The sequence below is a fragment of the Entelurus aequoreus genome, linkage group LG07 (genome assembly GCF_033978785.1).
Source record: "Entelurus aequoreus isolate RoL-2023_Sb linkage group LG07, RoL_Eaeq_v1.1, whole genome shotgun sequence".
Taxonomy (NCBI): domain Eukaryota; kingdom Metazoa; phylum Chordata; class Actinopteri; order Syngnathiformes; family Syngnathidae; genus Entelurus; species Entelurus aequoreus.
In genome coordinates, this window is record NC_084737.1 from 27,210,042 (window position 1) to 27,343,714 (window position 133,673).

Here is a 133,673-nt window from a genome sequence, read left to right on the forward strand (position 1 = left end):
TGAGAGTAACAAGCGGTAGAAAATGGATTAGAAAGGAAAGATAAAAAAATAAAATAAAAATTAAAAAAAATTTAAAATTAAAAATTAAAAAAATTAAAAGATTCTTGGGACTTCCCGTGGGCCGGATTTTGGATGCTGGGGGGCCGGATCCGGCCCGCGGGCCGTAGTTTGGGGACCCCTGATTTACATTGTAAATCAGGGGTCAAAACTATGAATGAACACATGTGGAGTTATGTACTTAACAAAAGAAAGGTGAAATAACTGAAAACACGTTGTATATTTTAGTTTCTTCAAAATAGCCATCCTTTGCTCTGATTACTGTTTTGCACACTCTTGGCATTCTCTCGATGAGCTTCAAGAGATTGGCACCAGAAATGGTTTTCACTTCACAGGTGTCATATTTTTGATGCCTTCAGTGACAATCTACAGTGTAAATAGTCATGAAAATAGAGAAAACACATTGAAATGAGAAGGTGTGTTCAAACATTTGGCCTGTACTGTATATTGTAAATGTTTTACTCCAAATCATGACATAATTACAAAATCTAGTCTAAGGCCATGTCTACACAAAGTTGTTTAACCCCTTAAACCAGGGGTCCCCAAACAACGGCCCGCGGGCTGGATACGGCCCCCCAGCGTCCAAAATCCGGCCCGCGGGAAGTCCAAAGCTAAAAAAATAAAAAATAAAAATAAAAATTTATTTTTTTAATTTAATTATTTATTTATTTTTTTTAATTTGTCCTTACTAGTCCTTTTTCTACCATCTCCTAGCCACTCAGGAAAATCATATTGTCTAAAAATGCATTTTACCATCGATAACGTGACATGCAGCAAGTGCGCTCTTTAAGTCAATTAGTGCGCGAGGAATATATATGTATGAATATATATATATATATATATATTTTTTATATATATATATATATATATATATATATATATATATATATATATATATATATATATATATATATATATATATATATATATATATATATATATATATATATATATATATATATATATATATATATATATATATATATATATATATATATATATATATATAGCGCGGCCCCCAGCCAAATTGTATATATATATATATATATATATATATATATATATATATATATATATATATATATATATATATATATATATATATATATATATATATATATATATATATATATATATATATATATATATATATATATATATATATATATATATTATATTATATATATATATAGCGCGGCCCCCAGCCAAATTGCTTTACCCCAATGCGGCCCCGAAGTCAAAAAGTTTGCGGACCCCTGCCTTAAACGAATAATTATTTAGCCTAAGCCCCGTTTCAGCCACACTAAACAAGCGTTTAAGGTCCCCCTCCTCGGACAAATTTTTACACGGGTAAGTCAGCCGTGTAATTCTTGAATCTCCGGCACTTAGCGTTGTATGGAGTGAGTTCGGAGAGGAAGTGACGCCAGAAAGACCTCGCCCACACAGGAAGTAACGTCAGAAAAAAATCTGCAACAGCCATCTTCATAATAAAGCGGTTTCGTAACTTGGAGCTAACCGTTGAAAATATGGAGGCGAGTCATCCAGACATGCCCGTGTTTCTCCTTCTTCTACATGTACAGACGCTTGTGGAAATCACACATTAATACCTTAAGAGAAAGCGATTGCAGCTATTTGGGATACAACACTTTATCAGACGGCAAGAAAACTTTCCAATGTCCAAGTCAGCTGTGATTCTACTTAGCGAAAAACTTCATCCATTTGTCGAAGGAGAGTCAACAAGAATGCGGGCTTCCGTGGATGTGATAAAAAAAGGTAGCGTGTGCTTTGTATTACCTGGCCATCGACGAAAACGGCGAATGCATTTGGACTGGCAAAGCAGACTGTATCAGTTATTGTCCGCCATGTATGTCGCGGACTCAACGTCTCGGTCCTGATTATATAAAGTCACCAAAAATGAATGGACAATGAAGGTGAAGGCAAAAGAGTGAGGAGTGTCCTGACCAGATATCTACATCCCTAGTTTGATTGATGTTAAATGTGCTTTATCACATTGTTTACGTGTCTAATAAAGATTTGATTAATTTGTGATGTCTCGGGTGTGATTCGCTATACAATAGGGCCCCACAGCACACTGGATTCCAGTTCATTGAAATACCACAACACTGGATATTGTTCAGATAAGTTACATTTAAGAATTTGCACACAAAGCAACACTGGAGGTGACTATGACGTGCGCATTTTCCGCGAACGCGTACTAGATCGCGTTGCGCCAGCGGACGGAGGGGGGGGGGGGGGGGCAGGGGGTCTTAAACGGTGGCATTGTTGTGTGTGGACACGGATAAGGTTAGGTGGGATTTACCCTGGATAACCAACGATAAAGCAACGCTAGTATTTCTATATGGTTGTGGGCAAGTCGGCTCCGAGCGCAGCTGTGTGGCCTATCTTGTCAGATCCATCACCATCTTGTACGGTGACATGCAGGGGCAGCTGCTATCTTTATAATGACCTCCTAAAAAGATTAGGACCCTGACAGTGACCATGTAAATTAGTCCATGGAGCGCCAGCACCGAAGGGATCACGTGTCGGCTTGTCTGCAGTGATGATGGATTCATGTCAGTGAGGACTATTTTATAATTGCAATGTTCTCCAGTCTTAATTATATTTTCACAAATGTGTGTGGGCTCTGTGATGATGTCAATGTGCTGTGCGTGTGTGTGTGCGTGTGTGTGTGTGTGTGTGTGTCAGGGGGAGGGGAGAACCCATCAATGAGCAGCCTAGACCATCTTTTGCAGCCCAGCATGATAAAGGATCGTCAACTCCACCTACGTTCCACTTGCTGATTGGCGTTGCGCATGTATCCAGCTATTATTTATTGCACCCAAATCAGTGACGCCCCATTTATCCAGAGCAGCTCCCTCCACTCTGCCACTGAGCGCGCCAACTCTCCGTCGTCTGTCCGCAGAACAGGTAAGAAAATATACTTTAAATAATACCAACATTGCATTAAATCGATATACTTTACTCCTATCTCTATTTATAATGGTTTTCAAACAGCAATAGTGCAGAAGTAGTATGTTTGCCAGCATATATAGTGCGTATTTACGCACCAAGCGCGCCAGATTCCTACCTACAAGAAGCAAGAAATTGACCTCAATGCCAAAAAAAAGTGCTGAGAATGTGTGTTTTTTCCAGGTGTTGCTGAGAAAATGAGAGGTTTTGTATTAGTGTCTCTGCTCCTCATGGTCAAACTCCGATGTAGTCTGTCCGGATGCGAGGAGCCGGAGTCAGGCAGACTAACTCCACTTGTAAGTGTTTGTTTTTTTCTGTTTTTTATCCAACCAAGTTTGGCAATTGTCACCCTTAAATTGATGTTTCTCTTTGGTTTGCGGCAGCAACGTCTGGGATTGAGTAACCCCAAACGGAACCTCTTGAAGAGGTACAGCGATTTGGATTATGACAGTTTTGTGGGTTTGATGGGCAGAAGAGATGCTGCCGGTGAGGCTTTTCTTTTTTTTTATTGACTTTTTTTTTTTTTGTTTCTGTAATTTTAAAAGTAATATAATATCTGTAAAGAAAGTAAAACTATGGTTTGTATATCCAAATAATGAAATTGCTAAAATGTTCTTTAAATATATACATTTGACTTGCACTTATTGTTTCAGATACAAATGCCGTGGAGCCCCCACAAAAAAGTAAGACACATTTTCCTTAATACAGTAAGCATTTTTAATGGTTTTTTTTTTTTCATTTTTAACATTTCTTGTTTATATCAAATGTCATATGCTCTTATTTTTCAGGGGAAATGCATGACATTTTTGTTGGATTAATGGGAAGGAGAAATTCTGAGCCGGGTGAGCTACTAACTGATTTAATTTTAGAAAATGATTGATTATCTGGGCGAAACATGAATGAGATCCAATAAAATAATTAAAAATAATTTAATGATGTTCAACTTAAAAAATGTCATTTATGACATCTAATACAATAATTCAGAAAGTATAATCATTTAATGATATGCAATACAATAATTTAAAAAAAAACATTTAATGAGATCCAGTACAATAATTTAAAATGATCATAATTTAATAAAAGCCAATACAATAATTTAAAATGATCATAATTTCATGAGATCCAATACAATACCTTTATCAAATATGATACTGTTGCAAATATAAGTCAGCCCAGTTTTGATTGGCAATGTTTACCACAATCTCACAGCTTTTAATTTATTTTTTTTACAGTAATATACTGTAATCATACACAGTCCTTTATAATTTCACCATAAATGACTGTAACTGTAAAGGGATCTGTCTCTTAAGGGGTTCCGTGGACAAAACGTTGCACATTGTTGTGCAGTAGGTGGTAAACTAAGGGAGTAATTACCAATACAATTACAATTGACAAGTTACAGCATTTAGCTGTAATGTTATTGGACTTGACCGCAAAATCACAGCGCTGCAGTTACTGTAAATGGCTATAAAGATGATTTCACATGGTAAATTACTGTAAATGGTAGTGTGAAAGTAATGCACTTGTTGCTGTGAATTCCATCCTAGAGTGAAAATGTTTACAGTGTTGACCAACTATATGTTTATTATTGTGGTTGACAGCTGTTTCTGATATTGGCGTGGCATTTCACCGTTTCATAGAACAGCCACAATGGTTTATAAGTGAGGATAAATGATCAGCTGTCTATGAACCCCCTACGCCCCAACAAATAGTAAGTATGCTCATGTTTCTTTTGCTTTTACTCTCAGATAACGGTGCCTGGAGAAGAGAGTACCCTGAGAGGAGAGGGATTTTTGTGAACAAGTGTAGGCTGAGGTTGGTGACTTCTCTCTTTCACTGAGCCGACAAGACAAAACACCACAATGTTATGGTTGTTACATATATGTTTGACACCTAGCAATTCCATCGGTTTACGATTCCTGGGGTGACGATTCCATTCAGAATCGATTCTCGATTCAACACAATAATTGATTCAAACCGATTCTCGCTATGTATTATTTGTTATAATGATTATAATAACACTTTGTTCAAAACAGGTTACAGGTTAGATAAGCTCCTTCTGGTTGCATGGAGATGGCCTAAAAACATTTGGTAACACTTTAGTATGGGGAACATATTCATCATTAATTAGTTGCTTAATAAAGCAACAAAGACTTAATTCAGAGTTATTTGGACACTAGGGGAATATATAAGGCAAGGCAAGGCAAGGCAACTTTATTTGTATAGCGCTTTTCATACACAAGGCAGACTCAAAGTGCTTCACAGACAACAAAGTGAAATGAAAGAAAATAAAAGCAAAATTAAAATGCAGAATTAAAATGCTGGCATAAGGGTTAGTGTTAGGGTTAGGGTTACTAATAAGCAATAATTCTGAGGTTATTGAAGGAAGACTCTTAGTTAATGACTTACTGTATAATAAGGCCATGCAGAATAAGGCATTAATAGGTACTTAATAATGACTAATTAATATGTTACTAATTCGCATGTTAATAAGCAACTAATTAATGGTGAATGTGTGTTCCCCATACTAAAGTGTTACCAAACATTTTTTTTTATCTTATAAAAATAACACACACAAATATATACCAGTATTCTTATTTAATTTTTTCTAATCAATTTAAAAAATATATATCAATTGATTTAGAATCGGGATTAATAGAAATCGCGATTTGAATGTGATTTTTTTTTTTTTTTGTGCACCTCTTTTCCCCTCAACGTTGTGGATTTAAAAGTGACTGTAATTTAAACATAAGTTTAGATACATTCTTATTCTTCTTATTATTATTAAAGCCTGTTTGTTGTTATTTGTTTCAGGTTTCTTCAGGGGCTGTGACATAAAACAAAGCAACACAATCAACACAAGGACACAACACAGGACATAAATCCTATCTCAACCTTCTAAGTGGCCAATGAAAGAACCTGACATCTCATGCACTCAACTCATACTATGACTTCATTCTTTTTCTTTAAAGTTCAAAATAAACATACTTTTATACATTATTGATTTTGTTTTATTTATCATCTGTGATTAGGAAGACAATCTCACCGACTGCAGCATTTGATGCCATCAAATAGCTTAGGGTATTAATATGGGGTTCGATATCATGCCGTGTTTTTTTGAGGCTTAAGTGTTCTGAGTACAGGGTGAGCCATGGATTTACAATCCCTGCTTGTTTGGGATTCGGATTTTGAGAAGAAACTGCTAGCAAATACAACACAAGCTCATTTAAAAACATTTCCAATAATGTTGTTTCCAGAACATGTGTCTTTTAGAATTGTGAAACACAGAGAGGTCCATATATGCCTGACTCCAAGTTGTGTGACGTCAGACATGGGCACTTTTTAACAGTAGGTGACCATATGGAAAGGGTAAAAACAACACATGTTTGGGTGTAATAATAGATGACAAAATGAACTTGACACCTCATGTAAAGAATATACAACATAAAGCAGCAAGAAACACGTCAATAATGAATAAAGCAGGGCAGCACGGTGGCATAGGGGTTAGTGCGTCTGCCTCACAATACGAAGGTCCTGAGTAGTCGTGAGTTCAATCCCGGGCTCGGGATCTTTCTGTGTGGAGTTTGCATGTTCTCCCCGTGACTGCGTGGGTTCCCTCCGGGTACTCCGGCTTCCTCCCACCTCCAAAGACATGCACCTGGGGATAGGTTGATTGGCAACACTAAATTGGCCCTAGTGTGTGAATGTGAGTGTGAATGTTGTCTGTCTATCTGTGTCGTGCCTGTGATGAGGTGGCGACTTGTCCAGGGTGTACCCCGCCTTCCGCCCGATTGTAGCTGAGATAGGCTCCAGCACCCCCCGCGACCCCGAAGGGAATAAGCGGTAGAAAATGGATGGATGGATGGATGGATGTTCTTAAGACCAAAACTCACTTCATATTCGTTACTGCTCACTAGTGATACCATATCTGAGTTATTGTGCAGAAATATGGGGAAACAACTACAAATTCACTAACTGTGTTACAAAATTGATCAAGTAGAATAATACATAATGTTGGATATAGAGAACATACAAAGCCTTTATTTATTGAATCAAAAATATTGAAATTCAACGATTTGGCGCATTTGCAAACAGCTAAAATTATGCACAAAGCAAACCATAACCTGCATGTGTCATGTCTGTTGATCATGTTTTTGTTTTGGCCATGTGTGTTTGTTTTTTGGACTCTTCAGTTCCTGGTTGCACTTCCTTGTTTGTTTGTTTCCATAGCAACTCATTAGTTTTCACCTGTCCTGTCACGCACCTGTTTCACGTTTTGACTCACACACCTGTTGTTAATCATGTCTGTGTTATTTAAGATTTTCATTTTCTGTTGGTCTTTCTGGCGACATCACAGTCACACTCCTGCCACTCTGTTCACCCTCATGCTGATGATCCATGCTGCTCTTTTTCATGCTTTTTCTCATGCCAAGTAAGTTTTTGTTTATTAATGCCCCAGTTAGAGTTTTTGTTTCATTGTTCATAGTTTCTGCCTTTGTGCAAGTTTTGTTTTCATAGTCAAGTATTTACCTCCGCTGTGAGCGCCTTTTGTTTGCACCTTTTTGATTAATTATAATAAACATGTATTTAAATTCACGTCTCGCACGCGCCAATTTTCCGTTGCCTTCCGGAGAAACAAAACCCAAGGACCAAGTCTTGACAACCTGCTACCCAAGAATGTACAACGATTCTTCTCAACAAAAGAGGAGAGATATAACCTCAGAGGAAAATCTCATTTAAAACATGTGTATGCTCGTACAACACTCAAAACCTCTAGCATATCTGTATGTGGAATCAAATTATGCAATGGATTAAGCAAAGAAATCAAACAAAGCACCAATAGGATTCAGTTAAAGAGACTGTTCAAACTACAAGTGTTCACAAAGTACACAGAACTAGAATTATGATGAACATCTTGAACCCTTTTCTTTTTTTTTGGAGATAAAGATTATTTATGTATTTAATATTTGTTTACTTACAATGTTATGTTATTTATTCAATATTTGTTTACTTACTATGGTATATTATGTATTTATTATTTATTCACTGTTTCATTACAGAGAACAAGGAAATGGGATAAAATCGCTATGGTATGAAAAGGGGTAGCATTAAATAAGCTCAGCTTCTTCCTACTCCTTTTCGGACGTGCTGTAATGAAACAACTGGAAATATGTGATGCATTACATTGTATTGTATGCATGTTCGAAATAAACTGAAACTGAACTGAACTGAACGATCATGAGCGAGCATACCATTAGCAACGCTGGCGTGAATTGATGAGTACATTCCAACACCATCCTTTAGTCATTTTAAGTTAAAAGTTAAAGTACCACTGATAGTCGCACACACAATAGGTGTGTTGAAATTACTCTCTGCATTAGACCCATCCCCTTGTTTCACCCCCTGGGAGGTGAGGGGAGCAGTGAGCAGCAGCTGTAGCCGTGCTCGGGAATATTTTTTTTCGATTTGGGTCAGGGGTCACATTCTCTTTTACTGATTTGTGTAACTGAATGTAATGAAATGACACACATGACTATGTGGCCTGAAATTAGTTTTTTTTAATGTGGGTTATTAATATGCCGCAGGGGCATAGCACCAAATAAATTCCAGGCCCCCATACTCCCATCCAACCCTAAACCCAACGTCGCCAGGCCCCACACACACACACACGGTATGCTTGCATGCACTGAAAAACTAATTATTGCATGGATTTGGTTGAAACAAGGTTAAAACACACGTAAACAATAATGCGTTTTTTGACTTTTTAAAGATGGATTACCATATCTAGAGAAACCCCCTACATGTTTTGTTTTATCTTGAAAAAATTATTTAACGCAAAAAAGCCAGCATATTCAATATAAAGTGAATTTAAATAATCATATAACCTGTCATAATATACTTAAATATAATCAAATCAGTCAGAGTTCCCTATATGTAAGAATGTAAAGCAGAAATTAGTTGATTTACAATTCATGATTATATTGTTATTAATGCTTCTCCTGGGAGTTAAGTCTCCCCCTGTCTTTAAAAACTACAGTGACACCTCTCTTTCTAACTTTAATCGAGGGTCCTTGAACACACCACAGTTATGGACAAGGAGATGCAAAAGCAAAAATGGAAAGATAAGTTTCTCTTATGCTGCCACAAAAAGATGCATTATATGTTTCCCTTTCTTCTACCTTGTTCCAAAATGCTGGTGCTGCGTGGGATTAATTAAAAGGTGAGTTTTGATATCGTTACGACGTGCATGTTGAGTGAACTGCTGCTATCCAGGTGGAACAAACCATTTTGCATTTTTGACATGTGTGTATGTAATCTAAGACATTTTTAATTTGATTCAAGCAGCCTTGTTATTAAACTTTCACGGCTATATTTATTTTTAAATTAACATTTAGGATATCTTGTTATTAAAAAAATATAAATTACATATCTAAATGGCAGAAGAAAAAAAATCTTTGAACATTACTATACACCAATGTCCCCCCCCTACCTGGGTCCTCGTTACAACATCCAAAAAAATGCACATATTGACATTATGATAAGGTCAAATTAAGACATTCTCTAAACCCTGGGTGTCAAACTCATTTTAGATCGGGGGCCACATTGAGAAAAATCTACTTCCAAGTGGGCTGGACTGGTAAAATCACGGCACGATAACTTAAAAATAAAGACGACATCAGATTGTTGTCTTTGTTTGAAAATAGAGCACATTCTGAAAATGTACAAATCCTAATGTTGTTGGGTTGTTGTTTTTTTACACTTACCGTATTTTTCGGAGTATAAATTGCTCCGGAGTATAAGTCGCACCGGCCGAAAATGCATAATAAAGAAGGAAAAAAACATATATAAGTCGCACTGGAGTATAAGCCGTCAAGCTGAAGAAGGAGTCCTATCGGGTTCTTTTGGCTCATAGGACTCCTGAGGCAGCGGACAGGTACCGACAGGCCAAGCGGTGTGCGGCTTCAGCGGTCGCGGAGGCAAAAACTCGGACATGGGAGGAGTTCGGGGAAGCCATGGAAAACGACTTCCGGACGGCTTCGAAGCGATTCTGGACCACCATCCGCCGCCTCAGGAAGGGGAAGCAGTGCACTATCAACACCGTGTATAGTGAGGATGGTGTTCTGCTGACCTCGACTGCGGATGTTGTGGATCGGTGGAGGGAATACTTCGAAGACCTCCTCAATCCCACCAACACGTCTTCCTATGAGGAAGCAGTGCCTGGGGAATCTGTGGTGGGCTCTCCTATTTCTGGGGCTGAGGTTGCTGAGGTAGTTAAAAAGCTCCTCGGTGGCAGGGCCCCGGGGGTGGATGAGATCCGCCCGGAGTTCCTTAAGGCTCTGGATGCTGTGGGGCTGTCTTGGTTGACAAGACTCTGCAGCATCGCGTGGACATCGGGGGCGGTACCTCTGGATTGGCAGACCGGGGTGGTGGTTCCTCTCTTTAAAAAGGGGAACCGGAGGGTGTGTTCTAACTATCGGGGGATCACACTCCTCAGCCTTCCCGGTAAGGTCTATTCAGGTGTACTGGAGAGGAGGCTACGCCGGATAGTCGAACCTCGGATTCAGGAGGAACAGTGTGGTTTTCGTCCTGGTCGTGGAACTGTGGACCAGCTCTATACTCTCGGCAGGGTCCTTGAGGTTGCATGGGAGTTTGCCCAACCAGTCTACATGTGCTTTGTGGACTTGGAAAAGGCATTCGACCGTGTCCCTCGGGAAGTCCTGTGGGGAGTGCTCAGAGAGTATGGGGTATCGGACTGTCTGATTGTGGCGGTCCGCTCCCTGTATGATCAGTGCCAGAGCTTGGTCCGCATTGCCGGCAGTAAGTCGGACACGTTTCCAGTGAGGGTTGGACTCCGCCAAGGCTGCCCTTTGTCACCGATTCTGTTCATAACTTTTATGGACAGAATTTCTAGGCGCAGTCAAGGCGTTGAGGGGATCCGGTTTGGTGGCTGCGGGATTAGGTCTCTGCTTTTTGCAGATGATGTGGTCCTGATGGCTTCATCTGGCCAGGATCTTCAGCTCTCACTGGATCGGTTCGCAGCTGAGTGTGAAGCGACTGGGATGAGAATCAGCACCTCCAAGTCCGAGTCCATGGTTCTCGCCCGGAAAAGGGTGGAGTGCCATCTCCGGGTTGGGGAGGAGATCTTGCCCCAAGTGGAGGAGTTCAAGTACCTCGGAGTCTTGTTCACGAGTGAGGGAAGAGTGGTTCGTGAGATCGACAGGCGGATCGGTGCGGCGTCTTCAGTAATGCGGGCGCTGTATCGGTCCGTTGTGGTGAAGAAGGAGCTGAGCCGCAAGGCAAAGCTCTCAATTTACCGGTCGATCTACGTTCCCATCCTCACCTATGGTCATGAGCTTTGGGTTATGACCGAAAGGACAAGATCACGGGTACAAGCGGCCGAAATGAGTTTCCTCCGCCGGGTGGCGGGTCTCTCCCTTAGAGATAGGGTGAGAAGCTCTGTCATCCGGGAGGAGCTCAAAGTAAAGCCACTGCTCCTCCACATCGAGAGGAGCCAGATGAGGTGGTTCGGGCATCTGGTCAGGATGCCACCCGAACGCCTCCCTAGGGAGGTGTTTAGGGCACGTCCGACCGGTAGGAGGCCACGGGGAAGACCCAGGACACGTTGGGAAGACTATGTCTCCCGGCTGGCCTGGGAACGCCTCGGGATCCCCCGGGAAGAGCTAGACGAAGTGGCTGGGGAGAGGGAAGTCTGGGCTTCCCTGCTTAGGCTGCTGCCCCCGCGACCCGACCTCGGATAAGCGGAAGAAGATGGATGGATGGATGGATGGATGGATGGAGTATAAGTCACATTTTTTGGGGAAATTTATTTGATAAAACCCAACACCAAGAATAGACATTTGAAAGGCAATTTAAAATAAATAAAGAATAGTGAACAACAGGCTGAATAAGTGTACGTTATATGAGGCATAAATAACCAACTGAGAACGTGCCTGGTATGTTAACGTAACATATTATGGTAAGAGTCATTCAAATAACTATAACATATAGAACATGCTATACGTTTACCAAACAATCTGTCACTCCTAATCGCTAAATCCCATGAAATCGTATACGTCTAGTCTCTTACGTGAATGAGCTAAATAATATTATTTGATATTTTACGGTAATGTGTTAATAATTTCACACATAAGTCGCTCAGTGGCCTAGTGGTTAGAGTGTCCGCCCTGAGATCGGTAGGTTGTGAGTTCAAACCCCGGCCGAGTCATACCAAAGACTATAAAAAATGGGACCCATTACCTCCCTGCTTGGCACTCAGCATCAAGGGTTGGAATTGGGGGTTAAATCACTAAAAATTATTCCCGGGCGCGGCACCGCTGCTGCTCACTGCTCCCCTCACCTCCCAGGGGGTGAACAAGGGAATGGGTCAAATGCAGAGGACAAATTTCACCACACCTAGTGTGTGAGTGACAATCATTGGTACTTTAACTTAACTTACCTTAACTTCTGAGTATAAGTCGCACCCCCGGCCAAACTATGAAAAAAACTGTGACTTATAGTCCGAAAAATACGGTACATGTTGCGGTTAATAGCGCTCTATTTTTATTTGTCGTTATTTATACTTTCTGAATAAATGATGTGATCATGTTCATCAGTCAACTCATTATCAATCTCAAGATAAAAAAAGAAAATCAAAATCAAATTACAGGATGTTATTTATGTAGTTTGCTCATTTTCCTCGACTAACATCATGTGTTTTTTTTGTTTTTTTTTTACATATGTAGCATAATCTACAAAGATACAAAGAATTGCTATTGCGACATCCAGTGGACACATCTAGAACAGCAGTTTCTTTCATTAAAACATTTCGGCTCATTTTTATACTTAGCAAACTCATCCCGCGGGCCGGATAAAACCTGGTACGTTTGACACCTCTACTCTAAACATTTAACCTAGTGTACAATTTCTAGGTGAGCTACGAGACAAGATTGTGTCAAAAAAAATTATCTTAAAATGCAGCCCAGTTTCCACAGACTTGTCTCAATGAGGCGGAGTAGCATTTGCTCAAATACCAAATAAAAGCATTCATAAGCCGTGCAGTGTAGCTGCGGTCCTGTTTCCTGTTAGAAGTGACTTTGGTTCCTTTACCCCCGTTTCTGCAGCGGTTTGGTTGGCATTCAAAGGAAAGCTCCCGTTCACGTGTGTTCCATTTATCCCTCCTCGGAGTGATTGAGCTACAGCGGTCACTGTTGTGCGAGAGAGTGAGCGTATGGAGGGTCGATAGCGTGGCTTGTAGCCATATGCTCTCAAGTGGTAGGTGTAGTACTCAAGGGTGTACATCAGCTCTGCTGGCACATAATGAAATGACACGGCCAGGTCGGAGCAGCATTGTGGACCCTGAGGAAGAAGAATGGAAGAAGAATGTAAGGACAGTTGTACCTCGGCTTATGAGTGTCAGAAGGCAATAGCTTCATGGACGATGGATAATTTACCATGTCCGTGTGTTTGTTTTCTTACTCTCTAGCTTTCAATCAGGATGCCAGAGGGTCCACTCTGTGCACCGCTCTCAGCACCTGAGCGTGCTTATTCAATAGCAGCATTAAATAATTCTCTTGTCAGCCATTCACAATCTTTGGCTCTGTGACAGAGCCTCGTTAGTCACTAGTAAGAAGCAAGTATAAGTAACAAAAACGAGGAGAAAAAATAATGACTGCAAAGCGAAATTTGTGTGGGAATATTTAGACTTCAAACGGGTGAGCAAAATGAACCTATCTACACAGACGAACAAGCCAGTATGCCAAAATAAGTTATAGACCAGGGGTCCCCAAACTTTTTGATCCGGGGACCGCATTGGGTTAAAAAAATTTGGCGGGGGGCCAGGCTGTGTGTATGTATATATATATATATATATATATATATATATATATATATATATATATATATATATATATATATATATATATATATATATATATTAGGGCTGCAACAACTAATCGATTAAATCGATTAAAATCGATTATAAAAATAGTTGCCGATTAATTTAGTCATCGATTCGTTGGATCTATGCTATGCGCATGCGCAGAAGCTTTTTACAAAAATAAAAAAATACAATTTTTTTTTTTTTTTTTTTTTAAATAAACCTTTATTTATAAACTGCAACATGTACAAACAGCTGATAAACAATAATCAAAATAAGTATGGTGCCAGTATGCTGTTTTTTTCAATAAAATACTGGAAAGGATAGAAATGTAGTTTGTCTCTTTTATCCGATTATTAATCGATTAATCGAAGTAATAATCGACAGAATAATCGATTATCAAATTAATCGTTAGTTGCAGCCCTAATATATATATATATATATATATATATATATATATATATATATATATATATATATATATATATATATATATATATATATACATACATACATATATACATTGTCTTTATAATCCGTTTTGTCATTTAACATCAATTAACATTGATGTTCATCAACATTTAACATTGTCACGTTATCGAAGGGAAAATTCATTTTTAGACGATATGATTTGCCTGAGCGGCTAGGAGACACCAAGAGTAACAAGCGGTAGAAAATGGATTAGAAAGAAAAGATTACAAATAAATTTAAAAAAAAAAAAAATTACTTGGGACTTCCTGTGGGCCGGATTTTGGATGCTGGGGGGCCGGATCCGGCTCGCGGGCCGTAGTTTATATACATATATCAAAGTTTATTGCATTTGAAAAGGACACTTGCATTGTTATTTTTATACATTATGAAAACATTAGTGCTTAGTTTGGTCTGAAAATAATGCTAACAATAATACAGTTTATGTCGGTAAAAAATTGTGGGACAATATGTTGTCCAACAAAATCTATAATTGGCCCGGGCCTAAACCAGGGGAACAAAAAAAATGGCATTGAATGACAGAAGTGGATGATATTTATTGGGAAAAATGATTAAATAAAAATAAAAAAACTGAAAAATGACAAAGGTGTGTGTTTAGTAAACTTGGCGAAGAAATACAAGCATACCACTGCAACAATATATGTACTGTAGTGGAATACGTCATTAACGCCACCCAAGGGCATTGAAATAATTTGTTAATATCGTACATTTATCTATGGAAATAAGTAGATGCTGCCGATGGTGTGTTAGATAGAGAAGCAGCTTGTATTACACTACTTAATAATACAACGAATATAATTGTTTGTAGTACATTTTGTTGTATTGTTTATGAAAATAAAATAAATATATATATATACAGACACACCGACACACACATATATATTAAGGCTGTCAACTTTAATGCATGTGATTATTAAACGTGATTAATAATGTGATTAATAGAAACAAATTATCGTGTTACCATACACTGTATAAGCGAAGAATAATCACATCAATGCGCGCTTCATACAGTCTGTAATCGCGATGAGAGGCGGAAAATTTTGCTTCAAAACAGAACTTAGGATAACAATGAAGTAACTTGTTGGTATTTTAGCGACAAACATTGTCATCATCGGCGCATATCAAGTTGGAAATACCATCTTTAAAACAAAACACTTACTCGAGGATGGCGCCAATAGCATGAATGCTACATCGACAACAAGCAGAGAACGCTATGCTGGCAGTTTACCAGTGTGAATGCTTTAAATGGGACAATGAAAAAGGAGGATTACCTCCAAATTCTTCAGGACAACCTAAAATCATCAGCCCGGGGGGTTGGGTCTTGGGCACAGTTGGGAGTTCCAACAGCACAATGACCCCAAACACACGTCAAAAGTGGTAAAGGAATGGCTAAATCAGGCTACAATTACGGTTTTAGAATGGCCTCCCCAAAGTCCTGACTTAAACGTGTGGACAATGCTGAAGAAACAAGTCCATGTCACAAAACCAACAAATTTAGCTGAACTGCGCCAATTTTGTCAAGAGGAGTGGTCAAAAATTCAACTAGAAGCTTGCCGGAAGCTTGTGGATGGCTACCAAAAGCGCCTTATTGCAGTGAAACTTGCCCCCCCCCCCCCGATCTTTAAGATCAGCCGATCAGCTGCTATTGACTGTCCCTGACACAAGGCTGAAGCTTAGAGGTGACAGAGCTTTCGCCGCTGCTGCTCCCAAGCTCTGGAACGACTTACCTTTGAGTGTTAGACAGGCCCCCTGTCTTCCTGTTTTTAAATCGCTCTTAAAAACATACTTTTATTTCATGGCTTTTAACACTGAGTGATCTCCATCCGGCTATGGCGTCCCACCTGCTGTGAACCTGTTTTTATGGGGTTTTTTTGTTTTTTTTAATTTTTTATCGTGCTCTGTTTGTGTTGTGGTGTGCTTGCTCGTTTCTCTTGTGTTATCTTTTAACCTGCCCATTGTACAGCACTTTGGCTACCCCTGTGGTAAATTTTAAATGTGCTTTATAAATAAAGTTGATTTGATGTAACCAAATATTAACATTGCTGTATGTATACTTTTGACCCAGCAGATTTGGTCACATTTTCAGTAGACCCATAATTAGTGCATGTGCCTCACAATACGAAGGTCCTGAGTTCAATCCCGGGCTCGGGATGTTTCTGTGTGACGTTTGCATGTTCTCCCCGTGACTGCGTGGGTTCCCTTCGGGTACTCCGGCTTCTTCCCACCTCCAAAGACATGCACCTGGGGATAGGTTGATTGGCAACACTAAATTGGCCCTAGTGTGTGAATGTTGTCTGTCTATCTGTGTTGGCCCTGCGATGAGGTGGAGACTTGTCCAGGGTGTACACAACCTTCCGCCCGAATGCAGCTGAGATAGGCTCCAGCATCCCCCGCGACCCCGAAAGGGACAAGCGGTACAACATGGATGGATGGATGGATATACACACACATATACATAAAGTAGTTTTTTCTTATTGAAAAGCATGTTACACATTAAAGTTTTAGGGTTTTTGGGGGGTCAAGCACGGATTCATTGACTTTTAGTTTCAATTCATTGAGGTGGGAAATACTAATTTGGGAAATTAGTATTTTGCACTTTATGGTCTATGACAGAACCAATTGAATTTGTTAGCAAAAGTACCAAATACAGAGTCGTCCCAAACAAAAAAGTATAATCAGGTTCTTTCGCTTTGAGTTTTGGGTTATGACCGAAAGGAGAATATCACGGGTACAGGCGTCCGAAATCAGTTTCCTCCTTCGGGTGGCGGGGCTCTCCCTTAGAGATAAGGTGAGAAGCGCTGTCATTCGGGAGGAGCTCAGAGTAAAGCTGCTGCTCCTCCACATCGATAGGAGCCAGTTGAGGTGGTTCTGCCCGGACCACTCCCTGGGGAGGTGTTTTGGGCACATCTGGCCAGTAGGAGGGCACGGGGGAAACCCAGGACACGTTGGGGAAACTATATCTCCTAGCGTGCTTGGGAACGCCTCTAGATATCCCGGGAAGAGCGAAATGGCTGGGGAGAGGGAAGACTGGACTGCTGCCCCTGTGACCCGACCCCAAAAGTGCCGCAACTGGTGTTTTTTCAAAACTTTCTCATCATCTCCGGGTATAAGTTGAATGTCAAAGTTAACCAACTTCTTGGTTTATGGCCACAATCTTCTACTATACAAGTAAGAGGCATGATTTATAATCAAAAACGACAGTAACTTTCACCAGCTCAGTGGCGATGCAGCAGCTCACCAGCTCAGTAAGTCAATATAGCAGCACAAGCTAATTACCCCTATGTGATCACCACTGAAAATAGTTTGTCTGTGTTAGCGATAATAATAACAATATCTCTAATACTTGGTAAATATTCAGGTCACGAGATATAAATGCATCAGCACTGCAGGACAGGGGTTAGTGTGTCTGCCTCACAGTAAGAAGGTTTTGGGTTCGGGCTCGGGGTCTTTCTGTGTGGAGTTTGCATGTTTTCCCCGTGACTGCGTGGGTTCACTCCGAGTACTCCGGCTTCCTCCCACCTCCAAAGACATGCACCTGGAGATAGGTTGATCGGCAACCCTAAATTGGCCCTAGTGTGTGAATGTGAGTGTGAATGTTGTCTGTCTATCTGTGTTGGCCCTGCGATAAAGTGGCGACTTGTCCAGGGTGTACTCTGCCTTCCACCCGAATGCAGCTGGGATAGGCTTCAGTCACCCCGTAACCCCGACAGGGACAAGCGGTAGAAAAATGGGTGCATGGATGGAGATGTTTTGCATTTTTTAATATTTTTTTTAGAGGGCTTTATGGGCGGAATCGAGTGCTCTCGTTAGCTGATTTGTAAGCCACCTTGTACTTGCCCTATTTTACAACTTATAATGCACAACAAAAAAACATATGTGTATTTTATAAGGATTGTGAATGATAGGCAACATTCTATATAAGTACACTGTATGTTGACCACTATTTTTGTTGTGTTATAACATTAAACATGATTTTCCTAAAATTATCTTTTTCATGTTACATTTTCATTCCAATGTCCAATTATTTCACAGGTGTAGAATACCTTGGCAGTTATTAACAATACCTCCAAGCCAAACAGGACTTATTAGTTCTTCATTTTTCATAGAGCAAAACTAAATATTGGATTCATATTTTGTTTGATTTTTTTTGCGAATAAATTCAGCCCTAAACAAAAATACCAAACATTTGTAATTTTTTTAACCATATAAAGGCCTTTTGATGAAATTGTGTCACAAATTTCAATTAGTAAACATTTGCATAATATTAGTTGGGTTTTTTTTACAAATTTAAACCTGTGACATAATCTGATCAAAATGCATTCAAAACAATAAACATTACATATTTGATATTACTGAGAAATGTTTGCAAAAAAAGTTTTAAAAGAAAATGTATATAAATCCAAAATGTTTTTACGGCATTCAAAACTTTAATGGCTTGTATGTCCTGTTTGGCTTTAAAATTAATTACAATTGAATGTCCCGAGGAGGTAATACTATTATTCATTTAAAAAATAATTATTTATTTAGAATAATTAGTAAAAAATAATCCTTGAAAAAATAACTGTCTGACAGAGCATTATGCTATCTATTTGTTCTCACAATGCAAAAAATACAATTGATATAATTTCATTGTCACCTCACACACACTGATTTCACTTAAAATTACGATTTCATTATTAAGAGTCAGCCAGTATTTATCTTTTCTTCTTTTCTCTCTGACAGGCGGGGTATAATGAACTGTCTAACCCAATGGTGACAGGATTAGAAATGGTCTCTGTCTCATAAGAATTGCAAATGTATTTTACTTGCATCACAAACAACAAATTGACCAATTATCTTTTTGTTGACAGGGCATTGTCTCAGCTGCAATCACCTACTTTAAAATGAGCTTGTCTCTATTTCAATGTCTGAGCTGAATGGTGCAGGGTCAGATGCAGAATTTAAATGTGTCAGTTATTAACATATTCATATTCATTTAGTTGTTTCTCATTACTGCCATCAACTGAACTATATATATATATATAGGTGTATTATTTTATATATATATATATATATATATATATATATATATATATATATATATATATATATATATATAAACATATATATATACAGAGAGAGAGAGAGAGAGAGAGAGACAGAGAGAAAGAGAGGTATATATATATATATATATATATATATATATATATATATATATATATATATATATATATATATATATATATATATATATATTATATATATATATATATATATATATATATATATATATATATATATGCATACATATATATATATATATACTGTAAATAGGACACATTCGGGTCCAAAATACAACTTTAGCATACGTTTCCAAATAAAGACTACACCTATTTTTTAAAGTACAGACACCCACTAATGATATTAAAGGATTCACACTCCTACCAGAACCCTAACCTGACATGGCCTGTTCCAATAGAGCTAATCCACACCCTTGTTGTCTTTCTGATTAAGTACCACATACAACGCCATCGCAGAGCTCTGAGTAACAATATTTCTGCTGTCTTGAGTTGATTAGCATCACTGAATAAACAACACGATGGAACTCAACTTCAAACATTCTTAATTTGAATTAGCCACAAATTGTACACATCTTAAAATAAATACATCACCTTATATATTGACCTGAATTATGTCCTAAATTATTCATAACAGCTATAAAATATCAACTTTGTTCAGATCTCCTGCCACTCGTTTTAAAGTGGTCATTTTTTTAAAACTTCCAAACAGTGATATGGAAAACTGAAAATAACCCCTCAGTCGGGATGAGACATGCGGACAATATATAATATAATATATTCGAATAACTACAAGCTCATTTGTAGCTCCGGTTTTAACAGATTTCCAGTACATTAAAGGGTCGTACTATGCTTATTACAAATGCCATATCTTCAAGTTCTGTATATTTAAGGCATTAGCCGTGTTACAAGGGGCTGGCTTGGCTTGTAGCTTCCGTCTTGGCAGATTTCAGGTACATGTAAGGCATTAGCCATGTTACAATGAGCTAACTGGCATTTAGCTTCGGTCTCAACAGATTTCAAGTACATTAAAGGCCTACTGAAACCCACTACTACCGACCACGCAGTCTGATAGTTTATATATCAATGATGAAATCTTAACATTGCAACACATGCCAATACGGCCGGGTTAACTTATAAAGTGCAATTTTAAATTTCCCGCCACACTTCCGGTTCAAAACGCCTTTGGAGGATGACGTATGCGCGTGACGTAGCCAGTTTAACAGAGGTATGGCTTCCCCATTGAAGCCAATACGAAATAGCTCTGTTTTCATCTCATTATTCCACAGTATTCTGGACATCTGTGTTGGTGAATCTGTTGCAATTTGTTCATTGCATTATGGAGAAAGAAGCTGAGCAAGCAAAGAAGAAAGTCAGTGCAAAGCGGAGTATTTTGCGAGGGAAGTCAGCAACACAACACAGTCGGTGTTTCATTGTTTACATTCCCGAAAGATGCAGTCAAGATCGAAGAACTTGGACAACAGAGACTCTTACCAGGAGGACTTTGACTTCGTTAACAGACGCAGACACGATACCGTGAGTACGCTTCCAAACATTTGATCGCTTGCTATAACTAGCTCCAGCTAGTAGCTAGGAGCTAGGAGCTAGCATAACAAACACCTAGGTGTTTGTTATGCGGGATTAATTTGTGGCATATTAAATATAAGCCTGGTTGTGTTGTGGCTAATAGAGTATATATATGTCTTGTGTTTATTTACTGTTGTAGTCATTCCCAGCTGAATATCAGGTCACCCCCGCGCGCTTCCAAACATTTGATCGCTTGCTATAACTAGCTCGAGCTAGTAGCTAGGAGCTAGGAGCTAGCATAACAAACACCTAGGTGTTTGTTATGCGGGATTAATTTGTGGCATATTAAATATAAGCCTGGTTGTGTTGTGGCTAATAGAGTATATATATGTCTTGTGTTTATTTACTGTTGTAGTCATTCCCAGCTGAATATCAGGTCACCCCTGCGCGCTTCCAAACATTTGATCGCTTGCTATGACTAGCTCGAGCTAGTAGCTAGTAGCTAGGAGCTAGCATAACAAACACCTAGGTGTTTGTTATGCGGGATTAATTTGTGGCATATTAAATATAAGCCTGGTTGTGTTGTGGCTAATAGAGTATATATATGTCTTGTGTTTATTTACTGTTGTAGTCATTCCCAGCTGAATATCAGGTCCCACCCGCGCGCTTCCAAACATTTGATCGCTTGCCCGTACGTGCGTGTCACGTACGTAACTTTGGTTAAATATATAAGCTTTATGAACCTTGGGTTAGGGGAACGGTCCTTTGGGCTGAGTGAGTGTGTGTGTTGTGCAGGTGTTTGAATTGTATTGGCGGGTTTTATGGACGGGATCCCATTCATATACCGCTCGAGCTATAACTAGCTCGAGCTAGTAGCTAGTAGCTAGGAGCTAGAATAACAAACACCTAGGTGTTTTTATGTGGGATTAATTTGTGGCATATTAAATATAAGCCTGGTTGTGTTGTGGCTAATAGAGTATATATATGTCTTGTGTTTATTTACTGTTTTAGTCATTCCCAGCTGAATATCAGGTCACCCCCGGCTCTCACAGCATCTTCCCTATCTGAATCGCTTCCACTCCCCACTAGTCCTTCACTTGCACTTTCCTCATCCACAAATCTTTCATCCTCGCTCAAATTAATGGGGAAATTGTCGCTTTCTCGGTCCGAATCTCTCTCACTTCTGGCGGCCATCATTGTAAACAATAGGGAACTTTGCGTATATGTTCAATTGACTACGTCACGCTACTTCCGGTAGGGGCAAGCCTTTTTTTTATCAGATACCAAAAGTTGCTATCTTTATCGTCGTTGTTCTATACTAAATCCTTTCAGCAAAAATATGGCAATATCGCGAAATGATCAAGTATGACACATAGAATAGATCTGCTATCCCCGTTTAAATAAAAAAATTTCATTTCAGTAGGCCTTTAAGGCATTAGCCATGTTACACCAAGCTAGCTTAGCATGTAGCTTCTGTCTCATCAACTCGTGGGACACACAACTTAGTGGGTCTGCTTTGACAATGCAGCCTAAGTATAAATTACTGTAGTCGACTGCAAATCTTCATTGTCGGAAGTTGATAAAAATTAATAAAAAATTGGGTATTGTTCAATTCAGTGTTACCGAAAGGTTCAATATTCATATATTGTTGCACCCTAAGTAGTGATTCTTTATGCCTAAGCACTAGTACTATTTCTTGTACATGGTACTCCTACCTGCTTTTGCCACTAAAAAGCATTAAATAAGCCGATTGGGTACCTTTCTGTGAAAATGGGCTTGAGAAAACTTGCTGTTTTCACCAAAATTGCAGGTGATCTGTGCTGTTTCCTGACACGTTGTCACAGTAATTCTGTTTTTGGGGGTCATTCTGCATCAATTGAAGCGGTTTAGTTTCGTGACGTCTGTCTTTTTCCTCACACTCTATCGTTATATTTTAACTAAAGCAGGAAAAATAGTCCTAAATCTGCTAAATATTTACTGCTATGGTACTTTACTGCTGAATCTGCTATGGTATGTTGTATATTATTTTCAAGTCCATGCCCCTCCCCTCTTCACATTCTTGTTGAAATAGAGTTTCCTCCTCTAAGCAACAAACAAGAAATATAACAAATACGGACTTGCCTCAATAATCGGGTAGTAGCAATAGTTCCAATACCAAAAGGTTTTGGAGAACTTTCCAGTGAGATGATGCTCAGGCACAAACGGGTGGAAGGTTTCTCGGTGGAAAGTATCTCTGGAGTCGCCAGCAAGAACGCCCATCTTCTCCAAACACTGGCCAAGAGCGACGTCTTCTACAGGGCTAGTGTGCGTGCAAACCTTAGTCCTGAAGCCCTCCACGAATCTTCTGAGGGCCTCTTTACTAAGCACGTACCCTGCGCCTCCACTCATGTAACCCTGTTTGGAAAAGGGCTTAAATCGTTTGCCAAAATAGATGGGCTCTTCAGGGGTGTGGTTGGACAGAATCCATCGCAGGTTGTCCACCACCACGAAGGTGTCATCATCCGCTTTCAAGAACCAGTCTGCTTGGTCTACATGGTGCTCATAGATATAATGGAAGGCGCGGATGGTCTTCCAGTAGAGCTGGTCGCGGCCCTCATTTGTGTCCAGGCCAACAGCGGGCAAATCAGGGTCTTTTACAGAGCTCATGAAAACCACTGCATTGCAGTGCCGAGCCCAGGTGGCCCTGACGTGGTGGGCCCGGGTTCGCAGGTTATGTGTCTCCGTCATAACCCAGCAGAGAACTCTGACCTTCTGGTACAATTGGTCTGCCACCCAACTGTCTTCATCTGCAGCAATAAAGCCCACAGTGTGCTTCAGGAAAACATTATTTTGTAAACTTCATATGCCAATAGTGTTAGTTTTGATTTTAATACAGAAATGTAATTACACATAGATTTAACAGTGCACAGCATAAAATCAGCTAATTCTAAAGCCATGTTAGTAAATATGTTCTGCTGTTGAATCAAAATGTATACTAAAATCAGGAATATTGTCAGTAGGGGTGCAACTGTACAGGTAACCCATGTTAGAGTCCATACCTCGGTTTTTGGACCATGGTTTTAAGTTCTGTTTTGGTAAGTTTTTTGGGTGCAAAGACAAACACTTTTTTTCCCTCTCAAATTTCTTTCTTTATTCTGCTTGTCAGCAAAAACTGCAGTCTGTAGCAAATAAAATATCACTGGTATCCTGAATACTATAACACTTTTATTTCAAGTTAACAGTTGCTAAACAACACTTTCGAATGGTAAATAGCCTCTTAATCATGATTACTTGTATACATCAGTAATTCTCATTGGTGGTTTGACAAATGGCAAGTAGTGACTCAAACTGTGTTTATTTAATGAAAATGCATTTAGAGTTTAGTTTGAAATAGAGGAAGTGTAAAGCAGTGTGTGCCAACACAAAAAACAGGTTTAATGATCATTTTGGGGACAAAAGGTTTTTTTATGCTCAACAACAAAAAGTGGATGTATATTTTTTTTAGTACATGCTATATCTGAAGAGTTGAATAAAAGCAAACACATAGGCAACAAGTGTGATTCAAAAATATTTATGTATAAAATTGTAATTTTTCTTCTAATGAACTTAAACCGAACAGTGTGGTATTTTACCAAGTACCGTTGCATCCCTAATCGCCATTGTTGTAGCTCACCTTCATGGTAAATCGGGGTCCGGTTTATGAGCGTGCCTTCTTTCCTCCTCCAGCTGGTGGGTGTCAGATGTACCACCATGTCTTTATCTTGTCCCTCAGACAGCACCGGGTAGCTCTTTTCCAACCACAGCTGGTGCAGGAACAAATAGAAGCTGAGGGCCCCCACCAAGAATCCCAGTGAGAAGGCCCAAAAGGAAGTGGGGCTCTTCATTGTGACAACTGTCTCTGGGGCTACAGCATGCCTGTATAGAAATACACAGTCAGGTTGTGTACCTCCTTTAAGTTGGCGCCCCACCCATCACAAAGCTCTGGTAAAATAGTCATAACGGTTTGTGTTGTTGAAAGGTTGCTTTGTGCAATTTTATTTATTTCGTTATTAAAGATTATTTCATAGGTCAATCTGAGTTGAACCAGCGCCCCATTCGCGCCAAACTAAACCCAAATAGCCTCAATGGTTAGTGCCACGTTAGTGCTTGTTTGTGCAATTGGAATTATTGATTGTGCTGCCATGCCTTTTGAGGTGTCCATAAAATGAATAAGGGTTTTATTGACACTTCAACAGTTTTAGGTTGACAAGACGACTTATTAAGGAAGAGGAAAAACACATCAGGTCAATCCTTATTTTTTTCCCCATATGTGGCCCGTATCGTTTTTTTCATGTACAGTACAATTACCGTATTTTCCAAACTATAAGGCGCACTTAAAATAGAATTTGACAGCGCGCCCTATCACCCGGTGCGCCTTAAGTACGGAATAAATATGGTTGAACTTACTCACCTCAAAGCTTTAACAGCTTTGAACGGGGATAATTGGTCTAAAGTCGAGGATGTCAATGAAAACCGCCGCTCTATTTGAGCATAACTAATTTAAATTATCATGTTAATTTTAGACACCCCATTCAAAAGTGAATGGAAGGGCATTCTTAGTCAACAGCCACACATGTCACATTAAGGGCGGCCGTATAAACAACGCCAACACTGTCATAAACATGTGCCGTATTGTGAAACAACACTAAACAATAATGACTGTAATATTCTTAGGTAATACGATCTCCGAGCGGTCCCTGAAGTACACACGAATATGATTGGCCGAAGGAACGAGGTACTTCCTGTTTTAGCGTTGCCTGAAATGTGATGTGTTATTCCCACGAGTAGTGAATAAAAGTACAGTTAGCAGCACGTCGTGTGTTGGCTCAACTTATTTCCACAACACGGAACAAGACATGGTGTCAGAATAAAAGGAAAGAAGAACTTTGCAACAAGATGGACGTCGCCGGAGTTCCGTCACCTCGTATGGACTGGGATGCGAGTAACCTGCCCGAAGCATGGCGGAAGTTTAAGCTCCACGTAGAGTTGATGTTTTCTGGTCCTTTTAAGAAAAAAGGAGAGGACGAAAAATGCAGCTATCTTCTCATTTTGATTGGCGAAAGAGGACGGGACATATATAACACATGGACACTTACAGACGACGAACGAAAGGTACTGATTACGTACTATGAGCGCTATGAAGCATACGTCATGCCGAAGTCAAACATAATATTTGCTCGTTATAAATTTAACGAAAAAGTCCAAGGAGCTAACGAGCCATTTGAACAGTTTTTGACGGATTTGAGACTGCTTGTGAAGGACTGCAATTATGCAAACAAGGAGGAGATGGTGAGAGACCGTGTCGTGTTTGGGATCCACTCACCTAAAGTAAGAGTAAAGCTACTGAGTGTCGGTTCCGATTTGACGTTGGATAAAGCTATAGATATAGTCAGGTCTCATGACATGGCACAAGCACAGCTCAAAACTATAGCTAGCGGCCTGCACGAGCAGACTGTCCATGCTGTCAGTCGCCATTATCCAAGGAAGACAGCTTGGAAAACGCGCCAGGACAAGGCAACAGAGCACACCTACAGACCTGATGGGGACAGAGAGCGTCATAAAAGTTGTGGCTACTGCGGAAACAAGCCTCATGGAGCAAAAGACAGCTGTCCAGCCAAAGGTAAACAGTGCAAGATATGCAGCAAATGGAACCATTTCGCAAAAGCATGCTGCTCAAAGCAGAGTACAGGAGTGCACACTGTAAGTGAAATTGACTCACTCAGCAAGACAGACAATGAAGAATTGTTTATTGATGCAGTTACACAAGGCAGCGGTAACAAAAGAGAAACTGAACAGGCATATGCAGATGTGTTTGTTGGACAAAGTAAAACTACTGTCACCTTCAAGCTAGACACCGGAGCGTCAGCTAATGTCATTCCCACTAATGTTTTCCAAAGGCTCGGGATACAGGACACACTACAACCAACAACACGCCCTCTCTATGGCTATGGGGGTGAGAGGCTATCCGTCAGGGGAAAATGCAACATTAAATGCCAGTACAAAAGCATCCATCTGACATTAAAGGTCCACATCGTTGACACACAAGCTCCTCCAGTGTTAGGATTAAAAGCCTGTTTGGATTTTGGACTCATTAAACTTATACTGTCCATGCACAGCACACCTGAGACATCAGTTATGGATGAGTTTGCTGATGTGTTCACAGGAATAGGACTGATTCCTGGAGAGTGCACAATTCACTTTAAACCCGAAGCAGTACCTGTAGTTCACCCACCTAGGCGCGTCCCTCTGGCCCTTCGTGACCGCCTCAAAGAGGAATTACAAAGCATGGAAAAAGAAGACATTATTGTAAAAGTCACTGAACCAACTCAATGGGTTAATTCAATGGTGGCAGCAGAAAAACCACGCACAGGAAAACTAAGAGTATGTCTGGATCCAAGGGATCTAAATAAAGTCATCAAACGCCCGCACTACCCTTTACCTACCCTTGAGGACACCACATCCAAATTGGCAGGAGCCTGTTTCTTCAGTGTAATGGATGCAAGGTCAGGCTACTGGGCCATCAAGCTCTCAGATGAGTCCTCAAAGCTGACAACCTTCAACACTGTTTTCGGACGATACAGATTCCTCCGCTTACCTTTTGGACTGATTTCGGCTCAAGATGAGTTTCAGCGTAAAGTTGACGAGACTTATGAGGGTTTGCAGGGTGTCACAGCAATAGTCGATGATATCCTCATCTATGGTAAGACTAAAGAAGAACATGATACCAACCTCCGTGCAATGTTGCAGCGCTCCAGGGAGCGAGGAGTTAAGCTCAACCCAGATAAGAGTACAATCTGTGCTACTGAAGTCAGCTACTTTGGGCACCGAATCACTAAGGATGGAATCAAGCCTGATCCAGCCAAGATTGCAGCTGTGAGGGACATGGAGCCACCAAGAGACAAAGGTGAGCTGGAAACAATCCTTGGCATGATTAACTATTTGTCCAAATTTGCCCCTGGACTGTCTGATGTCAATGCACCCATGCGTCACCTGTTAAAAGATTCAAGTGAATTCAGATGGGATGCACAGCAGGAGGAAGCATTCGAAAAGATAAAAGAACTCCTCACTCAGGAACCAGGTCCAGTGTTAAGGTATTTTGACCCAAGCAAAGAACTCCGACTCCAAGTTGACGCATCAAAATATGGATTAGGAGCAGTGCTATTACAAGAAGGAAAGCCCATAGGCTATGCATCTAAGTCACTAACTGATTGTGAAGTCAATTATGCACAAATTGAGAAGGAGTTATTTGCTATTCTGTTTGGGTGCAAGCATTTCCACCAGTACATATATGGTCGCCACATCACCGTGGAAAGTGACCATAAACCACTTGAATCCATTTTGCGAAAACCACTTGCAGCAGCGCCTCCAAGGTTACAAAGAATGATGCTTTAGCTACAGAGGTATAACTTCACCATCACTCACAGACCAGGCAAAGACATTCCTGTCGCAGACACTCTCTCGAGAAAGTCACTGCCTGACCAGGACACCAGCCTCAGTGAAGGTATGGACATGCAGGTGCACACCGTTTATAGCAACCTACTTGTCAGTGACACCAGACTTGAAGACATCAAGGTAGAGACTGGAAAGGATGCTCAACTCAGCTTGCTGAAAAAGACAATTAAGTCAGGGTGGCCCGAGGAGAGGAAACAATGCCCTCAGAACACAGCGAAATATTGGAACTACCGGGATGAGCTTTCGCAGATGAATAACATCCTATTCATGGGGGAAAAAATCATCATACCCAACTCACTGCGCACAGAGATGTTATCCCGTATCCATGCAGGTCACATGGGTATGGAAAAGTGCAAACAAAGAGCGCGTGACATCATCTTCTGGCCTGGGATGAACAAACAGATTGAGGAATTAGTTGGTAAATGCCACATCTGCAATGAACATAAACCATCAAACACTAAAGAGCCAATGATAAGTCACAAGATCCCAGACAGGCCATGGCAAACAGTGGCTACTGACCTGTTCACTTGGAACAATGATGATTATTTAGTCACAGTAGACTATTACAGCAGATACTTTGAGCTAAACAGATTAAACAGCACCACAGCTGCTGCTGTTATACATAAACTAAAATCTTCTTTTGCAAGACACGGGATACCAGAGACTGTTATATCAGACAATGGTCCACAGTACAGATGTAGAGAGTTTGATGTTTTTGCCAACACATGGGGTTTCAAACACATTACCTCCAGCCCATGCTATCCTCAAAGTAATGGCTTAGCCGAGAAGTCTGTTCACATTGCAAAGTCCCTTATGTAAAAGGCCAAAGCTGATCAGAAAGACCCTTATCTGAGTCTGCTTGAATATCGCAATACCCCAGTGGACAACTTCAAGTCACCAGTTCAGCTGCTCATGAGTCGTCGCACACGCTCAATCCTGCCTAACACCCATCAGCAGCTGCAACCCAAAACTATCAGCCACAAGGATGTTCACATCATGAGAACCAACAAACAACACCAGCAGAAGAAGTACTATGACAGATCAGCTAAGCAAATGTCACCTTTGCATGAAGGACAATGCATCCGTTTTCAGGAGAAAGGCTACTGGAAACCAGCAGTTGTCATTCGTTCAGCTGATACTGAAAGATCATACCACATACGTGCATCAGGAGGACAAGAATATAGGCGAAACAGACGACATCTCCTGGACACAAGAGAGACACTGACCACTCAGACTGAAGAAAACACAAAACATGACACACAACATGCACTACACACTGACACACCGCACACCGCAAAGATAACAGAAGAAACAGCCCCACAGCCTGTGCGGTATCAGACAAGGTCTGGACGTGAGGTTAAGCCCAGAGTTGTTATGGACTCATAAAAATATGCTCAATGGTGTTCAGATACATACAATTCAATAACATTGTGATTGTGTTTCTATTTTCAACAGTATGACATTCGAGCAAGTTAAGTGATAATTGAAATCTGTTGTTGAATTCCTACTTTAAGACAGTCGTACATGTGCTACTTGAATTTCAATACGTTTCAGTAATGGTTATTGCACAGAGTGTGTTTTCTTAAATGTTGTGTTCCATATTTTTCTAAAAAGAAGGGGGATGTAATATTCTTAGGTAATACGATCTCCGAGCGGTCCCTGAAGTACACAGGAATATGATTGGCCCAAGGAACGAGGTACTTCCTGTTTTAGCGTTGCCTGAAATGTGATGTGTTATTCCCACGAGTAGTGAATAAAAGTACAGTTAGCAGCACGTCGTGTGTTGGCTCAACTTATTTCCAAGACACGGAACAAGACAATGACAAACACATTTCGGGAGAATATTTGCACCGCAACACAACATAAACACAACAGAACAAATACCCAGAATTCCATGCAGTACCAACTCTTCCGGGACGCTACACCATTTTATTTGGTACATGGTGTAATGGTAAGTGTGACCAGTAGATAGCAGTCAAACATAAGAGATAAGTCTCAAGTAATCAACACCAATATTTTAAATGTTCCATTAAAAATTTAGAACATTACACCCGGCGCTCAAAAATCTATCAAAATGTTTTAGTGGTAAATGTTTTAGTGCCATTTGTAATATAAAGTACTGTAAAGTTCTTACTTATATCTGTCAGCAAACGCACCATGAAAGCGCTAAAACATACCTGCGTAGCGAGTATACATTAATCACCCAAGGAACTTTAGTTATTAGAGTTCCGGTCGGACAGTTTTTCACGGATGAAGGGATGCTGCTCCATTATTGATTTAGATAAAGTCTAAATGTCATTAAAACAGTATGCTCCATCTTTTGATACTTCTTCGACTCCCGTCCTTGCACGCTACACAGCTACAACAAAGGTGACGGGGAGAAGACGCTGTCGAAGGTGAGCCACGTAAATAGAACCGCCCTCCTGAAGGGACTGTCAGAAAGCGTCTTGAAGATGATCTGTAAAACATAATCTATGCAACATTTTGACCAAATAACCACCATTACATGTTATGTAGACCACAAGGAAGTGTTTTACATTTAGAAAAAAAATTAATTAATATGACTCCTTTAATGTGCCCTATAATCCGGTGCGCCTAATATATGGAAAAAATATTAAAAATAGACCATTTATGGGCAGTGTGCCTTATAATCCGGTGCGCCCTATGGTCTGGAAAATACGGTACAAATTGTTGTATTCCAAAACAGGCCTCCTTTGTGTGTGGATATAAATTGTATATGAAATGATATCGAATGTGACTGCAGTCTGAACGCTCCGGTCGCATTCATCTGACCAGAGCGTCATCAACAATTGTTACCAAAATAGACATTTGCAAAATCAGTAGTTGACAAACAAGCAAAAATACTATGTTTTAGGAACTCATGTCAATGTTCCACCACTCCTATCTCCGGCTGTTTTCTCACGTCGTAGAAAATGTCCCACAAACTGCAAAAAGCCAAATGCTTGCCCTCTTCCTTCTCCATCTTCTATGAGCAATAATTCGGATTAGAAAATAAATGTTGACTTTGATTGCACAAAATCCTTGAAATTATATGTATATTAAATAAAAATTATATGTATATTAAATATATGTATATTAAATACAAATTATATGTATATTAAATATATGGATATTAAATACAAATGCACCAGGACTGAGACCTACTAGAACTAGAGCCGTGTTTACTTACACGGCAGCACGTGTGACATCATGACGTCATGTCTCCGTGCGGGTAAAATTACGTTCACATTAGACATCTCATTTTTTTGTAATGGGAACAACTACATAAAAAGATTGGACTTGCCAAAAATAATCCAAATTTGACTTCATACACTGCAGTGTGAACATAGCCTTAGTTACGACGAGGCAGGGACCATCGTGACAGTTTAGAAATCACTTTTGCCAAATATGGAGTGTGTTGGGTCTGGATGATGTCAAGACTGGAAAAGTTGTAATAATAAATAATAATCATAAAGTCTAGCAATACTGTGATCCCTCGTCACATACCACTTTAACTGTGGCTTCAATATATCACAGATGTTTTTAAGTACATTCTACATATATTTGGCCTAAATTAGGTGTTAAATTAAGTCTTACATGTATTACAGTGCCATCGGTTTTATTTTCTATCATTATGTTGTGGCGATGGATAAGGATAGTCACCAAGCGGGACTTCCGTTTCTGGGTTAAAGGTGACAATGCTAGCAACGCAGTGGCTAATCTCGGTAACCATCTTCACTGCGACAATCAAGTTGACCAACTTTTTGATGCAATTCATCTTCAATGCAGGCCTCATCAATATCACACCTCCATATTGGTAATCCTTTGACGTAAGCATTACTACATTTCCATGCATTGATTTCTCAAATAGTTCGCTTTTATGTATTTTTACACCTACATGTGAAGTCCCAGTGTTCGTACACTCTCTCTAATGCGACTATTGGTCATACGCTGTGTGCCTCCTGTACACTGGCGGGGACGCTTATTTTCTTTTAGCGCGGATAACTGTATTGGTTTTCCGGTGTCCCATGACGTCACACCAAAACTAAATATCTTTACCGCTAAAGCCCAGTTCTTGCTGCGCTTGATGTCTGCTGTAATGTTGGCACATTAGGTCTCTAATGGCTTTGCTGATGTTTAATAGCAGACTGTATCAAGAAATGATCTTAGATTGCGCTACGAACAAGACACTACTACAAGGAAAGTCTCGGAATGGCTGGATTGGAGGACGCAGGTCCGAAGCAAAGACTGGTGGGAGAGACTCAGAAAGCTGTTTTGAAGGGATTTTTAAGACGGATAAAGGAAAGAAAACTTTGGAAGGTCTCGACGTTTATTCATTAAGCTCTATGGAATGATGGAAGGAGTTTTAAATTATGAGGCTTTTTTTGTCAATTTTGCCTATCATTCACTATCATTATGAAAGACAAGATGACAGATGTGTTTTTTTAATACCTTCGAAATGCTTTATGACAAACACTGTCCATTAAAACAACTTAGTAAAACGCAAAAGATAAATAATCAACCATGGATGACAAAAGGACTGAAAAATGCTTGCAACAAGAAGAACACATTATATAGAACATGTATAACACAAAGATCCACAGAGGCAGAAAACAAGTACAAAATGTATAAGAACAAGCTAACTGGCATACTACGAACACGTAGGAAAGAATATTACAGTCAATTATTGGACCGGAACAAAAACAATATGAAAGCAACATGGGGCATCCTAAATAGCATTATTAAAAATGGTGCTAAAAAGGACTATTCTAAATACTTCTCAAATGGAAATGTAAAAAATGACAATATGAACAAAGTAGTTGAAAGCTTCAATAAGTACTTTGTGAACATTGGACTAAATCTGGAGGAAAAGATTCCAGATCCCAAGTCAGTTGAGGACTTGAATGACACTATAGACAGAAATCCCAACTCGATGTTCCTAGAAGGTGTGACAAAAGAGGAAATAATCAATATAGTGAAAATATGTAAATCCAAGACCTCAACTGATTGTAACGGAATTGATACGGAAATTATAAAAAAGGTTATTGAAGAGATTTCAGAACCTTCAACATACAGTGTATCAGCAACCTATCATTTCAAACAGGCAAATTCCCAGATAAAATGAAAATAGCAAAAGTCGTACCAATTTTTAAGACTGGAGACAAACACCAGTGTACAAACTACAGACCTGTTTCTCTACTTCCACAATTTTCTAAAATTATTGAAAAACTGTTTAACAACAGATTGGACAAATTCATAAATATAAATGAAACTCTCACAGACAACCAATAAGGATACAGAGCCAAAATCAATGGCATTAATCCAAATAACGGAAGATATTACCAATGCAATCGATGGTAAACAGTGCGCAGTGGCTGTATTTATGGATTTAACAAAAGCATTTGACACAATCAAGCACAGTTTCTTTATAAACAAATTAGAAAGGTATGGCATCAGAGGGTTGGTCTTGAACTGGGTAAGAAGCTACTTAACCAACAGAAAGCAATACGTAAAGATAGGATTACACACGTCTACAGAGCTGAAAATATCTTGTGGCTTACCTCAGGGATCAATACTGGGACCAAAATGTTTCAATCTTTATATAAATGACATTTTTAAAGTTACAAAAGACTCAAAGTTAGTACTATTTGCAGATGACACTACTGTGTTTTGTTCAGGACAGAACACACAAAAGCCAGTACAAATAATAATAGAAAAAATTTACAAATTACAAAAACAGACTATCTTTGAATCTCAGTAAAACTAAAATAATGCTATTCGGTAACAGTAGAAGAGAAAGTCAAACACAAATACAAATAGACACAGTAGACATTGAAAGGGTAAAATAAAACACGTTTGGGTGTAACAATAGATGACAAAATGAACTGGAAACCTCATGTAAAAAATATACAACGTAAAGTAGCAAGAAACACGTCAATAATTAATAAAGCAAAATATGTTCTGGAACAACAATCTCTTCATATTCTATACTGCTCGCTGGTGATACCATATCTGAGTTATTGTGGAGAAATATGGGGTAATAACTACCAATGTGCGCTTCATTCACTAACGGTGTTACAAAATTGATCAAGTAGAATAATACATAATGTTGGATATAGAGAACATACAAACCATTTATTTATTGAATCACAAATATTGAAATTTAATAATTTGGTGCATTTGCAAAGCAAACTATAACCTGCTACCCAATAATGTACAGCAATTCTTCCCAACAAAAGAGGAGAAATATAACCGTAGAGAAAAATCTAATTTAAAACATTTGTATGCGCATACAACATTTAAAACCTTTAGTATATCTGTATGTGGAATTACATTATGGAATGGATTAAGCAAATAAATCAAACAAAGCACCAATATGATTCAGTTTAAGAGATTGTTCCAACTACAAGTCAAGTGTTCACAAAGTACAAAGAAGAACAATTATGATGAACATCTTGAACCTTTTTTTTTCTTTTGAGATGATTATTGATGTATTTAATATGTGTTTGCTTATTATGGTATATTATATATTTATTATGTATTTATTCACTGTTGTGTTACAAACAGAGAACAAGGAAATTGGATACAATTGCTATGATATGAAAAGGGGTAGGCTTAAATAAGCTCTGCTTCTTCCTTCTCCTTTTCATACGTATACGTTCTGTAATGAAACAACTGGGAATATGTGGCAATAAACTGAAACTAAACAGAACTGAACTGAACATGTATTTAAGACCATGTTACCGTTTCTGAGTGGATAAGTGAAAACACAAATGTTTAAAATCTTTTTGGAATAAACCATCTGATCTGAAACCGTTAAGCCATGACTGGCGAGCATTGTTTATATTTTCATTGCAGTAGCTGCACAAAATATATTTGTGTCTCTGACATTCCTCTTTAGAAATACTTGGGGGAAAAAACGATAAAACACCATATGCTTTTTTTTTTTACTTCCATTACAAACAAGGTATGTGTAATGGCTGTAAATTCATTAGTGTGCATGTTTTACCTTTGTTGGGTGGCACGTAACGGCTCGCCAGCAGTCTACTTTTCCAATAAATGTTCCTTTACTATTTAACAAAATCTGTGTCTATTTGGTTCCTATCGTCCGTTTGTGAATTATAGCATCCAGTGTGCTTTCAATTGAAGCGATCATTATTATCTACAGCAGCGTTTCATTCTCTGCAGTATTGCAAACGGTGCGTTCAAAAATCTCGCAATTCTGATACATTTTGGAATTATTAAACACAAATTCAGTCTACAAACTATTTTTATTTTACTAATGTCAATAATTTCTGAAAATAATTAAATAACTTTTCATATACATTTATATTTTATTTTTGGTTACTCTGGATAGCTTTAAAATCGGATATTGTAAGCACCAAAGGGGATATTTCCTACTTCCCAGTAGTACGGGAATGCAACATGAAATCAGGAAATGTTGCTTGGATTTGCATGACGTCACATCCTGCGCACGTCTGGCTCATTGAATATGCGTGGGAGTCAAGCCAGCGTCTTAGCCTTTCTCGGACAAAAATGCTGTACGAACTGTTTATTTCGCGAAAAAGAATCAACGTTTCTTCAACGTTCATCGAGAGGTAATCCAGAAGAATAGAATAGAATAGTTATTTATTGTCATTGTACATTATATAACGAAATTGCAAGCAAATTCATTTAGTGCAAATTCATAATGACACATTAAAAACATAAGAACATGGTACAAAGATAAATAGATACACAATAATACATTAAAAAGAACATTAAATATCAGGCGGAAGACTGCAATATTTATACTTTTAACCTTATTATTGCCCATTTAAGTAATATCTTGATATAATTTGTATTTCTTAAAACACATTTTTGCTACGAGTGTTTCCTAAGCCACCAACTTGGCGGATCTAAATAAAAGAAAGCAAATGTGAGCATAACCTAAAAGAGTAAGTTATTACCACAGGCGGCGATCATAAATGAAGCTTTCAGCACATACGCAATGTTGACTTATATGTATTTATATTTTGATAGAAACGCTACTTGTAAACGGCGCATGCAACAACAACAACAAACTGTAGACATGAAGTTAAATCATTAAATGCAACGTACGTTGCATTTAATGATTTAACTTCATGTCTACCTTACCCGAGCAAAAACGATTCATATTTATCCGGGATAATGTTGATACCAATTTCCTTGACCCAGCCACAAACAAAGAAGTTGTAGACCTCCATGCTTGTTCCAAGTTTTCATCTGTTTTGTTGTGGAGAATGATGTTTGGAGCACAATATTTCTAACTCCACGGACGGATATTCCTTGATATCACACGACAAATCTTGTTTAGATTAAGAACAGGGGTCTATTCCATTGCAAAAGTTTGTTTTGTGTTTTTTTCTTTTAGTTGTATCTGCTTTTTGGAGCAAAATCTTGCCCCCTTGCAACACAACAGCTATCTTGGCTTGGTTGACCACCACTGCTTTTCATTTCCGGGAAGAAGCCACGTGACGGAATATGAGCAATTGGCATGTTTTGACCCCATTGAACCAGGAAATTAGCAACCTTTCTTTAAATTGGATTAAAAAAGCAAATACAGCCAATGTGTTTTATATTGCTCGTCGCTTCGTCTTAGTTTGACAGTTTGAAAGAGACTGAGATAAGGTAAAACATTTAAATGTGGTTCTATTATTGTTGGACGCTAGATGTCACCCTAAACAAAGTCATGAAAACCCTACAAGGGTGTGAAACTAATTTTTATTTTTGGGTCACATCGGAGTAATGGGACTTGGCTGACCTCGGCTGACCTCTGAGATCCGCTTAATTGTTACAGTAAATGTATATACTGTAAATATCAATGTATTATCGCCTCATGATATTATTACCAGATGACCCTGAAGGTCCCACGGTCAAACCTAGTGACAAAGGGAGACGTATCAGGCTTTCTCAGTGATGGCACCTAGGCTATTCCATATATGGAATAAGCTCCCTCTGAATATTAAGTCCGCCACCACTCTGGACTCTTTTAGAGCACATCTTAAAACTCACCTCTTTACCGCAGATGACTTTTGATTTATGTGCTCATTGTGAGTTTTAAATGTTTAGTTTAGATTCTTTTGTGTGTCTCAGTCTCTGTTTCTGTTTTTTTTGTTTCTCCACTCGGGCTGTGCCCCGGGCTGATGTAACAGTTACACAATTGCCTATTTGATTTTTTCATGTACAGATGAATGACCAACTGAAAGGTGACAAGCAGATATTTAAGTGTTTGTTTTTATTTCAACAAAAAAAATGTTTGGAATATATGTTATTTAGTGATATTTAAGTAAAAAAACATGCAATTGCAAGCAGTACATGTAATGTTTCTGTCAAAATTGCAAGAACAAATACATTTAGTAAGAAAGATTAAGTGCTTTATTCATGCATATTATTTCTAAGGCTTTTGCGGGCCACATAAAATGATGTGGCAGGCCAGATTTGGCCCCTGGGCCTTGAGTTCGACCCCTGTGCCCTACAGACTTAGTCTTATACATGAACTACAATGTTATGAATTCTGCAAGTTGACATCTTCATTTGTATCAATCAATTAATCATTGTTTTTGGCTACAGTTAAGAAAGCATAATGCACATAACCGCAATATATGTGTAATAATGTGAACACAATGAACGATTAAAGAAAACTACTAAGAAAGTACATTTTCCATTTAACATATCAGAACACAAAACAGCATGTTTTATTTTAGGAAAACTTCACAGTTTGTTTTCATAAGACTGCATCTTCTTTCTGTAGAAAATGTGAGTTAGTTGGCAATGGCTCAGACAGTTTCCCAATAGCTGCATGGTGACTCAGACAGAACAAGAACAAGGCTATTTGAGTTTCCTGGAAATGATTGCATGGCACAGCTTTTATCTCCATCTCTAGATTTGAGTATCCGATTACTCAGCATTTGTTACAAAATGACTGCTGTTACAACAAACAAATAGCTTTAAGTGACCATAAAGTGATAATGTGCATCCATTGAAGCATTTCGGACATTGACACTTTTTCGGGCAGTTAATCTTAAATGAAACTAAAAGACATGCTTTTACACTTTGGGAGCAAGCTGGAGTAACAAGAAAAACCACACCTGCACATGCAAACACCACACAGGAATCACCACACAATTAAAGTTTGTGCCATCATATAAAATGTCTGCAAATCCTATTTAATACTGAACTGATTTATTCTGCAAACTGAATTGAAAAAACAAACTGCAACTGTATATAACCTTTTGATTGTCACTGTGTGCCAAGTCACAAATGGATTGAGAATGAATCATGATGTATTTATAGTTACCACTTGGACAGGGATGTCCAATGTGCTTTTTCTGTGGCCTGCAGCTCATTTTGTATTGGCCTGCAGCATATTCTAAAAATACAACTACAAAAAATAGAAATCAAAAAGGGTGTAATGTACTGTACAGTGAGAGGGGACAGTTGAAATGTTTATGCTAACACACAGCTGTTTTTTTTTCTTTAACTACAGGATATAGAGTATGTCACATTTTAATTGCCCACTGTCCTGTCTTTTATTTACTTACCCCTGCTTGTGTGTACTTTTCAGATCATAATTTTTTTGACGATGTGGGTTGCAGTACAGGATACTCCTGTTTCTTAGCTGCCTTTTGTATACCTTGCATCTACTGTCTACACTGGTTTCATTTCTTAAGGACTTCCACTTATCCCTGTTGTTGTGCCTTCAGACCCTCTTTGTTCCTGCTTTTTGTACTGCACAGGGTAGCCCTTGCCTCCTGTATATACTGTTTTATTGTCTCAGGGTGCCGTGGCGGTGTTCGCCTCCCCATTTTATTTACATTTTTTTAGGTCTGCTTTGTTGGTGTTTTGTGTTATTGCTTCTCAGTGCTATTTTAGTTGTGTACAGTATTAGAAATGGTAACACTTTAGTATGGGGAACACATATTCACCATTAATTAGTTGCTTATTAACATGCAAATTAGTAACCTATTGGCTCTTAATTAGTCATTCTTAAGTACTTATTAATGCTTTATTCTGCATGGCCTTTTTATACAACCAGTAAGCCATTAAATAAGAGTCTTCCCTCAATAACCTCAGAATTATTGCTTATTAGGAACCCTAACTCTAACCCTAACCCTTATATGTTACCCTCATGTCTGAATAACTCTATATTAAGTCTATGCTAATTTAATAAGCAACTAATTAATGGTGAATATGTTCCCCATACCAAATACCAAATACTAATTTTAGTTTAGGTTGTATGTAACTAAATGACTATATTTGTATCAAGACTTGAGTTTGTCTCAGCATCCGAGGTTCCTATAAGTGCTTAAACTTTTTACTACATTAAAAATATCAAAATGTCCCCTACATCCTCTGATTTTTCTCGATGTGGCCCTCGGTGAAAAAGGTTTAGACAGCCCAGCACTAATGGTTTTCATCAAGTACCTAATGTACCAAATATTTTGCTTATATTGGTTCTGTCACATAACAACTATATTTAAGCAATCTAAGTCATAAATAAATAAATCATAAATCCTGCCACCAAGATATAAGGACCCCATGAAAAAAATCACAGCCTAAATTAAGTATTAAATCATTATGGTTATTACTCAGCAAGTGGGGACTTTCATATGCAGGTTAAAAGTAAACACTGCTACCAACAACACAAGCAGCTAATCTTGACGCTATTTTCAAGTTAACCAACTTTTGGCAGAACAACTTCTTTATCCACATTGGTGAACCTTTGACGCGATGTAGCATCGGTGTTAGCGCGACACCACACAATTGGATTTGATTCTCGATTCAAAACAAGTCTCGATTCAAAATCTATACTTTTTTAATAACAATAGATGCCAGTTCTATAATTAACTACATTCCTTCATGAAATAGATAAACAGCTCTGATCAATTTCTATGTCATTTACAAGAAACCTGGTTTTGTTTATTTAAATGCTTCCCAAACATTTAATACAATCAAATACAAATAAAGCAACAATAGAAGTTTCCAATACTTAAATTTGTACAGCAAATATGGGTATCTACATCAACAGTATAATTTGCCTGAGTGGCTGGACAGGACAGATTGAAAAAAAATAAAACACCCAAAAAAAAAATGTAATTGATTTTTGATTTTTTGGAATCGATTAAGAATCGTTACAAAAAAATAATGGTGATTAATCTGAAAATCGATTTTCTTTTGACACACCTAGTCAACAGTCTGGGCAAAGTGGACCTCAACTCTTTTGATGGCCTTCATCATTGACATCATTAACACAGCTTTGGCTTGAGCGATGTGGACTAGCAACACGTAACACAAAATGCTGACATCACAGAAGGCTAACACCAAAGCTTAAGATCATAGCTGGGACTGTTGACCATTTTTTGCAGAACAACTTGTGCCCGTCGTTTTTAGCACATCAAAGCCCAGTTTTAAAAATTGGAGGAATTACCCAGGATATGACAAAGTATTTCCACTTCATAGCTGTGTTTTGGAGGCTTGGCGACGGCCATAGCAATGACCCTTGAAGGATTCTCCAGGCTACCAGTGAGTACTGTTATCTACAGTAGATCACACTCAAAGCTACTCTATTGGCTGAAAAAAGTGTAATGGTGACTACATTGGTGTTGTTTAAAAGGCTCTATTAATTTGACATTTACGCGTCCTGTGATTGGATACTCATCGGGACCGTTAGCGGATGATTTTGAGAACACATAGAGTTGAGAGACAGTTGTGATAGCCAATCAGATCACACGTTGTTGACAGTAGCCTATCTAAGTAGCCTGATGTTAACGAGACTGTGATTGGATACTCACTTGTCATTCCAAAGTAAGTATCCAATCACAAGTTTCAATTTAGCAGGAAGCGGGAAGTGTAGCACCGTAGCCAGACCGAGATAGCAGAGAAGAAGAAACAAAACGTTGATTAGGTGGCAGATATATATATTTGCAAGGCCATTTTCAAGATGGATATTTAAAGAGAAACTACATCTTGTGAGACGATGTCGGCCAACCGCGGAAGCTTGCTAAGCTGTTCTGGCGATGAAATGGGGAAATGCTTGCCATTTCCACTCGAATAAGCCGACGACTAGGGGTACCACTGGCTTATACGGCGTCGAATAGGTCCTACTAATTGTGAGTTCAAAAATTTTATTTTTTCACTTTTAATATATTTTGTGCAATTTTAATTTTGATAGTACGACATAAGATATGTTTTTATTGCTGATGTGTTTTAATTGATTTTTAAATGAATAAAATTACCCGTTTTGTACACTGTTGATGTGATTCAATGGACAGTAGCGCGTAAATGTGTTCCTGTATAGTATTTCTCCAGCAATGGTCATGTGGTGACATCAAATATGGTAGTTTGAGAGGTAATCTTTGAAGTCGGAAATCACTGAAGGCCTAGGTGGGAAACGCTCAGCCCGCCACTGGTTTATTGTGATTATGTACAGTACCAATTAACTGCAAACTCGTTTTCACTGAGGGCCACATTGCAGATATGGCTGCCTTCAGAGGGCGGCTTGTATCATTGTATGTATGTATATATATATATATATATATATATATATATATATATATATATATATATATATATATATATATATATATATATATATATATATATATATATATATATATATATATATATATATATATATATATATATATATATATATATATATATATATACCGTATATATATATATATATATATACCGTATATATATATATATATATATATATATATATATATATATATATATATATATATATATATATATATATATATATATATATATACCGTATATATATATACCGTATATTACCAAATAGTAGCCCAGGCGTTTATTTCACAAAATGGGGTCAGACCCCGGGCGGCTATTAGGACATGGGCGGTTATTTGCACAAGGCTTTTATTTATTTTTGCACCAGCCTGCACCAGGCCATTATTTGGTTACAATGGTTACTGTCCAGTATTTTTTTTTCGTACAAAAAACTTTAAATGTAAAAGCTATTGTAAACATACAAACAAAAAAACAATAGACCAACATGAGGTAGACTATCAAAAGACAAGAGATCAACAAGGCCTCAACATGGCAGTAGTGCAACAATTGTCAAATAGAATACCAATACTAAAAATAAATACAATTTTTAAATAAAGCAGCCTACCGGGAAAAATAAAATTATGGTACCAAGTACTCAAGTATAAAACCCACCATCAAAACAGAACAATAATTCTGTCACTTAAATAAAATAAAGGCTACAGTACTCCAAGTTTTAAATAAAGCAGCATACAGGAAAAATACAATTATGGTACCAAGTACTCTATAAAACCATCAAAACAATAATACTGCAGCAAACACAACCCCAGTAGTATTTTAATCTAAATTTTGCAAATAACAGCCAATGGGCGGCTATTTGGACATAGGCGGTTATTAGGAAGAGGCGGTTAATTCACAAAATGGGGTCAGACCCCGGGCGGCTATTAGGACATGGGCGGCTATTAGGACATGGGCGTTTATTTGGTAATATACGGTATGTGTGTATGTATGTGTATGTGTATACATTATTGCCTCATTATATTATTGCACAATTCCTTATGAATTCAGTTATATATAAAAGATGAAAAATAAAACCATACAAACAGACCCAAAATGTAAAATATAAAAGATGATGCAACACTGTTCATCTATTTTTGTTTAAAGTGAAAATGGCGGTGGGAATGCGAATGGTTTTAATCAATCAATCAATCAATCAATGTTTATTTATATAGCCCTAAATCACAAGTGTCTCAAAGGGCTGTACAAGCCACAACGACATCCTCGGTACAGAGCCCACATACGGGCAAGGAAAACTCACCCCAGTGGGACGTCAATGTGAATGACTATGAGAAACCTTGGAGAGGACCGCATATGTGGGTAACCCCCCCCCCTCTAGGGGAGACCGAAAGCAATGGATGTCGAGTGGGTCTGACATAATATTGTGAAAGTCCAGTCCACAGCGGATCCAACACATCAGCGAAAGTCCAGTCCATAGTGGGGCCAGCAGGAACCATCCCGAGCAGAGACGGGTCAGCAGCGTAGAGATGTCCCCAATCGATGCACAGGCTAGCGGTCCACCCCGGGTCCCGACTCTGGACAACCAGCACTTCATCCGTGGCCACCGGACCTGTGCAACTCCCCCTCCATAAGGGAGAGGGGAGCAGAGGAGAAAAGAAAAGAAAAGAAACGGCAGATCAACTGGTCTAAAAGGGAGTCTATTTAAAGGCTAGAGTATACAAATGAGTTTTAAGATGGGACTTAAATGCTTCTACTGACTTTTACCGGGAGGGCATTCCATAGTATTGGAGCCCGAATAGAAAACGCTCTATAGCCCGCAGACTTTTTTTGGGCTCTGGGAATCACTAATAAGCCGGAGTTCTTTGAACGCAGATTTCTTGTCGGGACATATAGTACAATACAATCGGCAAGATAGGCAGGAGCTTGACCGTGTAGTATTTTATACGTAAGTAGTAAACCCTTAAAGTCGCATCTTAAGTGCACAGGAAGCCAGTGCAAGTGAGCCAGTATAGGCGTAATATGATCAAACTTTCTTGTTTTTGTCAAAAGTCTTGCAGCCGCATTTTGTACCAACTGTAATCTTTTGTAACATGTGTTTTTCTGGGCAAATGAGACCTTAAAGCGACGGCCTGAGGATATAATAATTGTAAGTGGTGTCTCAAATTACGAGTACCCCAACCTGTGTTTTGAGATACAAACTGTGTTTATGTCTTTATGATTAACTTGTGAGTATAACTTAAGTTAGGAGCCTGCGCACCGCTTAGGGGCATATTAGATGTCAAATGAACACAAGAAGAGCCACTTCAAAACATCCGGTCTCCTCATTGGCATTAGCTACAGATGAACATACAGTATCTTTGTTCTCCAACCATAGCAACTGAAAAAGTTGAGTGTGAAGTGCAGTGCTGAGGAAAATAACCAGACAAAATTAATTGAAATAAAGAAATAATTACCACCATGACTGGATCTGTGGCCGACTTTGTGATGCAGTTTGAGCCTAGCGACGCTAAATGCAGAATGGAATCTGGAAGGACAGCTATTATGTGGGCAAAACTGATAAAAAAAACAAACTTTTATACACGGAAATATGGAGAAGCTACTGATAGTGACTGTGACCGAGAAGCAGCTTGAAGGAGACACTTTACAAGTCCGTCCTCATAAGAGCTGACAGCTAGCAATTACAGCAACATTTCTCACGAGAGATCACCATGTACTGACACGACCAGGGAAGGAGAACTACCACTGTAGTAAAATAAAACCAGAAGCTCGGCAGACCGCATTTTCTTTCCAAAGTAAATGTACATTCTCACTTTACAAAACTACTGTGCTGCTAGTTATTTGGGGTACAATTTATTGTATTTATTGTATGGTTTCAGAAAACTTTTTTCATCCCCGTGGTGAAATGTAGGCATCAGAAAAAGAAAAAAACAACTAAACAGTTAAAATTGAACACAATAAAAAATAGGGTGTACACTCTAATATATTCAAAATAAAGCAGCTGGTGGTTCTGATAATACAGAATATATTATCTGTGAATATTGTATTGTTTTCCAAACAAACTACTGTATTGTAGTAGTTTGTACCACTATTGTTTTGTTTTCAAACAATATTTCTTATCTAAAAGTTTGTTTTTCTTTAAAAAAATAAAAAAAACATGTTATAATTGAATGTTAAAATTATGGTGCTCTGGGGGTCAAGCACAGATTAAATGAATTTCAATGAATTTCAATGGGAAGGGTGGCTTTGAGTTACGAGTATACCGAGTTACGAGCTTGGTCGTGGAACGCAATTTGCTCGTAGGTTAAGGTACCACTGTACATGATAAGGTACATGATTGTTGCATGATCAGATAATGTGTGCGCAATGTATATTATTGGTTGATTATTTTGTTGTTTTTGTTGTTGTTTTACTTTTTTGGCTGTGTGTAGAAGTGGCACTGCTGGAGTGGCAGCTGGTTGCATCAGCTTTGATTGATTGATTGATTGAGAAGTTTATTGACATATTAAAGAATTGAATCCATCCATCCATCCATGTATTGATTAAAGTGGACCCCGACTTAAACAAGTTGAAAAACTTATTTGGGTGTTACCATTTAGTGGTCAATTGTACGGAATATGTACTGTACTGTGCAATCTACTAATAAAAGTTTCAATCAATTAATCAATCCATCCATTTTCTACCGCTTGTCCCTTTCGGGGTCACGGGGGGTCGCTGGAGCCTATCTCAGCTGCATTCGGGCAGAAGCCATGTAATGCTTTAAAAAGGCAAATGGATGGCACAAAAAGCCAAAAGGCTTGTTTCCATTGTGGTCCATTAAATATTCATCACATTTGATACATTCAATAATAAAATATATATAACCTGTAACATGTATATACAAAATTACATTAAAAAAATGGTTAAATTATGTACATATACACAGTATACATGTCAGGTGATTTGAAAAACTATATATACAAAAAAATACACTATGTAAATGAGCTATGCTCTTTTAATGTCTTTAATGTCCTTTGTGTTCTTTGATGTGTCCCTCTTACACACATTTGTGTGTGCTATGGTTATGAGTTTTTTCCCCCCCTTGACCTCAGTCTGAACCCCCTCTCCAGGGGTCGAGGCTTGGACTGTTTCGCGACTTGTCCAGGGTGCACCCTGCCTTCCACCCGAATGCAGCTGCTATAGGCTCCAGCAATCCCCGGGACCCCCGAAAGGGACAAGCAATAGAAAGTGAATGGATGGATGGAAGTTCCAGCGGTGAATACACTTACATTTAGTAAGAAAGATTAAGTATTTTATTGACACATAGTTTGCATGTTCTCCCCGTGACTGTGGGGGTTCCCTCTGGGTACTCCGGCTTCCTCCCACCTCCAAAAACATGCACCTGGGGATAGGTTGATTGGCAACACTAAATTGGCCCTAGCGTGTGAATGTTGTCTGTCTATCTGTGTTGGCCCTGCGATGAGGTGGTGACTTGTCCAGGGTGTATCCCACCTTCCGCCCAAATGCAGCTGAGATAGGCTCCAGCACCCCCCAAGACCCCGAAAGTGACAATCGGTAGAAATTGGATGGATGGATGGAAGTTCCTGCAGTGAATGGCAAGAATAATACATTTAGTAAGAAAGATTAAGTATTTCATTGACACATAGTTTGCATGTTCTCCCCGTGACTGCGTGGGTTCCCTCCGGGTACTCTGGCTTCCTCCCACCTCCAAAAACATGCACCTGGGCTGGGGATAGGTTGATTGGCCACACTAAATTGGCCCTAGTGTGTGAATGTGAGTGTGAATGTTGTCTGTCTATCTGTGTTGGACCTGCGATGAGGTGGCGACTTGTCCAGGCTGTACCCCGCCTTCCGCCCGAATGCAGCTGAGATAGGCTCCAGCACCCCTGAAAGGGACAAGCGGTAGAAAATGGATAGATGGATGGTAGTTCCTGCGGTGAATACAGTTTTTTTTCTGTCAAAATGACAAGAAGAATACATTTAGTAAGAAAGATGAAGTACTTTATTGACACATATTTTCTTGTCACTTAAAATATGCCGCTGGCTAGGTGTGGCCCCCGGTTGTTTGGCACCTGTAAATTAAAATGTCACTTCAGGAAGGATAAGCCTGGTGGTTTCAATGTAATCAGGCAACAAAGGAAGTCAAACAGCAGTAAAGATGATGATAGGACAGCCTATCAAAAAAATGACAGGAAAGGGGGAAACGTTTGTGGGTCTTGCAGGAAGACAGAGGGAGGATTAAAGAAAAGTTACTACAAGAAAACTGATACTGTACTTGGTATCAGATCGATACCAAAATTGACAGTATTGTCCAACCCTGGTAATAGGGTCTGCGTCTACTCAAGCAGCCTCTGACAGAGCCCCGCCCACTGGAGCGGCTTTCCAGAATGAACACGCCTCCAATGAATGAGCCGCTTCTGCCTCGACAACTGTCCCACAGATGTTTGAATCACAAGACCGGACGGAGTCGACTAGCTACCGACGGTAAGTTCGCTCCATGTTGGTGTACATAGTTGACACAAGTGTGCCTTTACGTAATGGACTTTTTGGTGAACACCCACTCAACGGAGACTCTCTCATACATCTGGCTCCACTGCGTGTGTTCCTCCACAAAGTCGTTGTAAAAGTTACAAAAAATTAACTTCTAATTACCTTGAAGTAACTTTGACAGCCTCTGTAATGTCTGCAAGTAGCCAACACTACAAGAAGTGTTGTTGTTTTGTTTATATGTTCGAATAAGTAGATGTGTGTCTGGTATGCATACATTTCCTCAAATATGTCCTGTGTTGGCGGTGCAGTTGGAATATTGTATGAATGAAGCCTCAAACTGTTCTGCAACTGGTGTGGAAACTTTGAATCAGTAAATTCCTAACGTACAGTACAGTACAGAAGAAATAGATATGGCTTAATGCAGACCTGGGCATTCTGCGGCCCGCGGGCCGCATCCGGCCCTTTGTGCGTCCCTGTCCGGCCCGCGTGAGGCCAATTATAAATTACAAAATAAATTTTAAAAAGTATCTATGTCGAGTGTGCAATACAACGGTGCTGCTTTTGTTTTGAAAATCGTTATTTGTATTACTTCCGTGTGGACGTATGCGTGTGCGTGATTGTGAGTGAATGTGAACAGCTGCAATCATTAATTACAAAATAAAGTTGAAAAAACATCTATGTCGTGCGCGCAATACAACTGTGCTGCTTTTATTTTGAAAATTATTCTTTATGGGCGTGTGTCCGTGTGTAACCTGCGAGTGAAGGTGCACATGCAGCGACAAGTGATGCACGGTTTACACCCGAGACGCTAAAAAGAGAAAAGTTGATGAAGAATGGCGTGTTTCCAACAAGACATGGACTGCCATGCAACATTCCCTCTAAGGTGCGTGCCTGCGCAATTGCGCACTGCTAGCGTCTGCTGCGCGCAGCAAATATATGCCGCGCACCAAATCAAATCCCATCTGAATTCTAAACAAAATAAACATATTCATTCTATGTAATTTTGCAATGCAACTTTGAGTGACAGTGACAACAAGCGGCCCTAACGGTGTTCGTCAACACCGTTCAATTGAACACCGTTCAATTATTGTAACGTCTATCGAGATGCTTGGAGGACAGGAATTATATCGATCACTTTATTGAGCAAAACTGTTTGTATTCGGCCAGAACCACACCAAAAACATAAGTAAAACACTTCTATCTGGAAAAACTAGTCATTTTCTGCCGTACAAACCAGGCCAAAACCAACTTGTCATCTGTCACCAACACGCATAGCACTAAACCACTGGTGCGTTTATGGCCACACAAAAAGTCGGACAACTCAAACACCACACAAAGTTACACTATGACTCCTCAGTCATACGTGTGCTTATTTTACTGTCATTTATTATTAATGTTAATTTATTTATATTAGTCATGGAATGCTGTTAAACACACTATGTTGAAGTATTACTATTATTATTAATTATTATTATTATTATTATTATTTATCTTACGGTATATATCAAAAATAATATTGAGCAAAATTTAATTGAAATATTGTCGATGTGGCCCTCCAGCAGTGCTCGGGTTGCTCATGCGGCCCCCGGTAAAAATTAATTGCCCACCCCTGGCTTAATGGGACAGCGTGGCGCGGTTGGGAGAGTGGCCGTGCAAGCAGGGGCGCCGAAAAGGGGGGGTAAAGGGGGCGGATTTTAGGGGCCCATGATGGAGGGGGGCCCAAAGAGGCCCTTAGTGATGATGAAATTATAATACAGAAAAAATAATGACACTAAGTTATTAACTAACATATAATCACACATGTTTTATTTTCCATGTCCTGGTAACAATACCTTTATTTGTTTTGGAAGCATCAACACATGCAGGGCCCCCCCTTCCCCCCTCTATTTACGTAAAATGGTTCAGTCCGACTGGATCAGCTGCAGGTAGAGCACCTGCGATTTGTCACAGACAGCGCCACAGCGGGCAAAGCGGAGGAGACAGCGGTATCCCTCAAAAATCAGGCAGCCAAAAAAGAAAGGAAAATAAAATAAGAGAGGAGAGGGAGTTGAAGGGTCGACAATATGTCACCCAATATTTCCAAAAAAAAGGTGGGTTTGTTAGTTGTGGTGGAAAGTTGTGCATATTAACTTTGTCCCTGTCTGTGGTAATAAGCTAGCTCACTTTTCTCACCATGTTAGCTCAAGAAAACTCTGGATTTTTACATTTTACTGCTATATTAGTTAAATAATCAATCCAGTCAAACATTTATCAAGCTGTTCTTATTCAATAATAGTTGATCTCCCCTCTGTCAAAATGATGCCTCATTCTGAACAGTCAATTAAGTGCACCAGCAGCAGCAGCAGCAGCTGTCTGTCAGCCCCCAAGTCCCAGTGCCCCCACATGAGGAAGAAGGTGAGCAGCTGTGTGTGTTGAAATAATAATAATAAAAATAATATAATACAAAATATAATACATTTTACTACAGTCTCAAGAATCAGTGGTGCAGCAAATAAATGACTCAAAATGAATTCCATTGTATTCAGAGTGTTTAGTTCTTCTCCTACTGTACATGTCAACTGTGATGCTGTTCGTCTTTCAAAAATATGGTAATGATAGTCAAAAATACCATTAAAATGCATAATTGTATGTAAAATAGCATCAAAAAATGTTGCCGCTGTGTTGGGGGCCCTGTAAAGATTCTTTTCATGGGGCCCAAAATCCCTAGCTGCGTCCCTGCGTGCAAGCAAACTGAGGGTTCCTGGTTCGATCCCCACCTTCTACCATACTTGCCAACCTTGAGACCTCAGAATTAGGGAGATATTCAAGAGGCCCGCTGGGGGGATAGGGTATATATATATATATATATATATATATATATATATATATATATATATATATATATATATATATATATATATATATATATATATATATATATATATATATATATATATATATATATATATATATATAAATATATATATATATAAACTTAAATTCAAGTATTTCTTATATATATATGTATATATATATATAAAATAAATACTTGAATTTCAGTGAATTACAGCTATATATCTCTCTCTATATATAGCTGTAATTCACTGAAATTCAATTATTTATTTTATTATATATATATATATATACACACTACCGTTCAAAAGTTATTAAAGCTATTCCACAAACAATTTTGTGGAATAGCCTTCATTTCTAAGAACAAGAATAGACTGTCGAGTTTCAGATGAAAGTTCTCTTTTTCTGGCCATTTTGAGCGTTTAATTGACCCCACAAATGTGATGCTCCAAAAACTCAATCTGCTCAAAGGAAGGTCAGTTTTGTAGCTTCTGTAACGAGCTAAACTGTTTTCAGATGTGTGAACATGATTGCACAAGGGTTTTCTAATCATCAATTAGCCTTCTGAGCCAATGAGCAAACACATTGTACCATTAGAACACTGGAGTGATAGTTGCTGGAAATGGGCCTCTATACACCTACGTAGATATTGCACCAAAAACCAGACATTTTCAGCTAGAATAGTCATTTACCACCTTAGCAATGTATAGAGTGTATTTCTTTAAAGTTAAGACTAGTTTAAAGTTATCTTCATTGAAAAGTACAGTGCTTTTCCTTCAAAAATAAGGCCATTTCAATGTGACCCCAAACTTTTGAACGGTAGTGTGTATATATATATATATATATATATATATATATATATATATATATATATATATATATATATATATATATATATACAGTAGTATATATATATATATATATATATATATATATATATATATATATATATATATATATATATATATATATATATATATATATATATATATAATATAAAAAAGAAGGAGGATAGGGATGTTAAGAAATTATCGTTGTCGATGCCATTAGCGAATCCTCTTATCGAACCGATTCCTTATCAAATCTCTTTATCGAATCCAGATAGGTTGTTGTGTGTGCACTGAGTTCCAAAAGCCATAGATGTTATGTGACGGGGCCGGCACGCTGTTTACATGGAGGAAAAGCGGATGTGACTGAGGACAGCATGTGTACGTGACTGAGGACAGCATGCGGCCGTTAAAGGGTGAAGGTTTCAGGTGAGAGAGGACGCTAAAGGCACGCCCCCAATATTGTTGTCCGGGTGGAAATCGGGAGAAATTCGTGAGAATGGTTGCCCCGGGAGATTTTCGGGAGGGGCACTAAAATTTGGGACTCTCCCGGGAAAATCGGGAGGGTTGGCAAGTATGCCTTCTACCAACCTCGTCACGTCCGTTGTGTCTTTTAGCAAGACACTTCACCCTTGCTCCTGATGGGTCGTGGTTAGGGCCTTGCATGGCAGCTCCCGCCATCAGTGTGTGTGTGAATGGATGAATGTGGAAATAGTGTCAAAGCGCTTTGAGTACCTTGAAGGTAGAAAAGCGCTATACAAGTATAACTCATTTTACCATTTTTTGATGCTGCATGAGCCACTTCTCTTCACAAATTTACACCTTTGATTTCTACAGAGCCCGTAAAGGGACATGGATGTTTTGCGAGATCTCGCAAAAAGTATTGCGAGATCTCGCAAACGTTTTTTTTCCTATGTCAGTGAACCGGAAGTTAAACAGACACAGCAATGGAGGAGCGAGAGCATGCGGGAGCCTACCCATCTGTTGTGGGACCATAATATGATTGGATGTTTTTATATGTTAGGCCAATACTAAAATAGAAATCAATAAACTTCTCCCACGGATGATGGGTAGGCTCTACATCGCTTTGTCTGTTTCACTTCCAGTTCACCATCGCTGTCTGTTTTACTTCCGGTTCACTGACATAGGAATAAAAAATTTTTGCGAGATATCGCAAAATATTTTTTTCCCTTCATGTCCCTTTAGGGGGCTGCGTAGATTTCCATTCCTTTATACATTTATATAGTTATGTTTCTACCCCAGATTTGTTTGACTTTTTTTTTACATGCGATACATGATCATGATGGTTTGTGGAGTGTGCAAACTAGGGTTGTACGGTATACCGGTATTAATCAATCAATCAATGTTTATTTATATAGCCCTAAATCACAAGTGTCTCAAAGGGCTGTACAAGCCACAACGACATCCTCGTCAATGTGAATGACTATGAGAAACCTTGGAGAGGACCGCATATGTGGGTAACCCCCCCCCCCCCCCCCCCTCTAGGGGAGACCGAAAGCAATGGATGTCGAGTGGGTCTGACATAATATTGTGAAAGTCCAACACATCAGCGAGAGTCCAGTCCATAGTGGGGCCAGCAGGAACCATCCCGAGTGGAGACGGGTCAGCAGCGATGAGATGTCCCCATCTGATGAACAGGCTAGCGGTCCACCCCGGGTTTGGAGCAGAGTAGAAAAGAAAAGAAAAGAAACGGCAGATCAACTGGTCTAAAAAGGGAGTCTATTTAAAGGCTAGAGTATTAGTATTAGTATTAGTATTAGTATAGCAGCAAAGTGCAGTGAGGTTTGAGGTTGGGGAGGCACTGACCCACTAGTCAGATTGACAAATAGACAGTGTGACGCTATGTCACAGACTCACAAGTCAGATTTACAAACATGACAGTATGATGCAATGGCAAAGGCTCAAAATCACAAAAACATGCAGCTGAGATTGGCTTCAGCAACCCCCGCGAACCCGTAAGGGACAAGCGGTAGAAATGGATGGATGGACACAGTATGATGCTAGAATAAAACACTTCAACACACTTAGCACACAATTAACACAGCACTAATTGATACACACACATATATATATATATATATATATATATATATATATATATATATATATATATATATATATATATATATATATATATATATATATATATATATATATATATAATTTCTCGGGCACTTATTGACTGAAAGAGTGCGCACTTGCCGCTGATGTCACGTTATTGATGGGAAAATGCATTTTTAGACAATATGATTTGCCTGAGCGTCTTAGACACAGAGTGACAAGCGGTAGAAAATGGATTAGAAAAGACAGATTCTAAAAACTAATAATAAAAAATACAAATAAATAAAAGTTTTGTTTTTTTTCACTTGGAACTTCTCACGGGCTGGATTTTGGACGCTGGCAGGCTGAATCCGTCCCGCGGGCCGTAGTAAGGGGACCCCTGCACTAGACGGTATATCTTACCTTTACTTGTAAATTAAGTCCATTCGCCTTTCCTTCTGGACGAAGATCTCTATGACTTTGTTGTAGAAGTCCTCCTTTTTCTCTTTTTCTTTGATTTTTGAAAGTCTCTCTTTCTCAATTGAGATAATTGCCAGGGAAGAAAGTCGTCATTGGTCAGTCCTATTCTGACTGTATGTTTTGATTCTTTTCAATGTAGAAAACTACCTTTCCACAGACGCCGTTGTCTGCCATGTTATTTTAATCAGGACACACAGAATTTCCGCGATTTTGACCATGAAAATTATCAAAATATACAGGAACCACACCAAAATCACATAGAAAGCATAAACCAAAAGAGAAATATTAAAACTTATTTTATTACTTCGTTTTTGAACATCTCATGGTTAAGCCTTTTACCCCCCTGGTGGCAAGGTGAGGCACTGCCTCACTTGCCTTCCCTGACAGCACGTCACTGTAGTATAGTACCACGATACTATCATATTCAGTACTATACCGCCTCTGAAAAGTACCGGTCCGCTAGCCCCCCGCTTTCCCCCGGGCCCCTGTCGTCGTCACGTTGTGTCATTGCTGGTTTACGATCAGACGAGCATGTTCGGCAGTGCACAATCACGGAGTACTTACAAGCAGACACAGTCTGTAGACAGAAAAGGGAGAACGGACGCATTTTGGCTTAACAACTAACGATAAAGGTGAAGTTATAACACTGAAACGCCCACCGGAAGAGGTGCTTTAAGACATGGCGAGCTAGCTAGCGGCTAAAGTCCATCCCCAGTCGGCAGTGTTTCAGCTACTTCTAAATCACTAATCCTCGCCTCCATGGCGACAAATAAAGTACGTTTCTTACAAGTATCATCCCTGCAGGACGAGGAATAGCTAAACATGTTTCACTACACACCGTAGCTCACCGGCGTCAAAATCTAAACAAACGCCATTGGTGGATCGACACCTAACATCCACTGTACAGTAGCGTATCTAGTCGATACTACTATGATTACGTCAATATTTTTTGGCATCACATCTTCTTTCGTTTTTTCAAAATTTATATTATGTTTATAAACTCAGGAAATATGTCCCTGGACACATGAGGACCTTGAATATGACCATTGTATGTTCCTGTAACTACTTGGTATCGGATTGATACCCAAATTTGTGGTATCATCCAAAACTAATGTAAAGTATCAAACAACAGAAGAATCAGTGATTATTGCATTTGAACATAAGTGTAGATAGAACATGTTAAAAGAGAAAGTAAGCAGATATTAACAGCAAATGAACAAGTAGATTAATAATTCATTTTCTACCACTTGTCCTTAATAATTTTGACAAAATAATAGAATGATAAATGACACAATATGTTACTGCATACGTCAGCAGACTAATTAGGAGCCTTTGTTTGCTTACTTACTAATAAAAGACAAGTTGTCTTGTATGTTCACTATTTTATTTAAGGACAAACTTGCAATAAGAAACATATGTTTAATGTACCGTAATATTTTTTGTTAAAATAAAGCCAATAATGCAATTTTTTTGTGTTCCCCTTTATTTAGAAAATTACCTAAAAGTACTGAAAAGGATCGAAATAATTTTGGTACCAGTACCAAAATATTGGTATCGGGACAACACTAGTTCAAACTTACAGTTACTAACCTCAAGGGAAACTGCTGAACTAAACCATTCACTTTTCAACTTCCCCCTCTCATCTGCTCCAGCCTGATTAATTTGGAAACTGAGCTAAAGCAATCTGATGAAAAGGGGGATATATATCATTTCATCCATCTATTTTCTATACTGCTTGTCCTCATCCGAGTGGAGCCTACCCTTGCAGACTTGAGTTGAAAAGCAGGGTATAGCTCGGTTGGTAGAGTGGCCGTGCCAGCAACTTGAGGATTCCAGGTTCGATCCCCGCTTCCGCCATCCTAGTCACTGCCGTTGTGTCCTTGGGCAAGACACTTTACCCACCTGCTCCCAGTGCCACCCACACTGGTTTAAATGTAACTTAGATATTGGGTTTCCAGTGTTTCCCATAAACTGCCAAGATACCTGTGGCGGTGGGGGCGTGGATATGGGCGTGGCTATGGGCGTGGTCACCATGACATAATCGAGTAATTTGCATAATTTACTACAATGATTTGATTTTCTCTAAAAAGGCTAAAAAAATGTATACTTACTAATTAATAATAACAGTTTTGTTTTGAACGTCCATCCATCCATCCATCCATCCATTTTACAATATAATTACAACACTTTATGTACATATTTATATACAGATTTGAACAATAAGTTATTCACTGAAATATATTTATTAATTGTGGTTCTTACAAAAAATATTTCTTATAAAATATAAAAGCTAAAATGTCTCAAAGCTCTGCCCCTTTAATTAGTGCATACTAAATAATTTAACTTTAGCCTACTACTACAACCATATTATTTACCAGCAACATAAAGTGAAACAGAGGCAGAGGTGTCCTGCCACAGTCAGTAACAAATAAACAGAAAACAGTAGTGGTGGTAGATAGACACAGAGCTTCATCAAACATCTGATCCACTGATGAAAGAGCTCCAAAAATCTTGAACTTTAGACTGCCATCAGTTTTACTCCCTACACTTAACCATGTGTTTCCTACTGCCTGCAGACTTTGCACCCTTTGTTATATACACATGTTGTGTTTCTAATATAAATACATTTAATAAAGTCAAATACAAATAAGGCAACAAGAGAAGTATCCTACACTTCTCTTTTGTAAAGTAAATCTGAACAGCCGATATGGGCATCTACATCAACTATATGATTTGCCTGAGAAGCTGGAGAGGACAAAAAAAACAAAACATTTTTTATTTTTTTTTTTACATTTTTAAATTGTTTTTGTTTTGTTTTTTTAAAATTTGTGGCGGACGTAATTCTTTCGTGGCGGGCCGCCACAAATAAATGAATGTGTGGGAAACCCTGGGTTTCACTATGTAAAAGCGCTTTGAGTCACTAGAGAAAAAAACGCTATATATATATATAATTCACTTCCCTTCACTTCACGTCCTGTTAGCAATGAGTCAATAACAGGAAATCATAGACAAACAAGCATTCACTTTCACAGCCGTGGACAAATCAGTTGTTCCTATTCTGGCTAATATGCATGTTTTTGAGATCAAGGAGGAAGCAAGGAGAGCATGTAACCTGACACAAAGATCAACAGTCATTATATTTCCATGCACCAAATTAGTCAGACTTCTCAAATAGTGTGGCTCGAAATAGGTTTTAGCACAAAAATCAGATCAACACACTTAGATTATGTGATTGGAAACCGGTTATGTCAATCTCTGTGGCGGCCCAACATGACATTATTCACAAGTGAAGAAAAACAAACACGGGAAGAGGGTGTTCACACCAAAAAGCATACGTATTAAAGATATGAAAGCTCAAATAAGTGAATATTTTAAAGTGTATAGCTAGATAGTACTTTATTGATTCCTTCAGGAGAGTTCCCTCAGGAAAAATATGAAAATATGATCAAATAAAATAAAACTCCCTGTTCAATAAGTGTCAGAATTTGCTCAGAAATGACACTTTAGAGGGCAGCATGGTGGAACAGGGGTTAGTGCGTGTGCCTCACAATACGAAGGTCCTGGGTTCGATCCTGTGCTCTGGATCTTTCTGTGTGGAGTTTGCATGTTCTCCCCGTGACTGCGTGGGTTCCCTCCGGGTACTCCGGCTTCCTCCCACCTCCAAAGACATGCACCTGGGGATAGGTTGATTGTCTGTCTATCTAAAAATACCTCTGTAAAAATATCTCCGTCTCGTAATCCTTGATCACATTATTATCGTTTATCATTACATCCCTAGTAGACAACAATAACGAATAGCAGTAGATCACACAAAGTATCTCTGCCTCGATTTCATTCATTGCAAACATCTACAAGCAACTTTGTTGTTCATGTTAGAGATGTAACCATATGAAAATGTCATATCACGGTTAAAATTGTGACACAAATTACCACGGTTATCATTATTATCAGGGTGTTGTTAAATGTGCTCAAAAAGTACTTAAACACACACACAAATCTTTTGACTAAGTTTTATTAAAAAAATAAAAAATAAAAAACGTACATACACAATAAACTTTCTTGGCAGAAAAATAAAAAATAAAAAACGTACATACACAATAAACTTTCTTGGCAGAAGATACATAACATTTTGTTCTGGCTTCTTAAAGTAGTACTGCGCTTTTTTAGGGGAATTTGCCTATCGTTCACAATCCTTACGAGGGACAAGACATTTTATGTTTTATGTTTTTGTTTTGCATTCTAAATTGTAATTATTGGCTCGTTCTAGGTGGCTAGCAATGCAGCTAATGGGAGCAATCCATTCTGCCTCTAAATCACTCTAAAATGCATCCAAAAACTGCCAACAATACTTCATTTACCTTCCATAAAATGTATAATAACCAAACTGTAGTGACACTGTTATTGTAAAGGCAAACACTGAGGTACATAGTAACACATTGCCTTACGACGGCATGCTACGGCATTAGCGGAAAGCTAGCGTTTGCGTCAGCAGCTAAATGGCTTTTGAGTTTGTAATGCACATGTAGAGCACACAATGCTATAGGACACATATCTGTACTGACTAAAAACATGAACAATCATGTAACAGTCACAGTCATATTAAAGTCGCAGGACATCCTTAGCATGTTACATGTAATGCACACAATACTATAGGACACATATCTGTACTGACTAAAAACATGGACAATCATGTAACAGTCACAGTCATATGTACTCTCATTGTTATGTTGGATCCACTAGGGACTGCACATAGAGGGGGGGTTACCAACATATGCAATCCTCCCCAAGGTTTCTCATAGTCATCCACATCGACGTCCCTTGTGTGGGCTCTGTGCCGAGGATGTCGTTGTGGCTTGTGCAGCCCTTTGAGACTTTTGTGATTTAGGGCTATATAAATAAACATTGATTGATTGATTGATTGATATTAAGATCGCAGGATATCCTTAGCATGTTTATTCCTAGAGCCAACAGATCTTGGGAAAAAAAAGCCTTCATCTATGCTGCTTGCTGGTCTTGGAATGACTTACAGAGGGGTCTGAGGTTACTTGATCACTTTGGGGGAATTCAGTCCATTTTGAAGGATCGAGGAAACTACTTCTATTGAGCATTGTACTTGATTTTAAATTGCTTTTACTGAAACATTTGATATTTTATGGACCTATCGTGTGTTTTTATGTTGTAAGTATTTTATATTTTTAACTGTGTTGTGTGACTGCTGCTGTTGTTGTTGTTATATATATTACTGTAACTTTGTTTTGCTGTCCTTTTTTACCTTGTTACAAACGTAAATAAAAGATATTGATTGATTGTATCTGTCAAGTATTAGCCCACATTTTATGTTTTGTTTGTACACAGCTAGCTCAACAATGCCCAGTTGTCCATCCCCCTAAGGGATTCGCGTCAAGGGCGTTGGATGGGGTGTGGGGTACAGTATGTGTGTGTGGCGTATATTTTTTGTGGATGCATGTGTGTGTGTAAGACTGCTGCGTGTCTCTGTTCCGCGGCCTTGGTGTCGTGCAGTCGCTAGTCAGTCCAAAGTCAACAACAACAAGTGTGTGTCCATGAGACAAGAAGGGAGTTTATTGTGTCTTCGCCACACTGTCCTTCGGGAGAGTCTCGAAGCCAGGGAAACAATCCAAGTTAGAATGTTTTGTATGCGAGTGAAATTAAAATGAACTTTTCCCTCTAAATTGTCTATGACTGATCCTCGAATGTCGAGTGGATCGAGTTAATAGTGTGAGAGTCCAGTCCATAGTGGGGCAAGCAGGGGATCATCTTGAATGGAGACAAGTCAGCAGCGCAGAGACGTCCCCAACTGATGCACAGACTTTGAACAGCTAGCGTCTCAATATGGTCACCTGATAACCCCTCCATGCAGGAGAGGGGGGCAGAGCAGAAAAGAGAGACGGCAGATCAACTGGTCTAAAAAGGGAGTCTATTTAAAGGCTAAAGTATACAAATGAGTTTTAAGATCGGACTCAAATGCTTCTACTGAGGTAGCATCTCTAACTGTTACCGGTAGGGCATTCCAGAGTACTGGAGCCCGATTAGAAAACGCTCTTTAACACGCAGACTTTTTTTGGGCTCTGGCAATTATATCGTATCGAGTTTTCCATATCTATGCTGTGCACACGAACATAAAAAAGCGGAAATGACGCAGTATCCAAAGGTGGAGCCTTTTATATATATTAATAATTACATTTAATACATTTATGTATAATGTTAATATGCTTTATAAGAAATTAAGATCCATGAATAATCAATTTGTTATCGAATCATAATGGAATTGTGAGGTGCCCAAAGATTCCGTCTTCTAGTAAATACATTACAGTACTTTTAATCAGTTGATAGTGACCCTGTTAAGTCCATCTATCCATCCATCCATTTTCTACCACTTGTCCCTTTTGGGATCGCGGGGTCATTTTGGAAAATTCTATATGTCTTACTTTGTGGCAACAGTTTTTGGAAGAAGGCCTTTTTCTAAAAATAGAATTATGCTTTGTTTCCACTTGTGGTTCTGTATTATCTTCAGTACCAAAACTTATAAAAATGTATTGTACTTGGTGCACACTTTGGTGTGGTTCGTTTAGCATTATAAATAAATGATAAATGGGTTATACTTGTATAGCGCTTTTCTACCGTCAAGGTACTCAAAGCGCTTTGACAGTATTTCCACATTCACCCATTCACACACACATTCACACACTGATGGAGGGAGCTGCCATGCAAGGCGCTACCAGCACCCATCAGGAGAAAGGGTGAAGTGTCTTGCCCAAGGACACAACGGACGTGACTAGGATGGTAGAAGGTGGGGATTGAACCCCAGTAACCAGCAACCCTCCGATTGCTGGCACGGCCACTCTACCAACTTCGCCACGCCGTAGCATTCACACTAGTATTTTTCGTCATGGTGCTTTAAAGGCTGCGTGCTTAAAAATAAAAGGTGAATTAAGCAAATTGGCCCCCATATAATTTGATTGTAGGAGTAAAATGTTTGAACACTCTTGATGTAGAACATTTTCCCAGGGGAATAAGAGCTTCCACTCCCCGTAGGAGTAGCGGTAAGGTGTCCTTTCTTTAAGTACACTTTTTGCCGTGCACCTCCTTTATTTTTGTTTTATTGGCACACTGACAAAGACATTTTCGAAACCGTCTGTGTTCAGTAGCGCCTGCACAGTTTCTTTCAATCAATCAATCAATGTATTACAATTTTTAGAAGGACACAAGTGTTGCTGGTCTTGTTTTTCTTCTCCCAAACTTTTGTCCATAGGGAAGGGACTTTTTTCCAATTTGTTAGCTTCAGTCTTTGATAGCATGCATGTATTTTCATTCTAGATGCGTTTGTCCTCTAAGAAGTGTCTTGGACTGCTTGTGATTAGTGGCTCCCTGCTGGTAGTGCTTTTTAACACGTGGAGCCCTGCAGCTCTCTCAGGAGTTGACCTACGGCCCGGGCACAACGTTGGAATGGAGACCGTCATCATGGAGAAACTTCAAGACCTCTTGAATAAATATAATGATATTTCCTATCATATAAAGGAAGATGTGGCATGGTGGGTTTAGGTCTAACTGTTTAGTTGTGCGCTGGTTTAATGCTGGTCATTTAATATTTCCTTTCCAATAGTCTCTTGAGTTAATGCTGGTCATTTAATATTTCCTTTCCAATAGTCTCTTGAGAAGAAATTCATGTGAATGTGTGGCTGATAAGGAGACCCTTAAGCTGCCTCTTTCCAGTCTGCTGTTCCCACGCGTGAAGGCCCGTAACGTGGACCAGGTCTTCTTACAATCACACCCGGACCCCTCAGGTGTGAAGCGTCACAGAGCTGAAGAGTACATCAGTTTTCAGAAAAGGTAAAGTCTTATTTTGATATTCAGTACATGTCTATACACTAAATTAGTCCAATTTCTGAAATAGTTTGGCTCTAAATAAGCATCCTACAACCCATGGAAACACCTTAATCCGAATGTGTTGGGTTTTTGAAAAGTTGGACTAACACACCTGGATTATGTGATAGAAAACCAGATCTCTCGAGTGGGTGTGTGCTGCCAGAGGGGGACACTTTGTATCGGGTATGTGCCGGTCTCAATCAACGTCCAAATATTCCTTCGAAACAACTTTCTCCCGCCAGTCTTTCTTTGCTTCGGAACTGCATTTGTTCCAAGACCTTCTTGGGAGTAGTGCCATCTTTGTAGCGCAATCTAAGATAATTGTTTGATGCTGTTTTCTATTTAACATCAGCATAGCCATTAGAGACGTAATATTTGTACAAAACCCAAAACCAGTGAAGTTGGCAGGTTGTGTAAATCGTAAATAAAAACAGAATACAATGATTTGCAAATCCTTTTCAACTTACAGTCGTGGTCGAAAGTTTACATACACTTCTGAAGGACATGATGTCATGGCTATCTTGAGTTTCCAATCATTTTTACAACTCTTATTTTTTTGTGATAGAGTGATTGGAGCACATACTTGTTTTTCACAAAAAACATTCATGAAGTTTGGTTCTTTTATGAATTTATTATGGGTCTACTGAAAATGTGACCAAATCTGCTGGGTCAAAAGTATACATACAGCAACAAACATGACCAATTTTGGTGATGTAGAAAAGTTACAATCAAATCAAATTAGCTTCATTGCATGGCCTCTTAACTTCATGTGAGTGATTATGATTGACGACACCTGTTGACCTCTCTGAGCCCATTTAAATAGGGCTCATGTGATGCTGTCATTAGACTCGGTTACAAACGCGACAATGGGAAAGTCAAAGGAACTCAGCACAGATCTGAAAAAACTAATCATTAACTTGAACAAGTCCGGAAAGTGATTGGGAGCCATTTCAAAGCAGCTTATGTTCCCAAGAGCAACTGTGCAAACAATTGTTCGTAAGTATTGAGTGCATGGCACAGTTTTGTCACTGCCACGATCAGGAAGAAAACGCAAGCATTCACCTGCTGCTGAGAGAAAATTGGTCAGGCTGATCAAGAGTCAACCAAGAACCGCCAAAAAGCAGGTCTGCAATGAATTGGAAGCTGCTGGAACACAGGTGTCAGTGTCCACAGTCAAGCGTGTTTTGCATCGCCATGGACTGAGAAGCTACCATGTAAGAAGGAAGCCCTTGCTCCAGAAGCAACACCCTAAGGCTCGTCTAAAGTTTGCTGCTGATCCCATGGACAAAGATAAGACCTTTTGAAGGAAAGTTCTGTGGTCAGATGAAACAAAAAATTAGCTGTTTGGCCACAATATATATATATTATATGTATGATATAATATGTTTGGAGGAAAAAGGTGAGGCTTTTAATCCCAGGAACACCATCCTACCGTCAAGCATGATGGTGGTAGTATTATGCTCTAGGCCTGTTTTGCTGCCAATGGAACTGGTGCTTTACAGAGAGTAAGACAATGAAAAAGGAGGATTGCCTACAAATTCTTCAGGACAACCTAAAATCATCAGCCTGGAGGTTCGGTCTTGGCCGCTGTTGGGTGTTCCAACAGGACAATGATACCAAACACACTTCAAAAGTGGTAAATAAATGGTTACATCAGGCTAGAATTAAGGTTTTAGAATGGCCTTCCCAAAGTCCTGACTTATGCTGAAGAAACAAGTCCATGTCAGAAAACCAACACATTTAGCTGAACTGGACCAATTTTGTCAAGAGGAGTGGTTAAAAATTCAACCAGAAGCTTGCCAGAAGCTTGTGGATGGCTACCAAAAGTGCCTAATTGCAGTGAAACTTGCCAAGGGACATGTAACCAAATATTAACATTGCTGTATGTATACTTTTGACCCAGCAGATTTGGTCACATTTTCAGTAGACCCATAATAAATTAATAAAAGAACCAAACTTCATAAATGTTTTTTGTGACAAACAAGTATGTGCTCCAATCCCTCTTATCACAAAAAAATAAGAGTTGTAGAAAATATTGGAAACTCAAGACAGCCATAACAATATGTTCTGTACAAGTTTATGTAAACTTTTGACCACGACTGTATATTCAATTGAATAGTCTGCAAAGACAAGGTATTTAATGTTAAAACTGAGAAACAACCTTTTTTGTTGCTAATAATCATTAACTTAGAATTAATTGGCAGCAGCACATTGCGAAAGAGTTGGCACAAGGGCATTTTTACCACTGTGTTATGTCGTCTTTCCTTTTAACAACACAAAGTAAACATTTGGGAACTGAGGAGACCAATTTTTGAAGCTTTTCAGATGGAATTATTTCCCATTCTTGCTTGATGTACAGCTTAAGTTGTTCAACAGTCCGGGGGTCTCTGTTGTCGTTTTTTATGCTTCATAATACGCCACACATTTTCAATGAGAGACAGGTCTGGACTACAGGCAGGCCAGTCTAGCACCCGCACTCTTCTACTATGAAGCCACGCTGTTGTAACACGTGACTTGGCATTGTCTTGCTGAAATAAGCAGGGGCGTTCATGATAACGTTGCTTGGATGGCAACATATGTTGCTCCAAAACCTGTATGTACCTTTCAGCTTTAATGGTGCCTTCACAGATGTATAATTTACCCATGCCTTGGGCACTAATACATCCCCATACCATCACAGATGTTGGCTTTTGAACTCTGCGCCTATAACAGTCCGGATGGTTCTTTTCCTCTTTGGTCCGGACGACTCGACGTCCACAGTTTCCAAAAACAATTTGAAATGTGGACTCGTCAGACCACAGAATACTTTTCCACTTTGCATCAGTCCATCTTAGATGAGCTCGGGCCCAGCAAAGCCGGCGGCGTTTCTGGGTGTTGTTGATAAATGGCTTTCGCTTTGCATAGTAGAGTTTTAACTTGCACTTACAGATGTAGCGATGAACTGTAGTTACTGACAGTGGTTTTTTGAAGTGTTCCTGAGCCCATGTGATGATATGCTTTACATACTGATGTCGGTTTTTGATGCAGGACTGCCTGAGGGATCAAAGGTCACGGTCTTACCATTAACGTGCAGTGGTTTCTGCAGATTCTCTGAACCTTTTGACTATATTACGGACCTTAGATGGTGAAATCCCTAAATTCCTTGCAATAGCTTGTTGAAAAATGTTGTTGTTAAACTTTTAGACAGTTTGCTCACGCATTTGTTCACAAAGTGGTGATCCTCCCCCCATCCTTGTTTGTGAATGACTGTGCATTTCATGGAAGCTGCTTTTATACCCACCTGTTTCCAATTAGCATGTTCACCTGTGGGATGTTCCAAATAAGTTTTTGATGAGCATTCCTCAACTTTCTCAGTCTTTTTTACCACTTGTGACAGCTTTTTTTAAACATGTTGCAGGCTTCAAATTCTAAATGAGCTAATATTTGCAAAAAATAAAAAAGTTTACTAGTTCGAACGTTAAGTATCTTGTCTTTCCAGTGTATTCAGTGTATTGAAAAGGATTTGCAAATCATTGTATTCTGTTTTTATTTACGATTTACACAACGGGCCAACTTCACTGGTTTTGGGTTTTGTAAAATGTCCCAATATTACAGCGGACATCAGGTACAACCCAGCTACGTTGTAAGGAGACACAGATGCCTTGTTTTAGTGTGACGTCATCAGCCAAACCGAAAAGCAATACATTAAAAGGAAATAAGCAGTGTACGGGAGGCACACAGTGTATGACCAATAGTTTCATTAGAGAGTGTGCATGGACACTGGGACTCACATGTAGGTGTGAAAATACAAAAACCCGAACTATTTGTGAAATCAGACTGATTTAGAATTTTGGAAACGTAGTCAATTTGACACTCAACCAGCTTACTGTTCCCAATGTCTATAAAATTAAGCGCTTGACTTAATTGTTTGAATTATGTGAAAACCAAAGTAATTATTTGCATTGGAAAAAAATAGGCAGTCAAAGTTAACGTTTTAACTTAGGCTATTAATCACACATATTATTGCATTATTTATGTATAAACACAGATTAAATGCATAATTTATTTTTATAGCACATGCCCCTTTACCTTAACCGCGGACTCCCGAATCAAAGGCGGAGCAGGTTAACGGTCAATGATCAGGTCAATGCATATAGTACATCAGTGCAAAGGTGAGTGAGGATACTCACACCGGCAAATTTAACCTAAAAATAAAATCAATGAAATGCATTTAAGTATCACACTTAAAAATGTACCTGTGTGACATTGTTACATTAAAACTGCATTTGTGTTCAAACATTGGAGTCTTTTTGAAATTCGCGAAGTTATTGTGATTAATTGAAATCAAAACTGTGATTAATCTGATTAAAAAACAGACAGCACAATAACTAAGACAAACCAAATTTACAACGCTTTAGACACCTCGAAATAATATTCAAAACCATATTTTGTTGAGAAAGAGATTCAATACTGTTATTGTCATTGAACGGTTACAAATACAACACAATTAGCAAACGAGGCCACATAGGTGCAAGTTGTTATAAAATTTTTTTAGAAAGTGTCAAGTGCACGTTAAAATTGTCAAGTACAAACACATTATAAATAATAATGAAAATATGTAAAAGGCTTTGTAAAGGGGCTGTAAAAAATATATAGAATAATAATTGCATATAAATATATGAACAAATTAAATGGATAGATTAACATTTAACATCATTTTACCTTTATTGAAGACAACATTATCAACAACGAGTGGAGAGGACGGAGAGCCACTTAGATGCCACCTTTGTACTTTGCTGCTAGTTCACTCTTGAATTAAAAATAGTTTTTCACCTTCTTTATGAAAGTGCTGGCACCTGCAACTTTCTTTGACCCTGTAGTGGCTTATTTCCCAGCCATAGTCAAATACAAAAAAATATCACAGACACTTGTGGTGTAGTAGAGCGTTTCGGCACTTGAGTCCACGGAACAATATAGCGGCAAAATTATTGTTTTTTTTGACTGTACAATAACTGAGAGGAAACAGTAACTTATGGAAACATTTTCCGTCAAAAGTGGGGTGCATTGAGGTACTACTGTAATATTAAGTCTCAGGACATAAGGCTATTGGTGTACAATATATACAGAGTATTTAACCAATACATTTGAAAACCGTATGACAAAATAGTTAATTTTTATGTTTTATAGTTTGTAAAAATGTTCAAATGTCCATTTCCAAAAATTAAAAAACAGCCAATGGGAAGTTGATAGAAAGTTTTTAGAAATTTAGCTGATTTTGTATTTATTTGCGTTACTATAGAATGAATGTCACTTATGAAAGGAAGGGGTTCCAAAGGCCAGGGCAGATCTTATACTGCATGAAGCTGTTCCTTTTTTATATATGTTATTACAATCATTCCCAGACTACGTAAACACTGCACATGCTACAATCCTCCTCTGTGAGCCCTGCTTGTGATAACTTGCGCTCAGATGTTCTGTACACTGTGTACTGTACTGTGCAATCTACTAATAAAAGTTTCAATTAATCAATCAATCATGTAACTGAGCGGGCGGCATGGCGTAGTGGGTAGAGCGGCCTTGCCAGAAACCTGAGGGTTGCAGGTTCGCTCCCCGCCTCTTACCATCCAAAAATCGCTGCCGTTGTGTCCTTGGGCAGGACACTTCACCCTTGCCCCCGGTGCCGCTCACACCGGAGAATGAATGATGAATGAATGAGTTGTAAAAATGAATGATGGGTTCTCACTTCTCTGTGAAGCGCTTTGAGTGTCTAGAAAAGCGCTATATAAATCTAATCCATTATTATTATTATTATTATAAGTAAAATGTCACTTTGTGTGATAACAAACTGCCACAACCCACACGCTCCCGCCGTTATAAGTGGCACACAATGGCACACTATTATCATTTTGACTGACACAAAAACCATAAACATTGCTAATGTTCGTTTTTAATGCGGAAATCCAGCTTTTATTTTTGTCTCAAGTTCTCTATTTTTGAAAGAGTATAGTAGAGTAAGTAATTTTGAAGGTGTCAAAGTCACAGCGGGGGTTGTAATGTTTATTGTTCAGAGATGTTCCTTTTTTGTAGCCTAACATACATGTGTGTGCAGGTCCTCCAGTCCTGCGGATGTGCTTATTGTGAACGAGGGCAATAGTCCCCTTCAATATCCCTCCCAGGGTGTTGCAGTGCGACCCCTCAAAACAATCATCATTCCAGGTAAAGCCTTCATCCAACATAATCCAACACATACACGATTTGTAAAAACTAACAAATCTGGTATTGTGCTAAACCAGGGATTCTCAAACTGTGGTATATGTACCACTAAGCTGGCTCAATCTAGTATGTCAAATAATCACTTAATTAAGTATTACTGTTCAAACCGTGTGTAATGCTACAGTGGCCAAAGTATAAACCTCTGGGTTGTTTTTAATCAATACCTAGGCCTACTACACTACTGTATTTTAATGTTGGTCATGATCAGTGTTGGGACTAACGCGTTACTTTGTAACGCCATTAGTTTCGGCGGTAACTGGTAATCTAACGCGTTATTTTTTATATTCAGTAACTCAGTTACTGTTACTACATGATGCGTTACTGCGTTATTTTACGTTATTTTTTATGTAGTATCGGCTAGAAACAGAAGATCTGAGTGTGTTTTATTGGAGCGCTGCGGTGGAAAAGAAAACGCGTGCTTTCTGTGGGTGGGGGCGGTGTGGACTCCCATACCATAGTTGAGGGGCGCAGGGGAGACGTTCCTCCAGGGCCTATGTACTTCGGGGCTAACAACCTTCACTTTACCCGGAAGTGGGTCTTTACAGCTGAGGGCGAATGATGAGGCCGGCGGTTTGTTGCAACTTTATGACTTTATTGGACGCAGCCATCCACCAAGCTGGAGCACCTGCACTCACTCACTGTCGCCGCTCGCTCACCTCTCTCGCCCACTCAATCACTGACATCACTGACCTCACATGCTGTCATATCTTAAATATCTTATCCGGCCCGCGTAATGAGTTTTCCAAGTATAAAAATGAAATGAGCAGTTTTTTTTTTTATTCACGTAAGAAACTGCTGTTCTAAATGTGTCCAAAATAGCAATTCTGTTAGGCAAGCAAACTGTTTATACCGGGGCCAAGCAAGAGGTACACAGTAAAAGGGGGCTGTGGTTCCTCCTCCTCGACCCACATGAAACTTAAAACCTGCTGTTTTATGTCTTCTGCTTCGAACACATCGTCATTTAGCACCTTCGTTGCCCCCAAAATGTCTCTGTCAAACACGACAAAAGTAAACTTAACCCTTTTGAATTGTTTTTTACCTCCGTTTTTTTATGGTTTGTTGAGTTAGCTCTGTATTAATACGTGGACATGACAAAGGAGGTATTTGATACCTAGAATAATTTACATGTTGTGTTTTTGTTCAATCCCAGAATGACTGTGATTTAAAGTTTAATCCTGGCTCTGTAGATACACTGAGACTAAGTCTAAGCTCATTGTGTTTTTGAAACGGCACCAATTTCCTCAGAATTTTCAACTAATTTGAAGTGTTTTGTCCAGAGGATTATTTGTGATTTGTACGTTTTCAGAATGTGCTTGTTCTATTTTTGGCCAAAGTAAAACAAAGAAAACAACCAGAAGTTGTCCTTATTTATAAATTCTCATGCCATGATTTTACCATTGTGAGTAGATTTTTCCTCCATGCGGCCCCTGAGCTAAAATGTGTTTGACACCCCTGCCCTAAATCAACAAACACATTTTGGACAGTCCACATCCACTCAAGGTGTAATTTTGCAGAAGTGTGTTTGAATGATGCAAAAAAGAAAATAGGTTCCGCCTTGAATTTCTTTCTATTTAGTGTGTATTGCTTCCCAATTAGCCATTTGTGAAAGGAGTTTCTCTCCATTCAAGCATGTTCATGGCTGCTATCAGTTGGAAACTCAGAAAAAGCTCAGCACCTACCTCCCTGAAACTGTTAGAATTCATACTGTACCAGAGAGCTTAACACATTCAAGTTGCAGTGTAACTGTGTTTTTAGAGTGCATTGAGTGAGCTTGTGAGAAATTTCAATTGTGATTCATGGGGTTAAACTTTGGTTTTTTTCAAGTACGAATATGTGGTGCTTTTGTCAGACAGATAACTGCACAGATTGTAATAAGGACATTTTACTGAAAAACTAGATATATGATGAGAAAAAAATGCTGAAACTTTGACCTAATTTCTTATTTTAGGAGTCATTTTAGTATTAAAGGCAAAATAAAAATACTCTTGTTTTTACAATTCTATGCAAACAAATGTTGCTTACCCCTTTGGCAGCTTGTTTTTGCTTTAAAAAAAATAAAAAAATCCCTTTTCAAAATAATTTCGGCTTGTTTTAAGTATGGGTCTTTTTTGCAGTGGCAGGTGTGTGTGTTCTAACCACATGTTACCCTTTGAGAGCAGTGGTTTAGGAGTAGAAGAGTTGGTTAACTCAAACAACAGCTCATGTGAAACAATTGTTGGGATGAGCATTTGTAAAACAAAGTTACTGAAAATACCATGTTAATGGAATGTAAAAGATTAATAACAATGGCTGTTGAAATTAACAAACTAATGCAGATTAATTCTTTATCATTATAAATCTAAAAAAAAAACCTGCAGAAAGATTCAAAAGAAAATTTGTTTTTATTAGCATTAACATGAACTTCCATCCATCCATCCATCCATGTTCTACCGCTTATCTTAGAAGTAAAGTGCATATAGTCCCTTACTTTTTTGAGTCCCCTTTGTCATGCAAAATTAAATGTGACTATCAGAGATTATCATAGCGATCATTATAACAATAAACACAAATAACTAGAGATGGTGGAAATAATAGTTTTTTAGATGCTTCGCAATTCGGACATGGACGATTATAAAATTGATAAGTAAACATCAATAATCGATAATCTGTTTATTTATTGTAAATAAAATAATGCAGACATTTCTAAAATTTGACTGACTGCAGCGGTGTAGTGAAGGTGTAAATCTCGCGCCAGGCCGTACCCAGCCTAGTCTCCAAGGTGAACAGCCGTTGGCATGTTAGAACAAGGGAAGTCAGCAAGACAGGTCCGTATTTTTGAGAGAGCCGACCAGCTCCTTTATTTTAGGGCACTTATGTTCCAGTTTTGCAAACAATTCCAGTAATTTAATAAATTTGATGGGATTTAATTTAACTGATTCTTATTACAAATGCACTGTTCTTGAAAGTTGCAAGTGGTAAATGCTTTATTTAGTGAAACAAAAAGAAATGTAAAACTGCATCAATATACATAAATTAAAGATGCATCAATAATCGATTTTTAATCGAATCGTAGCTCCTGAATCGTAATTGTAATCAAATCATAAGGTGCCCAAAGATTCCCACCTCTACAAATAACTCAATGATTAATCTAAATACAAACTGCAATCATTTGACAGCCCTAATAATAACATCCATACAACTTGAAAACCAAAGTGACGAATATTATAATTCATATTTTTTTACACAAATGAATGACACACATTAATGACTATATGCTTTTCCATATTAATTTTTTGCAAATATGTTTGCACTTGTATCGCACTTTGCTTTTATGATATCATTTTATCATTCTCATACTAATCTCCCCCCTTTTACATTAGGTTTGGGGCTTGTTGAAAAAGCAAGATCCAACCATACGGTGAGTTTGCAGTCTGCAAGTTTGTACAGTAAAGTGAAAGTAAGCTCGAGGGCATTTATCTTGAACATGTTGTTGCTGAGGTTCTAAGGATTCAATTTTAACTTTTTTTTCTTTCATCAAATGGCACGGCAGGTATATTTGACAGCAACTTTGGGAACTTTTGATGTTGCCGCTACAGTGGATATGGTCTCGGTTAAAGGAGAAGGAGAGAAGCATATGATGCTCTCGAGTCCTGTTCTCGCTGCGCTGAACAGGCAGCTGCAGTTTGTCACCTACACAAACACTGTGTTCCATCCCAGGACAGCAGACACAGGTACATTTGACACACACAACATACTGTAAGATTCATGCATGTGGGTGTGTGCTTGCATGCAGTTTTGGATGCCTCTGAATGCTGTGTTTTGCAGTTTTTTTTTAACAGTGGGCACAATGTGATGTCACAATGGCCCCGTTTATATTGCACTTCGAATCTGATTTTTTTTTACCCTGAATTGACACAGATTGGATATTTTTGGCCAGTCTAAACGCTCCAAAGTCCTTCAAATCTGATCTTTCCGAGGGAGTCCGAATCCGATTAGAATCTTATCTTTTCAGATGTGACATCAGTATAAAAGGAAATGCGACCTGAATGCGACTTTTGCATCATCTTTGGGTGAGCTAGGTCATTTGTGTGCGCCGGGAAAAACGCAGCCCGCCAGCGGAAGTAGATACGTCATCACAACATCCGGTTTTGGTGAGCAAGGTATTTTTTCCGGCGGTCAAATTTTCAGTGCATCGCTAGTCAATAGTGCGCAAATAATAGGCTATATGTAGCATATGAATATATAATTACGAAGAAATAGCGATTGTTGACGGACCGCAGTTGACTTGTACGCTGTCCCATATTTGCTTACATCTTACATACATTGTGTAAGTTGTTTACGTAAATGAGTTGAAAAATAAAGCTAACATAGATCCACGCTGATGTCTCTGACGCCTCTACTTAACAGCCATAAAAAGATTTAAAATCTCCTAAATAGATTACGCTATATATATTAATTCATGCATTATATTGCTTTAATTTATTTTCAAGTAAAAAACACACATTTTTAAGGTGTGGCGACTTTTATTTTGTAGTAGTAGTAGCGACTTCCTTTTTCATTTACGGTATTCGATCAACTTTCTTTGTTTTCACTATATCAAACTGTGCATGCAAGTGTCGTCGAGGCCACATTGGTGCCTGTGTGCTCTTTTACTGGAGTCCGTTGAAGATCACATTTTACTTGCAGTCTAATCAGTCAGCTGGAAAATAATCTGATTTGGGCCTCTTTGGCCTGCAGTGGAAACGTAGTCCACGTGATGCAGATACTTATGTGGCTTCCTTCTGAGGATGGCGTAGCTAGGTTGGTAGAGCAGCCGTGCCAGAAACCTGAGGGTTCCTGGTTCGATTCCCAGCTTCCGCCATCCTAGTCAAGTTTGTTATGTCCTTGAGCAAGACACTTCACCCTTGCTCCTGATGGGTCGTCCTTCTCGGCTTAGACTGCGTGGCTCGGAGGGTGGAGCGGCTATGCCTGCAACTTGAGGGTTGTAGGTTTGATTCCAGCTTCCGCCATCCAGGACTCTATTAAAAAAGAGATTCTTAATCTCAAAGGGATCTTTCGTGGCTAAATGAAAATAAAATAGTTATTTGTTTATTTGTGCACTATAACACCAATGTGCGACATGCAGTAAAAAACGAGCATTTTTTTTTAATGCGGCTCTGAATCAATTGGAAAGTAGGCAGGTGCACTTAATGTTGTGATAAGTGAATCTATATACTATTTATAAAGTTTATTTCAAACCGTGACTGGGAAAAAAATAGGAATGTTCATTTTCAAAATATATATAATTATTTTCAAAAGATAAATTCTGATACTGTTGTACAGGGCGGGGCATGAAGGGTGTCATTTGCAATGTGAGAACGCTTCCACAGCAGACATACTCAGAAATCGGGTTAAAACGGTGACTGTGGAGCAGAATTTACACCAAAGCATATCTAATAAGTGTTATCCAGACCACAAGAAAGTGTGTTAAATGTAGATTAAATCATCATAGGTCTCCTTTATAATATTTCTCGGCCCTCGTAAGGATCCAGTACTCACATTTTTTCCCACTGGCCAAGATAGGATGCACATATGACTATGACTACGTTTACACTGCAGGCCAAAGATGACCAAACCTGATTATTTACCAGCTGACTATTAAGTTTACAAGTAAAATGTGTTTAGACTACAGTATGAACACGCACGGGCCCCAATCTGGCCCCAATGTGTCCCAGACGTCACTTGCATGCGCAGCTTGATAAAGTGAATACAAAGGAAGTTGACCGGATTTCGTGAATAAACAAGGAAGTTGCTACTACACGAGAAAACATGGACGCCTCAGATCAGCATGTTTGTGGGTCTGTGACGTGGCTGTTGTGTAGAGCAAGTAGGCAGATGGAAACCAATTGCAGGAGAAAAAAATAAGATAATTGCAAAAAGGAAAGTGATCGTGTTGTGCACATGAATGACATAGCTCGGCCAAAGATGTTTTAAAAGTCGCAATCAGGTCGCATTTTCATTTAGACTTTAGTCACATCTGATATGAAAATATCAGATTTGAAGCACTTTGGAGCATTTAGACTGGCAAAAAAATAGCTGATCTGTGTCACTGGAGGGCAACACATTTTAGATTTGGGACCTTTACTGTTCCTAATATACATAAACGACATGTCATCAGCATGCGACTGTGAATTGTTTTTGTTTGCGGATGACTCTGCCTTGCTGGTATCAGACAAGGACAAGTCACAGGTGGAGAAAATCCTCAGTGCTGAGCTCTGTAGAACTTGCACCTGGCTCGCTGACAACAAGCTATCCATCCACTTGGGTAAAACAGAATCCATCCTGTTTGGGTCCCACATCAAACTTAAGAGAGTCAATGACTTCAACATAAAAGTAGGTGACAGTGTCATCACCAGGAAAGATGAGGTCACCTACCTAGGTTCCATTCTAGAGGCTAACCTGTCCTGTGACAAAATGGCAACCAAGGTAATCAAAAAGGTTAACCAACGAACGAGATTTCTCTACAGAATTTCCTCTCTGGTCAACAAAAGCACCTTGAGGATTCTGGCGGGAACTCTCGTTCAACCCTTTTTCGATTATGCATGCACCTCCTGGTACCCTAGCACCTCCAAAACCCTCAAATCTAAACTCCAAACATCTCAGAACAAGCTAGTCAGGTTACTTCTAGACCTCCACCCCAGATCCCACCTCACTCCTACCCACTTCTCTAAAGTGGGCTGGCTCAAGGTGGAGGACAGAGTTAAACAACTTGCACTGAGCCTAGTCTATAAAATCCGCTACACCTCCCTGATACCGAAGTACATGTCAAACTACTTCCTTAACGTAAATGACCGCCATAACCACAACACCAGGGGGTGCTCCACTAACCACGTTAAACCCAGATTCCGAACTAACAAAGGTCTTAACTCATTCTCTTTCTATGCCACATCAATGTGGAATGCGCTCCCAACAGGTATAAAAGAAAGGGCATCTCTATCCTCCTTCAAAACCGCAATAAAAGTTCACCTCCAGGCAGCTACAACCCTAAACTAACACCCTCCCCGGATTGCTAATAATCAAATGTAAACAATCAAATGCAGATACTTTTTATTTTTCTTATGCCTTCTGATCTCTCTCTCTCTCTCTCTCTCTCTCTCTCTCTCTCTCTCTCTATGTCCACTACTTGATGTCCATACCCCCCCCCCCACCCCCCCCCTCCACACCCCTGATTGTATATAATGTAAATAATTCAATGTGATTATCTTGTGTGATGACTGTATTATGATGATAGTATATATGATAGTATATATCTGTATCATGAATCAATTTAAGTGGACCCCGACTTAAACAAGTTGAAAAACTTATTCGGGTGTTACCATTTAGTGGTCAATTGTACGGAATATGTACTTCACTGTGCAACCTACTAATAAAAGTCTCAATCAATCAATCAATCAATCCAGTGTAAACAGGGCCTATCAGATAGGTATTGTTGAGTTCTGGGTTAGAGTTAATGATCAACCTCATTTTAACGCATCTCAAGACCATAAAAGGACTCCGACCCTATTCAAGGCTGGTTGAACCTTGGTCACAAATAAGGGAGTGACAGCCTGTTGCTATCTGATAGACTCCTTATACTCAAATCGATACATTTCATTTAATTACAAGAAATACATGTCTAGCCAAAGAGGAACAGTCTGTGACTCTTTTTTTTTGTTATGTTCCAGCCATTGTTAACTGTACAGAAAATGTTTTAAAGGGGACCTTTGATGACTCTAAATCTACATTTAAAGCCCTTCCTTGCGGTCCACATAATGGATGCAGCTATGGATTATTTTAGTAATTAAGTAATCTATCGGTTAATTTGTTCGATTAATCACGTGATGACTTTATATTTGAAATAAACACATATTTTTCTGATGGCCTTTATTCTGTTTTCTTCTAAATGCACATAACATTGAAATTGCCATTTTACCATGGAACATCACAACACGTCATTTTTATATGAAATAATCTATAAAGTTAGAAAAACAACTGTCTGGACAAAAGAAGATGAACCGGGTAATATATAACTAGTAAAATAAAGAATCTTTGGATTCTTTAAGGATCCAACTAAACAAAAATACTCTAAAGTATGACAAGTGGCATTGTATTTAACACATGCATGTGTAAAAAGGTTTTAATTGGAGGAGTGATGTTTAAGTTTTGGACAAACAACTTGTTAATATCAACATACAAACTGCAGATGCTAACATGTCCTCACATGTTGTTTGAATAAAACATTGGTCATGCAAGTCAAACATTTAAGATGTTAGCTACCAAAATAGACCTTAAACATTTTTCTGCTTGTTGGCTGCTCTAAACATGAAATGAGCTTTCTGGTAGTTTTGTAGGCACGCCACTCTGTCTGTTTGTTTGTGAGAAATTTATTTCTGGAGGCGTTCCCAAATTGCAAATGAAACCACGACCCACCCTCCTTAAAGGTATCATAATTATTTTTGGACAATGTATACTGTTTAAATATATATCTTGAAGTAGTTACTGCTATTTTTTTTCCAGACACAGTCGAAAATAAACTTCACAAACATTATGTAGATTCACCCGGTCACAACATTAGGTACACCTGCAAATTCTCCGACTGTTTCAGAGCTGCATAAAAAAGCTGCTTTTAGCAGCATTTATGTCACTGCATGTCGCACTTCACTGTCATTATGCAAATGCCAAGATTATTTGAAAATAACACTTTGTTACCTTTTTTTGTGTTTCGTCACAGCCTGACTGAGAGTTTAACTTAATGGTGATGTCAGGCCGTTGCCAATTTGCAAACCCTGTGAACAGAGGCATTCAAAACTGCGTGAATCCAAGCTTATGCCAAAATTCCTGAAACGTATGATTTAACTTTTTGGCATTGTTTAACACAAGTATTCAACATTGTAACAAATCAGAAAAGACAAAATTCATCATAGATCCCCTTAAAGCATCATTGTAGCTCTCCTCGTATACATAATATAATAATATACACAATATATTGGAAAGAAAATATTCATTAAATATTGTCTCAACTTTCATGATGATGGATAATGAATGAGCCATATTTATTTTTGAAACATTTTCCATTACACAAGCAGGTCATTGAAGGTCTTGTGGTTGATAGCATGGGTTCAGTTTCCTCTCAGTGATGGGGTGAATGTGAGTGTAGCACGGTTGTGTGCCACTTTGCAATGAGTTTAGCATTGATTGGGAAACAGTATTGGAAACCGGACAGAGCCGTAAATAGTTTGACCCAAAATGTACTATGAATTAATTACAGCGCAAAATATTCTTAAAAATAACCTGTCATGAACCTAAAATTCTGACATAAAAACCCCACACATAATGTAAAAAAACAATGTTCACTTTTTAGTGTCAATTTAAAACATTGCCCACCAAACGGAGCATCCTGAAGATAGGGTCAGAAAGCGGCTGGAAGATGGTCTGTAAAACATAACCTATACACAATTTTGACCAAAGCACTACCATTACATGTTATGTAGACCACAAATAAGTATTTTAAATGTAAAATATGTCATAATATGACCCATTTAAAACAATATATTCTACCTTTTGTTTGAATAACAAAGGACGAGTATACCAAACATGGCCAGTGGTGGATTGACACATTTCCCGGTGAGACCATCAATAATCAACCAATAGATGGACTGCTGTATTTATTTGTTTGCTGTGCCTTACCTTGGTAATCCGTAGTGGTGCAAAAAGAGGCGGTAATTTACCCTTACGGACGTGCGTGCATGCGTGCGCGTATGCGTGCATATACACATAAAAGTGAGGGACAGGAAGACAGGAAATGTCTTCGCTTGAATGTGAAGTAGAGAAAACCACAAAGGAATACATGTTCTGTACACTTCTGCATAGGTCTAACTGAAAACGCGTTACAGCTGAGAATAACCATTTTAAAAGAGGAATTTAGCAAATAATTAATAAATAAGGAGCGAGAGATCCTATCATTAAATGTCACCCTTCTCACCACACATGTACATGTTTGTAGTCTTATTGAATATAATTAAATTGTCAAATGTATTGGTGGTCCACTGTTATAGTAAGACAGTGAGGATACCGGTCCATATTATGCTTCCTTACTTAACCTACACCCTCACATGTCAACAGCCACTGTATTATATATTCTGAAGGGGCAGTACAATTGGAGTAGTCAAAGTACAGCTTGTATTGTAGTACAGATTTACTATCCACTGAAAATGACTCAACACACAGCCATTATTGTATAAATATTTGGCAACACTGTACAAGTACTGTATGTGCCGCCAACATATTAGATTTATGCACTTCCACGCTGGGCTGCAGCCTGCTACTGCACTTTGCTCACAAAGCGATGTACTCATGAGTGGAAACACATTTCCTGGGTGCGGCACATGTCTCACTGCAGAACTACCATAGCAAACAATAAAAGATGGTATCCACAAGGAAGTGCAAAGGTTTAAGTTATACAAAGAACGAGAGTTTGTCAGAGGAAATCCTTTTATTGTCATTGTTCCTCCTCCACAGTTCAGTTTGCAAATGAAGGTCATCGGTCATTTTTCACCATAAAAGTGGGACATGCCACCATCCCGAGACTTTACAACTCTGGATATGCAAAAGGTTTTTGAGCATTTTTAGATTCTTTATTATACTATACCATACTGCAGTTCTACAATACTGATTGATCTATGTAAAAGAATGCCATATTTGTCCAACTTCAGTGCTTTTGTGTTTTGTTTTCCTTTCAAGAGACCAATATCAGTGCCCTTGTTACCATTGTGACAAAGACCTTTCTACGCTATGATAAACTCCAAGATCTTATCGCCAGCATAAGGCAATATTATCCAAACGTCACCATTGTGATAGCTGACGATAATGAGCACCCGCAGCAGGTGAAGGGACCGCACATTGAACAATTCATTATGCCATTTGGAAAGGTACATATTTATCATAGACTCACATGGCATGTTGAATCATTGTTGCCACATAAGAATGTTGTTTAATCATCTCTTCAGGGTTGGTTTGCTGGGCGAAATTTGGCAGTGTCCCAGGTGAGCAGCAAATATGTTCTCTGGGTGGATGATGATTTCCTCTTCACTGCAAACACCAAGCTGGAAAAGATGGTTGATATCCTGGAGAAGACCAGCCTAGATCTGGTAGGATTGTCTGAAAAATGTGTGTCAGCATGCTTCAACATGTCCGTCTGCAGTGCACAATCAACGGGAATCAAAGATACACAAAAGGACTTTGTCAAGAAACATGAAATTCCAGCATAATCATGGTGTGTGCAGTAGTTATTGTAGATGTACTCTACAGTTTAGCCAAAAAGGTATCTCAATGTCACTTAGTGAAGTGAAGTGAATTACATTTATATAGCGCTTTTTCTCAAGTGACTCAAAGCGCTTTACATTGTGAAACCCAATATCTAAGTTACATTTAAACCAGTGTGGGTGGCACTGGGAGCAGGTGGGTAAAGTGTCTTGCCCAAGGACACAACGGCAGTGACTAGGATGGCGGAAGCGGGGATCGAACCTGCAACCCTCAAGTTGATGGCACGGCCGCTCTACCAACCGAGCTATACCGTCCCAGTACGTAGTCTACTGTAGCTGCATGATTTTAAACATTCAGTGTGTGAATGTGAGTATGAATGTTGTCTATCTGTGTTGGCCCTGCGATGAGGTGGCGACTTGTCCAGGGTGTATCCCGCCTTCCACCCGATTGTAGCTGAGATAGTCTCCAGCGCCCCCCGCGACCCCGAAGGGAATAAGCGGTAGAAAAATGGATGGATGGATATATTTATGTAATATGTAATGGTCTTTTAAAGGGGAAGTGCTCCTTTTTGGAATCCCTATGTAAGACAAGAACATGTTTTTTTCTTATTTTTATGCATTACAATTCTTAAAATACTACAAGTAAGAGCTAGCTAACAATGCAGCTAGTAGGAATACACTATTCCGCCCATTAAGTTCTCTAATAAAAAACCCCTCCAAAAACCACAAACAGTACTCCATTTACATATCCTGACCTGAATATTAACCAAGTATTAGCGATATTTTTATTATAAGCACTAACACAGACAAACTATTTTTAATGGCACAGTGATCACAGAGAGCTAACTAGCTTGTGCTGCTACAATATTGTCACAGCCAGTACGTGTTCATGCACTAAATTAGTTCGATTTCTCAAATAGTTTGGCCCTAAATAAGCATCCTAACACCCATGGAAACGCTTTTATCTGATCGTGTTCTGTTTTTGAAAAGTCGGACTAACACATCTGGATTATGCAATTGAAAACCAGATCTCACAAGAGACCCTTTGTATAGCGCGTTGGTTAGTCTCAACACGCGAGCTATAACCTGGAAGCCTAAAAACAAAGGCAACAATTTATTGGATTTTAATGACATTATGTCCGGCTCATAAATATACGTGGTGGTCAAGCAGCGTCTGTTCTCAATGGGTACGTGGTGCCATTTAGCCTTTCTGGAAGAAAAATGCCCTATCCTTACGTTGTTTTCGGCTGTACGAACCGTTCAAATCCCGAAAAGGGTAAACATTTATTCAGAGTTCCTCGAGAGGTTATCAAGAAGGGCGGAAGAGTGCAAGATTTTACAAAAGTCGACGACAAAAGTGGCACACACTCTAGTACATACAAGGTTCTGGATCATCATTTGTCCCAAAGTAGTCTGTAGTAGGTGTTCTTGAAGAAAAAGCAAACGTTGTGATCAATGTTCCCTCTAATTTTTCATGTGTGTGAGCAAACGCAAAAACTCCCTGAGCATTCAGTGGAGCACATGTGAGCAACATCAGACGTGCACACTGTGGCTACACCAGCAGCACACCTGTCCCAAACCTGACTAAATAACAAGTTAAATCTCCGTCCATCCATTTTGTACCGCTTGTCCCTTTCGGGGTCGCGGGGGGTGCTGGAGCCTATATCAGCTGTCCCTACCTCATCGCAGATCCAACACAGATAGACAGACAACATTCTCTTATTATTATAATCAAATGACAGCGGTCATTTCCATGAGATTCTTTTCTATTATAATTGTTTAGGCCCACTTACAATGACAATAACAAAAATATTGTTTTTCATGAACTGTGTACTTCTATTGTTTGTCTGGGTGGAGGTCCTGCTTTGGAAATAATTTGTACCCCTTTCAGACATTGCATTTAGTTCCCATTAAAACATTCACATGTTGCACAATGAGATGTAAGCAGGGGATCATGTGTACATTCCTGCAACTTCCTGTTTGTAAAAAAATATATTTTTATTAGTATTTATTTAATATACTAACAGCCTTTCATGATTAATATTTATAAATTAAGATTCCTAACAAATGACACTAGAATAAGCACATATTTGATTGGTAAATCATAGTGTAACAACCTGGAATGACACTTTATGTGTGGTGTTGGAGTTGTCCGACTTTTTGTGTGGCTGTAAACGCATCAGTGGCTAAGTGCCATATGTGCACGTGTTGGCGCAAGTGAGAAAGAGCGAGCGGCTGCTGTTGATACAACAAAGTTGCTTTTGGTCTGGTTTGTACTGCAGAAAATGACCAGTTTTGCTAGGTATAATTTTTTTTACTAATGTTTTGGTGATGTGTTTATGGCCGACAATAAAGACTTTTGCTCGTAAAGTGATCGATGGAATTCATGTCCTCAAAGCGTCTCAAAAGACGTTACAATATTTGGACAATGATGACGAAAACTGTTTTCTCTGTCGTGTCCGTGTGTCGAAAATTGTTATGCGCTTATTTTTGTATTTGATTTTGTGCGTGGCGTAGATTTGCCGTGCGCAGAGGACGCTTGAGCAGTGCACAATTGCACAGGCGCACCTTATAGGGAACGTTGGTTGTGATGTGTCTGAAATTATTACGCCGACATTTGCTTAAAATGTGCAAAATACCTAAATATTACATGTTATTATGAATGTCCCTGTTACTATATTACATATACTGTATACTCACACCGTGAGTATGTTTTTGGATGTTTTTTAGGGCGCTTTATAGGTGGAATAGAGCGACTCCCATGGACTCCATTGTTACCTGACTTTTGCCAGTGTATATTTACGAGTTAGAATGCATAAAAATGGAAAAACGTAAGTCTTACATAACAATTGTGAATGATAGACAAAATTCCCAAAAAACGGCAGTTCCCCTTTAAGGAGCATTTATGTAGAGCAGTGGATTGCAATGAGTATTTTGCTTCACTTTTCACTTTAAGCGTGAGTGAAAATTGCTTGAAGAATGCACTGCAGACCTCATAAAACCTGATAAGTCTAAAAGAGAAAAAGATAATACATTATTACCTGCTCACAGATGCTACCTGGTGGTTGTTTGAGCACACTGCAGCTAGGTCTGGATAGTCCCACTCCTTAATGCTTCAGTCACACACAAGATTCTCACAGGAATGAGACAAAAATATAGTGTTACTGTAAGGCTCAACTCTCCTGGGGGGTGACAAAAGGACCTCATGAAATTTATCACGAAAGCTATCAATTACTTTAGTAATTGACTAATGTATTGATTAGTTTGTTTGATTAGTTGAATAATCGGATAAAACACACGTTATAGCCTCAAAGCGTATTTCAAGGAAAATAGTTCAAATAATTTTGTTTTCTGTTTGCCATAACCTTTTTCCCATAACAAATGCACATATTTAACATGCATTGACACAAATTACAATACACATCATTATGTGGGTTCTATTACTGCGGCCGTGCGGAAACTATGTTCACGTATTTAAAGGTAAATACATCAAAGTTGTTATCTACTCGAATGAATCTATTGAGATGGTTAATGTGTATTATAGGGAATATTTTTTAAATAAGCAACTATTTTTTCTGCTTACCATACCCGTCATTTTTTTGCTATAAGTGCACATCAACAACATTGTAATTTCACTTGTAATATGTGTGCATCAATTATAATAATAATGATAATAATTAAAAATAACTCCACACGGATCACAGCACCCTCACACCACTGCTCTCATGTGCGCTCTATTGCAGCAGCCGTGTGGAAACTACTAATGTTATAAAATGTTAATACTTACACTCATTAAACGATTACTCAAAGCAACAGACAATAAATCAAAGCTTTTTTTCTAATTGAATTGATCGATTATTCGTTGAAGCCCATTTTCTTTTACAGACTTACATGATGAGAGTTGTTGTTTATTACCTTTCCCCGTTTTGGTAGTGTGTGGTCTACCTGTGCGTTAAGTTTGCTGCAGGAAGGTCATAGTGTTGTTTTAATGCAAAATGTGAGTTGTTCATCCCAACATGTTACTTAGTTTGTTTGGCTTGAAACAAGCTATGATTTTACAAAAATGAGTTGTTCAAGGCCAATTTCGTTTTGTAAAAGTCTAAAAAGACAAAATGTTGGAGACACTTGTCATAAGACAATTGTAGTTACATTTTAAAGGCCTTGTTTTCGTACAACGTGAGAGAGGAGACTATTTATGGAGAGCAGACAACTGTAAAACCAGTTTGTTAATGTCTGGAAGTATCAGCTGTACATAAACTATAAACAAGCCTTTATTTTCCATGACATCACTGACCAGATGCTTGATCCATGCTAGAATATGTGGTTATGTTTTTTCCCCTGAACATTATTTTCTGTTTTAATTGCTGTAGGTTGGCGGTGCGGTTCGAGAGGTAACAGGTTGGACTACAACCTTCCGCCATACCGTTTCTGTGGAAGAGGGTGGAGAGGATGGAGACTGTATACATATCAGGCGTGGATACCACCACGATATTGAGGGATTTGCCAATTGCGTGGTCGCTGATGCTGTCATCAACTTCTTCATGGGGAGAACTGACAAAGTGCAGCAGGTCGGCTTTGACCCCCGACTGGCTCGCCGTGGCCACCTGGGTATGTAGATCTAATATTTCAACGATAAATACACTCCTGACCACAGCTTTAAGTACACCTGCAAAGTCTACATACATTAACCACACTGTCTGAGGAATTAAATATAAGACATCATTTTTTTTCCTTGTATGAAAAGGATAATTGTTTTAATATTTGGGGTATAGGCATTTATTCATGCAAAGCAATAGGTGGTGCCAAACAACTTTGCCTAATATGAGTCAGTTCAATGAGTGTATTATTTATATGTTTGATCAAATGTAATGACTTACAGTGACCTCACTTGCTTTATATTGAAAACTGTAACTTAGCAAACAATAGACGAGAAGTTATGATGCTAATTTTAAGGTCATATTAGTCAATGAAGCTAAGTGGTCAAACACCTATCATATATTTTTTATTGAATCTCAGATGGTAATTTAAAAAGATGTAGATAATGGGTTTTACTATGTAAAGCGCTTTGAGTCTCTAGAGAAAAAGTGCTACATATACAGTATATAACTCACTTCACTTACATTTAAAAATGATTTGAAAAGAAGTTTGTTTTGATTTTGTCTTAAAAAAAATAAAAATTTAAAAAGGGTCTTGAAAATTAGTCGTTTTATATTTGGATTGCTAAAGTAGTACAACAATCTAATCAAATAATCATTCTGCTTTTACACCAAATGCTCAGTTTTGACTGATAGTGGCAGACAGTTGTTGATACAGTAACCTATCGTATTTTTCAGATTATAAGGCGCTCTTAAAAAATCCTTTCACTTTCTTAAACATCGATAGTGCGCCTTTTGTATGTATTAATTCCAGTTTTGATTACTGACTGATTTTAAGGCGTAATGATAAGTGTGACCAGTGGATGAAAGTTACACATAAGAGATACATGTGGGCTGCAGGTTGACACCACCTGCGTGAAGTTGTTTACCCCTGTTCAATAAGTGACGCGAGCAAGCACCGGTAAGCAAGCAAGACTAAAACTTTGATGTTTCATTGAGAATATAGAACATTACCCACGGCGCTCCTTTTTTTCTCTATCGTCCTTTTGTGGGGCATTCATTTTCCGCTACTGCAATTTCTAATATAAAGTAGCGTACAGTTGTTATATCTGTCACTATGGAAGTGCTAGAAATACAGCAAACGATGACGCGAAGAACACTGTTGTAGTGGAGCAATGTAAATAAGACCCGTCCAAAAAACGGCACATCCTGAAGAGACAGTCAGAAAGCGGCTTAAAGATGGTCTGGAAAACATAATCTATGCAACATTTTGACCAAAGAACCACCATTACATGCTATGTAGACCACAAGGAAGTGTAGAAATGAAAATATGACCCCTTCAATGCGCCTTATGTGCCTTTTGTATTAAAATAGACCTGCTCATTGACAGTGCGCCTTATAATCAGGTGTGCCTTACAGTCAGAAAAATACGGTAATTGCACACAAAACAGACAGCAGCCTTGTGATACAGTCAAATCTCAGGTGAAATTGTTTTTTTAGTAGGTGCCCATACAATACAGTACAGCTCGACTGTGCATGTGTCCTTAATAAAGTGTTTACACTTAATACAGATATTGCACTCACTAATTACAGATATTGCACTCACTAATGACACATTTGCTTTAAATTGAAAACCTGGAAAGAAAACTATTGAAAAAAAAAAAAAAAAAAAAAAAAGGTAGGATTTTTCACAACAAAAATATAATTTTGCTCCCCACAGAGTTCTTTATTGATGCCCTGGGCTCCCTTCACATTGGCTCCTGCAGTGATGTCATTATAAACCACGCATCAAAGATCAAGCTGCCATGGAGCGATGGAACAGACTCACAAAAGGCCTATGAAAAGTTCCGATACTCCCAAAGCAGTGTTGAAAAGCATATTCACGATGAAGTCTTCTACTTCAAGAACAGGTTCAAATGCATGACCACTCAATGAAGACTGAAGCACATTTTCTAGTGAAAGACAGTATTAATATGTAAATATGCACCGTTTACTCTGGTCATCATCTTGCCTCTTAATTTGGCATGATGCTGACTAGGCCCACATAAGAAGAACAGCCCTTGCCTTACTAATAGTGCCACCTAGGGGTTGATTTATTTCATTACGGTATGTGGAACCTCCAGCATCCACCACAATCTCTGTGATGCTAGTCCACTTCCCAACAAATATTCCAAAACAATCATTTACATTTATGTGTATTACAATATTAGCGAAGGCAGCACGGTGGTAAATGTGTCTCACAATAAAAAAAGGTCCTGGGTTCGATCCCCTTGCTCGGGGTCTTTCTGTGTGAAGTTTGCATGTTCTCCCCGTGACTGCATGGGTTCCCTCTGAGTACTCCGGCTTAATCCCACCTCCAAAGACATGCACCTGGGGATAGGTTGATTGGCAACACTAATTTGGCCCTAGTGTGTGAATGTGAGTGTGAATGTTGTCTGTCTATCTGTGTTGGCCCTGTGACGCGGTGGCGACTTGTCTAGGGTGTACCCCGCCTTCCGCCCGAATGCGACTGGGTTAGGCTCCAGCTCCCCTGTGACCCCAAGAGGGACAATTGGTAGAAAATAGATGGAAGGACAATAGTAGCCATTAAAGGCCTACTGAAACTCACTACTACCGACCACGCAGTCTGATAGTTTATATATCAATGATGAAATCTTAACATTGCAACACATGCTAATACGGCCGGGTTAACTTATAAAGTGCAATTTTAAATTTCCCGCTAAACTTCCGGTTCAAAACGCCTTTGGATGATGACGTATGCGCGTGACGTCAACAATTGATATGGAAGTATTGGTACCCCATTGAATCCAATACAAAAAAGCTCTGTTTTCATTTCAAAATTCCACAGTATTCTGGACATCTGTGTTGGTGAATCTTTTGCAATTTGTTTAATGAACAATGAAGACTGCAAAGAAGAAAGTTGTAGGTGGGATCGGTGTATTAGCGGCTGGCTACAACACAACCAGGAGGACTTACTTGGATAGCAGACGCGCTAGCCGACGCTAGCCGCCAACCGCACGGATGATCGGGTGAAGTCCTTCGTCCTTCCGTCGATCGCTGGAACGGACCTCTGTGAGGTCCCGTTGCTAAGTTAACTTCAATGGCGTCGTTAGCAACAGCATTGCTAAGCTTTGCCAGGCTGGGAATTATTAACCATGTAGTTACATGTCCATGGTTTAATAGTATTGTTGATCTTCTGTCTATCCTTCCAGTCAGGGATTTTTTTATTTTGTTTCTATCTGCATTTGAGCCCGATGCTACCACGTTAGCTCAGTAGCTAAAGAGCTTCGCCGATGTATTGTCGTGGAGATAAAAGTCACTGTGAATGTCCATTTCGCGTTCTCGACTCTCATTTTCAAGAGGATATAGTATCCGAGGTGGTTTAAAATACAAATCCGTAATCCACAATAGAAAAAGGAGAGAGTGTGGAATCCAATGAGCCAGCTTGTACCTAAGTTACGGTCAGAGCGAAAAAAGATATGTCTTGCACTGCATTCTAGTCCTTAACTCTAACGTTCCTCATCCACGAATCTTTCATCCTCGCTCAAATTAATGGGGTAATCGTCACTTTCTCGGTCCGAATCGCTCTAGCTGCATTGAAAACAATAGGAAAATATGAGGAGGCTATCAACTGACTACGTCACGCTACTTCCAGTAGGGGCAAGGCTTTTTTTAATCAGATACCAAAAGTAGCGATTTTTATCGTCTTTGTTCTCTACTAAATCCTTTCAGCAAAAATATGGCAATATCGCGAAATGATCAAGTATGACACATAGAATGGATCTGCTATCCCCGTTTAAATAAAAAAATGTCATTTCAGTAGGCCTTTAAATCATGAAATGCAACCTTACTCGAGCAAAAACGATGCATATTTATCCAGGAGAGTTGATATCAATTTCCTTGACTCGGCCACACAAAGAAGTTGTAGACCTCCATGCTTTTCTAAGTTTCCATCTGTTTTGTTGTGTAGAATGGCATCTGGAGCACAATACTTTGATATTTCTGGGAACGCGACTACCGTATAATCCTTGATATCACTCAACACATCTTTTTTTCATAAAGTATAGCGACAGATTCCATTGCATAGTTTGATTTCTTTGCTCATATCTGCTTTTTGCAAGAAGATTTAAGTCTCTTTTGTACTCAAGATAGTTTGCACGCTTCTTGCTGTACAACAGCCATCCTAGCTTGCTTTTCACTTCCGAGAAGAAGTCACATGTCGGAATTCAAGCAATTGCCGCCTCGTGATAATACCGTGGCATGGGACGGTATCAAACAAGAACCTAGAGTACTTCCGTCAATGTAGTTTTTTTTCTGGCGCCATTGAGGGGGCCAGTCTGAGAAATAAAGCACATCTCCCATGATCCCTTGCATACTGCAGGCGAACAGAGCAGAAAACCTTGGAATAAAATAGAAAAATTAAAAATGCACCCTTATCGTTTACTTGATCGTGTTAGTTAATGAGCCATATTTAATCGAAAGAACGACTTGCAGTACTTGATCCCTCTTGACTGAGATTGTATTGCTTTATGCCCTGTTACATCCAGAGCAGGGGTGTCAAAATCATTTTAGCTCAGAGGCCACATGGAGGAAAATGTATTCCCAAGTGGGCCGGACAGGTAAAGTCATGGCACGATAACCTAAAAATAAAGACAACTTCAGATTGTTTTCTTTGTTTAAAAATAGACCAAACACATTCTGAAAATTTACAAATCATAATGTTATTTTTTTACACTTAAATGTTGTGGTTAATCATATTCTGTCTTCATTTGTTGTTTATACTTTCTGAATAAATGATGTGATAATGTGCATTAGTCAAATAGGTGGAATTGAGTGTGCAGGTGACACCTTAAAAAAAGCCTTTTTACTTGGGCTGGTGGTGTTATTGTATTTTTTAGTTAAATAATGTAACTTTGAGCAAGTTGCAAACTGCCCCTTTAACTGAAATGAAAAGTTTTCAGTTTTTTTCAGGAACTGCATGAGAAAACTTTGCCTCGAGCCTTACTTCTATTGCTGTTTCTGAAATATACTGACACAACTCTTCTATTTACATGTTATTAAGGAGTCATATACTTGACAAAATGTACAAAAGTGTGTGTGTGTGTGTGTGCTGGCATTCCTTTGCAGCTCTATCGTTGGTTGTATCAACCAGTAAAAACACAACATCCAACTGGATGCCATATATTGATGGTGCATTGAGAAATGTCATGGTTTAGGGAGGCCAAAGGTTTGTTTTATCTATTTATATCGAGTTTTCTTTTTCAGTCTGTTTATGTGAATGTTATTTAATTCCAGTGGCAATCGACTGTAATTGTGTGAATTATGACTATGTTGCCTTTTTGAAGTGACGCCACAAGATGGAGACAAATTCTACATCATTGCACAAATCAGTTTGAGTGTGCATAAATGTAAGAGATTGGTAGTTTTGATATATTCTGTTTTGTAAATGTTGTATCCTATAATGGAAATAAACCATCTGTGGTAATCTGTAAATGTCCTTGCCTATTTCTATTGTCTGCACCATGTTCACTCTCTCTCTCATCCACAGTATGGAGTGCAGCTGACGCAAGGCAGCAGCACACACCTGAGCTTGATTAGCAGCAGCCTATTTTAACTGGCTGCTGACGGCCGGTGAGCGCCGGAACTTTGCCATTGCTACCAAACGGTTGGTCGTGCAAGAGGACTCACTAAGTCGCGAACCTTTCACCTCAGGTTGGCCCGTTTAATCCTAGCCTTGTCTAGCGTTTTATTTTGGTACCTTGTTTTATCACTTCTCTCATGAAGTATATTTTTCCTAGCCTTGTCTAGCGCCTTTAGTTTTGTGTTTTTATTTTACTCTCAGTAGTTTGTTACATGGTGTGTTGTGTTTTCCACCATCGCCATTGTTTTGTTTTGCTACCTTGTGCTTCCGCCAAATAAAGAGGAAGAACAATTGAAAACCCAAACTCGTCTCTGCATCCTTGGGATCCACATCACCACATCCTAACAGAACTCAGACCGGACCCTGCTAAGGTCAAAGCAGTAGTGGACTGGCCCACTCCGGTGTCCAAGAAGCACCTCCAGAGATTCTTGGGCTTCTCTAATTTTTATCGGCGATTTATTCGCAATTTTAGTCGCGTCGCGGAGCCACTTACGAGGCTAACTTCTACTAAGGTTCTGTTTGAATGGACACCCGATGCTAATTCCGCGTTCCTAAGGCTAAAAAGATTGTTTACGTCGGCTCCTGTGCTTTGTTACCCTGACCGTTCTCTCCAATTTTTTGTTGAAGTGGACGCTTCTGATTCAGGTGTAGGGGCCGTACTCTCCCAGCAATCTACCAGCGACCAGAAGTTGCACCCCTGTGCTTTCTTCTCTCGTCGCCTATCCCCTGCCGAGAAGAATTATGACATTGGCAACAGGGAGCTTCTGGCGGTCATCTTGGCCCTTCAGGAGTGGAGACACTGGCTGGAAGGGGCGGAGCTACCATTCATCGTCTACACGGACCACAAGAACCTGTCCTACTTAAGGACCGCACAGAGACTGAACCCTCGCCAGGCCAGGTGGGCACTATTTCTGACCCGTTTTAACTTTATCATCACTTTCCGACCTGGTTCTCAGAATGGGAAGCCCGATGCCCTGTCCCGTGTCTACTCTTCGTCCTTGGAAGATTCCTCACCTGAACCTATTGTTCCCCATACCCACTTCATTGGGGGACTCCAGTGGGACATCGAGCGGCAGGTCTTGGAGGCCCTGAAGTCGGACACATCTCCGCGGGGCTGCCCACCAGGTCGGCTGTTTGTGGTTCCTCGGCTCCGTTCCAGCGTTCTGGATTGGGCACATGGGTCGAAGATCGCTTGCCATCCAGGCATTCGTCGCACCAGTTTTATCCTCTCCCAGCGTTTTTGGTGGCCATCCATTCTGGCAGATACGAAGGCGTTTGTGGCAGCATGTCGGGTCTGCTCCCGGAACAAGGCATCCCACCAGGCTCCAGCAGGACTGCTACACCCATTACCCATCCCCTCCCGCCCGTGGTCACACATAGCTGTGGATTTTGTCACAGGACTGCCCCCCTCTGAGGGAAGCGACACCATTTTGACCATTGTGGACCGGTTCTCGAAGATGGCCCATTTCGTAGCCCTCCCCAAGCTGCCGTCTGCTCTTGAAACAGCCCAATTATTAGTGCTCCACGCTTTCCGGCTGCACGGCATCCCCACTGATGTTGTATCCGACAGAGGGCCACAGTTCTCCTCGGCCGTCTGGAGAGCATTCTGCAAGTCTCTGGGGGCCTCCCCTAGCCTATCCTCCGGCTACCACCCTCAGAGCAATGGACAGACCGAGCGGACCAACCAAGACCTGGAGGCGGCCATCCGGTGCACTTGTCATCAGCAACCCGCAACCTGGTCTGAAAGTCTCCCTTGGATAGAATACGCTCACAACTCTCTCATTAGCTCCGCCACCGGTCTGTCTCCATTTCACGTCGCCTATGGTTTCCAACCCCCAGTTTTTCCTTCTACCCAACCCAATGCCGACGTACCATCCGTAACGGCACACCTGCGTCGGGCTCACCAGGCTTGGCGCAACACCAGGGCTGCGTTAAAAAGAACATCGGCCAGGAACCAGGCCTTAGCCAACCGACATCGCACACCAGCCCCACACTACCAGTTGGGACAGAAGGTCTGGTTATCGTCTCGGGACCTACCATTGGCCACCGAATCTAGGAAACTGGCTCCCAGGTTCATTGGACCATTCCCCATTGCCAAGATCATCAATCGTGTGGCAGTCAAGCTCCATCTCCCTAGATCTCTCAAGTGCCATCCTGTTTTTCACGTGTCCCGCATCAAGCCTGTCTCATCCAGCCCACTCAGCCCTCCGGAGGTACCGCCTCCTCCACCCAGGCTGGTTGATGGTCACCCAGCATTTACTGTAAACACCATCTTGGATGTGAGAAGAAGGGGAAGGGGTTTCCAATACCTGGTGGACTGGGAGGGGTACGGCCCAGAGGAACGGTCATGGATTTCTAGATCGCTTATAATTGACAAGGACTTGATCAAGGACTTTTACGTTCGATTCCCAGACAAGCCAGGTAGGCCGCCAGGAGGCGTCCGTTGAGGGGGGGGTACTGTGGTAATCTGTAAATGTCCTTGCCTATTTCTATTGTCTGCACCATGTTCACTCTCTCTCTCATCCACAGTATGGAGTGCAGCTGACGCAAGGCAGCAGCACACACCTGAGCTTGATTAGCAGCAGCCTATTTTAACTGGCTGCTGACGGCCGGTGAGCGCCGGAACTTTGCCATTGCTACCAAACGGTTGGTCGTGCAAGAGGACTCACTAAGTCGCGAACCTTTCACCTCAGGTTGGCCCGTTTAATCCTAGCCTTGTCTAGCGTTTTATTTTGGTACCTTGTTTTATCACTTCTCTCATGAAGTATATTTTTCCTAGCCTTGTCTAGCGCCTTTAGTTTTGTGTTTTTATTTTACTCTCAGTAGTTTGTTACATGGTGTGTTGTGTTTTCCACCATCGCCATTGTTTTGTTTTGCTACCTTGTGCTTCCGCCAAATAAAGAGGAAGAACAATTGAAAACCCAAACTCGTCTCTGCATCCTTGGGATCCACATCACCACATCCTAACACCATCAGTTCTAATAAAAAACAACATTCCGTCTCTTTCTTTGGCGCTGTCAAGTGGTAGACCCAAAAATATTTATAAATTACAGCTGTCAAAATGAATGATTTATCTCATGTGGTTGATCAAAAACATTATCGCATTAGTCATGTATATGCTCAGATTAATCACACTATTTATTTTGACTTTACATGCTCCTTTACCTTAATCTTGGATGGTTACTTGAAAGGCAGCACAGATAGATACATTTTTTAAACAAACCCTGACTGGACTTTAGATCAAATAAATTGTACACATATATATACACAGTCGTGGTCAAAAGTTTACATACACTTGTCCATTCATCCATCCATGTTCTACCACTTATCCCTATGTAAAGAACATAATGTCATGGCTGTCTTGAGTTTCCAATCATTTTTACAATTATTTTTTTGTGATAGATGAAGTTTGGTTCTTTTATTAATTTAATATGGGTCTACTGAAAATGTGACCAAATCTGCTGGGTCAAAAGTATACATACAGCTCATTTTTTGTTTCATCTGACCACAGAACGTTCCTCCAGAAGTTCTCTTTGTCCATGTGATGTCAGATGAAACAAAAATTGAGCTGTTTGGCCACAATACCCAGCAATATGTTTGGAGGAGAAAAGGTGAGGCCTTTAATCCCAGGAACACCAATTCCTATCGTCAAGCATGGTGGTGGTAGTATTATGCTCTGGGCTTGTTTTGCTGCCAATGGAACTAGTGCTTTACAGAGAGTAAATGGGACAATGAAAAGGGAGGATTACCTCCAAATTCTTCAGGACAACCTAAAGTCATCAGCCCGGATGTTGGGTCTTGGGCGCAGTTGGGTGTTCCAACAGCACAATGACCCCAAACACACGTCAAAAGTGGTAAAGGAATGGCTAAATCAGGCTAGAATTAAGGTTTTAGAATGGCCTTCCCAAAGTCCTGACTAAACGTGTGGACAATGCTGATGAAACAAGTCCATGTCAGAAAACCAACACATTTAGCTGAACTGCACCAATTTTGTCAAGAGGAGTGGTCAAAAATTCTACCAAAGCTTGCCAGAAGCTTGTGCATGGCTACCAAAAGCGCCTTATTGCAGTGAAACTTGCCAAAGGACATGTAACCAAATATTAACATTGCTGTATGTATACTTTTGACCCAGCAGATTTGGTCACATTTTCAGTACCCATAATAAATTCATAAAAGAACCAAACTTCATTAATGTTTTTTGTGACCAACAAGTATGTGCTCTCATCACTCTATCACAAAAAAATAGGAGTTGTAAAAAAACACTGGCCTTAGTGGCCTATTTCATTTCCAAAGAGCCATATATTGATGGTGCATTAAGACAGTACTGTATATTGGTCTTTTTAATTGTATGTCTGATTATGTGCATGTAATTTAATTCCAGGGACAATGTACTGACTACTGAATTCATGACTCTGTAAGTCCATCCATCCATTTTTTCTACTGCTTGTCCCTCATGTGAATGATTATGTTGCCTTTTCAAACTGACGCCATTAGATAACAACACATTCTCAAGTCAGTTGGAGTTTGCAAACATGTCATTAGACTGGAATGTGTGACTTGGTAGCTTTGGTATGTTGTGTTCCGGATATTTTGTAATTTTATATTGTCATTAAGTTCAAAAATAAGTGTGCGAGTCATTCCCCTCAAGGTGGGAAGAACATATTTTTGGCGCAAACCATCCTAAAGTTGGTGGAGGTTTTGTAAAGCACATTGAAACTGCCTGGTACATTTCATTGAGGCTCTAACTGGAGGGTTTAAAGTGGTGTATTTCACAGAAAAATAGAAGCACATATCGGTGGATTCACACAAAATGGGCCCTAATGTTTTCACATATACTTAATTACGTGTGGAGTCATGTCTATTCTGTGTCGACCACCAATCGTCCTACAATGTTTGACTAGAAACATGTGTGTTAGTAGGTCTCCTGTATGATCTGCTTAGTAAATAGTTGGCCAGAGCCTTAATTGTGTACCATCATCAAATAGGAGAGGCCTAATTCCAGCCAAATAAGCATTCACTCCTTGAGCTTTAATAGGAACCCCGAAGGGATAAAGTGTCTCGAGGCCTCTTTAAAATATGCACAGAAAATAAATTACTTGGCAATGTAACATCAAGCAAAACATAATTAATGAGATTGTTGTCTTTTTCTCTCCTGGTTTCAAACTTGGGCTGCATGTAATGCTATCAAGTCAAGGTAACAGGGTAGATGAGAATTACCTTTTTCGGGACACGAGAGGGCAACAGAGTAGCAGTAAGGTCTCATAAAAGCCACTGAATAAAAGCCATAGGTTCTGTATTTTTGTTGAGAGCTTTCCGGATATTGTGTCAGAACAGTCTGTCAGTTGTTATTTAAAGGGTAACTTTAATTTTTAATTTTGCCTATCGTTCACAATCCTGATGAGAGACAAGACAAAAGTTTTTTATTTATTTATGGCATTTATTCCCGCAAGTCACACCGACCTCACTCTCTTGGCTTTCAGCCTCTCCTACGTGCTGGCTTCTGTATATTCAGCTTTAAAAAGATAAGGTTGTGAATTCTCATGTGTCCAAAAATAGTCGTCTTTGTTGTCTATTTACCAAGTCTGCCATTATTACAACCGAAAGTAGGAACACACATTTGCTGCCAGAATTCGAAATGGAAACAGAAATAAAAGCGAAGAAAGACGTTCCAGTAATGATTAAAATGACCAAAATACGAGTTGGGAAATTGTGTTAGATGTAAATAAAAACAGAATACAATGATTTGCAAATCATTTTCAACCCATATTCAGTTGAATATGCTACAAAGACAACATATTTGATGTTCAAATTGATAAACTTTTTTTTTTTTGCAAATAATCATTAATTTTAGAATTTGATGCCAGCAACACGTAACAAAGAAGTTGGGAAAGGTGGCAATAAATACTGATAAAGTTGAGGAATGCTCATCAAACACTTATTTGGAACATCCCACAGGTGAACAGGCAAATTGGGAACAGGTGGGTGCCATGATTGGGTATAAAAGTAGATTCCATGAAATGCTCAGTCATTCACAAACAAGGATGGGACGAGGGTCACCACTTTGTCAACAAATGTGTGAGCAAATTGTTGAACAGTTTCAGAAAAACCTTTCTCAACCAGCTATTGCAAGGAATTTAGGGATTTCACCATCTACAGTCCGTAATATCATCAAAGGGTTCAGAGAATCTGGAGAAATCACTGCACATAAGCAGCTAAGCCCGTGACCTTTGATCCCTCAGGCTGTACTGCATCAACAAGCGACATCAGTGTGTAAAGGATATCACCACATGGGCTCAGGAACACTTCAGAAACCCACTGTCAGTAACTACAGTTGGTCGCTACATCTGTAAGTGCAAGTTAAAACTCTCCTATGCAATGCGAAAACTGTTTATCAACAACACCCAGAAACGCCGTCGGCTTCGCTGGGCCTGAGCTCATCTAAGATGGACTGATACAAAGTGGAAAAGTGTTCTGTGGTCTGACGAGTCCACACTTCAAATTGTTTTTGGAAACTGTGGACGTTGTGTCCTCCGGACCAAAAAGGAAAAGAACCATCCGGATTGTTATAGGCGCAAAGTTGAAAAGCCAGCATCTGTGATGGTACGGGGGTGTATTAGTGCCCAAGACATGGGTAACTTACACATCTGTGAAGGCACCATTAATGCTGAAAGGTACATACAGGTTTTGGAGCAACATATGCTGCCATCCAAGCAATGGATGGCAACCATGGACGCCCCTGCTTATTTCAGCAAGACAATGCCAAGCCACGTGTTACATCAACGTGGCTTCATAGTAAAAGAGTGCGGGTACTAGACTGGCCTGCCTGTAGTCCAGACCTGTCTCCCATTGAAAATGTGTGGCGCATTATGAAGCCTAAAATACCACTACGGAGACCCCTGGACTGTTGAACAACTTAAGCTGTACATCAAGCAAGAATGGGAAAGAATTCCACCTGAGAAGCTTAAAAAATGTGTCTCCTCAGTTCCCAAACGTTTACTGAGTGTTGTTAAAAGGAAAGGCCATGTAACACAGTGGTGAACATGCCCTTTCCCAACTACTTAGGCACGTGTTGCAGCCATGAAATTCTAAGTTAATTATTATTTGCAAAAAAAAAAAATAACGTTTATGAGTTTGAACATCAAATATCTTGTCTTTGTAGTGCATTCAATTAAATATGGGTTGAAAAGGATTTGCAAATCATTGTATTTCGTTTATATTTACATCTAACACAATTTCCCAACTCATATGGAAACGGGGTTTGTATATACTTGCAGTGTGTATATACTGTAAAACGTTGATGAAGGGTTGTGAAGGTTACCACGGTGACTCCCATTAGCTGCATTTTGCAAGCATTTTTTATCATCTTTATGAATCTGAAAAAAAAGACATGTTGTCATAGTGATTGTGAACGATAGGCAACATTCCAAAAAAAAAGTGCCGTTCCCCTTTAAAGCCTGTGTTTAATACATCGCAATGCAGTGGTCTCTTGTAGCCCAGAGAACACAGACTGTACTCATCTTCACATTTTAGTCCAGCATGCCTTACATTCCAACCTTTACAGAACTGTAATGAAAAGTAACAAACAGCAGACATCTTTCACTCTCTATCTCTTTTGCTCTCTCTTTTAATAAAGTCTAGATTTACAAAACTTAAATAGAAATATCTTTAATATTAAAACAGCCACTGGGACAGCTGCAGACAAATACCAAAAAGTATTAGATGGCATGCCATGAACACATTAAACATGTATAAATAGGGTACAGTGCACTTCTCAGCATATTTATCTCTGCATTGCAATCAAATAATATTCTCTTCAAAAATTCCAGCATATGTGACAGTATGCTTACATCTCCACACATTCCCTTCCTTTCACACAGGAAGTAAACAAAATGTAAATGACAAAATGTAAGCAGACTAAATATTGTACGTACTGTAGAAGATATGGTGTGCGTGAACTATTACCGTATTTTTCGGACTATAAATCGCTCCGGAGTATAAGTCGCACCGGCCGAAAATGCACAATAAAGACGGGAAAAAACACATATAAGTTGCACTGGAGTATAAGTCGCATTTTTGGGGGAAATGTATTTGATAAAATCCAACACCAAGAATAGACATTTGAAAGGCAATTTAAAATAAATAAAGAATAGTGAACAACAAGCTGAATAAGTGTACGTTATCCATCCATTTTCTACCGCTTATTCCCTTTGGGGTCGCGGGGGGCGCTGGAGCCTATCTCAGCTACAATCGGGCGGAAGGCGGGGTACACCCTAGACAAGTCGCCACCTCATCACAGAAGTGTACATTATGTGACGCACAAATAACCAACTGAGAACGTGCCTGGTATGTTAACGCAACACATCATGGCAAGAGTCATTCAAATAACTATAACACATAGAACATGCTATACGTTTACCAAACAATCTGTCACTCCCGATCGCTAAATCCGATGAAATCTTACTCCCCAATGTCGCCTCTGGTGTGCGCCGTTTCTTTTCTTTCTGTTGCTCGATTGCCGTTCTCTGCTGCATATTTCACTACGTCCAGCTTGTAATCTGCAGTATATGATTTCCTTTTCGGTGCCATTTTTGTTCAGCCCTTCTCAGTTTTTATAAGTTACCGCCAATGTTGATGTGATCCATTTTAATAGCTACGGCAGTAGCATATAGCAGTTAGCATCCTATGACCCACAATGCACTTCTGCCATGACCCTCCCCCGCCGAATTCTTATTGGTTGACGTGTGAGTGACGATTGCTGACGTGTGTGTGTGATGATGGCTGCCATTTGCTTCATCTCTTACGTGAATGAGATAAATAATATTATTTGATATTTTACGGTAATGTGTTAATAATTTCACACATAAGTCGCTCCGGAGTATATGTCGCACCCACGGCCAAACTATGAAAAAAACTGCAATTTATAATCCGAAAAATACGGTAAGTAAAAGAAAAAAAGTGGTGTTAAATACACTCAGCTTCTTCCTACTCCTTTTCGGGCATGTTGAACTGTGCAAACGTAACCACGTGATGCTCCTTAATGTCTGAAACAAATAAACCATACCATGCATAAAAAGGGGTAACACTGTAAAGCCTCAATAATGCTACAACAGGCTACTGCATCTTGGAAACACAAGTACACATTGCAATCTCTGAGGAATAACCAAATAGAATATTTGGGTCCCAAATACTTGGTTGATGACTTCTCATCACTGCATCTGCCTCATACCCAAACAGTTGTGGTGTTATCAGGATGTTTTTCCTACAACAATAATAGCATTATTATTTAACACCAGCCTGTAAATCCAACATATCTGGTGCTGTCGGGCCTACCTTCTGCTGCTGGATGTACATGACAGCATCGTGTACAGTCACAAAAATATGCTGAGGCTTCATGTGGTTCATGAGGCCGCTTGATGTGAGGATCTTTAGAACGCTCTCTGAGGGAACAGAGTGATCTTGAGTGATCCTGTCGTATGCATGCAGACAAGCACACACATGGTACCAACTATGATATGACAGCTAATATTTGGGATACATTGAAACAATAAATAACTAATGCAAACAAGACATTACAATAATAACAATACACAGTCAAAGGGCTTACCATTACAGTTGGACATGTACACGTGAACTCCAACTTTCTGGCATTCGATGCACATCTGCAATAAGAACCAAGAAACAATCAAGTTGGCAGGATTCACCTCAACCCACACATTTCAAGTATTTCATAGATTAATTTACTCGAAAAAACCACAGCTGCCCAATGTCAGGAGCACTCATAAAGCCTCAGACCATGACACAACCCCAACATGCTTGACTCTACTCATGTTGCCAGCTATCTAGATAAAAATGGTGGTGTTGAGACATTTAGTTAGTTAGCTAGGTGGTAATATAATTAAAAAAGTTGTAGACAGATTTTCATAAAAACTTTCAGGAAATGTCTGATTAGATTTGGGGTCTGATTCGGATAATTTCTACTACATCACCTTACGTTTACATTTCTGTGTGTTTGCTTGCTGCTCTGCAAAGACAAACACCTTGGATAACTGACAAGAGTTCACTGTGCTGCTTTTATTCCCTTATGGATAACTCAAAATGTGATGGGCAGATTTTCATTTAAAAGACTCATATTATACATTTTTTCAACATTCAAAACACTTCCTTGTGGTCTACATCAGTGTTTGTTAACCATAGAGCTAGGAGTCCATCGCAAAAAATATCTCTTTCTCAGCTGTGGTCTGTACGGGCCACAGCGGTACTCAGTTGTAATAGACTTTTACACCATTTGTGGCAGTTACGACAATATCAAACAAACAGAAGAAGTCTGGAGCTAGAGTTATTGAGACGTTTTGTACTAAAGGCACAACAATTATGAATAAAGTGCTAAAGCTGTATTTTCATTTGCACTTGAATTAACTGGCAGTTTAGTTAAGAAACATATTCATTTTCAATTTAGCTTATCGACATTAGCACAACATAATTGTATGTTAACTGATTTTTGGATTGATTGATTTTTGAGTCCCTTTATATTTGGTTAGTGCCGGTACTTTTTCTTTTTTTTAAATCAGCCTGTTCTAACCTAAGATTTGTTCAATACGATTAAAATGAAGATTACGATTATAAATTCAGTGTTAGTATTTGATTGGGCCTCGGACCACTCCATAGTGAAAAAGTTGGGCCCTAAAGTCAAAAAAGGTTAAGTACACCTGGTCTAAATAACATAATGGTGGTGCTTTGGTCAACATTTTGCATAGATTATGTGTTACTGACCATCTTCAAGCCACTCTCTGTCCCTCTCTTCAAGATGGGTCGTTTTGTGGGCGGTCTTATTTCCAAGCCGACGCCCTCCTTTAGGCCAAACCCCCTTCGACTGCGCCTCCACCTCGTCAGCTAAGTTGTTGTTTTAAACGCTTTCTCATCAAGCTACGGACAGATATGATTTTGAACTATAGACTACTTTTTTATTTGAATTGGCAACATTGAAGTATTTTAGCATGCATGTGCGTGTTACGAGACAGTCTGCCTCAAAACAAGAGGACAGCGAAAAAGAAGGAACTTATTGACTACAACTTTGGACTAAAACTGAATAAAAATGGCGGACTCGTGCAAAGCTCTCCGGGTAAACCGCTACCATATATGGAAATGTTTGCTGACATAATTAAGGCAAAATAGTTTGAAAGAGGGCAACATTGTTTTATAAATACCTCCGCAATGCCTCCATGGTTTGAAATTTGAAATTGTTGGGACTTACGGGGATTCCAAATACACAAACGCATGCGCAGTGGAAAGCTGGTTTTGCGTAATAGGACTCTTTTTTTAACATTTAGGAAATGCCAGAAATGGGATAAGAAACAAGTGATTACATTTAGGGACTGAGTCAGATCATTTCTACTACATTATCTTGTGAACTTCAGCTTCTGTGTGTATGCTTGAGGCCCCGCCCCTATTTACAAGAAGCTTCACTCTTTTTATTTCATTCAACGATAGATAGCTCGAAAAGTTATGAGCGCATTTCGACTCAACTTTTCAGGAAATGTCAGAAATAGAATAAAGAACTGATTGGATTTTAAGGGTGAACCGGATCACCGTCTGGATTAGGAATTGTTCTACTATTGGGCCTAGTGGAGATTTGCGCTCTCTTATTATTATAACCCTATTTTAATTGGCATAGTACTATCCCTTGATACATATATACAGTAAAAAAGGGTTGCAATAATGTGAGGGGTGTACTTATTTTTTGTAAAATATTGTAACTTTTGCACACAAACCTGAGTAAACAGTCTTGCTCCGGCAACATCAACAAATACCACACTGCTGCAGTCAATTAGAACTGCCTGGACTTCACTCTCAGATGTTTCTGCAGATATCCAAAGACAATCTACAGTTAACTTTCCAGTGGAATCATCTCTGTCATAACAATGAAATGTAATCAAAACATTGCAAATAGTCTTTTATGTAAGGGGTTAGGGTTTCTAAATAGACATTCAAAATGACAACATACACTAGTCACTGGAGTACATTAAGTACACGTGTACTATGCTGTGTTAAAAGTTTGAATTTGGTATTGTTTTTTTTAATGCAGAAATGTTTGACACAACTTATTTATTGGTTTGTATTGCTGAGTTGCAATCACGTGACATAGAAGCACTTTTGGGTTTCAGGCGATGGTCTCGAGTCCTGTAACTGCATCAGTGCAGATTTGGGCATATTTTGGAAGGTTTGGAGGCAAATATATAAGCAATCATGAAAAAATATTTAAAATGGGATAGAGTGGATTTATAGACTCTTAAGAAAAATAATTTTTGAAATATAATCATCATCAAGACTTTACTGCTTGCCTTGACCTCCCTTTCTGCTACACACATAAGGATTGAAAACACATCTGTTACGGCTCAGACCCCTGCCAACGCCGCTCATGCGTCTGTGCGCACCTCGGGACACGCCCACGGCCGCACAAATCCAGGGACGCGCTGCACGCGTGTCCGCCCTGCAGCAGCCGCCAGCTGCAAACACCCACCGGCAATTTGCACACCTGGGACTGATGAGGGCGAGCTGGATAAGAGACCACTGGACCCAAGGATTGGCGCGGGAACTTAGTTTTGTCATGGTGTACCGTAAGCGTCAAGCTTTATGCTCTCGTCTTGTTTTCCTCTCCGTGGCTTACTTGTCCCTTGTTTTCTCCCGTGTCCCCGCAGAATTCCCTCTGTCGCCTTCGAAGTGAGCTGTGCGCCTCACTTCTCTGGACTCCTCTGGATTCTGACTGCCTCCCTCGATCCTCGACCCCCCACTTTGGACTCGGACCTCTTGACGCCCCTCTCAGCCCCACGGACCCCCGCTTGTATCCCGGATCACCTGACTGCCCCCTGGACTTCCTCGTATCTCGTTCAACACTTTGGTAACACACACTCCAGTTAAATATTACACATAGTCTTACACCATATACACCCTTGGATTTTGTCACACCCCATTCTAGTTTATTAGTATTGTTAATTATTATTATTATTATTATATGTATATATATATATATATATATATATATATATATATATATATATATATATATATATATATATATATATATATGTGTTAACTATATATATAATAAAAAATTGTACATACTTCCCCCTGGTGTCTGTTTGCCGTCACCTCCCTTAGTAAAACACAACATCATGGAGGGGTCCACAAATTAAACATTCATCCGTGAAAGACAATGTTGGAATTATTCGTGCATCAATATAACATACTTGATTGACTTAACAAGAGTTAAGTGTGATCGTGATGCTAATATAAAAAAAGAGACGTTTACTTGCAGTTCATTTACAGCTACAAATATTAGTTTCATCTACAATTTATGTCTGCAGTTGTTTTCATGGTGTGACATTTATATTTGTCTAATTATTTAGCTATAGATGTACCTGTTGTTCAGCAATGTTTGCTGGCGATATCAAGATTCCGTATATGCTGTTGAGCCTACGATAGATTTATTCATCTTGTTTATTAATACCATCCATCCATCCATTTTCTACCGCTTATTCCTTTCAGGGTTGCGGGGGGCACTGGAGCCTATCTCAGCTACAATCGGGCGGAAGGCGAGGTACACCCTGGACAAGTCGCCACCTCATCACAGGGCCGTTTATTAATACTATTAAGGATATTATTTCATTGTAACAAATAGCACCAATGATGCTATAATGTGGCCATCCGTTTCTAAAAAAAAAGCACTTTGCTTTCCTGCACAACAACAACATAAGTGTGGGGGAGAGTGTGATCAGCGCGCCTGCAGGAGCAAAGGTCACCGCCTCTGTCCATGGTGCTGAAGACAGAGCACCATCAGACGGGGGTGTGGTATGTGCTGACGGCGAGACACAGCTGGCAGGTGATTAGATTTCACAGGTGGTACGTGTTAATCTAATCATCTGTTGTCTTTAACAGTAAGCAGCCGGGAGCAGAAGGGGAGAGAGCATACGGATGGGACTGAAAAGTCACATTCTATTAGGAGAGAGAACTTTTGTTGATGAATATCATTAAAACCTTGTTAAACCTGCACGCTTGGCTGTGGTGCCGTGTCTCTCAGTGGGACCGCTAGGAAGCGACTTCTACAATAAGCTTTTAGTTTCTGTTATGAAAATTGCCAACAAAAATACAGTGGATTGGACCAACAATCACAATATTTATTATTTGGACTTAACATGGCGCTAGTTTATTTGCTCACGCAGGTCCTTGTAGTTATATTTAGTCATAGCAACCACAAAACAATACAAATTAATGCAATCACTTGGGTTTTTTATGTTTAGTTCTGCTCTTTAACACAACAATATAGTAGACAATAAACTCGATTGCATCACAGAAAGTTTCTCAAACAAATCAAATGTTCAAACAAACATTTTATAAAGTGATCGCTACAGGCGCAAGCGGTCCGATTGTATTCCACAAGATGATGAAAGTGATATTTTTAAAAACTATTTTATTTGACGCACTTTTGTTTTTCCCCTGACTTTATTGCCGTTATGAACCACTTCTTTCGGGACTCTATGAAAGCTCTTTCCTATCTCTCTATTTGAACGACTGGAACACCCAAGAACAGAACAGTAACACGGCATTTTCTGCTCAAACTCTACATTCACGTTCACTTGTTTTAATGCTACGCTCAATCTGCTTGACCATCATGTGAATTAAGCCGCGAAGAAGAAAAACGGACATGACGTCATATGCAACCCAGCAATGGAGGAATAATGCAGGCAACTACCGTACGTCATAAACCTACCCGATTTAAAGAACTCATTTTCTGAAGAAAAACATGCGTTTTCTATGCCTCTCTCCTGAAGAATACAAAAAATATATATTATTTGAACAACATTTTTGACTGTGACATTTAATGAGCGCAGCAGTCGTACCACTGTGTTGACGATGGTCTGTCCTTCACGCTTCTCCAGAGCTTTTCTCTCCTTTTCTCGACTGCGGATCTTTTCTGGCGTCAGGCCCAACAACTTGCTCATCTCCTCCTTGAAAAAGCTACGGTTTCCGTAGTAAATAGGCCCATTGTATGTCAGGATCTTTATCCCTGGCACCTCATAGCACTGGAAAAGAAACACAAAATCTAATCTAACTTCTCAAATAATTATACAGTCTTTGAATTGATGCCATTTAAAGTAATTTTTAGAGTCTGGATTTGGGTTTCTGCTGAAGATGTGAAGTGGTGTGTCACGCTCCCACCTTACTGTGATTCTCCACAGGTCTGTAAATTTCTGTGTTACTGGCCCGACCAAGCACAGAACATCCAGCCCTGATGAAGGAACCAGAAATGACGTGACCTTTGACTCATCAGCCACAACATCAGGTATATTTAAACAATTTCATAAGATCTAAGTTGCATCAACTTCTGCATGTGTAAACATTACTTCAATGACATTCAGTATTATATCTGACTGGCCTCTTTTTATTTTGCTCATGTGCCAGATCTTTGCAAAGTTTGATCTCAATCAGTTATGCTGTATGTTTGTGTGTGAAACCACTAACCAGCTAGTAATCATTTAACAGCATGTTTATCTTTGAGGCCGTAGTTGCGCAGTTTTCAATCCATCTTACATATTGAATCTCATCAGATTGAATAGCTGGACTTAACTTTGAGACTTTGAGTGTAAAAACACTTAATTTGCTGTAAATAATTCAAACATCGATGATGAAATGTTTTCTACATTTTTTGCAATAAAGGAGTATTGACATTTTCATTAGAGAAGGCTACTTGTTTTGTTTTTTTCAAGATGGCGCGGCTGAGGTTTTATTATTTATTATGCAATCGTACGTGCGCAACACGTATTGTTTACTACTCATTTTTAGTTTTTTTTTGCGTTTTACTTTGAAATGGAGCTAGAAGTGACAGGTGGTTGCAGCAGCTCTGTGCTATTTTATATCCTCCTTTGTGTTTTTGAATGTTTCCCTCTTGGTTTTAAACCCCTTCTGGACTGCACGACGAGGTGTGGCACTTTCTTAACTTGTGTGCTACTTTTAAAAAGCAACTGCACTTTTTGGGGGGAATCGTTTACACAATCATTATGGGAGACAAGAACACATATGTCTTTTTTTTAGGATTCTAAAGGTGATAAAAAACGCCTGCAAAAAGCGGCTACTGGGAGTCACCATTGTAACCTTCAAAGCCCTCTAAAAAAACTTTAAAAACCCTTCATCAACATTTATATACAACATCCATCCATTTTCTACCGCTTGTCCTTCTCGGGGTCGCGGGGGGTGTTGGAGGCTATACACACTGCAAGTATATATATATATATATATATATATATATATATAATGTGGTAACGAACGCGTTCATAACAATGTGCACAATTTTTACCATATTTTGGTAATTTTAAGCATTACCGAAACTTATTTCCTCAGCGCATTTAATTCCGTTTCCATAGCAACACACTTCCGACAACAAATGTGTGTCCCTACTTCCAGAAACAAACGTGTGTGTGTTCCAATCATGGTAGACTTGGTAACACACAACAAAGACAACTATTTTTGGACAAATGAGGTTTCACAACCTTATCTTTTTGAAGCTGAATATAAGGATGAACTGCTGCTTATAGAAGTGAGCACAAAGAAAGTGTGAAACGTTGGAGCAGACGGAAGCCGAGAGAGTGACTAGTGTGACTTGATGGTGTAAATGTGGAAATTGGAGTCAAGCTATGCTGAAATAAATGGTGCGTACCCAAAATCAACTAGTAAAATACGTCTCCGGCCAGATTGACCAAACAGACAACAGACAACTGTACATCAAGTAGGTCACTGTAATATTGATCACGATACATGCAGCACGTAGCCATAGCATGCCATCGCAAGGCGATGTATTTCTACTAGGGCTGTCAAAGTTAACACAATAATAACACATTAGCTATAAATTTATTATTTAAATGTAAATAACGGCACAAATTTTTTTAGCGGGCGATTAATGCGAACACTTCCTTTTCGACACTCGGGGCCATGCCGTAGCGGGTGAACTTGGCTGCAGTTCACTTGCTACAGATAAGCCACAAGCGAGCAGAAATGGACCAAGGAAAGTCTACCTTATGGAAATATCAGGTTCAAAGCCATGGCAAGTTAACCTGACTCTCACCAGACCCTTGTAGTTCGCTGAGCTCCACACAAGGGTCTGGGCTCGAAGGCATTGCAAACTCCTTCCAGATAGCAAAAAATAAAGAACCAATCAGGATCGCTGGGCGGGATTTCATAGATGTGACGTAGCGCCGAAGCGACTGTTTGATTCAAACAACAATGGTGGCACACAGCCCTCGCTGCGTCACGTGCTGACATTGATTCTGCTATTGCAACTGTTTTGTTGAATCTTATCGGATATTCATTCTTTGAAAGATGAACAGAGAACGGTTTTGAAGGCATTTATTGGTGGCAAGGATGTTTTAGCTCATCTTCCGACCGGGTATGGATTTCCCAGCGTCGCTCTTATTAGCGTCACGGCTTGATTTCGATGTGAGTGGTTGAAGTAGCACGTCATTTAAGATAATGGACAAGTGGTTTATCCAATCACATACAATGATCTTTTTACAAGGCCCCGTCTTCTGAAATACATCTCCTATTGAGAACTCCCAGATCAATGTGTGGAGCTCAGGGAACTACAAGGATCTGGCGAGAGTCAGGTTAATGGCAAGTTGTTCTCCCGACAAGAAAGGACTATTTTCGCCGTGAGAAGAGGCAAAATCACTGCAGCAAACACCTGCTGCGCGTGTCGAAAGAGGTGGGTGGTGCTTCACTTCCGTGTTCAGAGTACGGTTAATGTGGAGTGATAACATAACATTTAGATTGTTACTGTGACTGCTTTAGTAAGTAAGACGACATATAAGCTCAACAGAAATGAGAGAAAGTCGGCAGGATGTCAAAAGGAGTTTTTTTTTAATTGCCAACAGTTGATCCGACAATAAAACATATAAAGACACTTTCTCAAAAGAATCACACACTTTTCCGGCTTCAAAATAAAAGCGCTACGCTATACATCCGGTTTAACTACATTTTGGGCTTTTCCTTAATGTACGGCTTCATATTAGCCGCCACATCATAACACACTAACATAAATATTAACAACAGCAGGTAGTTACGGTATGAATGGCTTGAATAGTTTATTAGTTGCGCACTATTTACTAATGATGCACCGAAAATTTGGAAGGAAGAGATGTTTTGTAATGTAATTCTGTGATATTTGCACCAAAAAAAATACTTGTACATCAGTTGAGCAATGTGAGGGCGGGTGGGTTTGGGGGGGATTTTTCTGGCTGGCTGAAATATTGTGTCAAAACTTTTCTAACATGTTCTGGTCGAGTCCTCAATTACAGAATGATTAGCAGGCTCAATATTACATTTTATTAATTCATAGAAAAGGTTAAAACATTGTCCTGAAGCAATATGAAGACCATTAACGTGTACAACATGTAATGTACAGAATATCAAAAGTATTTATTCAGGTTTATTTATTTCACAGATTACAGCTGGGATAGCCCCCCCTGAAAATGATCTGTCTAGGGTACACTTATTAATGATAAAAATTATACCAATATGCGATTAATTTTGAGTTAACTATGAACAAAAATGCAATTAAACGCAATAAATAAATAAGCCACGGATCATAAACGAAGTATTGTTAGAGGTATTTAGATGCATTCTTAAAGTGATTTAGAGACAGAATAGATTGCTCTTTATAGCTGCATTGTTAACCATCTAGAACGAGCCGATTATTCCAAATTAGAATGCGAAAAAAAACCTTTTTGTCTTCTTGTCTCTCATAAGGATTGTGAACGATAGGCAAAAGTCCAAAGAAAGTGCAGTTCCCCTTTAATACTTTTTTGTGGACTTTTTCAATCTGCACTGCAACCATGTAATTTCCACATGGTGGGATGAATAAAAGTATGTTCTATCCTATCATTAAAAAGGTATATACTGTATATAGCAGGATTTCTGTAAGTAAAAAAATGTAATAAAAAAATTACCTTTGTGTGCGACAGATGACAGTCATCATTGAGAACACCACCCCAATGGCTAAACCAAGATCCACATTGAGAACCACCACAGACAGCCATGTTACCACCCAAACCATCTGCATGAAATAAAACAAAAATCAAAGATCAATGCACATGTTGGAAGCGTGTGTTCTACTGGCTCATGGCCTTTGCAAGAATAATGCTAATGTGTAAAGGTTTCTGGAAGTATGGTTAGCTGTCAGCTGACCACATAAAGTTTTAAAAAGTCCAATTAGTTGTGCTTTTGGGATCAGTTTTTGATGGAATGGCAACTAGGGAATTAATTACCATCTTCATTTCCTCTGCACACTGCAGTCTTATTGCGCCTGGGGACAACATTCCAAAATAGATTCAATAACTTATAGTGCTTCACCCTCCTAAAGCCTTACAAAGTCAATCTTGCTGATTCTCCACAGTTCTGGTAAGTCCTGAAACTGTAAGAACATCTGCCTCAGGCTGGTCACGTTGATGCATGCCAGGACTGCCTATGGACAAACATGCACAATGAGGTGAGTGGACTTTTTCTTTCTTTGTCTTTGTCTCTTCTCCCCCTTCACCTGTGATACTGTACATACAGTAAAATAATAAACACACCTTCGGTAGGAAGTGGAACAGCGGTCCAATCAGCAGCAGAACAATTAGAACAACTATACTGGTAAACAGACCAGAAAACTGCAGGAACAAACACACAGACATGATGCATCACTCACAAGACGTCACTTTGCTTTTAAAGGGGAACTGCACTTTTTAGAATGTTGCCTATGATTCACAATTTTTATGAGAGACTTGAACACATTTGTTTTTAATGTATTCTAACTCTTAAATAAACGTAAATAAAAGTCTGCTTACAATTGAATCAATAGGAGGTCCTTTATGCCGTCCGTAAAGCCCTCTAAATAACCATCCAAAAACCAGCAACAATGCTCCATTTACATTATGTGACTTATATATTGACCAAGTATTAGCAATATTGTTATTATAAGCGGTAACATTAAAGACGTATTTTTAGCGGCACATTGTCACAAGGTAACGTCCCTTTGCTGCAGTACTGACGTCGGCTGTGAGCTGCTTTCTCGCCTCGGACAACATGAAAGTTCATTCTAGACTATAAATCATGCCTCTCACTTGGATAGTAGAAGAATGAGGACATATTCCGATAAGTTGGTCAGCTCTGACAGGCAATTTAGACCTAGAAATAGGGAAAAAGACCCAAAAAGACGCTTGGCTCCAGCCCCCATTTTTCTTTGCGAGGATTATGAGTCATTCTTCATCTAGACGGGAATATATCAACTTTCTAACAGTCGACATCCCAGTGACCGCAGACATTGTACATTGTTTAATTATGTTTTTTGGCTCTCATGAAGTCTGCAGTGAATAGTAATCAGTGATATTGTCGAAGAATAAAGCGAACATTGTGATGTGTTTTTGAAATTAATGTGCCGCTGTATGCCTAAAATGAGCAAAATACGTAAATACTGCATGTTGCGTATGAATGGGCCTGTTACTACATGACATTTATATTTACAGTGTGTATATAAGACCTTGATGGAAGTGTTTGGATGTTTTTTAAGCGCTTTTCAGGCAGATAAGAACGACTCCCATGAACTTCATTGTAAACTGGCTTTTGATCACACCTATTTACTAGTTAGAATGCATAAAAAAACCAAAAAGCATACATGTTCGTGACCTCCATTAAAATTGTGAATAATAGGAACATTTTTAAAAAAAGTGTAGTTCCCCTTTAAGACATAACCCGACAAAAAAAGCAAATTGCTCCACCTGGACAGCAAGCTAGCACTGTATGTAAAAGTGTAGAACTCATGCAGGTTCAATATTTAGCCAAAATGACTTTGTAATAAGGTTCTAATAGTAACATCTCCCTCACTTGTTTGCCCCACTTTTAAGAGAAGAAGTGCCCCAGTTGTTTTGAAGTTGCACGTACTTATGCTGTCCTAAAGGAAAAACCTCCTCCCTTTTGAACATGAGCCCACCACTTCACGGCCAAAAAAGTGGCTTTGCTACACATCTTAAATAGAATTGGGATGTAGCAATAACGGTATTAATGATAACCACTGTAAAACTCCTGAAAGTTATTATTACCGTTTTAAATTAAAATGATGGAAAAACCATGATTGATAACTGCACTTTGATAAACTCACGAACTGATTGGCACCAGCTCGCTCGCTTAAATGCTAACATGAAAACGAGACATAAACGTCTTTACCCATTTGAAAAACCACATACCCCAATCTAAACTTATATAAAGACATTGCTGTCTGAGCAACTACAATATTCAATTGTGCACAATGAACCTACAAACTGTGTTCTCTTAGTACGGAGAGATTGTTATGTGACATTGATGTTTTTACAATGCGTTCAAGGACCGCTGAACAGAGTAGGACACCACAACACCCACCAGAAATAATACATATTATTAATAGATTTGAGTTATTACACACTTTTAATTTAAATACATTTTCAAGTGCTTCAGTACAAACCAATATTTAAAACAATAAAAAGTTTACAATAGATAAAATACTACGACTAAAACACTTAGTGAAGCATTAGAAACACAAAACATGCAAAATAGTTGGTTTTCTAATAGTGTGTCTGTTTATTTTAGTTATTAAAATAAATCATAACTTGGTCAAAATATTTCAGTGTGTGTATAAATACTTTCTGAGCACATTCAACAATACCACAATAAAAATGATAACCGTGATCATTTTGATCATGCTAATCATGACATGACATTTTCATATCGATACGTCCCTAAAATAGAGTCCGGAAGTCTGCCTTCTATCTGTCACTATAGTCTGTAACTTTGATCATTTTGTTTGTTGTCAGTGAATAGGTCAACCTAGAATGATGCTGCTATTAAAATATATCTGTAATATTAGCACTATAGTTCACATAGATATGCTAAGTTGCGAACATTCTGCTTTAAAGGTACTGTTTGCAATTTCCTCACATTAACATTTTTCTAAAGCAAAAAATAAAACAGCAATACCACCAGCTAGCTTATGTTACCATTAGTGGTATAATACAACACTTTTGTTTTACAATTGTCTATATTTTCACAAAGACAAAGTTTATGTACTAAAAATGTTTACCGGCCTGAATAAAATGATTGATGTATACGGCGGTCACTCACCCGGTCTCGTCAACAATTACGCGCAGGTAGCGCGTGCACACATACAAAAGCACTACACTAGCTATCCAAATTGCTATTATTAGCAAACAACACGTCCTAAAGCTAATGCGTGTGCACGTGTTACTTACGTACGCAATTACGTCATTACGTATGAGAAGCTGTAAGAGGGCGGCATATACTTTGTAAAATACGTTGGAACACTCTAAGCTAAACTCTTTAATGTTATGTTGTTGCATGCGATATATAACATATATATATAGTGTGTATGTATAATGTACAGTGTGTATGTATAGTGTACAGTGTATATGTAAAATAATACACTGTCTGAAACAGGAGCACCAAAACACAGCTCATTACCGTCTAAGCTACAGGCACAACAAACAGTTTCCAAAAAGGCTTACTAAAAGTACTTTTAAACTGTCTAAATTCTAGCATCAAGTCTAGATTTTGGGCAGTGCACTACCAGTACGCGATTGTGACAACTCTAAGGAATACTGTATTTAAAATTGTTAACAATTAATATAATATAGGATCTTTCAGCCAGTGTAGAAAATATGAATTCAAATGCTACAGTGAGTCTCCGTTTTGTCTTTTTAGTGCTTTTTTCAACCTACCTGTGTGTATCCCCCTGCACTCTCCAGTATGTTTGTGGTGGCCAGAGTGGCTGAACTTGGGAAGCACGTGAAAAAGGAAGACACGGTGTTGGAGATACCATGAGCCAGCAGCTCCTGAAATAAAGCAATGTATTAAAGTTAACTGACTTTTTAGCCAACGGCTGCAACATTTCTGGACTTTACCTGGTTGGGATTTATGGAATATCCGTGTTTATCAGCATAGATCATTGCCAGTGAGACAGACACAGCGTAGCCAACAAATGTGATGGCAACCGTGTCTCCAGCAATGTGAGGTAAAGTGTTCAAAGCAGGCAGCCTTGGCTTTGGGAAGCTGATAACGGGAAAGTAAAACAACGTTAATCAGGGTTGCTAGTCTGAATGTATTTTAATGATATTTTTTAAGAAATACCCTGCTGGAATGTGGCCAACAATTTCAATCTCATAGATTGAGTCCAGGCAGAAGGCATAGGCAACACCGGTGGCAATGATCACCTGAATAGGAAACATAATATAACTACTCAATTATAATACACAAATGTTTGCTGTTGCCATGATACCATGCAACCCCTAATAGCAATTTAGAGAAGACGTTCTCAAAGCGATTCATTGGAATCATTTTAATTTCATTACCACAGGCCATATAGGGGCAAAATTAGGACAAGGGGTGTAATATCACAGTAATTGTCACCAAAATTATTACAGTTATCATTATTATTGCTGTATTTTTGAATGTGCTCAAAAATTGTATTTTCTTAAATGTATTTGTTTTATTGGCTAAGCTTTTATTGTTTAAATATTGGTTTGAACTGTAGCGCTTTAAGATGTATTTAAATGAAAAGTGGATGGATGCGTAAGAAATCAAATCTATTATCAATATTTATTATTTCTGGTGGGCGTTGTGGCGTCCTACTCTGTTCAGCGGTCCTTGAGCGCACCATGAAAACACCTCTGTCTCGTATTCCTCTGAATATAGAATGATCACTCTTCTGTACTAAGAGAGCACAGCTTGTAGGTTCAATGTGCACAATTGAATATCTTAGTTGCTCAGACAGCAATGTGTTTATATAAGTTTAGATTGGGGTATGTCCTTTCTCAATGGGGAAAGACGTTAAAGGCCTACTGAAACCCACTACTACCGACCACGCAGTCTGATAGTTTATATATCAATGATGAAATCTTAACATTATAACACATGCCAATACGGCCGGGTTAACTTATAAAGTGACATTTTAAATTTGCCGCTAAACTTCCGGTTCGAAACGCCTCTGAGGATGACGTATGCGCGTGACGTAGACCGGCGAACACGGGTATGCCTTCCACATTGAAGCCAATACGAAAAAGCTCTGTTTTCATTTCATAATTCCACAGTATTCTGGACATCTGTGTTCGTGAATCTGTTGCAATCATGTTCATTGCATTATGGAGAAGGAAGCTGAGCAAGCAAAGAAGAACGTTGTCGGTGCGAAATGGACGTATTTTTCGAACGTAGTCAGCAACAACAATACACAGCCGGCGCTTCTTTGTTTACATTCCCGGAAGATGCAGTCAAGATGGAAGAACTCGGATAACAGAGACTCTAACCAGGAGGACTTTTGACTTCGATACACAGACGCCTGTAGAGAACTGGGACAACACAGACCCTTACCAGGATTACTTTGATTTGGATGACAAAGACGCAGACGTGCTACTGTGAGTATGCAGCTTTGGCTTCTAAACATTTGATCGCTTGACCGTATGTGCGCAACTTTTTTTTGCGTATGTACGTAACTTTTTTAAAATATATAAGCTTTATGAACCTTGGGTTAGGTGAACGGTCTTTTGGGCTGAGTGATTGTGTGTGTTGATCAGGTGTTTGAATTGTATTGGCTGTTCTATGGAGCTAGGAGCTAGCAGAGGAGCTAGGAGCTAGCGTAACAAACACGCAGGTGTTTTTATGCAGGATTCATTTGTGGCATATTAAATATAAGCCTGGTTGTGTTGTGGCTAATAGAGTATATATATGTCTTGTGTTTATTTACTGTTGTAGTCATTCCCAGCTGAATATCAGGTCACCCCCGGCTCTCACAGCATCTTCCCTATCTGAATAGCTTCAACTCCCCACTAGTCCTTCACTTGCACTTTACTCATCCACAAATCTTTCATCCTCGCTCAAATTAATGGGGAAATTGTCGCTTTCTCGGTCCGAATCTCTCTCACTTCATGCGGCCATCATTGTAAACAATAGGGAACTTTGCGTATATGTTCAACAGACTACGTCACGCTACTTCCGGTAGGGGCAAGCCTTTTTTTTATCAGATACCAAAAGTTGCAATCTTTATCGTCGTTGTTCTATACTAAATCCTTTCAGCAAAAATATGGCAATATCGCGAAATGATCAAGTATGACACATAGAATAGATCTGCTATCCCCGTTTAAATAAAAAAAATTCATTTCAGTAGGCCTTTAATGTCTTTTGTTTTTGTGTTAACATTTAAACTAGCTTAAATGCTAACACACTTAAGAAAATGACTCCAACTCACTGTGAGGATCTCCACAGGGATAGGCGTACGCAAGCGCTGTCGGTAGTGTGTGTTGATCTCTTTCACCGGAACCAAAACCGCCAAACACACCAAGGAGATCAGCAGGTCCGCCGTGTTGGTCTGAGGCAAGTTCTCCAACACAGACCCTAAAGTCTGGACACACAAGTTGCTGAGCAGACATTTATACATCATACCTATCGTATCGTAATTTCCTTAATCACCCATAAACGTGCCTACCTTAAAGAGGGAGAAAGTCCCCGTGTGGCGAGGGAGGCGCAGCCCCAGCATGCTTTGCAGCTGTGAGACAGTTACATGGAAGGCAGCAGCGCTCGTGAAAGCTTTAACAATTGGCTCTGACAGATAGGTGGAGAGGAAGCCAAGCTGAAGACCAAACATACAGAGCTGGATGGAGCACAGAAGAAATAAATAGGAATGTAAGCAGTATTAGAGTCAGGTCAGGTCAAACAGTGGATGATCATACACTTCCTTGATCTTCCTTACCATAATAATTCCTGAAAGAAGGGCGACAGCTGAGGCCACTCCAATTTTCTGGAGCTCAAAATCAGACGATTCTGATGAACTGGAGTTCATCTCCAGCGGAGTGGGGACCAGCTGCTCTACCACAGAGCCAGTCATTAAACTCACCACAGCGAACGTACCTGAGAGAAGACCTTGGACCTCAGTGAAAAATGCAATCCAATGTAATAGTTTTTAAGCATTATGACAGATGACTGAAATACCACAGTCACAGAAATGAGCCCTACCAGTGGATACGTGTCGCCCAGTGCCAAAAATCATGTAGAGGACCACAGGGAAGAAAGACGTGTAGAGACCAAATATAGGAGCTACAGATGTGAGCAGTGCAAAGGCCATTCCTGCTTAGAGGAGAATAAAGTGTAAATTAATACTGATATAAATATTATTTCCATAGTGTGGCCCGGGGGCGGCAGACCATTTTTTATTGGCCCACGACACATTCTGCAGGCAAAATAAAAACGTCCTGAATTAGAACATTTAAAAAAAGAACTGTGAAAAAACGGAACATCAAAAAGCCCTGCAACCTGTGTGACTTACTGTACGGTCGTTGATGATTTACATGTGTCATGTCATGCCATGATTACAACTTTTTGAAAGATTGATACGTTTTCAAGTGTGCTAAGCTCTTACAAAGATTTTAGTTGGCGGAATGATACTCTAAGAAATAATAAGAAAATATTAAATACTACAAAATATATTACACTAATTTGCTTTCTTATAACCTAGAGGGGGGGGGGGGGGGGGGGGTTACCCACATATGCGGTCCTCTCCAAGGTTTCTCATAGTCATTCACATTGACGTCCCACTGGGGTGAGTTTTCCTTGCCCGTATGTGGGCTCTGTACCGAGGATGTCGTTGTGGCTTGTACAGCCCTTTGAGACACTTGTGATTTAGGGCTATATAAATAAACATTGATTGATTGATTGATAACACAAAACTCAGATGTACATTTTTTTTTCAGATAACTTAACATGTATTGATCTATATTGTACTGGTTTTAGTATCTTTTAATGTACAAAATGTATCAAAGTGGCTCCAGCATTCTTCAATGTTTCTGTAAAGGGCCCTCGCAGGAAAAGGTTTGGACAGCCATGATATAAAAGTATGCATAATAATAACCTCAGTAGTGACCGTAACCCACATCACATTGGCCATGGAGGCCCACAAATAACAATTCTTAAACATTAAAAACAAATGATAACAGTTATACAAACAGAACCTATACTATTAACTACGGTATAATTATATGTCAATAATATTTAAAGAAATTATAAATATACACATCAACAGTAGTTATATTGTTGATCTAAATATAAAACTTAAAATTATTCAACCATCATTGTTTATTTTGTATTCATTTGCTCATCGTATAAACTTACTGTACAGTAGTTCACATAAAACCACAAAAAAAAAAAAAAAGAAATATGTGTCCTGGTAATATACTTAATACTATCAAATATCAGGTGATCATGTCTAATATTTTATTGAGAATCCGAGTATCTGTGTGATGTGGCCGGACAATATAAGCTTTGCTTCTTCCAGCTCCCTTTCGGACACACACCAAATGTATTTATTTATTTTAAAATGTTCTTGTAATATTACTGTTGGCTTTTGGATTTGTTGTTTTTTTTGTAGATGAAGATATTGTATGCTTAGTCGTTTGAATTGTGTTTTCATTGAGGGCCACAATGCAGTTATGGCTTGTAACATGAATATATGAATATAAATGTATAATCGTCTCATATTATTACACATTTGCCTATACATATGATTATTTGATTTATGGACATAGAAATTGATGGATAACTTGCTTTAAAATCATAAGTTAAGGTGAAAAGCAGACATTTAAGTATTTATTTTTACAAACAAACTAATATGGTATATACTAATTAAGGGTGCTCAAATATGTATGTAATCACATCCGAATTGCATATATTGTGTGTGTGTGTATGTGTGTGTGTGTGTATATATATATATATATATATATATATATATATATATATATATATATATATATATATATATATATATATATATATATATATATATATATATATATATATATATATATATATATAATTGTTTAATTTAATTTAATTTTTAATTAATTAATTACTTAATTTTTTTATTTTTTTACTATTATTATAAAGAAACATTTTTTAAGAAGAATACCAAATAATACATTGCGAGAATCGGTTTCAATCGAGAATCGAATTGGGAGGTGCCTAAAGATTGCCTCCTCTAATGAAAATATAATATTTGTTGCATGGGCAGATAATATTTTAATTTAAAATATGTGCAATTTCATGCATTGCATTTTTTTTTTAATGTAAACATGGTAACAATAAATACTTTTTGTCAGAAAGATTAAGTACACACATTATTTCTAGGCTTTTACGGACCACATTAAATGATGTAGCGGTGGCGATCTGGCTCTCTGGCTTGAGTTTGACTCCTGTGTTGTAAATGGTTTGTTGTGTTCAGAATAATTTGGTGAATTGAATTGAAATCACACATCAAATATCTATTAGAAGTTTGTACGTATCGAAAATAAATGTAAAATTACAATGAGGGGTTAAATAATTTAAGGAGTAACTGTATACACATACGAAAAAGTACAAATTAGTAAGTAAATAAATCCAGATTATTAATAACAACTATAATACAATATCATAATGGATCATTAAATGTGTACTGTACACCACTGGTCCCCAACCTTTGTTGCACCACGGACCGGTTTAATGTAGGCATTATTTTCAGGGACCGGCTTTCCACTTGTGCCAGATAAATACAGCAAAAATAAGTGCATGAAAAATACAACTCACTGTAACGCTGAATTCGTGGGAGCCCTGGGCCTGTTTCTTTGCAATGAGATCCCTAGCAGGTTACCATCAACCTGCTGGGGGACTGCAGATGGAAATCAGCCTTTGGCTACAGTCTGTCACATTTATATTTTATATGTTCATTAATGTGCTTTGTATCATGTCACAAAGGTATGACAAATATAACAAATGGCAACTTCCTATGAGGACTTTTATTGTACATCTATAAACAAGTGTAATGGTGTTTAGTGGGACAGGCGAAAGTTAAGTCGGACAAAATGCATCCATCCATCCTTCAATTTTCTACCGCTTGTCCCGTTCGGGGTCGCAGGGGTGCTGGAGCCTATCTCAGCTGCATTCGGGCGGAAGGCGGGGTGCACCCTGGACAAGTCGCAACCTCATCACAGGGCCAACACAGATAGACAGAGTCATTTATAAATTATTTCATGTTTCTCTGCGGCCCGGTAGAAAATGCGTCACGGACCGGTACCAGTCCCCGGACCGGTGGTTGGGGACCACTGCTGTACACCACAAAACAGTCTTATAATACTAAATGATAATTAAGTACAAATATGAGTTAATAAATGATACTGTTACTCAATTACAAATATATGAATTTGTAGAATTAATACTATTGTTACTACTACTGTTATTTAATGATACCCAATAATACCATATATATTTAATATACTAAGATAAGACTTTTGACTGACCTTGTGGGATGTGGAGGACGCCCACTGTCAGTCCAGCAACTGTATCCCCTAAAATGCATTTCTTGAAGCGGTACCTGGGCAGCCAGTCGAAAATAGGAACTCTCTCCCGCAGCAAGTGAAGGCATGCCCGCTGTGAACACCTGCACCTCACCGCCAGCTTGTCCCGGAGCCTCAAACTTACACTGGTGTTGTCCTCTTCGGAACCGTAGGCTTGTTTGAAGCGGTCTTCTGTGAAGATGCTCCGGTACACGGCCACAGAGGCGCTCATTGTGACGTCGACTGTCCGAAGACTACAGTAATGAGTGGGGAAAGCTGTGGGCAGCTTTAAGGCAGCCTCTACACCTTTCCTTCAGATAATGACTCTCTGAACTTTTCTTGTCTGACTCTTGACTTTTCCTCAAGTGCAGCCATACAAAGGTGAGCTGGAACAGGTTGTCACCAGGAGGGCTGGCAGGCTGTGGGAGTCCTCTGGGTCCTGATGCTTAACGGGTTCATCATTGTTGCTGTTTTACTTACACCAGTGTTTTTCAACCTTTTCTAAGGCCATGTCTACACTAAGTCGTTTAACCCCTTAAACGAATAATTATTTAGCCTAAGCCCCGTTTAAGCCACACTAAACTATCGTTTAAAGGCCTACTGAAATGAGATTTTCTTACTTGATCATTTCGCGGTATTGCCATATTTTTGCTGAAAGGATTTAGTAGAGAACATCGACGATAAAGTTCGCAACTTTTGGTCGCTGATAAAAAAAATGCCTTGCCTGTACCGGAAGTAGCGTGACGTCACAGGTTGTAGAGCTCCTCACATCTGCACATTGTTTTCAATCATGGACGCCAGCAGCGTGAGCGATTTGGACCGAGAAAGCGACGATTACCCCATTAATTTGAGCGAGGATGAAAGATTCGTGGATGAGGAAAGTGAAAGTGAAGGATTAGAGGGCAGTGGAAGCGATTCAGATAGGGAAGATGCTGTGAGAGGCGGGTGGGACCTGATATTCAGCTGGGAATGACTAAAACAGTAAATAAACACAAGACATATATATACTCTATTAGCCACAACACAACCAGGCTTATATTTAATATGCCACATAACAAACACCTCCCCTCTCCCGTCCATATAACCCGCCAATACAAATCAAACACCCGCACAACACACTCAATCCCACAGCCCAAAGTACCGTTCACTTCCGCAAAGTTTATACAGCACATATATTTCCCCAAAGTTACGTACGTGACATGCACATAGCGGCACGCACGGACGGGCAAGCGATCAAATGTTTGGAAGAAAGCTGCGTACTCACGGTAGCGCGTCTGCTATCCAACTCAAAGTCCTCCTGGTTGTGTTGCTGTAGCCAGCCGCTAATACACCGATCCCACCTACAGCTGTCTTCTTTGCTGTCTTCATTGTCCATTAAACAAATTGCAAAAGATTCACCAACACAGATGTCCAGTATACTGTGGAATTTTGCGATGAAAACAGAGCTGTTTGGTGGTGTCCCAATACTTCCGCACAATCCGTGACCTCACGCGCAAACGTCATCATACCGAGACGTTTTCAGCCGGATATTTCCCGGGGAATTTAAAATTGCACTTTATAAGTTAACCCGACCGTATTGGCATGTGTTGCAATGTTAAGATTTCATCATTGATATACAAACTATCAGACTGCGTGGTCGGTAGTAGTGGGTTTCAGTAGGCCTTTAAGGTCCCCCTCCTCGGACAAATTTTTACACTTGTAAGTCAGCCATGTAATTTTTGAATCTTGGGCACTTAGCTTTGTATGGACGACATACCCGTGTTTCTCCTTCTTCTACATGTACAGACACTTGTAGAAATCACACATGAATACCTTAAGAGAAAGCGATTGCAGCTATTTGGGATAAAACATTTCTCAGATGGCAAGAGAACTTTCGAATGGTCAGCTGTGATTCTACTTAGCGAAAAACTTTGTCCATTTGTCGAAGGAGAGACAGCGAGAATGCGGGCTCCCGTGGATGTGATAAAAAAGGTAGCGTGTGCTTTGTATTACCTGGCCATCGGGGGAAGACTACGGAAAACAGCGAAAGCATTTGGACTGGCAAAGCTGACTGTATCAGTTATTGTCCGCCATGTATGTCACGGACTCAATGTCTACGTCAAGAGTATATAAAGTCACCAAAAACTAATGGACAATGAAGGTGAAGGTGAAGGAAAAAGAGGAGGGTGGAACAAGGGGATGGGTCAAACGCAGAGGGTAATTTCACCACACCTAGTGTGTGTGTGACTATCAGTGGTACTTTAACTTTAACTTTAATATTAAAGATGGGCCTGTAAGTGGAATAAAATATTATCGTATTGATCCCAGTATAAAGGGGGCGGCGTGGTTCACCTGGGTGCTCCCAGTGCCACCCACACTAGTATGGGGGACTACAGATGGAAATGAGCAACTATGCTAAACTGGTACATTTACAGAAGGAGTTTCAAACGGTCTTCCCGCCCGGCTGCGGGGAGTATTTGGGCACCTCGGGACGGGGCGTCCCTTCTTTATGCCCGTATGGAGTGTTGTCTCTCGCTGGCTCAGGGGCTGGTAGTCTCTTGCTTCTCCCATGCTTTGTCCTCGGCCGGGAGCGTCTGTCTACGGCAGACCTGGGCATTGTACGGCCCGCGGGCCGCATCCGGCCCTTTGCGCATCCCTGTCCGGCCCGCGTGAGGCCAATCATAAATTACAAAATAAATTTTAAAAAGTATCTATGTCGAGTGTGCAATACAACGGTGCTGCTTTTGTTTTGAAAAGCGTTATTTGTATTACTTCCGTGTGGACGTATGCGCGTGTGCGATTGTGAGTGAATTGAACGGCGCAATTACAAATTACAAAATAAAGTTTAAAAAACATCTATGTCGTGCGCGCAATACAACTGTGCTGCTTTTATTTTGAAATGTGTTATTTATGCCGTATGTCCGGAGGGAACCTGTGAGTGAAGGTGCACAGAGACAAGTGATGAGACGCTAAAAAAAGAAAAGTTGATGAGGAATGGCGTGTTTCCAACAAGAGATGGACTGCCAAGTATTTCTTTACATAAATTAATGGTAAAGCCGTGTGCTTAATGTGTGGTACACAGGTTGCTGTGTTTAAATATCATTTTAATCGCCACTACACGAAGAAACACGAGGGAAAATACCGGAATGTGTCTGATGAAGCGCGCGCAAGGGAGGCTGATGCGTTGATGGTAAAACTGCAAACCCAACAAGGACTTTGTGCCATATTTCACACCCCCAGAGATGCAGCCGTCAGGACAAGTTTCGTCATTTCTCACAAAAGCGCCAGAAAAAGTAAGGCGTTTTCTGACGGAGAGTTTATTAAGGAGTGCTTATTGGACTTTGTTGCGCTGATAATGCCCGGAGATATGGACTGTTTTTCGCTAACTTTGGATGAGAGCTCTGATGCACTCAATTAAAGAGACAACCACAGGTAATGACTTGTTCACAGAGGTAAATGGGTGTTGGGACAAGCTGGCAGGTGTGACAATCCAATCCACTTTATTTATATAGCACATTTAAACAACAAAATGTTTCCAAAGTGCTGCACAACAATATTACAAACAATATTCAAATATTATCCTTAGCTCCACCAATGACTGAATAAAAAGAAAAAACAATTACATATAAAACCAATATAAAAAAACAATATAGAATAGATATGATTAAAAACTATTTTTAACAACAGATGGTTGTCCAAATCTGATGGGGAAAAATGTTGGATAATGCAGGATAAAGTGACCTTAAAAAGCAATCTGCTTTTGTATAAAGTTAAGTTAGGTTAAATGAAATTATTATTATTATTATTATCATCATTATTATTTATCTTATGGTATATCAAAAATAATATTGAGCAAAATTTAATTGAAATATTGTCGTGTGGCCCTCCAGCAGTGCTCGGGTTGCTTATGCGGCCCCCGGTGAAAATTAATTGCCCACCCCTGGTCTACGGCCTGCCGCTGGCCTGCCTAACGGCACAATGGACCCGGTTTTGGGAGTCCTGTCGCTGGCTGGCCGGCCTGCCTGCGTGGGGCCGGTGGTCCCTTGTTCCATAATAAACTGCACCTGCTGTTTTGGGTTTGGTCCTCTGGGGGCCTGGGGTTGTACTTTGGCTCCGCACACACTGGGAAACAAATATATTGAACATCCAAACATACATACATACGTACACACACATACAGGTACACACATATATTCATATGTACATAAACCTGTAAATTAATACATACATATGCAGATACATAGGTACATTAGCACACACATAGGTACATAAGCGCATACATACACAGATACATACATCCACACACACGGTACATACATCCACTTGCACATTCACTGTACAAACATGCATACATACTTAAGATACACAAGCACATATAAATACATGCACATTGTCATGTTTCATCAAACATATATTATCATTGTCCCCCCCCACCCCCCGGGGAAACTGGGTAGAAACACGGCACACTGCCAAAGCTTAACCTATTTCTACCATAACAATCTATAAGGTTAATATAGTCTACTCCTCTGTCTTGCCCTCCATGTATCTGCTTTATTTTGTAATTCAAGTATTCATTACATGCACATATTGATATAGATATTCATTATTTATAGTGTTTTTTCTTTTTTTCTTTGCTCCATTTGTAGTGCAATATTGTTCATTGTCAATTATGTGTTATTACTATCTACTTCATTAACTGGTTCTTTGCTATAATTTTTGGTATCATATTTGTACATATCGTATTTGCTGCTGTTGTTCTGTTGTTGTTGTTTTTGTTGTGTTTTGTCCGTGCAATTTCCCCCTCTGTCTTCTTTTTTTTTCTTCTTTCTATCCACTCCTGTTCTGGTCCGGCTGCGCCAAATATTAAAATATCCATTTAATAAAGTCAAATACAAATAAGGCAACAAGATAAGTATCCCACACTTCTTTTTTGTAAAAGACTACAGTACATATGTGCATCTACATCAACAATATAATTTACCTGATTTGCTGGGCAGGACATGTTAAAAAAAAAAGTGGATTTCTATTGCTCTATCTATACTTTAGGGGAATTAAAGGATCTACTGTAGATTAAGAGGTCTCTATGGAGTATCATGTCTATGGATATTCTCATTCATCCAGGTCATATTCTCAGGGCATTCAAGTAACTGCAACTGGACTGTTAAGTTTGTCTTTAAAAATGTTTTGCCTCACACCCGAGTAAGCTTCATCATTTCATGCTCATAGACTTTGATTGGTCAGGTTGGTCAGAACTGATGAAGCTTGCTTGGGTGAGAGGCAAAACATCTTTTAAGAAAAATTGAACAGTCCAGTTGTGATTGATTGAACGCCTATCCATACAGTAGAGTGTTGTTCAGTGGCCTAGTGGTTGAGTGTCCGCCCTGAGATCAGTAGGTTGGAGTTCAAATCCCAGCCGAGTCATACCAAAGACTATAAAAATGGGACCCATAACCTCCCTGCTTGGCACTCAGCAACAAAGGGTTGGAGTTGGGGGTTAAATCACCAAAATGATTCCCGGGCGCGGCGCCGCTGCTGCCCACTGCTCCCCGAGGGGATGGGACAAATGCAGAGGACAAATTTCACCACATCTAGTGTGTGTGTGACAATCATTGGTACTTTAATCTTTAATACATGGCGTATCAGAACCTAAAGACATACAGAAGGGAGAGGTGTTAAGAGTGTGTCGTTGGCATTAACGTTGGGTTGTGGCCTTGTTCAAGGCTACCTCAAGTTAGCATCTTTCCAGCAACTGAGTCCAATATTCCCCATACTTCAAGATCTCCGCGGTAGGTACCAGTTTAGAGGAATCATACACTATGAAATGACCAAAGAGATCAAAGTGGCATTGTTGGTGGAGCTAAAGCGTAACCTCAAACCGTGTCTGTTAGCGAGGAGTTCATTTCCGAGAAGGATGGATGTCTCTAATAGGTGGGTGTTTAAACTGTGTAACCATAGGGAAACAACTCTGGTACCCGTGAAACCTCTGTGAAACTCAATCACACATAGCAGGCTGGTTCATGGATCAAACCACAAGTTGTGCGTGTGATGATTTGGCTTGCTGTTCTTTGCTTTTGTTTGAAACAACTTCTATATGCCATCTGAGAAATTGAAGTTGAGTATTCAGAGGGCATTTGGTGTTGATATTGGTTGGAGATGCTTTAGAGAGTGGCTAAAAAAAATCTACAGCACTGCAGCGTTGCTTGATAACACTCTCAGTGGTATGTATGGTATGTCATTTTATGTCATGAACATAAAACCATTTCCTATTTAAGTGGAGTGTCCCCTCCAAGACACCCTGATATTTCCTTTAAAAACTTGGGTGCATTTAAACAAGAGGTTGTTGTGTATTGGATAGGAAAACATTGCAAAAAAGTGCTGATGAGGGGCCCAGTAGTGTGTGGCAGTGGTCCTTCTCCTGGTAGTGCCTTCATGAAAAGAACAGACACGCATGTGGAAGGCTGTATTTGTCCTTGTGTCATATTCCTAGAATGTCTTGCAGTACAGCGATGCACTGATATAAGGGACTTCCTTTCAATTTCAGGAATGTGAGCCATTGTGTTGATCAGCACCGGAGGATTTATGAACGTACCAACGGTTTGTGGTGTGTCTGCGAGCTGTTTAAACAAGATATTAATCAGTGGTAAAAGGAACAATGTGCTGAATGGAAAAGGATATGGAGTGCAAACCCCAAACAAGACCGAAACCTACTTGTTCCATCATAACAGAGACAGCGCTCGACATGCACTGTATATTAATATGGCAAAGTAAATACCTGAGTCAAGTGTGTACCACTCAAGTATTTCGGATTCTGATTCTGATTCCCAATGAAATAAATAATTTCAAGTAGCTCAAAGGTCTACAACACATTTGGTAAGTGAGTGTAAAGTGAGTCTTTAGAGCTCACTATAAGCAAATTATTGATTTCCCTTGGCCAATAAGGCTTTAAAATAAAAATGAAAAAATGCTCAATTGCAGTGGTTCACCAACTTTTTTCACCAAGTACCACCTCAGACAAAAGTTGACTCTCCATGTACCGCCATTAGGACCAACATTAGAATTAGGGATGGGAAGTGATGAGATTTTTCCGGTTCCCATTCCACTTTCGATTCTGCTTAACGATTCGGTTCCTTAATGGTTCTCCTCTTATTGATTCTATTCGGAAAAAAAGAGAAAAAAAGGTGGATTAGCCTCAATTTTGTTTAATTTAGAGGTAAGAAAGAAACAGCAGGAAAACGCAATAATATTTACAAATACATCAATTCAATAAAGACAAAATAAATAATAATTATACATTATTAATAATAATAATCAGAAATAAAATGAAATAAAAGAATATAAACAGATGGACATATATAAAATGGAGAAGATAACTGCTTTTATAAATTATAAATTGGAGAAATTTACTTCATACTGGGAAAACTGGGTCAATTATGTCATGACCCATAAGCCTGATTTTAATTTCTCTAATTAGTGATTATACTGTTTAAAAAAAAAAAAGGATTACTCTCTCTCTCTCTCTCTCTCTCTCTCTCTCTCTCTCTCTCTCTCTCTCTCTCTCTCTCTCTCTCTCTCTCTCTCTCTCTCTCTCTCTCTCTCTCTCTCTCTCTCTGTATATATATATATATATATATATATATATATATATATATTATTCTTTTATTTTATTTCTGACTATGTATGTCTTTATCATCAAAAAGTCTTGTGTTGCCAACAAAATGATGAGGGTTGTTGTCCACCTGCACTGTGAAACACCTTCATATCAGTGTATTGCACGGGTGTGATCAGAGTATAGACCGATATTGTACACCTCACAATTTATCTTCTTACTTCTGTCAGCTTTCACATAATCAATAAGCATCAGTGAGCATGTTCCATTAGAAGGTATACAGTACATCACCATGCCATGATATTACATACACCCTGTTTGACACATGATATGGTATGCTTTGGATTAGGCATGCACAATCAATAGAATTTTAATCACGTTCACAATTTTGGCTGCCACAATTAAATGAAGGTGATCATCAGCTATATTACAATTAAATACGCGAGGGATCTTTCTGTGTAGAGTTTGCATGTTTTCCCCGTGACTGCGTGGGTTCCCTCCGGGTACTCCGGCTTCCTCCCACCTCCAAAGACATGCACCTGGGGATAGGTTGATTGGCAACACTAAATTGGCCCTAGTGTCTGAATGTGAGCGTGAATATTGTCTGTCTATCTGTGTTGGCCCTGTGATGAGGTGGCGACTTGTCCAGGGCGTACCCCGCCTTCCGCCCGATTGCAGTTGAGATAGGCTCCAGCACCCCCCGTTATCCCAAAAGGGATAAGCAGTAGAAAATGGATGGATGGAAGCGAGCTCCGCTGCACATCGAATCAAGACAACATATGAAGAAGGTGTAGGAGCATGTAAGCTTTGCTTCTTCCAAATCCCTTTCAGACATGTTGAACTGTCAACTGTAAACAATTTGGATATAACTCTGTTAGCATGTTCAAAATAAACTATTACTTCTAGTACTATATATGTTTATTTCGACGATTTAATTACAAATTACATGATGTCATCATCCCTCACCTGCGGTACCACAAACTCACAAGTAGATTACCGACCTGTGGGAAACACTATGTTTTACCTAGCGTAATAAATATTCATAATTAATACTCGTGATTTCAAAATTGATAGAAATAAACAGTATTATTATATTGGCCATAATTGTGAAGATCTACCTTGAGTAATGAAACTTTCCTTTCTGTTCTAAACATATTTACATATAGGGCTGTAATAGTTGTGTGAGTCATTGAAACACACTTTATTGGCAGGTGTTATGTTTGGCAAATGGTTTCTTTAATAATTTAACTTTCTCCTCTCTGCATAACGTTAATCACATTATATATCTCATCCACCAAGTCTCTTTCATGCTGAGCGTATACTGCTTTTTCCATTCTTCTCATCCAAGGAGAGTCCAGTCCTGTTGTTCCTGGAATTGTTCTTTATCTGCTTTATGGGATGCTTGTCCCGACCCCCCCATGTCATGTTGGAAATGGCCTTGTCTATGAGGCTGTATGCTGGCGGCAGACCCTCTCCTCTCCTTACCTCTCCCATCCCTTTCCGCTGGCTGCTCCTATCTGTCTATCAGTACCTCTCCTCATGTTGTTGAGCTATTTGCATTGTTTGGCTTCATGAGTCTTGTCTCTTGCCAAAAAAAAAAATCTTCCTGTTGCCTCCTAAATGTTGCTGTAATTTGTCAGTAACGCCATACAAAGTTCTGTCGGGGTTAAGAGCCTAGCACATTATATAAACAGCCCTTTGATGTGCAATGAAAAGATTATTAAGCTTGTCATCCTCCATTATTTTTGCAATACAATAATCAAGCAAAATATGCATTCAGTTGATAAGGGTTTTAAGTATTCATTCTGGCTTTGTACTTTAAACCATTCACACTTTTAGTACTTCAATGGTTGTCATACCTGTACTTTTTGGAATTTTTTTTTGCACGGAGACTTCAGACGCAAAAACAGATAAATCTATTTTCTTTGATTTAAGTTATTCCGTGTGTGGAACTTTTCATGTAACAGCCATCCCGCTCATTTCTTTTTTTTTTATGTATTTATTTATTTTAATTTCCACTTATTTCAGTTGCAATTGAATTGTTATAACAACCAAAATGAAACTCTCAATTTACAAAAAATGCCATTTATTACAAAAATAGAATTTTGACTATTTTGTACTAATTTTGCAGTTAAAACAGATAACTAATTGTTGTTTTTTGTTTTTGCAAAAACAGACTAACCCTATATGGTGCAGCCTGGCTCTACACAATGTGAAAAAAGATCTGTGTGCTTATTTAATCACTGTAATGAATTAATTTCATCCAAACAAAGACTTTGCTGGGTGATCCCTGGACAGGAGAGTCCTCTGTATCATGGCATCAGTACATTGACAGCTGCATCACAGGACAACAACAGCAGAATAAACACACAATTTAGTTTGTCATTGGAGAGAGTAATGGCTACACACGTATCCTGTACATCAGAGGTGCCCATTAGGTCGATCACAAGCTACCGGTCAATCTTCACTATGCTGTCACTTTTGTCACTTAAGTGACTGAGACTTCTTCACGGCACCCGAGGGTCTGGTGAGATGACGCTGGCTGCTGCAAGCTCAGTATTAAGAAAAAAACGACTGAGAGGAAGGCGAGAAACACTTTTTATTTTAACACTCCCATGCTGTACCAGCCTTCAAAAGCCGAAAACCGCACAGTTTGTGTCTTCACAATAAAAGTGCTGCTTCATCCTGCCTGGACGAACAAAATAAGAGTCCCAGAAAGCTAGCGCGAGCTAGCTACAGAGTTTGCCGTCAATGTATTTTTTTGTAAAGTGTGAAAGCTGGACAAATAAGATGCCAAAACCAACCACTTTCATGTGGTATTGGACAGAAGGGAGAACCATTTTTTCTCCTCCACAATGTAAATTCAAAAATGTGGAAGTTATCAGCACTACTAATCCTGCATGATTATAGTCAATGCAATTCATACACCAACTTCTATTCTTGTCTTAATGAAAGAAAGGAGTCTATATGTGTTAAAGGCGTACTGATATGCATTTTTTTTATTTAAACGGGGATAGCAGATAAATTCTATGTGTCATACTTGATCATTTTGCGATATTGCCATATTTTTGCTGAAAGGATTTAGTATAGAACAACGACAATAAAGTTCGCAACTTTTGGTCTCTGATAAAAAAAAAGCCTTGCCCCTACCGGAAGTAGCGTGACGACACCGGAGGAAGGGCTGCTCACATTTTCCTATTGTTTACACCAGCAGTGAGAGAGATTCGGACAGAGAAAGCGACGTTTACCCCATTAATTTGAGCGAGGATGAAAGATTAGTGGATGAGGAACGTGAAAGTGAAGGACTAGAGTGCAGTGCAGAACGTATCTTTTTTCGCTCTGACCGTAACTTAGGTACAAGGGCTCATTGGATTCCACACTCTCTCCTTTTTCTATTGTGGATCACGGATTTGTATTTTAAACCACCTCGGATACTATATCCTCTTGAAAATGAGAGTCGAGAACGCGAAATGGACATTCACAGTGACTTTTATCTCCACGACAATACATCGGTGAAGCACTTTAGCTACTGAGCTAACGTGATAGCATCCGGCTTAACTGCATATAGAAACAAAACAAATAAGTCCCTGACTGGAAGGATGGACAGAAGATCAACAATACTACCAAACTCTGGACATGTAACTACACCGTTAATGCTTTCCAGCTTGGTGAAGCTTAGCAATGCTGTTGCTAATGACGCCATTGAAGCTAAATTAGCTACGGAACCTCGACAGAGCTATGCTAAAAACATTAGCTCTGCACCTACGCCAGCTCTCATGTGCTCATCATGACCCGTGCTCACCTGCGTTCCAGCGATCGATGGTACGACGAAGGACTTCACCCGATCACCGATGCGGTCGGCGGCCCGGAGACAGAGGAAGTCAAGGTGAGGTCGTTCAAGTAGCGCGTCTGCTATCCTCAAAGTCCTCCTGGTTGTGTTGCTGTAGTCCGCCGCTAATACACCGATCCCACCTACAACTTTCTTCTTTGCAGTCTCCTTTGTTCATTAAACAAATTGCAAAAGATTCACCAACACAGATGTCCAGAATACTGTGGAATTTTGAGATGAAAACAGAGCTTTTTGTATTGGATTCAATGGGCTGCGAATACTTCCACTTCAACCGTTGACGTCACGCGCAAACGTCATCATATCGAAACGTTTTCAGCCGGAAGTTTGCCGGGAAATTTAAAATTGCACTTTATAAGTTAACCCGGCCGTATTGGCATGTGTTGCAATGTTAAGATTTCATCATTGATATATAAACTATCAGACTGCGTGGTCGGTAGTAGTGGGTTTCAGTAGGCCTTTAAACATGCTTGTGTTTTGATTAAACGCCTTTAACATGATAACAAAAAACGTCTGTTTCATAAATATCCATCCATCCGTTTTCTACTGCTTTTCTCTCTCTGTGTTGCAGGGGTGCTGCAGCCGATCCCAACTGCATTCGGGCGGAAGGCGGGGTACACCCTGGACAAGTCGCAACCTCGTCGCAGGGCCTGTTTCATAAATATATAAAAACAAAAAACAAAACAAACAAAAAAATATATATATATATATATATATATATATCGCAATATCACATTTTGTTCATAGTTAACTCAAAATTAGTCGCAATTAATCGCAGATAGGTATAATTTTTCATCATTAATAAGTGTACCCTAGACAGATAATTTTCAGGGGGGTGGCTTCATCTTGCTGCATGACAATGTTTTAACCTTCTCCATTGATTAAGACAATTTAATATTGAGCCTGCTAATCATTCTGTAGTTGAGGACTCGACCAGAACATGTTATAAAATAATTTACACTATATTACAGCCAGCCAGAATCCCCCACCCCGCATATTCTTCAACTGATGTACTAACATTTATTTAGGTGCAAATATCACAGAATAACATTACAAAACATCTCTGACAAAGCATGATCGTAATGTAAGACATGTTACTCTCGGGGTCTACTAGCCGCTCAGGCAAATCAAAATGCATTTTCCCATTGATAACATGACATCATCGCACATGACAAGTGCATGCTCTTTCAGTCAATTAGTGTGCATATATACAGCTTGGCCCCGGCCACATTTTTTTTAATTGTAATTTTGAATAATTTACCTGACTGTGCATGAACTATTTCTGTTCAAAATAGTTTGAAATGTCACATGTTAAATGTTTAAATATTAACTGTCAGTTGTGCCAACTGTACTACTTACTATATGAGAACATATTTTCTATTGTTTCATTGAAAATAAAACAGCAAAGTCCATTTGGCTGCCAGCTCCTTGAATTCCTTGAATCCCTTCTAAGTCTATCTGATAGCTCAGTCACAGCTCTTTTTTTATACCAAATATGTGTTATATGTGTTTTATGTCGCACGTTTGCACCAAGAAAAATTCCTAGTTTGTGAACCCGTTCTCAAACAATGGCAATAAAACGATTCTGATTCTGATTCTGATTCTGATCTGTTTTAATTATGAGACAAATTGTGTCAAAGTCTTTTTTTTTTCATGCTTGAAGTAAGAAATGATTACTTTAAAAAAGTAGTTTTATACTTGTGAGTGTTGATGACACAGCTTTGCAACAGTTGATATTCTAGTTCCAAGCATGTTTTACTCAATATATCAATCAATCAATCAATCAATGTTTATTTATATAGCCCTAAATCACAAGTGTCTCAAAGGGCTGTACAAGCCAATACAGGTCATCAAATCTCAGCAACAAGCTGTAATATCTTACTGAGATCATTTAGGACTAAAACACTTAAAACAAGTAAAAGACTCTAACATAAAATCTGCTTAGTGAGAAGAATGATCTTATTAGACAGAAAATAAGCGAATATCACCCTTATTTGAGATATTTAAAGGCCTACTGAAACCCACTACTACCGACCACACAGTCTGATAGTTTATATATCAATGATGAAATCTTAACATTATAACACATGCCAAGACGGCCGGGTTAACTTATAAAGTGACATTTTAAATTTGCCGCTAAACTTCCGGTTTGAAACGCCTCTGAGGATGACGTATGCGCGTGACGTAGCCCGGGGAACACGGGTATGCCTTCCCCATTGAATACAATACAAAAAGGCTCTGTTTTCATTTCATAATTCCACAGTATTCTGGACATCTGTGTTCGTGAATCTGTTGCAATTATGTTCATTGCATTATGGAGAAAGAAGCTGAGCAAGCAAACAAGAAAGTTGTCGGTGCGAAACGGACATATTTTTCGAACGAAGTCAGCAACAACAGTACACAGCCGGCGCGTCTTTGTTTACATTCCCGAAAGATGCAGTCAAGATGGAAGAACTCGGATAACAGAGACTCTAACCAGGAGGACTTTTGACTTCGATACACAGACGCCTGTAGAGAACTGGGACAACACAGACTCTTACCAGGATTACTTTAAATTTGGATGACAAAGACGCAGACGTGCTACCGTGAGTATGCAGCTTTGGCTTCTAAACATTTGATCGCTTGACCGTATGTGCGCAACTTTTTTTTTGCGTATGTACGTAACTTTTTAAAAATATATAAGCTTTATGAACCTTGGGTTAGGTGAACGGTCTTTTGGGCTGAGCGATTGTGTGTGTTGATCAGGTGTTTGAATTGTATTGGCGTGTTCTATGGAGCTAGGAGCTAGCATAGGAGCTAGGAGTTAGCATAACAAAGACGTAGGTGTTTTTATGCAGGATTAATTTGTGTCATATTAAATATAAGCTTGGTTGTGTTGTGGCTAATAGAGTAAATATATGTCTTGTGTTTATTTACTGTTTTAGTCATTCCCAGGTGAATACCAGGTACCGTGAGTATGCAGCCTTGGCTGCTAAACATTTGATAGCTTGACCGTATGTGCGCGTCACGTACGTAACTTTTTAAAAATATATAAGCTTTATGAACATTGGGTTAGGTGAACTGTCTTTTGGGCTGAGTGATTGTGTGTGTTGATCAGGTGTTTGAATTGTATTGGCGTGTTCTATGGAGCTGGGAGCTAGCAGAGGAGCTAGGAGCTAGCATAACAAACACGTAGGTGTTTTTATGCAGGATTAATTTGTGGCATATTAAATATAAGCCTGGTTGTGTTGTGGCTAATAGAGTATATATATGTCTTGTGTTTATATACTTTTGTAGTCATTCCCAGCTGAATATCAGGTACCGTGAGTATGCAGCCCTGGCTGCTAAACATTTGATAGCTTGACCGTATGTGCGCATCACGTACGTAACTTTTTAAAAATATATAAGCTTTATGAACCTTGGGTTAGGTGAACGGTCTTTTGGGCTGAGTGATTGTGTGTGTTGATCAGGTGTTTGAATTGTATTGGCGCGTTCTATGGAGCTAGGAGCTAGCAGAGGAGCTAG

The 133,673-nt window shown here is 39.2% G+C and overlaps 4 protein-coding genes across 9 annotated transcripts; 2 read left to right on the forward strand and 2 right to left on the reverse strand.

The window, feature by feature from the left end:
• Positions 1 to 2,406: 2,406 nt before the first annotated feature.
• Positions 2,407 to 6,141, forward strand: tac3a (tachykinin precursor 3a). 3 transcript variants are annotated; one of them, XM_062053089.1, is made up of 8 exons: positions 2,423 to 2,630; positions 2,764 to 2,985; positions 3,211 to 3,323; positions 3,411 to 3,513; positions 3,681 to 3,710; positions 3,816 to 3,869; positions 4,776 to 4,842; positions 5,842 to 6,141. In XM_062053089.1, the coding sequence occupies exons 2-8, from the start codon at positions 2,871 to 2,873 to the stop codon at positions 5,858 to 5,860; spliced, it is 501 nt and encodes a 166-aa protein (XP_061909073.1). In that variant the 5' UTR covers positions 2,423 to 2,630; positions 2,764 to 2,870; the 3' UTR covers positions 5,861 to 6,141. The 3 variants fall into 3 exon arrangements, with proteins under 3 accessions (XP_061909071.1, XP_061909073.1, XP_061909072.1); XM_062053087.1 differs by lacking the exon at positions 5,842 to 6,141 and having other exon boundaries at positions 2,407 to 2,630; positions 4,776 to 5,434; XM_062053088.1 differs by lacking the exons at positions 2,423 to 2,630; positions 5,842 to 6,141 and having other exon boundaries at positions 2,761 to 2,985; positions 4,776 to 5,434.
• A 6,424-nt stretch (positions 6,142 to 12,565) lies between these two features.
• On the reverse strand, positions 12,566 to 35,629 carry c1galt1la (core 1 synthase, glycoprotein-N-acetylgalactosamine 3-beta-galactosyltransferase 1, like a). Of its 4 annotated transcripts, none has more exons than XM_062053091.1 (4): positions 35,456 to 35,629; positions 24,629 to 24,870; positions 23,098 to 23,762; positions 12,566 to 13,383 (listed from the first exon to the last, which is right to left on the reverse strand). In XM_062053091.1, the coding sequence occupies exons 2-4, from the start codon at positions 24,837 to 24,839 to the stop codon at positions 13,072 to 13,074; spliced, it is 1,188 nt and encodes a 395-aa protein (XP_061909075.1). In that variant the 5' UTR covers positions 24,840 to 24,870; positions 35,456 to 35,629; the 3' UTR covers positions 12,566 to 13,071. The 4 variants fall into 4 exon arrangements, with proteins under 4 accessions (XP_061909075.1, XP_061909076.1, XP_061909077.1 ...); XM_062053092.1 differs by lacking the exon at positions 35,456 to 35,629 and adding an exon at positions 31,370 to 31,437; XM_062053093.1 differs by lacking the exon at positions 35,456 to 35,629 and adding an exon at positions 28,736 to 28,825.
• A 5,250-nt stretch (positions 35,630 to 40,879) lies between these two features.
• Positions 40,880 to 89,165, forward strand: b4galnt1a (beta-1,4-N-acetyl-galactosaminyl transferase 1a). The gene is made up of 11 exons (XM_062053095.1): positions 40,880 to 40,989; positions 61,026 to 61,240; positions 61,356 to 61,538; positions 67,663 to 67,769; positions 71,186 to 71,223; positions 71,356 to 71,536; positions 78,342 to 78,434; positions 78,564 to 78,751; positions 78,830 to 78,970; positions 83,455 to 83,692; positions 85,400 to 89,165. The coding sequence occupies exons 1-11, from the start codon at positions 40,960 to 40,962 to the stop codon at positions 85,612 to 85,614; spliced, it is 1,629 nt and encodes a 542-aa protein (XP_061909079.1). The 5' UTR covers positions 40,880 to 40,959; the 3' UTR covers positions 85,615 to 89,165.
• A 7,341-nt stretch (positions 89,166 to 96,506) lies between these two features.
• On the reverse strand, positions 96,507 to 119,115 carry slc26a10 (solute carrier family 26 member 10). The gene is made up of 18 exons (XM_062053096.1): positions 118,702 to 119,115; positions 115,394 to 115,504; positions 115,131 to 115,288; positions 114,867 to 115,031; positions 114,630 to 114,782; positions 112,520 to 112,602; positions 112,294 to 112,441; positions 112,111 to 112,224; positions 108,937 to 109,014; positions 108,732 to 108,827; positions 108,313 to 108,419; positions 104,534 to 104,603; positions 104,215 to 104,397; positions 104,085 to 104,139; positions 101,089 to 101,177; positions 98,925 to 98,979; positions 98,651 to 98,757; positions 96,507 to 98,579 (listed from the first exon to the last, which is right to left on the reverse strand). The coding sequence occupies exons 1-18, from the start codon at positions 118,967 to 118,969 to the stop codon at positions 98,541 to 98,543; spliced, it is 2,079 nt and encodes a 692-aa protein (XP_061909080.1). The 5' UTR covers positions 118,970 to 119,115; the 3' UTR covers positions 96,507 to 98,540.
• Between the last annotated feature and the right edge of the window lie 14,558 nt (positions 119,116 to 133,673).

Coding starts and splice junctions, on each gene's coding strand:
- b4galnt1a (XM_062053095.1), top strand. CDS start 40,960: ATGACCCTTGAAGGATTCTCCAGGCTACCA. Junction 78,752..78,829: donor TCATTATGCCATTTGGAAAG/GTACATATTTAT, acceptor TCATCTCTTCAG/GGTTGGTTTGCTGGGCGAAA. Junction 78,971..83,454: donor AGAAGACCAGCCTAGATCTG/GTAGGATTGTCT, acceptor TAATTGCTGTAG/GTTGGCGGTGCGGTTCGAGA.
- slc26a10 (XM_062053096.1), bottom strand. CDS start 118,969: ATGAGCGCCTCTGTGGCCGTGTACCGGAGCATCTTCACAGAAGACCGC. Junction 115,032..115,130: donor TTCTTTCAGGAATTATTATG/GTAAGGAAGATC, acceptor TGCTCCATCCAG/CTCTGTATGTTTGGTCTTCA. Junction 112,225..112,293: donor ATTCCATAAATCCCAACCAG/GTAAAGTCCAGA, acceptor GCTTTATTTCAG/GAGCTGCTGGCTCATGGTAT.
- c1galt1la (XM_062053090.1), bottom strand. Junction 23,763..24,628: donor GACCCCGATTTACCATGAAG/GTGAGCTACAAC, acceptor TTATTGCTGCAG/ATGAAGACAGTTGGGTGGCA. Junction 13,384..23,097: donor GCTACTACCCGATTATTGAG/GCAAGTCCGTAT, acceptor CTTCTTCCTCAG/GGTCCACAATGCTGCTCCGA.
- tac3a (XM_062053087.1), top strand. CDS start 2,871: ATGTATCCAGCTATTATTTATTGCACCCAAATCAGTGACGCCCCATTT. Junction 2,986..3,210: donor GTCGTCTGTCCGCAGAACAG/GTAAGAAAATAT, acceptor TGTTTTTTCCAG/GTGTTGCTGAGAAAATGAGA. Junction 3,324..3,410: donor CAGGCAGACTAACTCCACTT/GTAAGTGTTTGT, acceptor GGTTTGCGGCAG/CAACGTCTGGGATTGAGTAA.